Source organism: Hypanus sabinus, chromosome 15 (genome assembly GCF_030144855.1).
Source record: "Hypanus sabinus isolate sHypSab1 chromosome 15, sHypSab1.hap1, whole genome shotgun sequence".
NCBI lineage: Eukaryota > Metazoa > Chordata > Chondrichthyes > Myliobatiformes > Dasyatidae > Hypanus > Hypanus sabinus.
Window position 1 is genome coordinate 80,962,034 of NC_082720.1, and position 119,630 is coordinate 81,081,663.

The window sequence follows — 119,630 nt, forward strand, 5'->3', positions numbered from 1 at the left end:
TTGCAGAAGTCAGAGAAGATGGGTGTTATCATCATCGGGCTCAACTGATATATATGATTGTATGTCATTGGCATAACTGTGGAAATTATGTTTATGGTCTCTGCTGGTGTCTCCTAATGGGAGCATGTGTCAGAAGAGTAGGGGATCCAGATAACTTCCTTGAGCAACACCGAAAGGTACATCGTATCTTTTAGAAAATTGGTCTCCAGACAGACAAAAACATTTCTCTCTAAGATATATGAGCAACACCAATTAAGAACACTAGCAGACCGGCTAATCCAGTTCTCAAGGTGACCTCGGAGAAGGTTGTGTTAATTTGCATCAAAGGCAGCTCTTAGATGTAGGAGAATTAGAACTGAGACCTGTTGGTATCAGTTGACTCTAAGATCATAGATAATTTTGGTAAGGGTTGTTTTCATGCTGTGGTTTGCTCTAAAACCTGACTGAAACTTTTCTGGAATATTGTTCCCATTCAGGATGTTGTTGAGTTGGTTGAAAATGATATTCTCAAGAACCTTGCCCAGGAAGGAAAGATTTGATATAGGCCTTATTTAGCTTGTATCTCACTATCAAAGTTTGGCTTTACATGTAGGGGCTGGACAGCCACAGTTTTGAAGGCATCTGGAAAAACTCTAGTTTCAAGGGGTGTGTTAATAATTTTCCTAAAACAAAAGAGTCCATAAAAAATGTGGCAGGACAAGTAGATGGTTTATTCTTTGTTACAATCTTCCAAATTAGAAATACATGTCAATTTTGACATGGTTGCCATCTTTTTACAAGGGTGGCTATACAGATCACCAGTAACTGGAGCTGTTTTCTTCCTAATGGAAGTAATTTTGTTGATAAAAAAAATATTGAGAATTCCTCACATTTTGTGGCACTTGCTTTACTAAGGACATTATAGTTTGGGGCAGGGTTCAGCAGTCAGTTCATAGTTGAAAATAATATTCTTGAATTGCTGCTATTTTCTGTAATAATCTTGGAGTAGTGGCTCTGCTTACAGAGCATGTAGCAGCTTTAAAGGAGGCTAATTTTTCCTTGAAAATATTACACTGGATATCTAGCCCAGTTTTCCTCCATTTTCTCTCAGCTGCTCTGCATCATCTCTTGAGTTCAGGAACAGAATTATTTAACTATGGCAATGTTTTACTAAGCGATTTCTTTTTAACCCTAACCAAGTTAAAATGTCACTATATATTACCAAGATTCATTTTCCTGTGGTTATTCATAACAGATACAAAGAAATAAGATGGAATTAAAGAAAAACTACACACAAGTACAGGTGTACAAAAATGTGCAAATGGAAAAAAAATGAGAATTTCTTTTTGATTTGGAGCAAGAAGGCTGTGAGTGAACAGCTGATTTTTTGGAGCAAAGGGAGTTTTTTACTACTCAGGTAAAAGAGAGGCAAGATTGCGCAGGCAAGTGACGTCAGCCAGAAGCGTGCGAAAGGTTTAAAAAGAAGACCGCCGTATCCAGCGGGCAGCATCGGAATGGGTAGAGGAGCAATAGGGTTTTGGCTCAATGGGCGTAGGCGGTAATGGGACAAGGTGAGGTAGGTTTACCTGTGTTAATTGCGGAAAGGAGGTAGTATGTGTTTGAGGCCAGTTTTCTGTGCTCTGTGTCAGATGTGGGGGGTCCTGGAGTCTCCCAGCCTCCTGGATGGCCATATCTGCACAAGGAGTGTCGAGCTGCAGCTCCTGAGGGACCGAGTTAGGGAACTGAAGATGCAGCTTGATGACCTTCGTTTGGTCAGGGAGAGCAGGGAGGTGATAGAGAGGAGTTAAGATCATACCAGGGCCACGGGTCAGAATGGGGAAGGGGAAGAGTCAGGTACTAGAGGGTACCCCTGTGGCTGTACACCTTGGCAAACTCCTGTTTGAGTACTGTTGGGGGAGGTCAGCCTACTGGGGGAAGCAGCAGTGGCCGTTCCTCTGGATGGCCCTGTGGCTCAGAAGGGAAGAGGAAGGCAGTAGTGATAGGGGACTCTATAGTTAGGGGGTCAGACAGATGATTCTGTGGATGCAGCAAAGAAACTCAGATGGTAGTTTGCCTCCAAGGTGCCAGGGTCTGGGATGTTTCGGATTTCGTCCAAGATATCCTGCAGTGGGAGGGAGAACAGCCAGAGATCGTGGTACATATTGGTACCAATGACATAGGAAGGAAAAGGGAAGAGGTCTTGAAAAAAGACTACAGGGAGTTTGGAAGGAATTTGAGAAGCAGGACTGCGAAGGTCGTAATCTCGGGATTATTGCCTGTGCCATGCAACAGTAAGAATAGGAATAGAATGAGGTGGAGAATAAATGCGTGGCTGAGGAATTGGAGCAGGGGGCAGGGATTCAGATTTCTGGATCTTTGGGACCTCTTTTGGGGCAGTTGTGACCTGTACAAAAAGGACCGGTTGCTCTTGAATCCCAGGGGGACCAATATCCAGCGGAGAGGTTTGCTAAGGCTACTGGGGAGAGTTTAAACTAGAATTTTTGGGGGGTGCGAACTGAACTGAAGAGGTTGGGGAAGTGGAGGTTGGCTCACAAATAGAGAAAGCTTGGAGACAGTGCGATAGGGAGGATAGACAGGTGATAGAGAAGGGACGCGCTCAGACTGAAGGTTTGACATGTGTCTATTTTCACACAAGGAGTGTTGTGAACAAAGCGGATGAGCTTAGAGCATCGATCAGTACTTGGAGCTATGATGTGGTGGCCATTACAGAGACTTGGATGGCTCAGGGACAGGATTGGTTACTTCAAGTGCCAGGTTTTAGATGTTTCAGAAAGGACAGGGAGGGAGGCAAAAGTTGTGGGGGCATGGCACTGTTGATCAGAGATAGTGTCACGGCTGCAGAAAAGGTGGACGCCATGGAGGGATTATCTGTGGAGTCTCTGAGGGTGGAGGTTAGGAACAGGAAGGGGTCAATAACTTAACTGGGTGTTTTTTATAGGCCGCCCAATAGTAACAGGGATATCGAGGAGCAGATAGGGAAACAGATCCTGGAAAGGTGTAATAATAACTGAGTTGTCGTGATGGGAGATTTTTATTTCCCAAATATTGATTGGCATCTCCCTAGAACAAGGGGTTTAGATGGGGTGGAGCTTGTTAGGTGTGTTCAGGAAGGTTTCTTGACACAATATGTAGATAAGCCTACAAGAGGAGAGGCTGTACTTGATTTGGTATTGGGAAATGAACCTGGTCAGGTGTCAGATCTCTCAGTGGGAGAGCACTTTGGAGATAGTGATCATAATTCTGTCTCCTTTACAATAGCATTGGAGAGAGATAGGAACAGACAAGTTAGAAAAGTTTTTAATTAGAGTAAGGGAAATTATGAGGCTATCAGGCAGGTAATTGGCTTAAATTGGAAACAGAAGTTCTCAGGGAAAAGTACGGAAGAAATGTAGAAAATATTCAGGGATATTTGTGTGGAGTTCTATATAAGTACATTCCAATGAGACAGGGAAGTTATGGTAGGGTACAGGAACTGTGGTGTACAAAGGCTGAAATAAATCTAGTCAAGAAGAAAAGAAAAGCTTACAAAAGGTTCAGAGAGCTAGGTAATGTTAGAGATCTAGAAGATTATAAGGCTAATAGAAAGAGGCTTAAGAAAGAAATTAGGAGAGCCAGAAGGGGCCATGGGAAGGCCTTGGCAGGAAGGATTAAGGAAAACCCCAAAGGCATTCTACAAGTATGTGAAGAGCAAGAGGACAAGACGTGAAAGAATAGGACCTATCAAGTTTTACAGTGGGAAAGTGTGTATGGAACTGGAAGAAATAGCAGAGGTACTTAATGAATACTTCACTTAAGTATTCACTATGAAAGAGGATCTTGGTGATTGTAGTGATGAATTTCAGCAGACTGAAAAACTTGAACATGTAGATACTAAGAAAGAGGATCTGCTGGATCTTTTGGAAAGCATCAAGTTGGATAAATTGCTGGGACTAGATGAGATGTACCCCAGGCTACTGTGGGAGGCGAGGGAAGAGATTGCTGAGCCTCTGGCAATGATCTTTGCATCATCAATGGGGACGGGAGAGGTTCTGGAGGATTGGAGGTTTGCAAATGTTGTTCCTTTATTCAACAAAGGGAGTAGAGATATCCCAGGAAATTATAGACCTGTGAGTCTTACCTCAGTGGTTGATTATTTGATGGAGAAGATACTGAGAGGCAGGAATTATGAACATTTGGAGAGGGATAATATGTTTGTATGATTAGGAGTAGTCAGCATAGTTTCTCATGGGCAGGTCATGCCTTATGAGCCTGTTTGAATTTTTTGAGGATGTGACTAAACACATTGATGAAGGAAGAGCAGTAGATGAAGTGTATATAGATTTCAGCAAGGCACTTGATAAGGTATCCCATGCAAGGCTTATTGAGAAAGTAAGAAGGCATGGGATCCAAGGGGACATTGCTTTGCAGATCCAGAACTGGCTTGCCCACAGAAGGCAAAGAATGGTTGTAGAGGAGTCATATTCTGCATGGAGGTCAGTGACCAGTGGATTGCCTCAGGGATCTGTTCTGGGAGCCTTACTCTTCGTGACTTTTTTAAATGACCTGGATGAGGAAGTGGAGGGATGGGTTAGTAAGTTTGCTGATGACACGAAGGTTGAAGGAGTTGAGGATAGTGTGGAGGGCTGTCAGATGTTACAGCGGGACATTGATAGGATGCAAAACTGGGCTGAGAAGTGGCAGATGGAGTTCCACACAGATAAGTGTGAAGTAGTTAATTTTGGTAGCTCAAATATGATGGAAGAATATAGTATCAATGGTAAGACACTTGGCAGTGTGGAGGATCAGAGAGATCTTGGGGTCCGAGTCCATAGGACACTCAAAGCAGCTGCGCAGGTAGACTCTGTGGTTAAGAAGGTGTACGGCGTATTGGTCTTCATCAATTGTGGAATTGAATTTAGGAGCTGAGAGGTAATGTTGCAGCTAAATAGGACCCTGGTCAGACTCCCTGGTCAGTGTGCTCTGTTCTGGTCGCCTCACTACAGGAAGCATGTGGAAGCCATAGAAAGTGTGCAGAGGATATTTACAAGGATGTTGCCTGGATTGGGGAGCCTGCATAATGAGAATAGTTTGAGTGAACTCGGCCTTTTCCCCTTGGAGCGATGGAGGATGCGAGGAGACCTGATAGAGGTGTATAAGTTGATGAGAGGCATTGATCGTGTAGATAGTCAGAGGCTTTTTTCCCAGGGCTGAAATGGTTGCCACAAGAGGACACAGGTTTAAGGTACAGAGGAGATGTCAAGGGTTAGTTTTTTTATGCAGAGAGTGGTGAGTGTGTGGAATGGGCTGCCAGCAACGGTGGTGGAGGCAGATATGATAGGGTCTTTTAAAAGACTCCTGGACAGGTACATGGAGCTTAGTAAAATAGAGGGCTATAGGTAAGCCTAGTAATTTCTAAGGTAGGGACATGTTCAGCACAACTTTGTGGGCCAAAGGGCCTGTATTATTCTGTAGGTTCTGTTTCTATTTTTCTATGTTAACATGAGTTGTAGTGTCTTTGAAGGTAAGGCAGGACTGTCACACAGTAAAGTTGAATATGTTCGTTGACAGTCAGTTGGGTCAGCCTGATGGAAGTCACTGAAATGCTTCCTGAATGCAGTCCAATCAAGCCTAATGCTGTATATGACCCATAAGACTCATATAAGACAGAGGAGCAGAATTGGGCCATTCAGCCCATTGTGTCTGTTCTGCTACACCATGATGACTGATTTGTTATCCCTCTTAAATCCATTGTCTTGCTTTCTCCCCGTAACTTTTGATGTCCTGGCTAATCAAGACCCTGTCAACACCCAATTTAAATATACCCAGTGACATGGCCTCCACAGCCATCTATGTGAATGAATTCCACAGATTCACTACTCTTCAGCTAAAGAAATTCTTCCTCTTCTCCATTCTAAATATCCCATAGTATGCACAAGTATGTGAAGTACAGGTACAATAAAAAGAATTTGCTTACAAGGGAATCACAGACACAGGCTCTTGGCTTAACCATTCTCAACTGCTTAATGAATGAACCTTATTCCATCAGAATGGTTCAAAGTGGAGATACTTAATAATAATTTCTCCAGCTTCAGTGCCATTTGCAGCTACTCAGATTATGAAGCAGTACATGTTACACAACACACAAATGCCAAACAATGACGTTATCCAACAGGAAACAAACTAGTCACCAACTTTTGACACCCTATTGCATTACCAAAGGACTAGTTTAGATTATTTTCTTCAAAAACCAAGTCCTGAAACTAGGAACTAGTTTTAGCCACTGCCACAAGACTGGCAAGATTGCATGACAGAAGATGTAAGAGTTCTCATTTACAATGAGAAAGATTAGTACATTCTGTCCAGTTACCAGACTTCAAACATACAATATAGTGGCAGCTGCATCATATGTTATGCTTCTGAAAATTGCTTCCATTCAATTTGCAACAGTCATTTTCCTTGACTATTGAACTTATATTTTATTGAAGAGGCAAATTGAAATTTGTAATTATTTTTATATTATTATATAAATATATATATATTGAATATATTGAAATATTTTTAATTGAAATATTCAATATATATATAGAAATATTTTTATGTGTAAACATGAGGCTCTAATTAAGAGGTATAGATGAACACTTTAAATAACAATAATTGTGAGTAATATTTGAAGAAAAAATCTTTAAAAGCTATTTATTATCTTAAACCATCATCAATAACATGCAATTAAAATAGATTTTGTGAAGAGTTGCAGGGACTTACTATGAAGTTAATACTGTCAAATAGTTCATAAGTAGGCCAAATATAATACCTGAATGACATAATAAAATGCAAGAACTAAATGGCTTTTGCCTATTTATATCCTTTGATTCTTTAATATAGATTTTTAAGTCATGGAGCCATGGAGTTGAACAACACAGGAAGAGGTCCTTTGGTCTAACGTAGCTGTGTTTCTCCTTGTAGCTACCTACAGTAATCCCACTAACCCACATTAGATCCTTGGTCTTCTATGCCTTGGCAACTCAAGATGTTCTTCCTGGATACACTTTACAAATTCTTCCCCATCTAAGCTCTTTGCACTAAGAGACTCCCAGCCAAGGTCATGGAAGTAAGAAAATTCTATCAGTACTCATTCATTTGGATGACTTGGGCTCTTCAGTTCAATGAATGTAGTTTGGACAGTCCTCAAAAAAAAAACTGTCATTGCAGTTCCTTCAAACAGAGGTCAGAGTGCAAAGCCATAACTGCAACCAGTTACTTTTCTCTAAAGTGTTCCCCTTGTGTCACAACCACAGACTCTGCTGCAGGGTCTACATGCAGTTGTGGAACAGGTTTGGGAAGAGCCCTCATGAGTAAGCACATTCTAGCTAATTACGTCTCATTATGGTAGTATTTAACTCAATTCTTTTCAATCTAGTCTTGTCAAGATTTGACCAAAAGCACAGCAACATTTACGCTCCCTGCTTACCCTCATCCTTGTCTGGGAACGAGGACTACCATTTTGACAGATGCTGTAAAGAAGTGGTGTTCATTTAGAGTCATTGATTCCAAACACAGTGTTGCCACTTAACTTTCAGTTTGAGAGTTTTAGTTAACAGTCGTGTTGGGCTAGGATTACTGATTTTCTTTTCCTTTAAATTCTGCAAATTCAGTTGAGTCAGTGAACTGTTTCCTACTTCGATCTCTCTCTCTCCCTCTCTCCCTCTCCCTCTCACCCTCCCCCCCTTAGGGAATATCTGAAAGTTTTGACAGAAAGTCTCAACCATAAAAAATGGACCCAGCAGAGAGACACCAGATGACCTTGGCCCTGAGATCCTTTCGCCATGTAGGGCAGAAGCTACAAGTGATTGAATCTGTGTTGGGGAAAGTGTCCATACCAGAACAATAGATAATCTCAGTTTGACAATTTGAATCTCAGCTGGAGGGACAGGTGTCATCCCTCACAACAACAGTTCAGCTGCTCACTGCAGTCAGTCAGAATCAGGGAGCAGCCATCTCTGCTATCACAGCTGCAGTTCATAAACTTACAGCCAACAGCTTGTGTCAGTTGCCAGCCATTAGCATTCTTGCAAACACAACTCAACAGCCTTTAATCACATTAGTCCCACTCCTAGCTTCTCACATACCCTCTTTTTCTGCTGTTCCAACAATCTTGGCTACTAATTCTCCAACTCCGTGGCCAGACTAGAACCAACTCCCATATCCATCCCAGAATCAAGAATTCCTCTATCAGGCAGATACTCTGATGACCCTGACAGCTGCAGGAATTTTATTATCCAGTGTGAGCTCACGTTCCAAGCCCAAACTGGTCAGTTTGGTGATGATGCATGTAAACTGGTCTCCACTCACCCTGTTCAACCCTATAGGGGAGCAAGATCCCCTGTATTTATATACAGCTATAATTATGGGGGATTTTAACTTTCATATTGACTGGACTAATCAAAACGGACATGGCAGCCTTGAAGAAGAGTTTATTGAGTGTATTCGGGATGGGTTCCTTGAACAATACGTTACTGAGCCGACAAGGGGGCAAGCAGACTTAGATCTGGTCCTGTGTAATGAGACAGGACTAATAAAAAATGTCCTAGTAAAGGATCCCCTTGGAATGAGTGACCATAACATGGTCGAATTCCATATTCAATTAGAGGATGAGAGGGTTGGATCTCAAACAAGCGTACTGAGCTTAAATAAAGGAGACTATGATGGTATGAGAGCGGAATTGCTTAAAATGGATTGGGAAAATAGATTAAAGGGTAAATCGGTACTTGATCAGTGGTGTATATTTAAGGAGTTATTTTACAACTATCAAGAAAAATATATTCCACTGAAGAAAAAAGAGTGTAAAAGAAAAAATATTTATCCGTGGCTAAGCAAAGAAATAAAGCAAAGTATACAACTAAAAAGAAAGTTATATAAGGTAGCTAAATCTAGTGGGAAGATTGAAGATTGAGAAGCTTTTAAAGATCAGCAGCAAATAACAAAAAGATTGATTAAGAAGGGAAAGATAGATTATGCAAGTAAATTGGCGAAAAACATAAAAGCAGATAGTAAGAGTTTTTATAGTTACATAAAAAGAAAAAGGGTGGCTAAAGTAAATGTTGGTCCGCTAGAAGATAAGACCGGGAAATTAATGGTAGGGGACATGGAGATGGCGGAAACGCTGAACAAATATTTTGTATCAGTTTTTACAGTAGAGGACACTCAAAGTATCCCAACACTGGATAAACAGGGGGCTCTAGGGGGAGAGAAGCTAACTACGATTCAAATCACCAAGGAAATGGTACTTGATAAATTAATGGGACTGAAGGTGGATAAATCCCCTGGACCGGATGGCTTGCATCCTAGGGTCTTAAGGGAAGTCGGGATTGTGGATGCATTAGTGATAATTTTTCAAAACTCGCTGGACTCGGCAATGGTCCCGGCAGATTGGAAAAATGCTAATGTAACTCCTTTATTTAAAAAGGGCAATAGACAGAAGGCTGGGAATTATAGGCCAGTTAGCCTAACATCTGTGGTTGGCAAAATGTTGGAATCGATAATTAAGGAAACAGTAACAGGGCATTTGGATAAACATAGCTTAATAGGACAAAGTCAGCATGGCTTTACAAAAGGGAAGTCATGTTTGACAAATTTGTTGGAGTTCTTTGAGGACATAACATATAGGGTAGATAAAGGGGACCAGTGGATGTGGTGTATTTGGACTTCCAAAAGGCATTTGGCAAGTTGCCACACCAAAGATTATTACTTAAAGTAAAAAATCATGGGATTGGAGATAATATTCTGGCATGGGTGGAGGATTGGCTTTCTATCAGAAAACAGAGAGTTGGGATAAATGGTTTATTCTCAGACTGGCAGTTGGTGACTAGTGGTGTTCCGCAGGGGTCGGTGTTGGGACCCCAACTCTTTACAATCTATATTAATGATTTGGAGAAAGGGACTAAGTGCAACGTATCGAAGTTTGCTGATGACACAAAGATGGGAGGGAGTGTAATGAGTGCGGAGGACATTGAAACCCTGCAGGAGGACTTAGGCAGGCTGAGTGATTGGGTAGATATTTGGCAGATGAAATATAATACTGACAAGTGAGAGGTCTTGCACTTCGGCAGGAAAAATAATAGAGCAAGTTATTATCTAAATGGAGAGAAACTGGAAAGTGCTTCTGTGCAAAGGGATCTGGGGATCCTGGTGCAGGAAACACAAAAAGTTAGTATGCAAGTGCAGCAGGTGGTCAAGAAGGCCAATGGAATGCTGGCTTTTATTGCTAGGGGGATGGAGTATAAGAACAGGGAGGTCTTACTGCAGTTGTACCGAGTATTGGTGAGACCACACCTGGAGTACTGCATGCAGTTCTGGTGTCCATATTTAAGAAAGGACATACTGGCTCTCGAGGCAGTGCAGAGAAGGTTCACTAGGTTAATTCCAGGGATGGGTGGGCTGATGTATGATGAGAGGTTGAGTAGATTGGGACTCTACTCATTGGAGTTCTGAAGAATGAGAGGTGATCTTATTGAAACATGTAAGATTATGAAGGGGCTTGATCGGGTGGATGCGGGGAGAATGTTCCCAATGATGGGTGAAACTAAGACTGGGGGGCATAATCTTAAAATAAGGGGATGCCATTCCAGGACTGAGATGAGGAGAAATTTCTTCACTCAGAGGGTAGTGGGGCTGTGGAATTTACTGCCCCAGAGAGCTGTGGAAGCTACTACACTCAATAAATTCAAAACAGAGATAGACATTTTCCTGGATAAAAATGACATTAGGGGATACGGTGAGTGAGCAGGTAAGTGGACATGAGGCTAGGTTTAGATCAACCATGTGATCTCCTGGACCAGTTTTCGATAGCCTGGATGGGTCGGAGAGGAATTTTCCAGATTTTTTCTCCTCAATTGGCAAATCGGATTTTTTTTTCCCCAGGTGATCACATGGGTTTGGGCGGGATGAATAATAAAATAAAATGGGTGGCATGGTGCCCTGTTGGTTGGCACTGTTGCCTTGTGGGATTCGGTGAAAACTAGAGTTAAGATTGGATCAGCCATGATCTTGTTGAATGGCGGAGCAGGCTTGAGGGGCCGGTTGGCCTACTCCTGCTCCTATCTCTTATGTTCTTATGTTATGTTCAGACCAGTTGTTTTGACATTTTGATCCTGTTAAGGAGAGTTTTTGACCTTTCATTGCAGGGTCAGGAGGCGCCCACCAATGTCTCCACCTGCGCCAAGGTAGAGGGTCAGTGAGGAACTTTACAGTTAAATTACATGGAATTGTGATAGAGACAGGACGGAATGAGAGATCCCTCACTGCTGATATCAGCACAGACTGAACGCTGGGTTCTGGCATGAGGTCACTGTCCATGACGAGCAGAACCGTCTGAATGACCTGATTAATCTGGCTATTCGAATAGATGACAGGGCGTGGAGTAGTGCAGAGAAAGACTGCTTCAAGATTCCTAGTCTTTGGATCACCATCTGTCTTCACCCTCTTCCTCTTCACCCAGTACCCAGTCCACAGAAGAGACTACGCAAATGGGGTGCATGTGCCCATCTCAGGAGAAGCAAGATTGACGCAGGAGAACAGTTTCTGTCTCTATTGTGCTGATCTATGATCTTTCTAGGTGTCTTAGCCCAAGCATCCAGTAAAAGAAGATACCCATCAAAAGGGAAGAGATTCCTAAAGGGTAAGTTCTCCCTGCAACTGGTTTCCCCTAATTGTGTGATACTCCCAGCTTCCTTGTCTTGGGGTCTTGGACCCATGCACTTTCGGCATTTATCGACTCCAGGGCAGTTAGGATTCTCATGGAAATCTCCCTGGTTCAAAAATAGAGTGTTCTGACTTGGAAATTGAGAGAAAAGATCAAAGTCAAGGCCCTGCATGATCTGGCACCATCCGGATTCAGCTTGCCACAGAACCCCTTCAATTTGTTCTGGAAGGCTACATTATGGAATAACTCATCTTCTATCTGCTAGATTCACCTGAACTGCCACTGGTGCTTGGTCTACCCTGGTTACCCAACATAATCAACATCCCTTAAAGCACTCCAAGAGTGGGGACCAGTATGCCTGTCTACCAGTCTGGGCCAGCTCAAGCATTGGTCTGCAAAATCCCTTCTATCAACCACTAATGTGGACCTATCTGGCATTGCGGCAATTTTGGTGATCTTGAGGTCTTCAGTAAAAAGAAGGCCACCTCCCTGACTCCACACTGGCTATATGATTGCGCAATTGACCTTTTACCCAGTACTAGTCCTCCCCAGGGCCAGTTTGTTTCCCTGTCATCCAGAAATGATAGCCATGGAAGAGTACATTAATAAGACATAGGCCTTGGGTTTATCCATCCGTCAACATCACCAACAAGGGCATGTTTCATTGTTCTGAGAAAGAAGGATGTCAAGCTCCATTCCTGCATTGATCATCGGCTCCTGAACAATTCCCTCTTCCCCCATTTGCCTCTGCATTCAAACATCTCCAGGGGTCAATCATACTTTCCAAGATACATCTCTGCAATGCCATAGGAAACATCCTCTCCACATCCACTCTTTTGGGGTCATTCAATATCTGATAGGGTTCAATAAGGTCACACCTCATTGTTTTGAATTCCAGTGAGTGCAAGCCCAGAGCCATCAAACACTCTTCATATGACAAGCTGTTCAATCTTGGAACCATTCTCATGAACCTCCTCTGGACCCTCTCCAGTGTCAACACATTCTTTCTTAGATAAGGGGCCCAAAACTGCTCAGAATACTCCAAGTGGGGTCTCACCAGTGTTTATTATAAAGACTCAGCTTTACATCCTTGCTTCTATATTCTTCTCTCAAAATGAATGCTAGCAACACATTTGCCACAGTCGTCACTAAATTAACCTGCAAATTAACCTATAGGGAACCCTGCACAAGGACTCCCATGTCCCTTTGCACCTCAGGTTTTGAATTTTCTCTCTAGTTAGAAAATAGTCTATGTTTTTATTTCTTTGGGCAAAATGTATGACCATATGCTTCCTGACACTGCATTCCATTTGCCAATTCATGTCCATTCCTTAATCTGTTTAAGTCCTTCTATACCCTCTTTGCTTTCCCAACACTACCTGCCCCTCCATCTATCTTCATATTGTCTGCAAACTTGGCCTCAAGGCTATCAATTCCATCATCCAAATTACTAACATAAAATGTAATAAGAAATAGTGCCAACACAGACCCTGTGGAATACTGCTAGTCACCAGTAGCCAACCAGAAAAGGCTCCCATTATTCCCACTCTTTGTCCCCTACCAATCAGCCACTGCTTTATCCATACCAGTATCATTCCTGTAATGCATGGTCTCCACAGTTGCAGACTAACTGTGTGAATTACTTTGTGCAGCACAGGCCTCCACAGTTGCCTATGGCAACAAATATCACAGATTCCCACTCTCTGGCTAAAGAAATTCCTCATCTCCATTCTGAAAGGATGCTCATCTATTCTGAGGTTGTGTCCTCTGGTCTTAGACTTTCCCACTAAAGGAAACATCCACATCCACTCTATCAAGGCCTTTCACCATTCAACAGGTTTCATTGAGGTCACCCCTCATTCTTCAAAATTCCAGGGAATACACCCTTAGGGCCACCAAATGCTCCTCATATGACAATCCATTCAATCCTAGAACCATTTTTGTGAACCTTCTTTAAAACCTCTCTAGTTTCAGCAAATCCTTTGAAAAGATTAGGGGCCCAAAACTGCTCACTATACTCCAAGTGAGACCTCACCAGTGTTTTATAAAGTCTCAACTTGCTTTTATATTCAGGTTATCTTGAAATGAATGTTAATATTGCATTAGAGGGGGTGGGGTGGCCCTGTTGGTGAGGAATGAGATTCAGTCCTTAGCAAGAGGTGACTTGGGAACAAGGGAAGTAGAGTCTGTGTGGATTGAGCTGAGGAACAGTAAGGGTAGAAAGACCCTAATGGGTGTTGTGTACAGGCCCCCAAACAGTAGCGTGGATATTGGGTACAAGTTGACTGTGGAGTTACATTGGCATGTGCTAAAGGTAATGCAGTCGTTATGGGAGATTTCAACATGCAGGTGAACTGGGGGAATCAGGTAGGTGCTGGACCCCAGGATAGGGAGTTTGTGGAGTGTCTAAGGGATGTATTTTAGGAACAGCTTGTGCTTGAGCCAACCAGGAACGAGGCTATTTTGGGCTTGGTGATGTGTAATGAACAGGAATTGATTAGTGATCTTGAAGTCAAGGAGCCATTAGGAAGTAGTGATCATAACATGATAAGTTTTTATCTACAATTTGAGAGGGATAAGGGCAGATCAGAGGTGTCAGTGTTGCAATTAAATAAAGGAGACTACGGAGCCATGAGGGAAGAGCTGGCCAAAGTTAAATGGGCGGATGCTCTGGCAGGAAAGACAGTGGATCAGCAGTAGCAGATATTCTTGGGGATAATACAAAAGATGCAAAAGCAGTTCATTCCAATGAGAAGGAAAGATTCAAAGAGGGGAAAGGGACCACAGTGGTTGACAAAGGAAGTCAGAGATTGTATAGCATTAAAGAAAAAGAAGTATGACAGGGCTAAGATGAGTGGGAATACAGATGATTGGGAAAGTTTTAAGGAACAGCAGATCTTAACTAAAAAAAGCAATATGGAGAGGAAAAATCAGGTGTGAGCTCAGTTTAGCCAGGAATATAAAAGGGGATAGCAAAAGCTTTTTTAGCTATGTGAAGAGAAAGAAGATAGTTAAGAACAATGTTGGCCCCTTGAAGAATGAATTGGGAGAAATTGTTATGGGAAACAGGGAAATGGCAACAGAATTTAATGCGTACTTTAGATCTGTCTTCACCAGGGAGGACACAAGCAATCTCCCAGATGTATGGATGGGCCAGGGTCATAAGATATCAGCGGAATTGAGACAGATTGACATTAGGAAAGAAACTGTGATGAGTAGACTGGTAGGACTGAAGGCTAATAAATCCCCAGGTCCAGATGGTCTGCATCCGAGGGTTCTAAAAGAGGTGGCTCAGGAAATTGCGGATGCATTGGTAATCATTTTCCAATGTTCCTTAGATTCAGGATCAGTTCCTGAAGATTGGAGAGTGGCTAATGTTATCCCACTTTTCAAGAAGGGAGGGAAGGAGAAAACGGAGAACTATCGCCCTGTTAGCCTAACGTCAGTCGTGGGGAAGATGCTTGAGTCCATTATTAAGGACGAAATAATGGCACATCTTGATGGCAGTAATAGGATTAGGCCGAGCCAGCATGGATTTACCAAGGGCAAATCATGCTTGACTAATCTGTTGGAGTTTTTTGAGGGTGTAACAAGGATGTTAGACGAGGGTAAGCCAGTGGATGTTGTGTACCTAGATTTTCAGAAGGCGTTCGATAAGGTGCCACATAGGAGATTGGTGAGTAAAATCAGAGCTCATGGCATTGGTGGCAGGGTTTCAACATGGATAGAAAACTGGTTGGCAGATAGAAAGCAAAGGGTAGCAATGAATGGGTGTTTCTCGGACTGGCTGGAGGTGACTAGTGGGGTACCACAGGGCTCTGTATTGGGACCACAGCTCTTTACGATTTATGTCAACGATTTAGATGAGGGCATTGAAAACTATATCAGCAAGTTTGCTGGCGATACTAAACTGTGTGGTAGTGTGACATGCGAAGAGGACGTTAGGAGAATACAGGGAGACTTGGATAGGCTGGGTGAGTGGGCAGATACTTGGCAGATGTCATTCAATGTGAATAAATGTGAAGTTATCCACTTTGGAAGCAGGAACAAGAGGGCAGAGTATTGTCTGAGTGGTGTAGAGTTAGGTAAGGGAGAAATGCAAAGAGACCTAGGAGTCCTAGTTCATCAGTCAATGAAGGTGAATGAGCAAGTGCAACAGGCAGTGAAGAGGGCAAATGGAATGTTGGCCTTTATTACAAGGGGAATTGAGTACAAGAGCAAGGATGTCCTTTTGCATTTGTACAGGGCCCTGGTGAGACCACACCTGGAATATTGTGTACAGTTTTGGTCTCCAGGTTTAAGGAAGGACATTCTGGCAAATGAGGAAGTGCAGTGTAGATGCACTAGGTTGTTTCCTGGGATGGCAGTGCTGTCTTACGCAAAGAGATTGGGTTTGTTCACACTGGAATTGAGGAGATTGAGAGGGGATCTGATTGAAACGTTTAAGATAATTAAAGGATTTGATAGGATTGAGGCAGGAAATATGTTCCAGATGTTGGGAGAGTCCAATACCAGAGGGCATGGATTGAGAATAAGAGGTCAGTTATTTAAAACAGAGTTGAGGAAGAACTTCTTCTCCCAGAGAGTTGTGGAGGTGTGGAATGCACTGCCTCGGAAGACGGTGGAGGCCAATTCTCTGGATGCTTTCAAGAAGGAGATAGATTGATATCTGATGGATAGGGGAATCAAGGGATATGGGGACAAGGCAGGGGCTGGGTATTGATAGTGAATGATCAGCCATGATCTCAGAATGGCGGTGCAGACTCGAGGGGCTGAATGGTCTACTTCTGCACCTATTGTCTATTGTTATTTGCCTTCCTCAACACAATCTCAACCTGCAAATTAACTTTTAGGGAATCCTGCACAAGGAGTCCCAAGTCCCTTTGCTCCTTAGATTTCTGTATTTTTTTTCTCCATTTAGAGAATAATTCAACTAAAGTGCATGACCATACACACGCTGACACTATATTCCGTCAACCACTTCTTCGCCCAATCTCCTACTCTAAGTCCTTCTGTAGCTTCTCTATTTCGTCAAATCTTCTTGCCCCTCCACCTGTCTTTGTATTGTCTGCAAATTTTACAACAAAGCCATCAATTCCATCATCCAAATTATTGACATATAATATAAAAAGATTCAGTTCCAACACAGACCCCTGTTGAACACCACTAGTCACCCACCAACAGCCAAATGGAAAAGGTTTCCTTTATTCCTTCTCTTTGCCGCCTGCCTATTAGCCACTGCTTTATCCATGCTAGAATCTTTCCTGTAATACCAGAGGCTTGCAGCTTATTAAACAACCTTATCTGTGGAACCTTGTCAAAGGCCTTTTGATAACGCAAGTACATAACATTGACCAATTCTCTTTTGTCTACCTAGCTTGTTATTTCTTCAAAAACTTACATCAGATTTGTCAGGCAAGATTTTTCTCTTGAGGAAACCACGCAGACTTTGTCCCGTTTTAACATATCCCTCCAAATGTCCCGAAACCATTTCCATAACAATCAACTCCAAAATTTTCCCAACCACTGATGTCAGGCTAACTGGAGTATAAATTTCTTTCTTCTGCCTCTCTCCCTTCTTGAAGAGTGGTGTGACATTTGCAATTTTCCAGTTTTCTAGAACCATTCCAGAATCTAGTGATTCATGAAAGATCATTTTTAATGACATCACAATCTCTTCAGTCATTTGGTACAGTTGGCTATCTATCTTCAGTCCTTTCAGTTTCCCAATAACTTTTGTCTCTAGTAATGGTAACTTGATGCACTTCATGACTAAACTGCTTATGTCTTCCACAGAGAAGACTGATGCAAAATATTTATTCCATTTGCTTCTCCCCCAATACTACCAGTGGTCCGATATCCACTCTTGCTTCTGCTTTACAATTTATGATTCTGAACATACTTTTGGTATCCTCTTTAATATTATTGGCTAATTTACTTTTGTATTCCATCTTTCCCTTCTTAATGACTTACTTAGCTGCCTTCTGTTCATTTTTAAAAGCTTCGCAATCCTCTAACTTCTCACTAATTTTTGCTCTATTATATGCCCTCTCTTTGGCTTTGATGTTGGCTTTTATTTCTCTTGTTGGCCACAGTTATGTCACCTTGCCTTTAGAATACTTCTTCCTCTTTCTGATGTACATATCCTGTGCCCTCCCAATTGCTTCCAGAAATTCCAGCTGTTGCTGCTCTGTTATCATCCCTGCCAGTGTTCTTCTCCAATCAATTCTGCCAACTCCTCTTTCATGCCTCTGTAATTCCTTTTATTCCACTGTAATACTGATACATCTGACTTCAGCTTTTCAAAACTTCAGGCTGAATTTGATGATATTATGAGCACTCTCCTCTAAGGGTTCTTTTACCTTAAACTCTCTAATCAGTTATGGTTCATGTACAGCACCCACTCCAGATTGGCTGATCCCCTAATGGGCTCAACCACGATCTGGTCTAAGACATCATCTCATAGGCATTCTAGCAATTCCCCCTCTTGGACTTGATCGTGCAGATAGTCAAAGGCTTTCTCCCCCTCTTGAGGCATTGACAGTGTAGATAGTCAGCGGCTTTCTTCCCCTCTTGAGGCATTGATTGTGTGGATAGTCAAAGGCTTTTTTCCCAGGGCTGAAATGACTAACACGAGAGGGCACAGTTTTAAGGTGCTTGGATAGAGTTACAAAGGAGATGTCAGGGGCAATTTTTTTATGTAGAGGGTGGTGAGTGCATGGTATGGGCTGCTGATGACAGTGATGGAGGTGGTTATGATAAGGTCTTTTAAGAGACTCCTGGATAGGTACATGGAGCTTAGAAAAATTGAGGGCTATGGGTAACTCTAGGTAATTTCTAAAATAAGTACATGTTCGGCCAAAGGACCTGTATTGTGCTGTAGATTTTCTATATTTCTATGAATCTAGCACTATCCTGATTTTCCCAATCTACCTGCATATTGAAATCCCCCATGACTATTGTGACATTGCTCTTTGGCATGCATTTTCTATCTCCCATTGTAATTTGTGGCTCACATCCTTACTACTGTTTGGGATCTATATACAACTCCCATCAGAGTATTTTTACTCTTGCAGTTCCTTAGATCTATCCACAAATATTCAACACCTTCAGACTGTATGTCAACTCTTTCTAATGATCTGATTTCTTTTTCAACCAACAGAACAAATATCACTCCCTCTGCCTTTCAGCCTGTCCTAACGGTACAATGTGTATCCTTGAATGTCAAGCTCCCAGCTCTAATGTTTTTTTCAGCCATGATTCATTGAAGCTCACATCATACCTGCCAATCTGTAACTGTGCTACAAGTTCATTTACCTTATTCTGCATATTGTGCACATTCAAATTCAAAACACAATGTACAAATAAAGCCCAAAACATCGACTGTAATTTCCTCCTGCATTTTGTGTGTGTTGTCTTATACATAGACTCGATATTATGAACATTAAATGACACTATGTGTATTCAGTGGGGTCGGGGGGTGGTGAGTGGGTTAAAGAGTTAAGGTATTAATCAGCCTGAAGTCATGGGAGATGTACCGGTTCTAGTGGGCCTGGCATGAATTCTACATAGCCCTTCACCTGATGGACATGGAGTACACATATAAGCAGGGTGGGTGAGTCCTTCATAATATTGCTGGTCTTTCTCAGGTTCATTTCTGTATATATGTCCTTGATGGCAGGTGGACTAATGCCGATAATCCATTGGGTAGTTTTAACTACCCGTGGTAGAGGCCTCCTCTCCGCTGCAATGCAGTTTCTATACCATACAGTGATGCACCTTGTTATGATGCTCTCTGCTGAGCATCCGTAGAATGACATGAATATAGATGTGTATTGTCCAGCTATCTTCAGCCTCCTTAAAAAGTAGAGGTGTTGGCGAGCTGATTGTGTTCTGGGACCATGAGAGGTTGTCTTGTAATGTGCACTCTCAAGAGTTTGAAATTGCTTGCAGTTTCCACTGAGACGCCACCAATGCAGGGTTTGAGTCGTCCGCATTCTCGTGTTTGTCATTTGAAACTGCTCGCAGTTTCCATCGCTGTGCCGCTGATGTGAAGAGGGGTGTGAGTGGTGCGAGTTCTCCAGAAGTCGATAACCATCTCCTTTGTCTTGCTGACATTGAGGAGGAGGTTATTTGCCTGGCACCAGGCCTCAGGCTCTTCCACCTCCTCTCTGTAGGCCACCTGATTGTCATTGGTGATGAGCCCCACCACTATCATGTCAGTGGTGAATGTGACAATGCGGTTGTTCAGGTGTTTGGCCGCGTAGTCATTTGTGGGCAGAGCGCACAGCAATGGGATCATCACACGACCCTGGGGACACCCATGTTGAGAGTGATGGCGAGGGAACAGTGGCTTTGTGAATGTACAAAGTCCGGCTCTCTTCAGCCTCCTCAGAAAGTCAAGTTATTGAGGAGCTTTCTTAACTGTGTAGGTCTGTCCTGGGGCCATGAGAGGTTGTGTGTGATGTGCACTCCCAGGAGCCTTTACCTGTTTGCAGTTTGCACTGCTGTGCTGCCGATGTGAAGAGATATCTGAGTGGAGCAAGTTCCCCTGAAGCCAATATCCATTTAATTTATTTTATCGACATCTTAATAAATAGAGGTTATTTGCCTGGCACCAGGCCTCGAGCTCTTTCGTCTCCTTTCTGTAGGCCGTTTTATCGTTGTTGCTGATGACCCCCACCACTGTCATGGCATTGGTGAACCTGATACTGTAATTTGGATGTATGGCCATGCAGTGTGAGCAGAGTGTACAGCAGTGGCCTTGACACACTGTCCAGAGGGACACCCGTGTTGAAGATGATAGGAAGGGAGAAGCAGTTGTGCATCCTGGCTATCTGAGGTCTATTGGTTAGGAAGTCACTGCAATCAATAGCCTGTAACTTACCTTTCACAACTGAGGTTTTGAACAGCTTGTATAATCTGCCATTTTTGTCATGTGAATTGAAGTCTCAAAGGTGCAGAATGGTTGTGGTGAAACGTGTTTGGGCTGAACTGAGATGGTGGGGAATGAGGTGGTTCACCCCAGGAACTGAAAACTTCGATGGTGACCTGTTCATGCTTGGTGTTGAGATTAAGCCATTCTGTAAATAAAAATGTTCTAGCATTATACCCATGTTAAGTTTGTCTTTATTAAGAACAAAAATAACATGGTATCAGAAGTTGACATGAGGTCTAAACACAAACCATAAATGAGTACCAAGTGATTGAAAAAGAGACACTAGTTCCGATGAAATAAATTGTGGCCAGTGAGGCAAGACAGTGTGCTGTAACCGAAAGTTCATCAAGAAATTCAGATGAGAGGAGAAGAATTCCTGTCATGGATAACCCACGTCCTCTAGCACCTATTTAGTTTACCAGAAACTTAAACAACTAGAAACACTTCAGATATTGATTCAATATATATTTAGTGGCCAGCAGAGCAGGAGGGACTGGTGAAAATTTGAAAACATCTCTTTTTCTACATATAATTGGCAAATATGCTTTGGACATCCATAATAGCTTTCAAATTGATGAGACAGCCTTTGCATTGGACACTCTAATGATAACATTTCAGGACTATTTTTACCCCTAGTAAAAATAGCATGTTTGAGAGATGCAAGTGTTACGTATTCAGGCAACAATAAATATATGAGTTCGGCAAGGGTTTCTTATAACAAACAACCCGTTTATTAAACACAGAAAACAAACCCCCCAAAAGTAAACAAACACTACCGTAACCGGAAACAGCTGCTGAGCGGCTGTTCAAACAGTTCGTAAAGTGATATTCCAAAACAGTTCTTTAAAGTGATATTGCCAAAAGTTCGATATGCTCACAGTCCATTTAAAAGGAGAGACTTTACAGGACGATTTAAGTTCTCTTTCACGTCGCTTGCTTCGATTCCCGACGTCGAAATTCCCACGAAGAATTTACGAAACAGAACGGCTTAAAGGCACTGACCTTTCCTTCTCCACTACCTTCAATCCTTTCTAGGTAAACCTAGGGATTAACACGAAGATAGTCAACGAAATCCTTCCAAATAAGGATCAAACAAAGGTCGCCCCCGTTTCACCGTAGAAAGCGATTCTCCTCGATCTTTAACTTCCAACCTTGAATCTTCACTCTCCTTTAATTCTCAAACTAACAGAATCATAAAGAACCTGTTGGCATTAACCTTTTAAACTTTAGGCATTAAATAAAAACTTCATCCTTCAACTAAACTGCGTCATCACTTCAAACACGCAGTGGCATGAAGTCAACTTGGCAAATCCAGCCACGAACTGCCCCTCCTCACAGGGTGGGGTCTACCTTTTATAACCTGTAAAAAACCCATCACATGATCTCTACTGGCGGGAAAATGACGTCATTCCACCATCACAAGACCATCACCTCAAGTCCAGTACAGCTTCAACCCCAGTCACATGACAAGGGCACCACTGTCATGTGTCACGAGTATGTAACACAAGTTACTTCCCTGTGATCAGAAACAAGGAGCTAGCTTTGACCAATGCCTAGCTGAGCTTCACACATCAAGTACTGTGAGTATGAATATTTGAGACTCACTAGTTATAGAGAGAATAGTTTGCAGAATTTCAGATTTAAGGCTATAAAATATAGGAGCAGAAGTAGGCCATTCAATCATGGGCTGATTCAATTCTTCCAGTCATCCCCACTCCTCTGCCTTCACCTCATACCCTTTGATGCCCTGCCTAATTAAGAACCTGTCTATCTCTGCTTTAAATACACCCAAAGACATGGCCTTCACAGCCGCTGGTAGCAGCAAATTCCACAGATTTACCATCCTCTGACTAAAGTAATTTCTCTGCATCTCTGTTCTAAATGCATGTCCTTCAATCCTGAAGTCGTGCCCTCTTGTCTGAGACTCCACTGCCATGGGAAATAATTTTGCCATATCTAATCTGTTCAGACCTTTTGATATTTGTAATGTTTCTATGAGATCCCCTCATTCTTCTGAACTCCAGGGAATACAGCCCAAGAGCTGCCAGACGTTCCTCATATGGTAACCCTTTAATTCCTGGAATCATTCTCGTGAATAAGTTCTCTGAACCCTCCCCTATGTCAGTATATCCTTTCTAAAATAAGAAGCCCAGAGTTACACACAATACTCTAAGTGTGGTCTCACGAGAGCTTTATAGAACCTCAACATCTCATCCCTGCTCTTATATTCTAAACTTCTAGAAATGAATGCCAACATTGCATTCGCCTTCTTCACCACTGACTCAACCTTTAGGGTATCCTGCACAAGGACTCCCAAGACCCTTTGCATCTCTTCATTTTGAATCCTCTCTGCATCTCTCCACCAAAGTGCATGACCATACAGTTTCCAACATTGTATTTCATTTGCCAATTCTTTGCCCGTTCCCCTAAACTACTTAAGTCTCTCTGCAGGCTCTGTTTCCTCATCACTACTCGTTCCTCCACCTACCTTTGTATCATCGGCAAACTTAGCCAGAAATCCATTAATCCCATAGTCCAAATCATTGACATACATCATAAACAGCAGCAGTCACAATACTGACCCCTTTGGAACTCCACTGGTAACCGGCAGCCAGCCAGAATAGGATCACTTTATTTCCAACCTTTGCTTTCTGCTGATTAACCATTGCTCCACCCATGCTAATAACTTCCCTGTAATTCCATGGGCTCTTCTCTTGCTCAGCAGCCTCCTGTGTGGCACCTCATCAAAGGCCTTCTGAAAATCCACTGCATCTCCTTTGTCTACCTGCCTGTAATTTCCTCAAAAAATTGCAGTATGTTAGTCAGGCAGGATCTTCCTTTCAGGAAACCATGCTGGCTTTGGCCTCTCTTGTCAGAGTGCCTCCAGTTACTCTGTAATCTCATCCCTAACTATCGATTCCAACAACTTTCCAACCGCTGATGTCAGACTAACAGGTCTATAGTTTCCTTTTTGCTACCTCCCATCCTTCTTGAATAGTGGAGTAACATTTGCAATTTTCCAGTCATCCAGTACAATGCCAGAATCTATCAATTCTTGAAAGATCGCTGTTAATGCCTCCACAATCTCTCCAGCTACTTCCTTCAGAACCCGATGGTGCATTCCATCAGGTCCAGGAGATTTATCTACCCTCAGACCATTAAGCTTCCTGAGCACCTTCTCAGTTGTAATTTTTGTTGCCCATACTTCACTTCCCTGACACTCTTGATTGTCCAGTATACTTCAGACATCTTCCACTGTGAAGACTGATGCAAAATACACATTCATTTCCTTTGCCGTCTCTGATTCTCTCATTACAATGTCTCCATCATCATTTTCTATTGTTCCTATATCTACCCTCAACTCTCTTTTAACCTTTATATAATTTAAAAAAAGCCTTTAGTATCTTTTTTGATATTAGTCACCAGCTTCCTTTCATAATTTGTCTTTTCCTTCCTAATGACCTTCTTAGTTTCCTTCTGCAAGTTTTTAAAAGCTTCCCAATCCTCTACCTTGCCACTAGCTTTGGCTTTATTTTATGCCCTCTCTTTTACTTTTACTTTGGCTTAGACTTCACTTGTCAGCCACAGTAGTGTCCTTCTTCCATTCAAACATTTTTTCTTATATATCTGTCTTGCACCTCCCTCATTTTTCACAGAAACTTCAGCCATTGCTGCTGTGCTGTCCTTACTGCTAGTGTCCCTTTCCAGTCAATTTTGGTCAGTTCCCCTCTCATGCCACTGTAATTTCCTTTATTCCACTGAAATACTGACACATTGGAATTTAGTTTCTCCTTCTCAAATTTCAAAGTGAACTAGATCATACTGTGATCACTATTCCCTAAGAGCTCCTTACCCTTAAGCTCTCTTATCACCTCTGGATCATTGTACAACACCCAGTCCAGCACAGCCGATCCCCTTGTGGGCTCAACAACAAGCTGTTCTAAAAAGCCATCCCTTAGACATTCTACAAGTTCTCTCTCTTGAGGTCCAGAATTGGCCTAGTTTACCAACTTAGATGATGGACTTAGAGAAAGCCTGTTCCATGAAAAATATTTGACACTGGAAGAGGATGTCAATATATGTCGGGCAGCAGAGACACACAAGCACAACCTAAAGATCTTCACAGGACAGACACAACAGTGCATGCTGGGAAAACATAGGGGTTGTGCACAAGGTGTTCCCCAAAGCAACAGTAAATCAAACAGCAAATGTGGAGGTAAGGACATTCCAAAGATGTCCTGCTTATGGAAAGCCCCACAATTATTGTTGGAAGAAGAATTACCTTGCAAAGTGCCAAGGCTACCGACTGACAGGTGCACAGGGTTGCTAAGGAAATGGAGCAAGTCTTTGTGGGTCCTCAGCAGACTGCTGGGACTGGTAAAACAGAATGGATCATTCCAGTCTTTGTGAATGAGACAGTAATTCTAATCAAGCTTGACATCAGAGCCCAGGTGAATCTACAATCCATGAATGATTACACGGCTCTCAAAGTAAACAGGAAGTCTTACTCTGTGAAGTTAAAAGTGGCAGGATATACTGGAGAGAATGTTCCAGTTATTTAAAGCTGTATAGTGACCTTCAGGCATGAGGAGCAGCAGTCAAAGGCATAGCTACTGATTGTGGAAAAGACAACACGAACAATATTAGATCTGAATGCATGTGGAAAGCTCCACAGTCCAAAGATAACCACACAACAATAATGGAAGAGAATGCAAATATCTTTGAGGGGCTCAGATGCTTTCTGATGTAACTTGAGAAAGACATAACAGAATCTATGAGAGTTCCAGAGAGGTTATGCAGGAGCAGCACAAGAATTCGACCTTCCATAGGCATCCGTACCAGCTGCACAACCATGGCAGTCTTGGTCCAGTGCTGAACAGAGTGATCATGATGAAGAAGTCCCAGTCTTGCTCCCACATCGTGCAGCTGTGCATCAAAATCTGCCTTTCATCGATTTCCAGTTAAAAAATTGAAATCAAAAATATCTCCACAAATCATTCGTAAGTTGGAAAGGAAAAATAAAAAGGAAAAACGGGAGAACACACAGTCCCCAAGGTCAGAACACAGCAACAGCTCAACACGTACCAACAGAAGTTGTTATCTATGATATGCCCTCAACGAAGGAGCTCTGTGAATTGAGACAGATTCAGATGGAACACGTGCTAATACTCACTGATCACATGGATGTAGTTCAGAGCTCCATTATGAGGCACTGGGAGTGAATTAGGGTCACAGAGGAATAACAAGAACAGAGACGAACAGACAGGATCTTGGCAGAAGGATATGAAAGAAGTGAACATGTTAGAAGTGTTAGAAGCTGCACCAGGATGCACTTTTGTGGGTGAAGTTGTCTGGGACACAGGAGGTCTCGTTGCCTTCGCACATCCAGAAAGAGGAGCATTCAACTATTCTGCCTGGCATCCCTACTGCTCTAACTGTGCATTTAGAAAGAAGGAAACAATAAATAAACTGAAAAAAATCTACATACAGCTTTTTAACTTCTCTCATTGAATTCTTACCCCTCTGAAGCCTCAATATCCCCTCTCTAACACTGCCCACTCCAACAAACGCCGCTTTACTTGTCCCTGCCTTATTTTAATTTGTACTTGCAGTCTTTGATTGGCTATTGTTCAAATGCTGAAACTCCCAAAAAGCACTGCTTTTTAATGCTCACTCATTGACCTGACGTTACCAGTTTCGATATGGCCCAAGTGCAGAGTGAGAGACACTGAAGCAGGTCAATAGTCCACAGACCTTTATACGAGCAGCGTTAAAGGGAAAATAAGCAATAAACGCTGGGCCAAACAGGGCCATTAACTAAAACTCTCAAAGGAAAATGAACCCAACACTGTGGCTGAAAAGAGCACCTAAACATTAACCAAATACCGCTAGGCTTCAGAGTCAGTTGTACGGAAGTCCAGTATCTCAGGGAAGGCCGAAAGCAAAACAGCAGCAAAGTGGTGCTATGCTCTGGCCAAGTCTGAACAAGCACTACAACGACAAGTAAGAAGTTAAATACTATCACGATTAAATAATAATTAGCTGACACGTGCATATTCACAAGCGCAATTGCCATATCTACTGTGCTGCCGAATCCATTGTTGGGACAGGGCCCCCCTCTCCAGGCGCAGCCCAAGGCACCACAGACTTGTGTCCGCTGAAAGTCGTAAATCAGCGACTGGTCCAAAATGTTTTTCGCCGGGATCCAAGTACGTTCTTCTGGGCCATACCCTTATTAGGTTCTTATGATCTGTCCAGACTGAGAATGGATGCTTTGCCCCCTCCAGCCACTGTCGCCATTCCTCCAGGGCCTCTTTGACGGCCAAAAGCTCCCAGTTCCCAAAGCTGTAATTCCTCTCAGCCGGAGTCAAGCAACGGGAAAGAAAGGCACAAGGGTGCAGTCAGCTATCCGCAGATGAGCGCTGAGAGAGGACAGCTCCAAAGCCCACATTAGATGCATCCACCTCAAGAATAAATGGCTGAGATGGGTCTGGGTGTTGTCCCAGCGGGGCCGTAGTGAAATGTCACTTCAGTTCTGAAAATGCTTGGTCGGCATTGTCCGTCCAATGGAATCCTGCCAAAGTCTTCTTGGTGAGTGCTTTGATCGGATGGAGCCACAGTAGAGCTGAAATTCCGGATGAAGTGGCGATAAAATTTCGCAAATCCTACGAAGCGCCGTACCTGTTTGTAGACAGTTTGGGCCACTCTGCAACTGTCTGAACTTTACTAGGGTCCATTTGAACACTGGGCGGGGTAAGTACATAGCCCAAAACTGACACCTGGTCTTTATGGAAGTCACATTTTTCAGGCTTGGTGTACAGGTCATTTTTAAGAAGGTGTCTGTGTACTGTCCGGACATGCTGGACATGCTCCTGATGAGAGCAGGAACAGTTAAGGATGTCGTCCAAAGACACAAACACAAACTGGTTCAACGTGAAGATGAGGTAGCAGTTCTTCACAGTGATGTTGCTCAGGGGCCGATAATCGATGCAGAGACGGAGCTTGCTGTCTTTCCTGCTCACAAAAAGAAAGCCCACTCCTGCCGGTGAGATTGCCGGACAGATAAACCCCATGTTTAATGCCCCCTTAATGTATTCCTCCATGGCCACGTTTCAGGATGAGAGAGGGAAAGGAGCCGGCGCCGGGGAGGACTAGTGCCGTGTAGGAGGTCTACGGCACAGTCGTATGGCCAATGTGGGGGCAGGGTGGTGGCCTTTCTTTTACTGAAAACATCAAGGAGATCCACATATTCAGCCGGAATCCCAGACAGGTCCACATTCTCAGCCTAAACAGGAGGGGATTCATGGGTTGGAGCTTGAGCTGGACCCAGACAGACAGACAGGCATGCCGGTCCCTACTCTTGGAGTACCTTCAGAGACCGATCGATCCGCGGGTTATGTCGGGATAACCAGAGGAGACCAAGTACCAGTTCAGGTGTATTAACCAGATAGAAAGACATTTCTTCATGATGGTTGCCTTCGAGCACCAGTTGGAGGGGTTGCGTGGAAAGGTGGATCTGGCCAGTTCCCATAAGTTGACCGTCCAGCGCCTTGATGTTGATCTTCTCTTAATTCCTTAGTTGGAACTCCCCATCTTTGAGCGCGAGAGATGTCTATAAGATTCCCAGCTGCACCAGAGTCAATAAACGCCTTAAGCTCATGGGTCTGAGACTTCCACAACGAGAAAGCTGCGAGATACACAGAATTAGGAGAAGTTGACTGAAGAGAGTACCGACCTGTCAGGATTTCCCTCCCTGCTGATGGGGATTTCTATTTTACTGGACGCTTGGAACAAGCCACCCGGAAGTGTCCTGGATCACCACAGTAGAGGCAGGAACCTGTTCTCCGGCACCGCTTTCGTTCCTCCTGAGACAGGCACATGCACCCCACTTATATAGGCTCCTCCGTTGGCTGGCCAGGCTGGGTGCTGGGTAGTGAGGGAGGGGGAGAGGTTGAGGAAAGATGGTGATCTGATGGCGTGTTTGAAACATTCTTTCCTTGTGCCACTCAGTTACCAGGTTGTCAACTTGAATAGCTAGATTAATCAGGTCCCCAGACTACCCTGCTCGTCCCGGACAGCAATCTCTTAGAACCATAGAACATTAGAACATTACAGCACAGAAACAGGCCTTTTGACCCTTCTTGGCTGTGCCAAACCATTTTTCTACCTAGTCCCACTGACCTGCACCTGGACCATATCCCTCCATACACCTCTCATCCATGTACCTGTCCAAGTTTTTCTTAAATGTTAAAAGTGAGCCCGGACTTACCACTTCATCTGGCAGCTCATTCCACACTCCCACCACTCTCTGTGTGAAGAAGCCCCCCCTAATGTTCCCTTTAAACTTTCCCCCTTCACTCTTAACCCATGTCCTCTGTTTTTTTTCTCTCCTAACCTCACTTATGCTGGACCCCTGCAGTCAGTCCACGCTGGAACGCAGTAATGAGAGATCTCTCATTCCATCCTGTCTCTACTATAAGGGTATGGAATTTGACTGCTTAAGCTCTCACTGTTCCTCTGCCTTGGCATAGGAACAAGAGTTGGTGGGCAGCCTCCTGACCCATACTGGAAGATCAGAAACCCTCCTTAACTCCCATGAAATGTCAGAACGACTGGGCTGCAGGATATCCTTGCTCCTGCAAAGCATCCAACAGGCTAAGTAGAGGTCCTTTAAGAAGATTGACCATGCATGCCAGTTTTTGTATATCATCACCAAAATGACCAAGACTGGGCTTGGAATCTCAGCTTGCATTGAGTAATAAAATTCCTGCAACCATCGGGATCACCAGAATATCCTCCTGGTGGTGAAATACTCAGTTCCTGAACGGTCGTGGGAGTCAGCTCTGGTCCCGGTGAGGGAACATTGGTAGCAGAGATTATCGGGGCAGCAGAAAAGGAGGACCTGCGAGATGCTGGGAGTGGCACTGAGGCAGCCTGAAGCCGCTGAATTGAGCTGGCAAGAACGTTAATGGCTGTCAGCTAATGCTGGCTGTTCACAGCATGTTCATGGACGGTGGTCGTGAGTGCGGAAATCGCAGACACCTGAGTCCGATTGTCTGTGATGAGCTATGGAAGAACAGTTGCTACTAGGGATGATACCTGTTCCTCCAAGTGAGACTGGGCTTGTCGGCACAAGGTTGTCTGCCTCATTGCCTCCGTAACTTCACTGAGAACAGATTCCATTGCCTATAGCTTGTCTCCTATCTGATCAATGAATCTCATGGCCAAAGTCAGTTGCTCTCTCTCTGCTGGGTCCAGCTTTGTTGTGTCGAGACTTCCTGTCACCAGGTTCGGATATGGCTCAAGTGCAGAGTAAGAGACACTGAATCAGGTCACTAGTCCACAGACTTTAATACTAACTGTGTTAAAGGGAAAATAAGCAATAAACGCTGGGCCAAACAGGGCCGTTAACCAAAACTCTCAAAGGAAAATGAAGCCAACACTGTGGCTGAAAAGAGCACCTAAACATTAAACAAATACCGCTAGGCTTCAGAGTCAGTTGTACGGAAGTCCAGTATCTCAGGGAAGGCCGAAAGCAAAACAGCAGCAAAGTGTTGCTATGCTCTGGCCAAGTCTGAATAAGCACTATGACTACAAGTATAGAGTTAAATACTATCACGATTAAATAATAATTAGCTGACACATGCAAATTTACAAGTGCAATTGCCATATCTTCTCCGCTGCTGAATCTGTGAATGTGACACCTGAGTTGGTCACCTCCTCTCTCTCCTGATCTCTGATTCACCACTGGTCAAGTGCTGAAATTCCTGCAAAGCGCTGCTTTTTAATGCTCACAATAACTTTTGTGAGGCACTTCTTCTCTCTCTCTCCAAATCGTTGTTTTGTCACTGTTCAAACAATCTTAAAAGACTTGCTGTCTATTTATCTCTTGTAGTTTATCCTTTACACCCATCACCATTGAATGCAGAAGAAGCAGATTCTACCTGTTTTTGTCTTGGAGTGCCACACTTCCCTCTGAGTCTTTCTGTACTTCACATGCAGTGCCAAAAAATGGTAAAAGCAGGAACAGAGTTGTTAACAATCATCCACATCTAGGAAAAAGGGGATAGGCCAGGGGAACTTCACAGATCAAGGAGGCACATTGCTGTCCACCATAGGGTGAGTCATCAGTAGAATTCTCCTCAAATTCCTCTGCCCAGTGGCTGAAGGTGTGTTCCCCAAATTAGTGTGGATTCCATCAATCCAGAAGCAAATGGACATCACCCTTAATGTGCAACAATTCCAAAGAAGATCAACTACTCCATATGGTCTTCCAAAATCTTTGATTCCATCATTTTAGAGGGATTGTGGAACACAGTTGCCAAATCTGGCTGTTGCAGAAATTCACCTCCGTCTTGTGATTGCTTCATGAAGGCTGATAAGCTTTGATGTGAATTAATGGGTTGACAATAGATTCACTTCCAGTGAAGACCAGCGTTAACACAACACTATGTCATTGTCCTAACAATTATCATTGTCAAAGCATTGCATCTCACATCTGACAAACTATCCGGAAAGAGTAGAGTTAATTTTGGAAACTAATAGGAAACTATTCAACTGATGGAGTCTACATTCCAGAACCATGCTTAGCCAAAGACCTGGTCTTTTGCTTAGCCCATTACCTGCACCCAGACCATAGCCCATCAAATCCCTCCCATCCATGTACCTATCCAATCTTCAGTTAAATGTTGCATTTGAACTTCCATACCACTTCAGCTGGCAGCTCATTTCACAGTTGCACCTCCCTTCAGATTCCCCTTAAGTATTTCATCTTTTCACCCTAAACCTAAGACCTCCAGTTCTAGTCTCACCCAATCACAGGGGAAAAGCTTACAAGCATTCACTCCATATATACCCCTCATAATTTGGTTTACCTCTACAAGATCTCCCTTCATTCTCCTGCCTTCCAGTGAATCAAGTCCTAACCTATTCGACCTTTATCTATAACTCAGGTCCTCAAGTCCTCAATTTTTTAAATATTTTTCTTATATACAGGTGACCAGAGCTGCACACAATAGATTGGATTTGCCCTCACAAATGTATAATACAACCACAACGTAACATCCAAATTCTTGTACTGAGTGCCATGATATATGAAAGCCAAAGTGCTAAAAACTTTTTATAACCCTTTTTCCTGTGATACTACTTTCACAGATTTATGTACTATATCTGCATTCCCAGACCACTATGTTCTACTGCATATCCCAGAGCCCTACCATTCCCTATATAATTCTTACCCACATTTGTCCTCCCAAAGTGCAACACCTCACACTTGTCTGTATTAAAAATCAGAATGTTACACTCATTCACCTTTGTGTTCTTTGCATAGGCAATATATATATCTGGCAATACTTGGCCACATCTCACCCCTGTACCTGGCCATAACCCATGTCACGTTAGTAGATAATGCATTTAGTCTTGCCCTATATGGGTAATCCAATGATACAATTTTAGAAGATGATGTCTTAAGCATCCAGCTGTCATCACAGCCCATGTGCAGTTTTTCAATATTCTTTCCTTAGTACCCTGATTCATCTCCTCAACTTCTAAGATTCCTTGGACATCTGTATCTGCAATAACTAATGATGGATCTATAGTTGCCTCCTTTGCAGCCTGATTTGCATAGTTATTCCCCAATGGTTGTGCATCCTCCTGTTCTGTCTTATTCTTTCTCCTGCCATGTGGTTTAGCAATTTTCCAGGGTTTCTCACTATCTTGGGCAAGTTATTTATTTATTCATTTATTGATTGATTGATTGATTGATTGATTGATTGATTGATTGATTGAGCATGGAGTAGGACCTTCTGGGCTTTTGAGCTGCACTGCCCAGCAACCCCCAGTATAACCCTAGCCAAATTACCAGGAAATTTACAATGACCAGTCAACCTACCAACTGGTATGTCTTTGGACTGTGGGAGGAAACTCATATGGCCACAGGGAGAAAGTGCAAACTCCTTACAGACTATGGCGGGAATTGAACCTGGGTTGCTGGTACTGTAAAGTCTCGTTCTAACCATTGCAATACCATGCCCTCCAAGGTACTGTACACTTCCTCTGTTCCTCACCTCTGCCCCACTAATAGTCGTGAAACCTCACCAGCATATTTACATGTACAACCCCAAAATCAAAACGACTGTCTGTGAAAATACTGACTCCTTAGTCTGGTCCCATTTCCTAAGCTCATATAAGAGCTACAAACTCGGCCATCTGTAGAGTCAATCCTGAGTAATGCTCCCATGTCTAGGATTACTGCCTCTCCCATTAATTACTACTCACCCTGTCTTGGAAATATAATATCCACTTGGCCTATGATCTCTGGGTTTACTGTGCCCTCGGGACAGAACAGCATAGCAAAGTATAAATTGCTCTGGGACCCACCTTTAGTTCTGTAACCCTATCTGATCTGTACATTCATGTGCTTCTCCAGTATAATCCAGTGAGGAAGGTAAAAACTTTAATACATTTCATAAGAACAAAAGAACATAAGAAATAGGAGCAGATGTCGGCCACCTGACCCGTTGAGCCTACTCCGCCATTCAATAAGATTATGGCTGATCTGGCCATGGGCTCATCTCCACCTACCTGCCTTTTCCCCATAACCTTTGATTCCCCTATTATGCAAAAATCTATCTAACCTTGTCTTAAATATATTTAATGAGGTAGCCTCCGGTACTTCATTGGGCAGAGAATTCCACAGATTCGCCACCCTCCGGGAAAAGCAGTTCCTCCTTATCTCCATCCTGAATCTACTCCCCCAAATCTTGAGGCTCTGTCCCCTAGTTCTAGTGAACATTTTTCAGGGTAATATTCTAACCCTGAGTGTCCCTGAGATGGGGCTGACAGACCAAATCACAAATTCAATTATCCAAACGAAACTGCATAGCTGTAAACTCCATTGGGATGGTGAGAGGATTAAGGCCAATGGTATATTTAAATGCTATACTAACATTGGCCAACCCATGATTTAAACTGAACTCATTTGCATTTTATGAGATACATTGTAATTACAGTGGATAAAAACAACTCTTTCAAGGGAAGCCTAAAACATCAAATCCATATGTCAAAAGGCTCTTAATCTTCTGGGGGGAAAAAACCTTTCTTGTTATGAAAAGCAACATTTGTTTTAATCTTCCTATCAAAATACCAGTTTTCAAATTCTCAATTTAAGTACATGTACGTATATATATATTAATGACAACTTCCCCAAATTACAAATACAATAAAATCTGCTGGAAACCCAAAGCAACACACACACAAAATGCTGGAGGAACTCAGCAGGCCAGGCAGTATCTATGGAAAAGAGTAAACAGTCAACATTTGGTGCTGAGATCCTTCATCAGGGTGGACGATTGTTCTGATGAAAGGCCTCATACAAAAACATCTAATGTTTACTGTTTTTCATAGATGCTGCTGGGCCTGCTCAGTTCCTCCAGCCTTTAGTGTGTGTTGCTTACCCAAATTATGGCTTCTCTGTGAAAGGTAACAACATCTTACCCAAAACAGAGACCCTCACATTTCTTATCCCTCAGCCTGGATTCCACATGGATAATGTGGAATCGAGATCTTTCTCCCTTTCCCAAATTATTTCCAAAGGAAATGAATAAAAGAACACAAAGTTAAAGCAAAGGTAAAATAAAACAAAGTCCATGTATAGACTTTCAAAACAGAATAAACAATGAATTCCCCAAAAATTCACAAAGCTTCTTAAAGGGATACCATTTTGTAAAAGATAAGTAGTCTTACAGATTTAATAAACACACATCTCTTCCTCTCCCTATCCCTCCCCCTCTCCCTCAGTAGTATTTATCTTTTGGCTGATCAGGATATCCTGAAGTAGGGTCTCAGCCCTAAACGTCAACTGTTTATTCCTTTCTATAGGTGCTGCCTGACCTGTTGAGTTCCTCCAGCATTTTACATGTGTTAAACTGCTTACAGTGCCTATTGAAAGAATTCACATGGAATCTAGAGTCCTGTGTTTACTTTCAGAACAATCTTTATCTTATTACAAGTCAGCTTCAACAGTACTGAAACCAAAGCTCTCCAGTCCAAAGTTTTCATAATACTTATACTATTTCTTATCTGGAGTGTATGGGGTGTCAGGGAGGGGTAGCACCTCTAGTGTGAAGACTTGTTGTACCTTCCGAGGTAGTTCCTTCGCCTTTGGCCCTCACCTTGCACTCAACTCTCACCTGTGGCTCCAAGTAAGCTGTTAGCATGTGACCGTGGCCACACCCTGGGAAAAGGCTTCACCAGGCCAGCCAAACTGGGTGAGAGTAGCTGTCAGGGTTTTTTTTGAAACCTCAGTGAATTTGAGCTTGCCTACCCAAAGCAGGGGAAGACTGGATTTGGCAGACTCTGTGGAGGAGACCACTGGCTGGGTCAACAGGCAGGAATGCATTTTGCAGCACATGTTGTGGAGCGCAAAGAGCACGGCAAAACATATAGATCACCCTGGTCATCAACTACATCCTGACCTATCTCCAGTCATCTTGACTCTCGTCTTGCCACTGGATCCAGATGGACCAGGACGAGAGAGTGAGGTTGATATCCTGCACAACTGACCCTCACTTTAATCAAACTCATGTAAGTCCTGACATTTCTTATCTACTTTTCACTATCTCCACTCTGCAGTACATATATACAAAAGCTAAAACTATAAGCCTTTTGTTGTGCCATGCTTCAATATCTATGTGATGCATGTGACTCCATTGCTTTGTGGGCTACATCAATTTTGAGCAGTTCCACTTCTATCATATGCCATATATATAGAGTGGCAAGCTTCTACTCAAGAGTTAATAAGATTCTTATTGAGCTGGTAAGCAGGCATGAGTCACTTTAGTTTACAGTTTGTAGTTTGGGGTAAACTGAACCTGTTACAGATTTTCTTTATCTCTCTGCTGCACTAACAGAGCCAAATTCCAGCTTGTGTAAATGTATGGGTGCACGTGTCACAGACCTATTGTGAAAGTATGGCTAAGGTTCATTATACTTGACGCTATTTGATTATAACAGTTATAAGACCAGGACATGAGGAGTATGTTTATTTTGTGTTGCATCATTAAGTTGTTTGTTTTCCATTTTTTTTATTGCTGGCTTAGTTAGAGTCTCATTAAGAGACCTGAGTCATCCTCAATTCTGGCAATGAATTCACATTGCACATGATTTTATCCTCTTTAAGCAATGCCAATAAAACTATCAAAAGAGACTTGCTTTGCTGCAATCCCAAACTGATTTCAGAGCAGATACAATTTCTTTGCCATGTCCGCTTTGGAATTTGCCTCTTTGGTATTTGTATCACACTTAGTACTGTGGAATGCAAAAGTCTGGGCACCCCTGGTCAAAATTTCTGTTACTGTGAATAGCTAAGTGAGTAAAAGATGACCTGATTTCCAAAAGGCATGAAGTTAAAGATGACACATTTCTTTAATATTTTAAGTAAGATTACTTTTTTTATTTCCATCTTTTACAGTTTCAAAATAACAAAACAGGAAAAGGGCTGGAAGCAAAAGTTTGGGCACCCTGCATGGTCAGTACCTAGTAACACCCCCTTTGGCAAGTATCACAGCTTGTAAACATTTTCTGTAGCCGGTTAAGAGTCTTTCAATTCTTGTTTGGGGGATTTTCGCCCATTCTTCCTTGCAGAAGGCTTCTAATTCTGTGAAATTCTTGGACTGTCTTGCATGCACTGACTGCTCTTTTGAGGTATATCCATAGATTTTCAATGATGTTTAGGTTGGGAGACTGTGAGGGCCATGGCAAAACCTTCAGCTTGTGTCTGTTGAGGTAGTCCATTGTGGATTTTGAGGTGTGTTTAGAAGCCATCCTCTTTTCATCTTCAGCTTTTTTACAGACAGTGTGATGTTTGCTTCCAGAATTTGCTGGTATTTAATTGAATTCATTCTTCCTTCTACCAGTGAAATGCTTCCCGTGCCACAGGCTGCAACACAAGCACAAAGCATGATCGATCCACCCCCGTGCTTAACAGTTGGAGAGGTGTTATTTTCATGAAATTCTGCACCCCTTTTTCTTCAAACATACCTTTGCTCATTGTGGCCAAAAAGTTATATTTTAATTTCATCAGTCCACAGGACTTGTTTCCAAACTGCATCAGGCTTGTTTAGATGTTCCTTTGCAAACTTCTGATGCTGAATTTTGTGGTGAAGACACAGGAAAGGTTTTCTTCTGATGACTCTTCCATGAAGGTCATATTTGTGCAGGTGTTGCTGCACAGTGGAACAGTGTACCACCACTCCAGAGTCTGCTAAATCTTCCTGAAGGTCTTTTGCAGTCAAACGGGGCTTTTGATTTGCCTTTCTAGCAATCCTACGAGCAGTTCTCTCAGAAAGTTTTCCTGGTCTTCCAGACCTCAACTTGACCTCCACTGTTTCTATTAACTGGCGGTTCTTAATTACATTATAAACTGAAGAAACGGCTACCTGAAAATGCTTTGCTATCTTCTTATAGCCTTCTCCTGCTTTGTGGGCATCATTTATTTTAATTTGCAGAGTGCTAGGGAGCTGCTTAGAGGAGCCCATGGCTGCTGATTGTTGGGACAATGTTTGAGGAGTCAGAGTATTTATAACGCTTTGAAAATTTCATCACCTGGCCTTTCCTAACAATGACTGTTATCAAGCCATAGTCCTAACAAGCTAATTAAGGTCTGAGACCTTGGTAAAAGTTATCAGAGAGCTCAAATCTCTGGGGTGCCCAAACTTTTGCATAGTGCAACTTTCCTTTTTTCCACTTTAAAATTGTACAAAACAAAAATAATACACTAAACTTGTTTAAAATGTTGAAAAGAATGTTTCATCTTTAACTTTATGACTTTTGGAGATCAGTTCATCTTCTACTCACAGTAACAGAAATTTTGACCAGGGGTGCCCAAACTTTTGCATGCCACTGTGTGGAACCTCACTTCAAGCTTGTTCTCTTAGACCATGTAGCCTGATATTCCTCAGAACATAGCGACAGCTTAGTTCACAGAGCAGACTAGAGAAGCACAGTTGCCTGACCTGCTGAGTCCCTCCAGCATTTTGTGTGAGTTGCTATAAATGCTGTCCATTCGACATGCAGCTTACATCTCAGACATGTATAAATATTACTTTTCAGTGAGTAAGTCATTGAGTACACTTCCCACTAAAGCACTCAACATCATCAAAGACCCCACCCACCTCTTCTCTCTTCTTCCCCCTCCCATCCTGCGGAAGATACAAACGCTTATTACCAGGTTCCAGAGCAGCTTCTATTCCACTGTTATAAAACTGTTCAACAGTTCGCTGGTAAAGTAAGATATACTCTTGATCTCACAGTCTATCTCGCTGTGTCCTCGCATCTTATTGTCTGCCTGCTCTGCTCTTTCTCTGTAACTATAACGCTTTATTTTGCACTCTGCTATTTTCCACTAACGCATTCTTGTAATTAAGTGATCTGAGTGGATAAGTGTGCTGGACAAGTTTTTTCACCCTACTTCGGTACGTGTGACAATTGTACCCATTTACAATTTTTTTCAAGTAGTCTGTATTAAACCGCTTGGGGTTCTTTTTGTATTATCTGTTGCTATACGAGTGGCGAGTGGGTGTCCTGCCAAAACTAGAAAACACTTCGGTTTAAGCAAACAGATTGCCGACTGAAAGGCGATCCTTTATGGTAAGCGTCTCACATTCTAATTATAGTAGAGGCGATCGATATTACTCATACTTGCAATCCACGCCCGCCCTCCGTTGGTCAAATCCTGCATGTTTCCGGAAGAAAGTCACAGTCGTTTCTGCCACTGCAACTGACATGCGGAGCTATGAAGAAGTTGTCGCGTTTCTGGGAGAATGGGGACCGTACCAGAAGCTTATGTTTTTCATCTTGAGCTTTAGCATCTTTAGCAACGGTTTTTGCGGACTCTCCTTTGTTTTCACTGGCGGTGTCCCAGAGCATCGCTGCTTAATTCCTGGGAATCTCAACCTCAGCGAAGCATGGAGGAACAGGACGATCCCGCTACAGGGTCCCGAACAACAGCGCAGCAAGTGTACTCGGTACCGGCTGGACGTGATACTGAACCTTTCGCAGACATTCCCCGACCCAGACTTCCTCAACATGTCTGAGATCGAACAGGAACCGTGTCTGGATGGATGGGAGTACAGTAAGGAGCAGTACATCTCCACTATCGTCTCCGAGGTATGTGACTGGGGAGATACACTGCTCACACTCAGCCACAGTTAGCCTGGGGATATTCTTTTGAAATTAGCTGTGGTGCAATGATTTTTAAAGAGCGAAAGGACGAAGTGCCTTTGAATCCATTCATGAGCCTACAACTGTAATTTAATCTCCAATACGAGCTCGAGTCAGGGATATTTTTAATGTTTAACCTTGGTTGAGGATTTTTAAGTATTAAACTTCAACCCTGTCGTTAACTCCCTTTATCAGAATTCAAAATGTCCCGTTCTTCCAGGAGGTCTAATTTCATTCAATTTACCGCCCGCTTCTGTTAGTTTAGCATTTTTGAAAACTTCATAACCTCCGATTTTAGAAAGGAAGTGATAAAAGAGAGTTTCTCGGTTTTAAGAGTAGGGAGTGAATGTAAAAGCTGCCAGGGGGAGGAAAGAAAAGAGTTTAAAGTTCTCGAACAAACTTCTGACTGTAGAATTGTTTGCTACAATGTGCTGTAGAACAAAATGGGTTGTATCATCTTTCAGTTCATTCACATATTCCTCTAAACCATCCTTTCCTAACCTTTTTGTCCCGGTGGAACTCGTGAGATAATTTTCAGGTCTCAGGGAATCCCTGCATTAAAAAAATCCGCAGCGCACAGTGCCTTAGCGTGATCAGTAAGTCCTGGATATACTGTAATAATCCAAAAATAATTGTCAATCTTCTTTTGAGTAGAGAATGGATTTTTAGCCAACCTTGGGGGAAAAAAAAGATATTTAAGCTTAGCTTATCTTTCTTGAGATTAATTTTTCTTTCCCTTTCATAAATTTTAAAAACTCATCAGGCAAACATAATAAATGTCTGTTAAATAACTTAATCCAAAATGAGTTTTAATTTTTTTAAAGGTAGACTTGTTAGATTTATTGAATAGACTGAAAAATGATTTTATGCTGCTTACAATGTGAAAATTTATTGACAATGTTGAAATGTTAAGTTACTAAAAACCATAAGCCAAAGCAATATGAATAAAAACATAACCTAAGTCACAATTTTATACAAAGTTTTGAAAAACATTTTCTTACTAATTTCAGGCTCAAACATAGCATGTGAAACTTGTGCTTGTTTTTGCTGTATAAGTACTCAGTTCTGGGTTGAACTTGAGATAAGCACACATGGATTTCACCTTCAACTGAAAGGAAACAATTTCTATCTTTACTCTTGATGCTTGTTAAATAAGAAGATCTTGCTTACACATGTAAAAAGTTGGGTGAGTTAATTCGGGAGGGAGAGGCTAACATCACAGCCCAAGTTCGGTAGGTCCATTCAATGCTCGGAAAAAGCACTTCACGCTCCTCATCAGCCTACTGTCCTCCCCTTTGTACAACATAGCACTCACCAATTATCAATGGTGTCCATATCTCACATTAAAAACTGAGAATGGACACAACCAAATAAGCGCAGTCCTATGCCATACTGGGCTGAGAGTCATCTAAAGAGGTTGCTAATGGAGACACACACACAAAACGCTGGAGGAACTTAGCAGGCCAAGGAGCAACTGAGGAAAAGAGTACTGTCAACATTTTGGGCTGAAACCAGTCCTGCAAAAAGGGTTTCAGCCCAAAACGTTGACAATACTCTTTACAATAGATGCTGCCTGGCCTGCTGAATTCCTCCAGCATTTATGTGTGTTGCTTGGATTTCCAGCATCTGCAGATTTTCTTTTGTTTGTGATTGGATTGCTAATGGGGCTGTTCAGTCACTGTCCGCCACTGTGAGCACTAGCATCGTGCTTTGCATGAAGTTCACAAAACAATGATTTTTTTAATCACAGTCTCTCACAAAACTCCTTAGTGGCCTCTCATGGGACCCTAGCTTTCCCCTGAACCCTGGCTAAGAAACCCTGAGCTGAAGTATGCCCTGTTAATCAAGTGAAGTCAAGTTTATTGTCATTTAACTATATACACATATACCGCCAAATGAGACGTTTCTCCTAGTCAAGGTGTAAAGCATACATAAAGCATATATAATAAACAATAACTTAGGAAAGTAAGGATAAAATCTACAGATGAATTACATATCAGTAAACAAGTTGTTGGCATCTGTATGTCTCAAGAGACAATCTTTATTTAATGTTTCTTGGGGTTGTGGTCTTGCAGCTATTTGCACTTTCTAGAGTGGCTGTCCAGCCCCACTCCAGAGTGACAGGCTCTTCCACAGCAGCTGCAGGTGAAGGAGGAAGGTGCTCTGGGTGATGCAGCTCTGGCTTTTCTTCTGGCTCTCTTGTTGATGAGCATGTTGGTTCTTGACACCTCTGCACATTGTACACATGGAGGACTACATGCAGCCCTCCATACTGTCTGGTCTTCAACTGTTTCCTCCCAGGTGCTGAGGTCAATGCCAGCCAGCTTCATGTAGTGCTTGCAGGCATCCCTATAGCAGAGGCACAGTCTTCCTCATGGGCAGTAACCCTCACTCAGCTTGCCATGCAGCACGTCCCAGGGAATGCCTCCCTGCTTCACCTGTTTGATATAGCCCAACCATCTGAGGTGTCTGTGGCTGGGCGTGCTTGAATGCTGGAGGTGTTAAACACTGCAGAACCTTTGTGCTGGTGATTGTATCTTGCAAGGTGTGCCTGAGGCACCGTAGGTGGAATGAGTTTAGCCTCTTATTTAAAGTATATCATCCAAGCCTTACCGGCATAGAGGAATGTGCTGAGCATGCACACCTGGTACACTCTCACCTTGATCTTCTTTGTCCGCTGTCTGTTGTTCCACCCTGTCTTGTTCAGAATGGCCATGGCAGCTGCAGCTTTGGCAATCCTGCTGTTTACCTCAGCTTCAAGGGACAGGGAAATGGTGGTGGTCATCCTTAAGATCGGTGAAGGAGTCAACTACATAAAGAGAACAACCATCAATGACTATTCTGCACCCTGGGGAGAACTGATAAACAAAGTAAAGTGCATAAATAAAAAATTGTGAGGTACAGAACAGATAACACTTCGAATGCAATGCAGCAGAAGCCTGGTGGGAACCCTGTTACTACTAAAGGCCCTGCTTATCCTGCGGCTCTTGAGGAAATATGGTCTGCCTCAGGAATTGCTGCTGCAGTTCTACACTGCAGTCATTGAGTCTGTCCTGTGCACCTCCATCACTGTGTGGTTTGGAGCCGCCACCAAGCAGGATAGAACCAGATTACAGCGCACAGTGAGGACTGCCGAGCGCATCATTGGAGCCTCCCTGCCCTCTATTGTGGACCTGTACTCTTCCAGGTTGAAGAAGAGGGCGGGGAACATCATAAAGGACTCCTCCCATCCTGCACATGGACTGTTTGAACTGCTTCCATCTGGTAGGCACTTCAGATCCCTCCAGACTAAGACTAATAGGCACTGGAGAAGTTTTTTCCCTACTGCGGTCACTTTGCTGAACAGTTAACTGCCGGTTAACTGTCGGCTAACTATTACTTGGATTGCACTACTTGTATGTATAATCTATATTTTCATTTATATTTATCATTATTATTGTTATGAGCAGAGAGACAACATCTGCCGGAAGTAAATTCCTTGTGTGTGCACAGGTACTTGGCGATTAAAGTCTGATTCTGATTCTGATTCCTGATAAGTGTCGTTGATGGATGGTTAGGAGACGCCTATGATCCTCTCAGCTGTTCTCACAGGCTTTTGTAGGGACTTCCAGTCCAATGCTTGTCTGATCTCATGTCGGAAGGACAGGCAGTTTAATCAGTTGTTTCCTAAATTCTTTTCTGCAATATGCTGGGAATCCAAAAGTACAAATAAAGGTGCTGGAAATATCCAGCATATTAAAGTAGTTCCTCTGTCATAATTTCAAAGGAGGCAAGATTAGCTTGTAAAGCTAGAGGGGAGGGGATGTCTCTGATAGGGCAAAGCTGTGGTTACCGTAGAGTAGGATGTAAACAAAGTATCTGGCCAATGACTGAATGGTAGTAGTTAGGGAATAAGAAGATAAACAAGATGGTTTTAGTAAAAGGGGAGAAATTTAAAGAAGATCTGAGGGGCAATTTTGTTTACGCAGAAAATGGTGGTTATACAGAACAATCTTCTGGAGAAGGTAGAGTGGAAAGTTACAATTACTACATTTAAAAGGCATTTGAACAGGTACTTGGACAGAAGTGGTGGGATATAAGCCCAATGCATGTCAGGCTGTTCAAGAGAATTCAGTCTCTTGGCATTCAGAGTGAGGCAGTAAAATGGTTTTGACATTGACATCATGGCAACAGCTAGAAATCAGTCATAGATGGTTGCTTCTCTGTCTGGAGGCTGTAACGTGGTGTGCCTCAAGGATCAAAGCTGTGTCCATTGTTGTATACCATCTATATCAATGATCTGGATGATAATTTGGCAATTTGGATATTTGTGTGGTGAATAGCAAGGAAGGCTATTAAAGCTTGCAGTGGGATCTAGATAAGCTGGAAAAATGAGCTGAAAAATGGCAGATGGAATCAAAAGCAATCAAGAATGAGGTTTTGCACTTTGGGAGGACCAACCAGAGTAGGTCTTACACAATGAATGGTACGGCACTGGGAATACAGATCCATAATTTATTGAAAGTGCTGTCACAGGTAGAGAGGGTTGTAAAAAGAACTTTTGGCATATTTGCCTTTATAAATCAAAATACTAAGTACAAGATTCGGGATGCTATATTGAAGTTGTATAAGACATGGGTGAGTCCTAATTTGGAGTGTTGTGTGCTGTTCTGGTCATCTGCCTCCAGGGAAGTTAACAATAAGACTGAAAGAGTACAGAGAAAATTTGCTAGGTATAGATAAGGTCATAGTTTTGTTCAGAGTCTAGAACTAGAGGGCATAGATCTATGGTGAGAGGAGGAAAGATTTAAAAGGGATCTGAGAGGCAATTTTCTTCAGAGGGTCATGGGTTTATGGAATGAGCTTTTGGAGGAAGCAGTAGAGAGGTGGGTATAATTACAATGCTTTAACAATAGGTCCTGGATGGAAAAAGTTTAGAGAAATATGGGCCAAATGTAGACAAATGGGAAAACCTCAAGAGAGGTATTTAATTATAGTATTAGGGACTAAAACATTACTCTAGATGATATACTGCTTAATCTTTCTCTGTATGTTGGAATAATGGAAGAGATCTCAGCAGCAGGATTCAGAAGATGCTTTCAAAAAAGAAAGCAAGTACATGGGGCAGCTATCCTTAACGTTCTTCAATAGTCATTGGCATTTGGAAATAAATTATGTGTTGACTCAAATTTGCTATAAGAAATGAGAATTTGCCATAAGAACATCAGAATAGGAGTAGTTGTGAGGGTCCACTAAACAATAAGATCATTGCTGATCCTTAGTCAGTTTGAACTCACTTGATTCAGATTGTCCTTGATTCCATCAACAAAACTATATGAGTTGTGTTACGTATTCAGGGAACAATAAATACATGAGTCCGGCAAGGGTTTTTTTTATAACAAACAACACGTTTATTAAACACAGAAAACAAACCCCCCAAAAGTAAACAAACACTAACGTAACCGGAAACAGCTGCTGTGTGGCAGCTCAAACAGTTCTTAAAGCGATATTGCAAAAACAGTTCTTTAAAGTGGTATTGCCAAAAGTTCAAAATGCTCACAGTCCATTTAAAAGGAGAGACTTTATAAGACGATTTAAATTCTCTTTCACGTCGCTTTGCTTCGATCCCCGACGTCGAACTTCCCACGAAGAATTTACGAAACGAAACGGCTTAAAGGCACTGACCTTTCCTTCCTCACTATCTTCAATCCTTTCTGGTAAACCCAGGGATTAACGTGAAGATAGTCAACGAAATCCTTCCAAACAAGGATCAAACAAAGGTCGAAACCCGTTTCACCGTAGAAAGCGATTCTCCTCGATCTTTAACTCCCGAACTTCGATCTTCACTCTCCACTAATTTCTCGAACTAGCAGAATCGTAAAGAACCTGCTGGCAATGACCTTTTAAACATTAGATAAAATCTTCATCCTTCAACTAAACTGCGTCATCACATTAAATCACGCAGTGGCATGAAGTCAACTTGGCAAATCCAGCCACGAACTGCCCCTCCTCACAGGGTGGGGTCTACCTTTTATAACCTGTAAAAAAAACCTGTCACATGATCTCTACTGGCGGGAAAATGATGTCACTCCACCATCACAAGACCATTACCTCAAGTCCGGTATAGCTTCAACCCCAGTCACGTGACAAGGGTACCACTGTCATGTCACGAGTACGTAACAGTTGTTACATTATCTTACAACAACTTGACTTAGGGGAAGCAAGCAGGTCAGGCAGCATCTATGGAGGGAACAGATGATGTTCAGTCTGAGACCCTACACAGATGATGCCTGACCTGCTAAGTTCTCCAGTATTTTGTGTATGTTCCAGATTTCCAGCATCTGCAGCCTCACTGTGTATCTCTGTTAACATATGGGCTTGCTGAATCTACTCCAGGTTTTCCAGGTCAGTCCAGAAGAAGATGGGATAGATTCTGCAGATGCTGGACATCTCTGGCAATGCATACAAATGGTAGAGGAACTCAGCAGGTCAGGAAGCATCTATAGAGGCAAACAAATCATCAATATTTTGGGTCGAGACCTTCCATGAGGTCTAGAAAGGAAGGGGGAAGACAGGAGGTTCTCCACCTCCTTTCCGTTAACTCCTTCCTAGTCGTCTACTCTCTTCTTCCATCAGATTCATTTCTCTTCCTAACTTTACTTCTTCAATCTATCACCTCCTAGCTTCTTATATGTGTTACGTTTCACTCATTCACTCCCACCCACCCACCTCCTCACTTGGAATCAACTATCACCTGCCAGCTTGTGCTCCTCGCCATCCCTCCACCTTTTTATTCTGGCTCCTTCCTCCTTGCTTTCCAGTCCTGATGAAGGGTCTCGGCCTGAAACATCAACTGTTAATTTCCCTTAATAGCCACTTTCTGATCTGCTGAGTTCCTTGAGCATTTTCAATGCGCAGCCCAGAATAAATCACTTACCTTCGGGTCCAGATAAATGTGCTCCAGTCTCCCAGGTCCATCTGCAAGCACTCAGTCTCCTTCCAGCCCAGGTCACTCCATTCCAGGATCCCAAGACTGACCAGACACAGCCACTTACCGCAGAAGCATGGTAAGAGGTCTGGACTGCAATTGAGACTGAAACAGCATAGGTTCAAATTCCCTGTCCACACTGTACTACTAGTTAATGCCAGGCTGCTAAGAACAAAGTTGATGAATTAAGGGCAAAACTGACCTCCCAAAAAGAACTGAGGAACTGCTTTGTGCTATGTTTTACACAAACATGGCTTATACCTCTTCACAGCACCCTTGAAACAGGAAACCCTGAGGGCCTCTTCCATTTCAGCGCAGCTAGCGCCTCAACCAGTCCAACCAAGAATGTGCTCCAAAATACTACCAGTATGTCTCCTGTCTCACCTGGGGACCAGACTCCTTTGACTAAGATGCCTACCCAGATAACCTCCAGGCTGTGCTCTTTCTTTCTGCATACAAACTGAAGCTGAAACAGAACCCAGTACAGAAAGTCATTCGGTGCTGGTCTGCAGAAACAGATGATCTCCCAACAACTCTTTTGAGTCAGAAGGCTGGTCCATACTTAAAGACTCAACAAGCAGCCTAGATATGTATACCACAAACATGGGAAAATCTGCAGATGCTGAAAGTCCAGAACAACACACACAAAATACAGGAGGAATGCAACAGGCCAGGCTACATCTACAGATGTAAACAGCCGATATTTCAGGCCAAAACCTTTTATCATGACTGATGAAGGGTCTCGGTCCCTCTTTTGCATAGATGCTGCCTGACCTGCTGAGTTTCTACACAGTGGGACATGACTGTATCAGTGTAGGTATGAGGTGTGGATGTAAGCATAAAGTGGTAGTACATGGGGGGGGCAAAGTGTGTTGAAGGGTTATGGAGAGGAATAGCTGATGTCGATGTATTTGTGGTGGGTTGCTATAAGGAGGTGTGGTTCAGCCTGAGGGATTGGGGATGTAAGTGTTTTTGAGTCTAGTGGTCATGGTGTGGATGCTGTATAACCTCTTCCCTGATGGAAGTGGGACAAACAGTCCGTAAGCAGGGTGGGTAGGATCCTTCATGATATTGTTGGCCTTTTTCTGGCATCTTTCTGTATATGTGTCCTTGATGGCAGATAGGCTTGTGTACATTGTAGAGCCGTCATGTCTGCTACAGTGCAGCTTCCGCACCACACAGTAATGCAGCATTTTAGGATGTGCTATTAAGAATATTGAATGGTTTCAAAGTAAGATGAGATGGGCTCTTGACCTCACAATCCACCTTGTTTTGACCTTTCACCTTATTGTCTACCTGCACTGTACTTTCTCTGTAACTGTAACACTTTATTCTGCAGTGTTATTATTTCACCTTATACTATCTCTATACACTGTTGTAATTAATTGATCTGTATGAACAGTATTACGCAAGATAAGCTTTTCATTATACTTTGGTACATGTGATAATAATCAACCAAATTTCCAAATTACCAGCCTTGAATATATGCAACTAAACATTCTCAACATGGTAAGAAAGTGATTTCCAAAGAATCACCATCTCGGAAGAAATTGTTTCCGTATATCTATCCTCATTGACAATTGCCTTAAATTTAGGCTATCTCCAAAGTTCTAGACTTCTCCAGCCAGGGGAAACAACCTCTCATAATCCTATGACCTTGGATACTTAAATCCTAATGCAATATGAACAATGAGATAAACACATTTAATTATTTTCGTTACATATATTATTGAACTAAAATTATTCATAACACTATAAAAAGAAAAACAATGCAATTTTACAGCTATTCCACATTCTTCAGAGGTGCCAAAGAAAACAAGTGGATTTACAAGTTTATCAATTCATCCAAAACATATCATGATATGGCATTTTTAACTTGTCATGGGACATTGCTCACATTATAACAATAAAGTTCTAAAATAACTCTAACTTTATAATCTCTGAGACCACTTTACAGGCAAAGATAGTTGTGGCAATGGGAGTTCTTTCTCATTCTGGAAGAAAAAATATAGTTCACATTACTGTATATGCTTTAGATTATTAAATGAGATTTGAAGCTCTAAACTAATGGTTTGAACAATGGTTTGTTGCTTTTGAGACTCATTTGAGAAGATGACTGAGATTTGCACCCGTTTTGAATGTCTGTCGTGCATGGATTTTGATCCAATATAATGTATTACATATTCGGTCCCCTCATTTTTTTCTTGTTTCTTTTTAGTGGGACTTGGTATGTAAAGATCATTGGAAAGCCCCGTTTTCTATGTCGATGTTCTTTTTAGGTGTGCTGGTTGGTTCCCTTGTATCTGGCCAATTGTCAGACAGGTGAGTCACCTCCTTTATTTAGCTTTGCCCCAAAATAGTCTTTCTTGTCATTCTTGTTTGCTATTTGTAAGAGCTACTATGTTTTTGAATTAAAAGTCCAATGTTCAAAGTTCAAAGTAAAATGTATCATTGAAGTACACATACAGGTGTGTCATTATATCCAACCCCGAGATTCACTGTCATGCAGATACACTCAATAAATGCTTAGAATAATAACTATAACAGAAGCAATGAAAGATCACACCAACTTGGGCTTCAACCATTGTGCAAAAATACAACAAACTGTGCAAATACAAAATGAATTAATTAATCAGTGATAAGTATCAAGAACATGAGAGAAGAGTCTTTGAAAGCCAGTCCATAGGTTGTGGGAACATTTCAATGTGGGGCAAGTGAAGTTGTATGAAGCTATCCCTTTTGTTCAAGAGTCTGATGATTCAACAGTAGTGAGTGCAAATCAAATTTGCTTAATTGAGTGTAGGCCTCTTTGTGATGATGTGCAACCATGAAATTTATTACATTATTTGATTTTAAAATATAGTTTTACTTCACTAGAATTGATTATTTCTTACTCGATAACCAACTTATTCCATTTGCCCACTCTTGTGACTATCAGAGTATACTGATCTCTGACCATGCCCCAATTACTCTCTCTCTGAATTTGCCTGGTCTCCCTCAGAGGAATAAATACTGGCGGTTTGATTCAACTTTACTATCGGATGATGATTTTTAAAAATTTATTAAGGATCAGATAACCTTTTATTTTAACACTAATACATCACCTGATGTGCCATCCCAGATTGTCTAGGATGCCATGAAAGCATACCTGAGGGGGCAAATAATCTCTTACACAGCAAATCTCAACAGAAGATCCCGTGCAGATCAATTAGACCTCATTAACCAGATTAAAGAATTGGATCAAATATATGCCCAAACTAAGAACCCTGAATTATACAAGAAGCGTGTTGAACTCCAAACTAAATTTAACCTTCTGTCCACTCAACCTGTCGAATGCCAACTTCTCGAAAGCAAGAGTCGCTTTTACATTCATGGGGATAAGTCTGGTAAATTTCTAGCCAATCAGCTGAGGCGTTCCAAAGCCAAACAACATATTACAAAGATCCGGAAGGAGAATGGAGACTTTACATCGGATCATTTAGAAATTAATGATGCATTTAAAAATTTTTATTCTCGGCTTTATTCCTCTGAATCTCTGAATGACAATATCTCTGTTGATCAATTTGTACAGAATCTGAATATCCCCTCACTTTCATCTAATTTCAAAGCCAAACTCAATGCGCCTATGTCATTAGAAGAAATATCTACTGCAATTTCTGCACTGTCCTCAGGGAAATCTCTCGGACCTGATGGGTTCCCTGTAGAATTTTATAAATCATTCTCTTCTCTTCTTTCTCCTCAGTTACTTTCAGTATTATCTGACTCGTTTAATTACAGCAAATTGCCACCCTCTTTCAGTGAGGCATCTATTATTCTTCTTTTAAAAAAGGGCAAAGACCCAACAGAGTGTTCCTCGTATAGGCTGATCTCTCTGCTCAATGTTGATGTAAAGATCTTAGCTAAAGTTTTGGCTCATAGATTAGAAACTGTTATTCCCTCCATTATCTCTGATGACCAAACAGGCTTTATTAAAAACCGTTTCCCTTTTTTTAACACTCGGCATTTATTTAATATCTTATACTCACCTCCAACTGGGATTCCTGAATGTGTTATTTCCCTCGATGCGGAGAAAGCATTTGATCATATAGAATGGAACTACCTTTTTGCAGATTTGACCTTGGCCAAAGTTTCATCTCTTGGATTCAATTGCTGTACCTGTGTCCTACTGCCTCTGTTTTAACCAACTTTCAGAAATCCCAAGTATTTAATCTCAAACATGGCACCCGCCAAGTATTTAATCTCAAACGTGGCCCCTTAAGTCCCTTTCTCTTTGATTTGGCTATGGAACCTCTGGCGATAGCATTTCAAAACTGCCCTGAATTGACTGGGATTTGGAGAGGGGGTGTTGAGCATAAAGTTTCTCTCTATGCTAATGACTTATTACTCTTTCTCTTAAATCCGTCTACATCCTTACCTCTAATGTTTTCACTTCTTGACCAGTTTAGCCAGATCTCTGACTATAAACTTAATTTACATAAGAGTGAACTTCTCCCAATTAATAAAGAAGCACAAGAGCTAACATTTTGTGATCTCCCTTTTAAAGTAGTCCATAATCAATTTACTTATCTTGGAATTACAGTCACAAGGAAGTTTAAAGATCTCTTTTGTGAAAACTTTGCCAATCTTTCATATGCTATAAAACAGAGTCTGGTACAATGGTCACCTCTATCTATGTCTTTGGTAGGTTGTATTAATGTTGTTAAAATGTATGTTCTCCCCAAATTTTTATACCTATTTCAATCTATCCCAATTTTTATTCTTAAATCTTTTTTCATTACTTAGACTCCATTATTTTGTCATATCTGTGGCAGAATAAGCGCTCTAGAATTAATAAAATCTATCTCCAAAAATCTAAAAAAGAGAGTGGCATGGCTTTACCTAACTTTCGTTTATATTATTGGGCAGCTAATATACGTTGTGCTACCTTCTGGTCTTTCTTCCATGGCCAACCCGAGTGCCCTAACTGGGTGGCGATGGAGCTGAGCTCCACTAAAGAATTATCTATCTCTGTACTTCTTGGCTCTGCACTCCCTAGTAGTCTGCCCAGATCAATAGCTAATCCTCTTGTTAGACACACTTTGCGTATATGGGCTCAGATCAGGAAATGCTATGGTTTCCAGGGGTTTTCCGTTTCCAGCCCTGTTGCTCATAATCACCTTTTTTTACCTACTACATACGATTCAGCATTCCAGGTTTGGTATAGGAAGGGCATTAGACATTTTAAAGATCTTTTCATTGATAATCGCTTCGCTTCTTTTCAGCAGCTTTCTGTTAAGTTTAATCTGCCCAATGCTCATTTTTTCAGATATCTCCAAATCTGACACTTTATTGCTCCTTTAATTCCCAGCTTTCCTGAAATGCGTGCGAAAAATGCTATGGACCTATTTCTTTCGATGAATCCACTAGGTAAAGGCTTAATATCAATCATCCGAGATAAACTAGCAGCCTTACGACGGGCCCCCATGGATAAAATCAAAATGGCCTGGGAGCAGGATTTAAATATCTCCTTATCTGAGGAGAGCTGGAATTCAGTTCTCAAATCAGTTAACTCAACCTCTCTTTGTGCTCGCCACTGCCTTTTACAGTTTAAGATTGTTCATAGAGCCCATATGTCTAAATCTAAACTACCTCGATTCTACCCTAGCATTAGTCCGCTCTGTGATAAACGCAAGAGGGGCGTGGCCTCTCTCATCCATATGTACTGGTTCTGTCCTAGCTTGGAGAAATTCTGGAAAGATGTCTTTACTACGATATTGTGTATTCTGAATCAGCACCCAGAACCAAACCCCTTAATTGCTCTGTTCGGTTTTTGGGGCAAGACAGATTTATGTCTGGGTCCGACCAAATGCCGAATATTATCCTTTGCCTCTCTCCTGGCTAGACGCTTGATCCTCTTCAGATGGAGAGATGTTGCCCCGCCCACTCATGCTCAATGGCTTAACGACATCATGGCCTGTTTGGACCTCGAAAAAATTCATTATTCAGTTCTCAATTCGGATCTAAAGTTCCATAAGGTCTGGGGACCTTTTATCGAGTACTTTCATAACCTTCCTGTTGACTAGGGTTTTTTTTTCTTTTCGGTCCCTTGCTTTCAGCTCCTTTTTTTACTCTGGTAGAAGGCATTATTATCCTCTGTTGCTGAGTGTATTCACAGTCTGGGAGTTTGGCTGTCCTGACTTATACTCTCTATATTGTGTTGTGGTTGGTCTGGAGTTGCTGTTGTTTTTTCTTGTGTTGTGGGGCTTGAGGAGGACACTAAGCTTACTTGTCTTTAATTTAGGTGCTTTTTTTTGTTAAATTCTCTTCCTTTGTAGCATATTGTTATTGTATGCTTAATTTTGCACTGTTTTTATGTTCCTCATTGGGATTTGGGGTTTTTAATTTGTAAAATGTTTTGAAAAACTAATAAAATTTTTTTAAAAAATATATAGTTTTACATTGAAAGTAACTATTGATCATTGATCCAATGGGAGGTTGGTCAAGAAGTTTCAGTTGCTCGCCATTCAGGATGGAGTAGTAAATTAGATTAGACATTAGCTTTGAGGGAGAAGTCAATGAGTGATAGTAGAGGGTTGTCTCTCTTACTGGAGGCCTGCGACTAGTAGTGTGCCTTTCATCTATATCAATGATCTGGGTAGTAAAGTTGTTAAGTGGATCAATAAATTTGCAGATGACCCCCAAGACTGGGGGTGTAGTGGACAGCGAGAAAGACAACAACGTTGATAGATCTGTTATCAAAGATCTGTCTGTCAAAATCCTTGTAAATTTTTTCTGTATTCTTTCAACCTTGTTTACACTTTTCCTTCTGAAAGGGAACCGAAGCTGTACACAATACTCCAAATTAGGCCTCACCAAAGTCTTTTACACTTCAACTAACATCCAATCATCTGTCTTCAACCTATAAAAGATTGAATAGGTTAGGACTGCAATCCTTAGAACGTAGAACACTGAAAGGAGATTTGATGGAAGTATACAAAATTATGAATGGTATAGATAGGGTAAGTGCAAACAGGTGTTCTCCACTGTGGCTGGTTGCAACTACAACCAGAGGTTATGGGTTAAGGGTGAAAAGTGGAAAGTTTAAGGGGAATATGAGGAGAAACACCTTCACTCAGAGAGTCATGAAAGTGTAGAATGAGCTGCCAGCACAAATGATATATGCGAGCTTGATTTCAACATTTAAGAGAAGTTTGGTTAGGTACATGGATGGTAGAGGTATGGAGGTCTATGGCCTCAGTAGTGCAGATGGATGGGAGTAGACAGTTTAAATACATGGACCAATGCATGGACCAGATGGGCTGAAGGGTCTGTTTCTGTGCTGTACTTATCTATGACTCTATGAAATGTCGATGACAGTGCACCCTAAGCAATCATATTGTTACTCAAGGTCAAAGGAAAATGGCTGTGTTATCTCCTTCAGTTAATCATTATGTGAAAATGTTGTGTCAGCAAGCACTTGCAGCTGTAGTTGAAACACAAGATATTGGATTATATTTTAGGTCCAGAATGGGACTATGTGTGATCATTAACAGACTTTCCCATTCCTGAGATTATGCAAATAGAAAATCATTCATAATGACTGAATGATGCCTCATTAAGAAATCCTGCTGTATTATCCTGTGGCTATGATAAATAGCCTCTGCAAGCCAGAAGTATAATATTTGTTCGCTATAACTTCAGCCACTTTAAAGGTTTTCACTGTGAGCTTTGTTATCTGACACAGATGTGCTACCTTTGAGCAGAGGACAGTTACTCTTTTCTGATATTCATCCACTGCAGTATTAAAAGTAGATGGATGTGTATCATCTCACCTAGCATAGCTCCACCTCTTCTACACTGATGATCTTTGAGGTCATCAGTTTTAGGAAGACTTGATCCCAACTCCTTGGTTTCTCTTCCTGCTATCTTGTTTTATTTTTTTCTTTCACAGGATATGGATAATGCTAGCACTGCTATCAACTAATTGTCAATTCCTGATTGTCCTAAAATGAAATAGCAGTTAACCTTTGGATATACATTGTAGTGGGTTCTATTGTGGTCAAGATCTGAAACCTTAAGAGTCAACCATCTTGGTGGGTTTGGAGTCAAATAAAGACCCAACTGTGTAAGGATGGCAGATTTCCTTTTCCTTGGTACATTTGTGAATGTACAGAGGAGGAGGGGGATACTCAATAAACCCATATTATCAGTGAATCCAGTAGTAATGGCTTCATTGAGCACCTTGCTGCAAAAGGCAAGATCTCCCAGTGATCGCCCAGTTCAATTTGACCCCATTCTTACACCTGTGCTCCACTGTTACAATGAAACCAAGGAGCAAAACTTCATATTCCATCTGGGTAGCCTCCAGTCTGATGACATGAACATCAATTACTCTAACTTCCAATAAGTGCTACCCCACCTCTGTTTTAGTGTTCCCTCTCTCATGCCTTCTCTTTTCACCTACCCATCTCCCTCCTCTGGTGCTCCTCCTCTTTCCCATTCTTCCATGGTCCACTGCCTTCTTCTTCAGCCTATTACCTCTTCCATTATCACCTCCCAACCTCTTACTGAAACTCTTTTCCCACCCATCCAACTTCCCCCTCTCCTACCACCTGCCAGTTTGTACTCATTCCCCTCCTCCACCTTTTTTATTCAGGATTCTACCTTCTTCCATCAGGCTTGGTGAAGAGTCAACTGTTTATTCCCCTCCATTGATGCTGCATGACTCGCTGAGTTCCTTCAGCATTGTGTATGTTTTGTGTAAGGTTGTCTCTGCAGGCAAAGGCATAATTTTATTCTATGTATTTTACATGACTGTTGCTGCAAAGAATTTCAAAGAGGAAAGGTCAAATTACCTGAGCCCGTTCTAACCCTTCCAATAGCACAGCCTGAAACAGGGATGTAATCAACTGGTAGATTGCTGGAGCTTCCAATTCTACAAACAGCTGAAGGTGGAGAAGTATTCAGGATTGGGTGAGGCAGTAATGAATGCCTAAGCTCAGTGTTAATGTTCTGTAATACTGCAACACCAAATGTAGGAACTGCAAACTGTCCATGAATATATTACCAGCAAGTAAAATCAAAGAAAGCCCAAAGATTTTTCACTTTATAAATACTACACATGGGAAAGATGAGGAGGTCCTGAGGAGAGATTTTAGGGAGCTAGGGTAGGTCTGCTACATGACACAGAAATACAGGACCACCAGGGTAGTAATATCTGGATTGCTGACTGTGCCACACAATAGAATGGGGTAATTTGGCAGATGAATGCGTGGCTGAGGATCTGCTGCAGGGGGCAGAGTTTCAGTTTTATGGATCATTGGGATCTCTCCTGGGGAAGGTAGGGCCTGTACAAAAGGGACAGGTTACACTTGAACCAGAAGGGGACCAATATTATTGTGGGCAGCTTAGCTAGAGCTGCTTGGGAGGGTTTAAACTAATTTGGTAGATGGATGGGGACTGGACTGATAGGGCAGAGAATGAGGTAGTTGATTTACAAACAGAGGATGTGTGTGAGACTAGCAGGGAGACTAGCAAGGAGAAGTTGGTGAAAGGGCAAAATTGCAGTGAACAGGATGAGTTGCAATGTAAAAGGCAGACAAAATTGAAAAGTGTGAATACAAGACTGAAGGTGTTATATTTGAGTGCACACAGTATATGGAATAAGGTAGATGAACTTGAAACATAGGTACAGATCAGTATGTATGATGTTGTAGGCATCTTTAAGCATAACTGTTGATAGTTTAAAGGAAATGTGTGTCTGGTGATGTTGACAGGCAATAAGAACTGCAGCCCTAGAGATGATTGGAGCAGAACCCATCATCATGTACTATCATAGATCATTGGGCTACAAGTGAAGTCACAAACAAAAGTCCTGTCCTGATAAAGGGTTTTGGCCTGAAACATTGACCGCTTTTTTCCATAGGTGCAGCCTGGCCTGCTGAGTTCCTGTCTGTGTTAAAATTGAAGTCAACTTGGTCTTCCATATATTAAGAACATGATAGGTTGAAATATCTTCTTCAATACTTTATTATTATGTGATAGGTATATTCACCAAAAGCCATCTTTGAGGCATTCAGCAAGGTTGTACCAAAAATTAAGTTGGAATCTAGAGATTCACTGTACATAAATAAGATACAATTTAATTTCTAGTATATCTTTGCTGAATTCCTGGTTTCGTATGATGACTGTGTAATGCCCTGATTAAGATTTTTACTCCTATGCTCTAGGTGATTCATTTTAGCAGTTTTGTGTAAGCAGATCAGAACGTTTTGGTTTTTGGCTAAAAGATAAGGGGCTATAATGTTCAACTTGGGAATGCTGTGTCACCCAATCAGGATAGTGAAATTGAGAGAAGGTTCTAGAGGGAGATGTGTGTGGAATGAGATTTGTGATGGACAGTGTGGTTTGCATTGTTTTTTGATGGGAGCTGCTGAGAGGACAGGAGCGTAGATGGCTGAGGATGCCATTGGATGGAGTATCCCTGTTACATGAAGTGCTTTGTGCAGATGAATGGCTTCAAGGGCCAGTACTCCCAATGAGAGCACCCGTTTGTTCGAGATGGATTTCGAGCGAAGTTTGGAATATGGTTTGTGTATTCACACATTCCGTGTGTGTAGCGTGTGAGTAATAAGACAACTGCAGAATGAGCCCCAACTACATGTGCACATTTGGACAAGTTTAACTTGCTGAATTCCTGGTTTTGTGTGATGACTGTGTAATGCCCTGGTAAAGGTTTTTACTGCCCTTTATTTTTCTCCTTTTCTTTTTCCTGTTAACTGCTCAATAAAGTTGAAATTTGTAAATACACCTTCTTTATAAATTTTATGCAGTGTACAATTTGTTATTTCTTGCTGACCAACACTTGTGTATGAACAGTATTTACGCAGTATTCATTCAAATTGAGGTTTCTTTAATTGGAACATCATGACATTCCTGTTTAGTTGAAAGCCAAGTCATTCTAACCTCAGATGCCTATTGCTTATGAATGGCGGCCTTCTCACCACAGAGTCCCGTGGCTGTTAGCAGGGCTGGTAAACGTGTCAGGTTTACATAAGAGCCTGGTGAGGGGGCTGCATCTGAATTATAGATTCTTAGGTCCCCATGCAGCTTTTTCATTTGTTGACGTGCGTAAATCTTTGTTTAGATCATTTCCATGAAGTAACTTACAGAATAAATCCATATCATGTGTATTAATCAGCGGCAGAGAGTCTGTATATGCATGTCTAAATCTTCATTTGTTCTTGCTTTGTAGGTTTGGAAGAAAGCTAATTCTATTTGGAACGATGGCTGTGCAGTGTACATTCAGCATTGTTCAAGTGTTCGCTCCAAGCTGGAAAATATTCTGCCTTCTTAATTTCCTCATTGGTCTCGGACAAATATCAAACTATGTAGCTGCCTTTGTTCTTGGTATGTATCTTTACTGGCCTTTCAATATCGTAGATTAATATGTAACTGTCAGTAAAGCATTAAAAGTCTGCTCAGTGGACTAGAGGCTAGTAGAACACCCATACATTTTTGAAATCTTATTCTTTTTCTAATTTCTTTGGTGTCAAAAGAATATCTCAAAATTCTGGAAACATTTTGAGTAGCTTGAGTGCTTCAGTTGATCGGCTAATCAGATAATTTCTGAAATGCAGGAATATACAGTAAAATATACACAAAAATTCCTGAATCTTTCATTTGTGTATCTGAAATCTTTGGCCCTACATACAGACAACAGCCCCACATGAGCATCTGAAGAGTAGCAAACATTGAGATTGCAGATCAAAAGTAGGAATTGTCTTGAATAACTTTTTAAAAATATTTTTGCTTAGCACAGTTATGAAGAGTGGAATAGACTCTTATCTTTTAATTCTATAATTCTATGAGATGTTTGGCTGGAAAGAATGGTTAGGAAGGGGAAAAACACAATTCCTGTGATCTTTATTGAATCTGCTAACATCAGAAGGAAGGGAAACAGCCCTGACAAGATTTGGGAGCTAACTTCAAAAGGAGTTCAAGTGCAGTGGTTTCCAAATGCATCTGCTAATGGAAAAGGGCAATGAGATCCCAGGAAGAAGGAGCAGTTTTATTTAATTTGACACTAGACTCAATACTAGGAAAGGAGAAAATGTTATTTCTGGAACAGGTTGTTTCTCAACCATGTCAGGTAAGATGGTATAAAGAATTTTATTTACCAATAAATGGGAGAGAGATCAGTGAGAAACCATTATGCACGCAAGGAAGTAAGAATTTGGTACATCAATAAGAAAATATTAGGGATATGGGCCAAATATTGGCAACTAGAACTACTGTAGAATGGCATCCAGTCCACATGGACAAGTTGAGCAGAAATGCTTAATCCCATGTTGTATTGCTCTGTGACTCCACAACTCTAAAAAGACAGAGTTCAGGTCATATAAGATATTGAGGGATGGGCAATAAGTGATGAACTTGCCAGTAATGTTTAGAAATTTCTAAGTAAACTGGAGATAGAGATACAGTAGGTGAAGGATATCTTTGTTTACTTACAACAGGGAAGAAAAATGGAATTAAAGCAACTTACTGGCCTACTTAAAAATTGGTTGGGTGAAAGAAGAGAGACTTTACATTCAACCCAGCCAGAGGTGGTGGTGCACAATGGCAACAATGACATAGGTAGAAAGGGGAGTGAGATCCTGCACAGTGAGTAAAGGGATTTAGGAAAGATTCTGAAGAGACCTCCAAGGTAATGATCCCTGTGTTACTCCTAGTATTACATGCTAGTCAAGGCAGGAATTGGATGATAGTACAGGTGTAGGAGAGCAAGGTTTCAGGTTCTTGGATCATTGGAACCTCTTCTGGGGCAGGGGTAACCTGTATCAGAAGAGGCCAAGCGGAGAGCTGATAGAGGTTTATAAGAATATGAGAAGCTGAGACCGAGTAGAGAGACAGTATCTCTTCCCCAGGGTTCAAACATTCACTACCAGAGGGCATGCATTTCAAGTGGGATGTGGCCATTTCTAAGGAGTTGTGAGGGGCACACGTTTTACAGAGAGTTATGGGTGCCTGGGATGCACTGTCTGGGGTGGTGGTAGAAGCAGAACATTAGAGACTTTTAAGAGATGTTTGGTAGGCATGTGAGCGTGAGGAAAATGTAAGGGTATATGCATTGTTTAAGCAGGAGAGATTAGTTTGTTTAGCCATTTGATTACTAAATTAATTGGTTTAACACAACATTGTGGGCTGAAGGACTTTTTCTTGTGCTGTGCTGGTCTATGCTCTATGTACTACATTCATGAAGTCACAAAAGAAACTTAAATGGCACTTAATCATTCACAGTTTTATTAAATTTATAGGTATTATATTAACAAAACATTGAAATCAACTAGCTAATTATCTTAGGTTGCCAGTGACACAAAATTTGCAGGCCGAATAAGTGGTCATCATAGGTCGCATCTGGAATTTCCAGTTGGCGGACGATTTCCCTCCATGCCGCTCTGGCATATTCGGAAATCATGTTCGTGGCTGGTTACAGCAGTGGTTTGCCTTTCCTTTCTGCCGGGTGAGTTTAAAGAGATTACCACCTCTTGCAGTGGATGACCAGGATGTCTAAGTGCCTTGTCGTCCTCTTAGCGCTCCACCAATGCCAGCTGGCCTGCCTTCTTGACCATTGGACCATTAATCGGTCTCCTCTACTCATGGCCAGACTTCACACGCTGGGATAGGCAGATCCCCTACCTCACCGCGAGTCGAAGACCCGTCTGCTACCCTCACCTGGTTTAGCCCATCTGCTGAGACGGTTTACCGGGGTGTGGCTGCTGCGCGTGCTACAGCTACTTGGAGCCACAGGTGAGAGCTGAGCGCCAGGTGGGGACCAAAGCTGGACGAGCTGCCCTGAAAAGGGCACAGCAGGCCCCCCACCAGAAGTGCTACCCCTCCTTACACACCCCATACACCCGCCCAATAAGTAGTGTAGACAAAAGCATTAAATTACAAAGAACCATGGATAATCAGAATGTGGGCTGAAAGTGGAAGATGCACTTTACTGAGGCCGTTCTTTCAAATATGTATAGACCTGAACAATTATAACTGATGATAATCAAAGAATAGAATTCCAATATATGTTGGGATCTATGTACCCAGATCATTAAATGTAGCACTTATATACTGAAATATTTTTTTGTCTGCTATATTAAATAAATGGGAAGTTTTTTCCACAAAGCACTGAATCGAGCCCACCTAGAGTATCATGTAATGTTGCTGAACCTTAATTCCAGTAAATATGCAAGTAGTAAGACCTCATTAGGAATTTATCAGAGTTCTAGTGATTAATTTATGAGAAGAGATTGCCTAAACTAAATTTGTACACCCCGGGAATTATCAAGATAATTTGACTGAGATTTTTATGATCTTATGAGGCAGTTTGAATCTCCTAGTACTAGGAGAATCCAAAAACAAACAGAAAAAACTCTAAAATCAGAGTTGGTCCTTTAGGAGGAAATAAAGCACCTTTTCTCACAAAATGTATTGGAAGTGTGAAACTTATCTCCTCCTACGTAGCAGATGAAAGATTAATAATTTTAAATCAGGGGACTCATTTGAAATTCATTACTGTATTATTACAGTGTACAATATGGATGGATAAAGTTAACTACAAACTAGTCCATGGTCCCATTAAATAATAGGTTGGAGGGACTGCTTCTCTAATGTGTCTGTGCTCCCACGTGTTATAATTCTCTATGGGACTGATATTTGTTTTCATTGTACATGGGCTAAATTCTGTGCGTGAAAATTAAACGCAACCCACTGCATTTTAACAATCAGAAGCTATACATTCCACACTCCCACAATGAAATTAACCAGTGTTTATCCCACTGACCAACATATTCCTGGTATTCTTTTACAAAAGAAAAATGAACTTGACATAGTTATTGTGTCAAATATTTTCAAATTTGTATTTTTCACTTGTGAGATAATCATTCTTCATGTATAACTGGTCTAAGTATTTAACTATTTCTATTTCACATGGTAGATAATTTTGAACTTATTCTCTCTTACACATCGTTAATTAATCAGAATCACTTTATTGCCAGTATGTGAAACACACCAGAATTGATTGTGCTTCAGCACCATGCACAAGTCAAGTCAAATCAAGTCAATTTATAAAGCACACTTAGAAACAACCCGTGTTGATAAGCACAGCACAAGTCCTCTTCATGCACATATTATCCTTAATATAGTTTGATGTGGATTTTTTTTCAAGTATGACTTCTATTCCAGTGCTCCAGTATTTCACAACAGAAATGCATTCATCAGTAAATAAGCTGTTAGGTAACTTCTGGAATTGATCCATTAGTATCACCCTCCCATTCCAACTTGCACAGGTTACTGCTGGGGTGATTAATTTGAATCTCCAAGAGTGCTTTAACATTATTACCAGCTCATTTGCCAGGATGATAGCCACATTTGCATTGATGGAATAAGAGTGGCTGAACAAGAAAATTGTTTTTTTTCACTTCTCATGACTTTATTTCTTACAGCCTTCACATACATGAGAAGTAAAAATCTTCACATTATAACTCCATCTAAATGTGCAATGTGCAATCATAGTAATTTATAATAAATAGAACAGTCAATGTAGTATTGAGTACACTCAAATCAGTGTGAATTCATCAGTCTGATGGCCTGGTGGAAGAAGCTGTTGCAGAGCCTGTTGGTCCTGGCTTTTGTGTTGCAGTACTGTTTCCCAGTTGGTAGCAGCTGGAATAGATTGTAGTTGGGACGGCTTCCTATGGGCCCTTTTTACACACCTGTCCTTGTAAATATCCTGAATCATGAGAAGTTCACAACTACAGATCAGCTGGGCTGTCTACACCACTCTCTTCAGAGTCCTGCGATTAAGGGAGGTACAGTAGATCTCACTGGAAGCAATGAATACTTGCTGTTAAAATTTTATGACATTTTAAATGTCCTTAGCAACACCTGTGTTAGTTTTCTACATTTTGGATGTTGGGTACTTGAAAAGATATAATTTCCCATGGGAGACCAAGAATTTCTCCAGTTACATTTCTTTGTTTTGAGAGGAGATCTAACCCTCTCCCCAACCCTCATCCAATAACATCATTGTTCTCTATAAATGGATTTGAATCATATAGACACACAGCTTCCGTTCTTTTCCCAGTTAATAACTCATCAGGGGTAACTGATAAGTTTGTGGCCTAATGTAGAAGGAGATGAATTATTAATTTCAAACTTTCTGCATAATCACTCAAAGAGTTAAACTGCATGTGCGTGTAACAAGAGCTGTAGAACTCATCTTCTACCTTAGGCCACAAACTTATCAATCACCCATGCTGTGGACACTTCCTGGAGGTCCAGGACCTGTATGCTCCACGACCGCTGGACTAAGTATATAAATATAGGAGGGGACTATGTTGAAAAATATATGTGCTAGGTTTTCTAAAATTGACTCTTTCTACCTTAGGTCATGAACTTATCAATCACCCCTCATCAGTATAACTGGATAATCAAGTCAACAAAATGATGGTTAAGAAGATATATACTAATGACAGAAAATGCTCAAAGTGCTATATTGGCAAAGAACAAAATGTCATTGCGTTGACATTTCAGCAACTTAAGTCATGAATTCTGTTGTAATTACTACATTTTTTACTTCCAGGATCAGAAATTCTTGGAAAATCCATGCGGCTTATGTACAGCACGTTGGGAGTGTGCATTTCTTATGCTCTTGGCTACATGTTGCTGCCCTTCATTGCATATTTTCTAAGAAACTGGCGGATGCTGCTTTTGGCTCTTTCACTTATTAGCCTGACATACATTCCTTTGTGGTGGTATGTAGAAACTTCTTGGTGTCTTCTGCCAGAAATTACAAAAAACTTAAAAAAGGATGAATGTCCTCCTTAGGTGGGTGAGCTTAGGGATTGTGTTAATACTGGCAATGTATTAAAAAGTCTAGTAATCTCTTGCTTGTTTGTAACATACATATCAAATATTTCTTGGCATCAAATGATCGCTAGCCTGTTGCATCACTTGCATGAGACCAAGCCAGTTAAAATAGGTTGGGTCTAATTAAACCTGAGTTTTATTTTAATTGTATAATGAATTACATTTTTGTTTAGTGTTCAGTTAAGAAATACACTATAACTTTGCCTTTCAAAAATAGGGAATTAATTTATATTTCTACTTAATAGAATCTACAAACAAAACTATACTATTGATCTTTAGTGCTCCACTGTCACATCAATCCATATTAATACCAGCCAAAAGCCAATGACTGAGGAAGAAGGTGAAAACCAATTATCAGGGCAATTGATAGAACTGTAAAAAATTGAGTAAATTTGAAATGACTGGGCCAGATGGAACCAGCATAGACTGAACAGGCATCACTCTGTTTGTTATTGCTCTCTGGGGGGGGGGGGAGGGTCTAAACTTGAGTGGTAGGATGACAGGATCTAGAGCCGGGAAAGAGAGAAGGGAGAAACATGAAGAAATCATCAAAAAGAAAAGGAAGCATAAATGGAAGAGAAAATAAAAAAAACGAGAGGGAATTAGGTCCATGACACAAATAAAAAAATCTAGGAGAGGTTAAAATGTTCAAAAGATCAAGTCGAAGGACATTGTACCTGAATTAAAGGTCCAGCTCAGAAATGGGAGAGATTACTACCTGGGAATAAAGAACTGGCAAAACATTTAAATGGTACGTTGATTCTGACCTCACAAAGAAACCACGTAAGAGTTTACTTATCTATCTAATTTTACTTCAGGTCCAAAAATTGCAACTCATTCTGCCAATATTATCCACCAACCCTTTTAACAAAAAATTGCAAAGTAAACTTTGGACAGAAAATAATGGGGAATAATCACTGGATTCAGAGGAATTATGATCTCCTGATACACAACCACAAGATAAGTCAAGCTAAACACCATTCTGTTCTGTTTCCCTTTGGAACAGGGGTTCCCAACCTTTTGGCCTAAAATGGGACTGTGCCAGAATAGGCCCTTCTGGCCCAACAAGTCTCACTGCCCAATAACCCACCTATTTAATCAAAGGACAATTTACAATGACCTACTAACCTACTAACCAGTTCATCTTTGGAAAGTGGGTGGAAACCGGAGGAAACTCATGTGTCCATGGGGACCACGTAGAAACAAACCCCTTGCAGATGGTGTGGGAATTGAACTCCAAACTCCTATGTCCGAGCTGTAATAGTGTCATGCTAACCACCAACTTTCCACCTCTGTGCTGGTTCCATCTGGACTAGTATCATTTATTCTGAGAATATGAATCCCTCCCTCCTACATTCATTTCTCTAATCACATATTCATCCCATATCCTGTATCTTCCTTTTTCAACTTTTCCAGTAAAGTGGTACTGTAAATAATCTTGAGATGACTAACTTTAGGACTAACTTCTCATATACAGGTTGTGGGGTCTCAAATCAGTATACACCAATGTCAATGTTAATGTCAATATCATTATATCAATCAATGTCATTGGAATAGTAATATGCCACACCTATCACAAGTAATTCATAGTTCACAGCTTTACAGTTCCTTTTATTTAGATTCAGAACTCTTAGTTTCAGATTGAACTACTTCAGTTTCATTTTAATGATCCATTCTGTCATGTTATGATCACCCTTTTAGTTGTTTAGTCTGAGAAGTCATGTTCTCAACTTTGAGACTTTGATAAGGAGAAATATTTTCACTTACAGAAAGGAAACTTGTGGAATTGACTAACATGGAGGATTGTGGAGGCAAAGTTGCTGAATACTTATAAAAAAGGAAATAAGTTTCTAGATGCAAAAGTCTTTGGGTCTGTGGGGAGAGCATTTCAATATGCACTGAGGTAGATTAATTACGATGAACATAAATACATACTAGTTGTCAATTTAGCTCAGCAATATGTTCCGCACTGGAAATTTATGAAGTTGCAATCACTGGGTTCATCTAACACTATTCCTAGAAATTAGACGGGCAATAAATTAGACACGGGAACTTAGTAGCAGAGGTACACAAAAAGTCATACCACTGACAAAAATAGATCAGGGATTGCTTTAAACAGCTGAGATAATTTGCTCTGGTTTACCATTTGCATTTGCTAATTACAAATGATTGTTCAGTTCAAATATTATTTTCTAAATTAATATAAGTTTTGCCAAATCTACAGATACAGCTTCATTTGCAAAGTAACTCAGAGATATTGAAACTTCCTATGCTCTTATAGAAGTATTATTGAACCAAAATTCTATGTTAAAACTACAAAACAGAAAGAATCTTCAATTTCATTTTATGCTACCGATTGTATCCCCTGACATTTCAAACAATATGAACTTTTAAAATCGAATTAGTTTTCTGTTAATAGTACATATCTTCAAATAGTGTGTTTATTGAAAACATGGGATGAGAAATAACTAAAATGGAAGATGAGTCAACGATTCATTGCAATGCCGTTGTCATTTGACACCTCAGTTTATATTGGCGATAATTGTTAAAGTCCTTGGCAAGGTTGAGAAAAAGAAGTTCTAACTCAGAGTATCAACTGACAAAGTTTCAACTTAGATGACAGAATTTATGATTTCATTTATTCCTCATATCTCAGTAAAGAGAAGGCAAATTCTGGTCAGTAAACATACAATCTGATATTTTAGACACAAGAGTTGTTGACTGTCAATTTCTTTTAATGCAGCTATCTATATCGTAGAGCAGGGATTCTAGTACTCTGATACTGATGCCAGTAAATCTCATGATAGGAAACTTAAATTTATTATTTCTGTACTGTTGTACATGGGAATTGACAAAGACGTTTGGAAACTAAGAGGAAAATTTCTAATGCAGCATGATTCTGGCACTTGGTAGTAAATTGGTAGCGAAAGAAAAGATGCACCGAGGTACCTTTGGTTCTATATAAAGCCAAGCAGTATTAGAGCTGTGGTTAAATGAGCAAATGTACTCAAAGGTGTGACAGTGGCTGAGGAATAGTTGCTACTTAAAGAAATAATGCCTAAGAGAAAAACAAACAAAATTAAGCTTGCTCCTTGCCTATCTATAGAAATTGAAAATAATATTCAATAAGAGGAAGAGGATTATAAAGTTGTCATAAGTAGCAGCAGCTGTGAAGACTGGAATAAATTAAGACGGTAAGAGCTTTAATAGGTATTTAAAAGTGAAAAGCGTAATAAAGAAAAATAACTGTTAAGGCCAAGAGACCATAAGACATAGGAGCAGAATTAGACTTCTTGGCCCATTGAGGCTGCTCCGCCATTTAGGCATGGCTGATACATTTTCCCCTCCTCAGACCAGCTCCTCCGGCCTTCACCCCATAACCTTTGATGTCATGTCCAGTCAAGAGCCTACCTTAAATACACCCACCAAACAGGCCTCCAAAGCTGCCTGTGGTTACAAATTCCACAAATACATGAATACAAAGGAGAATGTAAATAGACTCTTGTGTAATATATGAAAACTTAGTAAGTGGGAGAAAAGATGCCAGAAGGAATTGCATACAGAAAAAATGTGGAACATACTTCTTCAAACCATTCCGAGGCTAAAACTATAGCAACCATCTCAGATGTGAATACCAATACTTTGAGAATCTTTTCTTAATAATCACCTGAAACTTTGGAATGCAAACAACAGCTGAACATCCTGCCAATGGATCTTTTAAAACATCTTTGAAAGGAAAAGACAGTACGTATATAAAATTCAGAAGATCGCAGGAACTCAACTAGGAGATGTTTCTGATTAGAGTAATATACTTTTGTTAAATGAATTCCTATTTGCTCCCCAATCACACACAGCTAAGCACTTGAGCACATCAACGGCTTTTTCACACTTCTGTAGAATTTTATTCATGTATACCTTCCATGTTAGCCTTATGTTCATCCACATGCCTAGAAACTTTACTACTGACTCCTGTTGTAAGAGATTTCCCATATAAAGTGAGATCAATTGTGGGTGTAATATTCCTATTAGAAAAGCAAATAACTTGAATCTTTGCAAAACAAATTTTAAGCCCCTCCCACTGATGTCCTCATTCCACTACTTCATTAATACTTGCCTGCATTCTCCTAACTATATAATTCATATTCCTACCTTTCTTGACACTGTACCGTCACCAACATTTGACAATTCAGAAATTTCAAGATTCATTATCAAAGAATGTATAAGTTATACAACCTCACAGGTAGCCACAAAGCAAGAAACCTGAGGGAACACAATTGAAGGAAAAAAAGAATAGAAATAAGGATAAAAGACCAGCTCTCAATGCACAGGAGAAGAAAAATACAAATCATGCAAACAATTGAAGAGAACAACAGCAATCCGAACCAAAAATGAGTCCTCAGATCTGAACTCCAAAGCAGCCTGGTACTGGCTCAAAGCCTCACCGCCTATCAATTCATCATAGTAGTGGACACAGAGCACAGCCACCCGGGCAGTCTTCATAGCCACAGTGCTACGGAGAGGACCATCGCAGAGAACAAGCGAAAATGGCTCTCGCCTCAACTGATCTGGGCCGACAAATAAATTGACCAAACAACAGAACAGTGAAAGGCTCGGTGCCCTGAAGAGAGGAGTGAATTTAAGTAAATGTGATTAATCATAATATTAAAAAAGAGTGAGCTGCACACACTCCCTGAGGAGTCCTATTTCCAGTCTCATACTCCTTAGAGAATGTTCTCTACACCAAAAAAAAAACTGCTACCACTGAAACAGTTTTCAGTTACAATATTTTCAGTTTACAAATATCAGATTCCAAAAGCCTATCGTCATTCTCCATTTAATAAATCCATATTGGTATACAGCTAATTTTTCACCACTTACCACAAAATATGAAAGCTTTGCTATAACCATTCATTCCATAATCTTTCCTGCATGAGAATTTAGTGAAATAGGTCTATAACTGGAACGATCTGATTGATATATAGGGATAAAAACTATTAATTTCCAGAAAGCCAGAAGTCACCCTTTAACCCATAACATTAGAGAATTTCAAAACTCATGTAAATTTCAAATCCAATAATCATGTAAACATATAACAAATATCAGCTTTCCCAAGTGATGTCCGACCAGCGCAATTCAGAACCCTTTTAATTTCAACTAGTATATAGTAAATTCAACATCTAAGAAGGAACTGGAAAATTCTTTTTTCTTGGCAAAGTGAGGATTGCTTGCCAAATTTGTTTGTGCATCTGGTCTTTCTCTTCTTTTAAAACTTAAATTTGCTGAACTATATGCACTGATATATGTTTTTGCCAATAGCTCTGCTTTTTTTTTGAGTCAGTAACTGCAAATCTCTCCACACCACACAAAGGTAGTAATGCATCACATTTTCTAATAATCCTGATTTTCTGTATCATACCCCAAAATTCCCCTACCTGGAACAGTTTCCCAAAGCCATTACAGTATGTTCTCCAGTACATTTTTACTCCTCACTACTCTTCTAACCATAGCTTGAGCTCTTTTATTTCATATGAACAATGTATAGGAGTAACACTACCTAACTTTCCTAAAAGTTTTAATCCACTCCTCTTTTACATTGATCCATCCACCAAGGAACTGACTTCTTTTACTATTTCCCAATAATTTGGGAATTCATTCCTGAGCTATTGAGCTGAGTACAGAGCACAAGGTACTCAACTCAATCTCCTCCAAAACAAGAAAATCAGGAAACCTACTTTCACATAGATCATCACAAAAACATCCCAATTTACCTTTTTTCAAATTCCATCTGGAGGTATGAGAACCTTTTCTCCGATTCACATCAACTCCCCACTGCTGTATCTTTGTACACTCCCCAGTTACACACACTTGCTATAACCTCAGATACCAGTATAAGGTCTGTAGCAGAAACGTTGTTGCTAAATAGATTTACTCTTGTACTCCTACCATTATTCAAGCACACCAAACACTTTTCTTCCAGAAGGTTTTCCACCACCATCCCATTCACATTTCTGTCACTACATCTCCACATAGTACTATAAACACCTATAGTACACCATAGGTGCCTACACCATATGATCTTATTTTTCCCATTTCCACACACACTTTCCATTATATATTCAATGTTAACATTTCACATAGGTTATAAAAATTATTATCTGTACTTTGCTGTTCTTTCCTCAAATTTCAACCACAATTGACTTCTAAACAACTCCAATCTCTATAACTCTATATGCTATACCGTTTTTTTGACAAAGGTAGCCACTCCTCATCCATTACCCATTTTCCAATCGTGTCTCATATCAGTGTAACCTTGTATCTTATAACTTAGACAAGATTTTGACAAGGTTTATTTGGTAAATCTTCAATAAATGTCTTAAATTCTTGACCACTAGGTAACAGCATTCCAGTGTAAGATTAGAAAAACCATTAGCAACTGCCCTTTGAAGTCTGACATCATTTATCCCTCCTTGTAAGGCATTATTAGTAACTTATAGAGTTAAGTCTTTTATCTTTGGATGTTTTTCTGCAGCTGTTAATATAGTCTTATTTTTTTTCTGTCCAACTATTACATTGTGATGGGCAATTTACCACACCTGCCATGAAAGAGACAAACTTTAGTTTATCAATAATCTAAAATAATCGTGCTCTTCACACATTGTCCCTAATATATCTGCATTCTAGATATAAATATGTCCCATTACAGAAGTCATGGTCTTCCGTACGTTCTGCAGAGCCGCTACATATGATATGCCCATTTCCACTCAGATACGCTGGACTTTCACAGCTTTCTTATATACGGAGCATCCTGCATATGCAGAGCGATATTCTCCTCCACAGTTGGTACCTTTTAGCCTAACAGCTTCTCCACAATTGCCAATATCATGTTCTCCAACACATCTACCAAACTACGTTTTACCCTTACACACAGCCTAACTTCAAGCATTGAAAACATCTCAGAGGAGGAGGCCAATAGGCTCGAACCATATAACTTTTATAAGTGAAATTTACCCTATCTGGCAACTTTTCCCATCAAATTTAATCAACGCAGATAAGCTATCTGTTCTTAACCACCATGGAACCCTTTTAAATATTTAGCATTCACAACTTTCCCCTGACTAAATAATTTTTAACACTGTCCATAAATAGATCTAGAGCCACTACAGGGACTGCAAATTTGCACTACACTGCAAATCTCCCCACTGAGAAGCTATTTTTAAGTTCAGAACATTAGCCAATGATGTTAGATTATGTGCAAGTGCAACTTCTTTGCCCAATTCCAAGGATTTGCATTCTCTTTCTTAAAGATATTATTGAACACCTGTAAAAAAGCTGTTCTGAGGAACGTCACTTTGTTGTGATGGAAAGGCTTGTGGGTTCTTGAGATTCTAAGAGCAATGCTGTTTGGAGTTTAGCTCCTGGTGGGGTCTCTCAGGACAGTACTGTAAATTCAAGGCAAAGGTTGCAGACAAAGAATGATCCAAACAAGAACTCAGTGGTGAAGCTGGCAGAAGATGATAACTCATCACAATTGCAGTGAGGCAAATGAAGGCTGCAGCAGTAAAGGGTCTCCAGTCATCTTGCATCCCATAGCACTGGACCCTGACACCAATCTGCCGAGGACTGTGTGGTGGCTTCCTATGCAACAGCCTCCACACGTTAAACAGCCATCCTCCATTAAGGGAATAACCCCTGAAGAGAACATTCATTCGTGTAATGCTTCAAAAGGTTAGAGTTGTGCTGCTGGACAATGAACAATCTTGTCTCCATATCAAGACACCTTGTGAACTGTTTCAGCTGAAGCTATACTCAGGAGTCACCCTGCTCAGTGCAAGATGGGTTGATTCTGTCTTCTGGCACTCGTTATTTGTGCATGAAGGGAACCCAGGAATACAATAAGTTGGACAACACATGGCAGTGGTGACATTTGAAAAAAAGTGAGTGGGGGCAGTCAGGACATTGTGCACACCACAGATCTCGAGGAAATTAGGCACATGATAAGGACCAAAACAAACAGATTTTTGGGGTCTGTGACGTTGCATGTGGAATAGCATTTGTGCAACCTCCCAATCACCTGTGAGTAAATATCAGCATGGCACAGTTTCAGACGCAGATTAAGCACAGTGATTCCAAGGAATGCTTGTGGATTTGTTGGAATTATTACTTTACCAGCTTCTTTTGTTATCTAAGTATGGCACTGCTTTTCATCATTTCTGAATCACTCCTTTTAAGGAAAACCTTTCTGCTACACGGCATCCTTCAACAAAACTCTTTGTTACCCACAATGTGAAATAATTAGAGCCAAAGACTGGCTGACCATCCAAACAGAACCCTGACTTTCAGCCGAAAAAGCCAAGTCCATTATTTAATCTGAAACCTACCGTTAGTGGCCACTTTATTAGGCACCACCTGTACAGCTGCTTATTACTTCAAATACTGTATATAATCAACCAATCATGTGGCAACAACTCAATGCAGAAAAGCATGTACAAACTTTTGTAGAAATGGTCAAGAGGTTCTGTTGTTGTTCAGAACAAACATCAAAATAGGGAAGAAATGTGACTTTGACTGTGCTAGACGGATAGGTTTGAGGATTTCATAAACTGCTGATTTCCTGAGATTTTCACACACAACAGTCCTGAGAATTTACAGAGAATGGAACAATAAACAAAAGAGTATCCAGTCAGTGGTAGTACTGTGGGCAAAAAAGCCTTGTTAATGACAGAAGTCAAAGGAGTATGGTCAGACTAGTTCAAGCTGACAGGAAGGCAACAGTAGCTCAATAAGCACGTAAAACCACAGTGGTGTGCAGTAAACTATCACTCAACACACAGCGCATTGAACTTAGAAGTAGAGAGGCCATAGCAACAGAAGAGCATGGTCATTCAATGACCACTTTATTAGTTACAGAAGGAGCCAGCTATAGTTGCAACTGAGTGCATGCTCATGGCTAGCAGGACTATTGCTACACATGCCCGCTCCCTATGGCCCTCCTTCCTCATTTCTCTGTTCTTCCTCATCTTCCATTCTTACTTCCTTCCTCTTTGTCTCTCCTTCTTCTCCATTCTTCCTTTCTCTTGTCTCTCCTCCTCGTCTTTCCCCAAGACACTGTCTCTCCACCTTCCTTACTCCCTGATCTTTATCTCCACTTTCTTTTCTCCCTTGCCCCCTTGTTTCTCTCACGTTATCTTTCACTTCAAACTCTCTCCCTCACTCATCCTCCTCTTTTTTTCTCAGGGGGATACTTCAGCAGAGAAAGGCAATGTAGTTGAACATGTCACCTGCAAATTCAGCAGCTTTCATTCTCATATTGTGTGTCGATTAACCCAGTTCTTAAAGTGCAGGAGTCAAGTAGATGCACATCTGATAATATTGAAGGCAGCTGAGCAACATCCAAGCAAAGAGGTGCGGGCATTGTGCACCATGCCAATTCAATTCTGATGGTTCATCGCCGTGTCACAGCATGCCAGGGAACACTGATTTATAGTAGATAACTTTAATAATGGCACTTATTGCTGATAGATACGTGCCCTTATGAAGTTGTTAGTAAGCTATTTTCTTAAAGTGTCAAATTAACGTCCAGTTAAAGTGAACAGAATGAGAATTTAGATCCAGTGACAATGGAGGGAAGAAGCAACATATTTTAAGTCAAAATAAGCTGCTGATTGAGAAAGGCGGATCTTTGCCAATGACACAGGATTGATGACAATTTTCCGTAAGCCTGTCAGAATATTAAGCCAGCTTTCATACTATTTTCTGCTCTTTGAGATTTCTGAATCAACTTCAAGCTAATAAGAGGGGTATAATTTTGAGGAGAATGGAGGAAAGTATATGGGGGATGTCAGGAGTAGGTTTTTACACAGGGAGTTCTCAGAACATCCTGCCAGGGATGGTGGTAGAGACGGACACTGTATACTGGGGACATGTAAGACACTCTTAGATGAAAGAAAAATGGAGGATTATGTGGGAGGAAAGTTCAGACTGACTGGCATCTCCTTAGAGCAAAGGGTTTGGATGGGGTGGAGTTTGTTAGGTGTGTTCAGGAAGGTTTTCTGACGCAATATGTAGATAAGCCATCTAGAGGAGAGGGTTTTGGGAAATGAACCTGATCAGGTGTCAGATTTCTCAGTGGAAGAGCATTTTGGGGATAGTGATCACAACTCTATCTCCTTTACCATTGCGCTGGAAAGGGATAGGATCAGACAATTTGGGAAAACATTTAACTGAGGTAGGGGAAAATATGATGCTATTAGGCAGAAACTTTGGAAGATTAATTAGGAGCAGATATTCTTGGAGAAATGCACGGACTGAAACACTTGAGAATATAGACATTGAAAAAGAGGATGTTTTGGAGCTTTTAAAAAGCTAAGCATGGAGGAGATACATTCCAGGCTACTGTGGGAAGCGAGGGAGGAGATTGCTGAACCTCTGGCTCAGGAAATGTTCAGGGAACATTTTCATGGTATTCTGCATAGGCATGTTCCATTGAAGCAGGGAAAGGATGGTAGGGTAAAAGAACCATGGTGTACAAAGGATGTAGAAACTCTAGTTAAGAAGAGAAAAGTTTAGGTAAGGTTCAAGAAACTAGGTAATGTTAAGAGCTCTAGAAAATTACAAGGTTGCTAGGAAGGAGCTTAAAAATGAAATTAGGAGAGCGAGAAGGGGCCATGACAAGGCCTTGGTGAGCAGGATTAAGGAAAACCCAAGGCATTCTACAAGTATGTGAAGAGCAAGAGGATGAGCCATGTGAGAATAGGACCAATCAGGTGCAACAATCAAGTGGGTTCAAGGAGGTAGCGGACGTACTTAATGAATACTTCGCTTCAATATACTCCAGGGAAAGGGACCTTGGCAGTTGTGGGGATGACTTACAGCAGACTGAAACACTTGAGAATATAGATACTAAGAAAGAGCATGTGCTAGATCTTTTGAAAAGCGTTAAGTTTGATAAGTTGCTGAGCCCAGACAAGATATACCCCAAGATACTAGGGGCAGTGAGGGAAGAGATTGCTGACCCTCTGATGCACCATCAATAACTCACTCTGAGACGTAAAGGTGAGATATCGGCTTTTATTGACTGGAAGAAGGAACAAGCAGTGGTTGATCACCATACTACATCCTGGAGACAGAGAGGCCGGGCTCAGACCTCAATCGCCTTTATACAGGGGTCTGTGGGAGGAGCCACAGGAGCAGTCAGCAGGGGGCGTGTCCAGACAGATATATGTAGTTCACCACACCCTCTGGTGATGATTTTTGCATCATCAATAGGGACGGGAGAAGTACCAGAGGATGAAGGGTTGCAAATGTTGTTCCCTTGCTCAAGAAAGGGAGTAGAGATAACCCAGAAAATTATAGACCCCTGAGGCTTACTTCAGTAGTGCGCAAGTTGTTGGAGAAGATCTCGAGAGGCAGGATTTGTGAGCATTTGGAGAGGCATAATCTGATTAGGGATTGTCAGCATGGCTTTGTCAAGGGCAGGTCATGCCTTTCAAGCCTGATTGAATTATTTGAAGATGTAAAAAGCATATTGATGAAGGTAGAGTAGTGTACGTAGTGTATATGGATTTCAGTAAGGCATTTGAGTAAGATTCCCAATGCCAGTCTCATTCAGAAAGTATGGAGGCATGGGATCCAAGGAGACCTTGCTTTGTTATTCCAGAACTGGCTTGCCCACAGAAGGCAAAGGATATTTGTAGATGGTTTGTATTCTGCATGGACCCATTGTTTTCTGCAAGGATCTGCTCTGGGAGCCCTCCTCTTTGTAATTTTTATAAATGACATGGATGAGGAAGTGGAAGGGTGATTTAGTAAGTTTGCTGATGACACAAAAGTTGGGGGTGCTGTGATTAGTCGGAGGGTTGTCAGAGGTTACAGCGAAACATAGATAGGATGCAGAACTGTGTTGAGTAGTTCTACCCAGATAAGTGTAAAGTGTTTCATTTTGGTAGGTCCAAATTGAAGATAGAATACAATATTAATGGTAATATTAATATTGGCAGTGTGGTAGATTAGCACTGGCACACTTGGCAGTGTGTGAGATTAGAGAGACCTTGAGTTTTGTGTCCATAGGACACTCAAAGCTGCTTCGCAGTTTGACAGTGTTGTTAAGAAGGTGTATGGTGTGCTGCCCTTCATCAACCATGCAATTAAGTTCAAGAGCCATGAGGTAGTGTTACAGCTATTTAGGACCTTAGCTAGGCCCCACTTGGAGTACTGTGTTCAATTCTGGTCACCTCACTACAGGAAGAATGTGGATATTATAGAAAGAGTGCTGTGGAGATTTACAAGGATGTTGCCTGGATTGGAGAGCTTGAGAACAGGTTAAGTGAGCTTAGCCTGTTCTCCTTGTAGTGACAGTGGATGAGAGGTGACCTGATAGAGCTGTATAATGAGAGGCATTGATCCTGTCGATAGCCAGAGGCTTTTACCCAAGGCTAAAATGGCTAATACATAGTTGTAAGGTGCAGAGGCAATGTCAGGGGTAAGTTTTTCACACGGAGCGTACTGGGTGTGTGAAGTGCACTTCCAGTGAAGGTGGTAGAGACAGATACAATAAAATCTTTTAAGAGCCTCTTAGGCTACATCCACACTAGAGTGGATAATTTTGAAAACACTGCTTTTGCATAAAAATAATAGGCGTCCACACCAGGCATTTTTGAAACTATCTCTGTCCACATTAAAACAGGTATTTGGGCAAATCTCCTCCTGCTGGGTATGCGCAGGACAAATCTACAGAAAACAAGTGACTTGTTTGGTGTCAAATCTCACCGTGAAAGACTCAGTGCGTGTTTGTCCAGTTACAGACAAGAAAAACTTCAAAGGAAATTGCCAAATGAAGGACAGCTGTTGGCTTTCATGCAGGAGGACTTAAAACTAAAAGAAAAACAAATACTGGAGCATTTGGAGGCAACTGACAGGGAGTTCACGGACAGTATGACCCAGCTGATGACAAACTTTGAAAAAACTGACTAAATCTGTTGCAGAGGGATTTGCAATGATGAAGAATATGATGGCTCCTCCCCCAGTACTTTTCACTGCCACAATACCAGCCTCACAGCCACTACAACAGCTACACACACAGACCCCCCGGGTGGCCCCACCAACATCTTCCCCACTCCCTGAAGGCATTTCCTACAGCCATAGTCCCTTCACCAATGAAAGGGACAACAGCTACAACTAAATGCAATAAGGCTTGTTACTGGGCAAAAGTGAAATTTGTTGTTACCTCATTTGTTTGCCTTTACTCTTGCCATATCTTTCTGTATTATTTTGCTGTATTTAACATGTGCAATAAAATGAGTTACTCGGCAAAAGTGATTTTATTTTTACCTGAATAAAATGGAAACTTACAATTTTCCTTTTTTGGCCTTAACATTTTCACGTCTATGCCAAACATAAGCTACTACTTAAAAATGATATTTTGGAAGTAATGACACTTGCATCTATTGAATGTTTGCACAAGCAATACATTAATAAAGCACCTTGTTAAAAGTATAAAACATGTCTGCGTCAGTGTTATCTTGTATTTCCATACAATATTACATTAGGCTGTTACACATCTATTGTCAGAGAAATACTTGCATAAATAGGTAAACCACCTTCATACAAGCAAGGACAGAAAACAGGACAATGTGAGTATACTTATTTATTCAGTAAGTTATGGGTCAAAGTATTTGGTGAGTACATTTCTAACTCTTCTGGCTTCAGTTTTGTTGCCATCTGTTCTAAAATTGTTAGGTTGTGTGGGGGGGGGGAATTATCTGTCACATTGCAAAGCTGCAGTAACATTCTGCTCAGGGACAGGCTCCTGAAGCCACCCACCATTGTTGTTGTGGTGTTGGAAGTTGCATTCAAGAAAACTATGAAATACCACGCTGCCGCCACCATCTATTCCGGCTGGTCATGACAGCGTTTTTAAAAAGCTTCAGTTACCCTGTACACACTACACCGGCCAATTGGTATTTTCAGATTTACACACTCTGGAGAGTGTGTAAGAAAAGCTCTTTTTTTCAGGGGAGGAAAATGCCATTTCAGTGTGGACAGAAGGTAAAAACGAAGTGAAAACACTTCAGTTACAGATTTATCCAGTCTAGTGTGAATGTAGCCTCAGATAGGTACACAGAGCTTAGAAATATAGAGAGCTATGTGGTAGGGAAATTTGAGGCAGTTTCTAGAGTAGTTTACATGGTCTGCACAACATTGTGGTCCATGCAGCCTGTGCTGTAGAGTTCTATGTTCTATGATCTTAGATGAGGTTGAAGTGTTGGCATCATGGGCTGAGGGGCCTTTACTGTGCTGTAATGTTCTATGTTTCTAGGAGATTAAATTACATTATGTCATGTGATTAAAAAGTATTTCGACTTGTGAAAATATTTGTGAAGTCAGTATACTAAAATAACACTTCTACTTTCAGGTTTATTCCTGAATCTCCACGCTGGTTGTTGATAAAAGGAAGGGTAAAGGAGGCAGAAGAAATACTCCAATATATTGCAAAGAAAAATGGTGTCACTCTCCCAGAGGTGCTTTTCAGTGAACCTGAGGTATCAGCCGCCATGTTTCTGCTTAATGAGTGATCGGTTAGCTCAATAATAGAGACCAGTTCATTAAAACAAAAATATTTCTTCCTTATCCCATCTCTTTTTGCTGAAGCAAGATTCCATTGATGTTAAGTCAGATGTGAACTCTGCTGCTGTGTGTAGGTAATTTCAGCTCCACTTTCACCCAGCAGGAGCGTTCTCCATGTATTGATTAGATCATAAGAACGCCGATGAACACTTCCCCATAAATTTTAGCAACAACAATATTATCAGCAAAGCACAGAGAAAAATTCAAATGTGTTTGACAATACTGTATTTTGTATTGATTAAATTTGCTTCTTCTCTTCTTAGTAATGTAGGCAAGTATGCCATATGCCTTCTTAACAAGTTTATCTATATATGCTGCCACCCTCAGGGACACTTGGATGTTTCCATTTAGCTCCCTTAACCACATTATTGATATATAAGTAAGAACCCAAGCATTGATTTCTACTTCAACACACCAGTCATCATCTGCCCCCCCCCCCCCCCCCCAGTCAAAAGCTCTCTTTATTCCTGTGGTCTGTTTCTATCTGTAAGTCACTTCTCAATTCGGGCCGGGCCCATGTTACCCAGTTCATCTGTTAAACTGTACATTTGCCTCTTATGTAATCTTATTGAAAGCTTTGTGAAGGTCTAAATAGAGCACAATCTCTGCTTTACCTTCATCTGTTCCACTAGTTACATCTTCAAAAAACTGCAGTAAATGTGTTAAGCAATTTCCCTTTCAAAAATCAATGTTCACTTTGCCCAATCTGACTAAGATTTTAAATCTATTATTACTTCTTTCACAATAGATTCTAGCATTTACCCCGTTACTGAGGTTAAGTAGACTGTTCTGTAATTCTCTGTTATACCCTTCCTGCTTTTTAAATTGTCATCCCTAATCTGCAGGAACTGGCTCAGACCACTAAGAATCTTAGCAGATAGCAACCAATGCATCTGGGGCTGCCTCCATTGATATTTAGGGATTTCCAGAACATAAAGAATAGGAGATCTGGCCATACATCAAGTCCATGGCTTGCTTGCTACCCCAGCATCACTTTCTCACTTGACTCCTTAATTGTCCATATTGATCTCCTTTGAATGGAGATGACTGAGTCTCCATAAACCCCTGGTGTAGAGAATTCCAAAGGTTCAACACTTTCTGTGTGAAGTAATTTCTCATTATCTCAGTACTAAACAACTTACCCATTATTCTCAGATTGTGCCTCCCACTCCCCAGGTCCTCAGCCAATGAAACAACCTCAAAGTTTCAAGTCTATCAAGCCATTTTTAATATTTTAATTGAATCTCCCATTGTTCTAAATTCTAGAGAAGTCTGACCAAGTCTACTTAATCTCTTCTCATATGGCATTGCAGTAAACAATAATTCTCACGGCACTATCTCAATAGCAAGAACATATTTTCAAAATAAGGAAGTCATGATTTCACACAGTATCTGAGGTGCATCTCACCTAGATCTTCTCTATTCAGAATAAAATTTAGGATCATGTAGCACCATGGTCCCGAAAAACGTTGTCTCATTTTTACTGTGTACCGTACCAGCAGTTATGGTCTAAATGACTTGAAAATTTTCATGTCTCAAATCTTTCATGATTCAAATCCTCTTTTAAATCAGGTGAACATATTACTTGCCACTAATTATCTGTTACACCTGCATGTTGCCCCTGAGCAATTTATGCACAATCACAGCCAGCTCCCTCTGGATATTTGAGTCTTTTTCTGTGTAGTAAATACTGCTTCACTTCCCTGTTCTGTGCTCCAAAGGGCATGACTTAATATTTTTCTACACCACAGTCGATTTACAATAATATTGCCACTCAAAAAGTTTCCCTAGTTTTCCCTGAAGATTCTTTCTGTTCTCCTTCAAAGTCACAGTGTAGCTAGTTTAATGCCTCAAGTTGATAGGGCAGTTTAGAAGTGGCCTGATTTGTTCACCTTCATTAGTTGGGGTATTGAGTTCAAGAGCCACGAGGTAACACTGCAGCTCTATAAAACGTTGATTAGAGTACATTTGTATGCAATGTAGGAGGGAAGGTTAGATTGATCTCAGAGTATGTTAAAAGGACCAAAGGGCCTGTACTAAGCTGTGTTGTTCTAAGGTGTAATATCATCAGCAAACTCTGAAATATGACATTGATCTCCTCAGCCAACTCACTGACATACAATATGAAAAGAGGGGCCCAAGCATTGATCCTTGCAGTACCCTATTTGTTTGTCAATCTTAGGATGATCCATTTATTCCCAGTCTTTGGTTATTTGCTGGTAATCAGAATATAGTCCCGTTCACTTACATGATACTGTGAGATTAAAATTGTTCTTTGATGACAGAGACAATATCATGAATTTTGACATGGCACTGTTAGAATGAACAGACAGTTATTTTTGGGTTGGATTGCATCTATGCTGCTGGTTATCGATTACTGCTCAGCATTCACATCATCCTCTCAGTCCTAATCAACAAGCTTCAAGCCCTGAGCCTCTGTTCCACCCTCTGCAACTGAATCCTTGACTCAGGAAACCATAGTCAACATGGATGGGTGAAAACATTTCGTGCTCACTGACAATCAACAGGCGCACTTCAATGAGTATAAGGATATTTGGTATGACACCAAGGACTCTAGTGAGTTCTACAGATGTACCATGGAGAATATTCTGACTGATTGCCTACTCTGGGATGCACAGGATCATAAGACATATCAGATGGAGGCTCAACTAGCTCCATCATGGATACAAGGCTCCCCACCACAAAGGCAACTATCCAAAGGTGGTGCGTAAAGAAGGCAGCACCCATCATTAAGGACCTTCACTTTCTAGGACACCCTCTTCCCACTAGTACCAACAGAGAGGAAGGTACAGGAACCTGAAAATCCATACTAAGTATTTTAGGAAGAGTTTCTTCTCCACCACCTCCAGATTTCTGAACAGTTTGTGAATCCATGAACACCACCTCGCTATTCCTTTTTTGCTCTTTGCTTTTTATTGTAACTTGTTATACCTGTGTTTTACTGTTGCCTTAAAACAACAAACTTCATGGCCTATGTCAGTGAGAGCCTGCATGTATGCCATCCATGCTCCATCTCTGTGGTCCAGGTGTGACCAACCTTATCTTTTGTGACAGCACAACAAGAATTCACTTTGAGGTCTGGCTGCTGCAGTTACCCACGAAACAGTCTTCAAGTTATCATCCTGTCAGCACAGCCCCAGGGTGCCTGTGCCCTTGTGATAACTTACTCATGCCTTTGATAATCAGGGAAAAAAAGCACAAATTAATTTTACTGAGCTGTTTTAACAGTTACAGTCATATAAAATTTACTTAACATGTCAGTTTTCTTATGTTTTTAACTTAATCAAGAAGACATTCCTGTTTAAGTTATGGGAGACAGTAGGGCTTTGCTTCCAACTGAGTTTAATGCCTTCTATGCCAGCTTTGACCATCAGAACACAGTGAAGCAATTGTGAACCCTCACATCTTCTAATGATCCTATGACCTCGATATCCGAAGCTGATGTGCATGCTACCTTTAGGAAGGTGAATCCATGGTAAACATCTGGATTGGATAGGGTACCTGGTCGTATTCTAAAGACCTGTGCTGACCAACTAACTGGTGTGTTCTCAAAGATCATTAAGCTCTTGGTTCAGCAGTGTGTGCTACCCCCCCCCCCCCCCCCGCCGCTTCAAGCTGGCTTCAATTACACCAGTGCCCAAGAAGAGAATGGTGACCTTCCTCAGAGACTATCACTCAGTTGCACTTACATCTACAGTGAAGAAGTGTTTGGAGAGGCTCATCTCCTACCTTAGAGGCAACTTGGGTCCATTCCAATTTGACTACTGGAGCAACAGGTCCATAGCAGATGCCATCTCATTGGCTCTTTACTCAATACTGGAACATCTGGACAGCAAAAGTACATACATCAGGATGCTCTTTATTGACTACAGCTCAGTATTCAATGGCATAATCCTCTCAGAACTAATCAATAAACTCCAAGACCTTGGCCTCAATACCTTCTTGTGCAATTGGATACTGGATTTCCTTACATATAGACCCCAGTCAGTTCAGATTGGCAAAAACATTTCCTCCACGGTATCCATCAGCACAGGTGTACCACAGGGCTGTGTGCTTCACCCCCTCCCCAGCTCACTTTACTCTAACTGTGTGGCTAAACGCAGCTCCACTGCTAGATTCTAGTTTGGTGATGACACTACTGCTGTGGGCCAAGTCAAAGGTGATGATGAATCAGCATACAGGAGGGAGATTAAAAATTGGGCTGAGTGGTGTCATAACAACAACCTCTCATGCAACGTCGGCAAGACCAAGGAACTTATCATAGACTTCAGGAGAAGGAAGCCAGAGATCTATGATCCAGCCCCCCCCCCCACCCAATCAGAGGATCAGAGGTGGAGGCAGTTAGCAACTTTAAATTCCACTGTATTTTTTCGAGGACCTGTCCTGAGCTGAGCACCCAAGTGCAATTGCAAAGAAAGAGTGGCAGTGCCTCTGCTCCCTTAAGAGTCAGCAGAGATTCAGATGACATCTAAAACTCTAACTAACTTTTATAGCTGTGTGGTGGACAGTATGCTGACTGGATGCACCATGGCCTGGTATGGGAACACCAATACCTTTGAATGGAAAATTCTACAAAAGGTCGTGAATTCAGCCCAGTACATCGCGGTAAAGCCCTCCCTACCATTGAGCACGTCTACATGAAACAAGCAGCAGCCATGATCAAAGATCCCCACCACTCAGATCATGCTGTCTTCTCATTGCTGTCATCAGGTAGGAGGTACAGGAGCATCAGTCCTCATACCACCAGGTTCAGGAACAGTTACTACTCCTAAACCATCAAGCTCTTGAATGAAAGAGGATAACTACATTTGCTTGGCCCCATCATTAAAATGTTCCTACAACCAATGATCTCACTCTAAGGACTCTTTATCACATTACCTCATGTTCTCATTATTTATTACCCTTCACTTAAAGATTCAGAGATCCAAAGTACATTTATTATCAATGTACACAGCATGCAAACCTGAAATTCATCATCTCCAGAGTCACAAAGCAAATAGCAACCATGGAACCAACCGATTCAAAGAAAAACATGAAACATCAAAACCCCTTCCCCCACCATGCAAAAAAATCTTGCAAACAGCAACATGAAAATTCCATCCAAAATCATGGAATATAAACCACAAAATGAAAAGATATATTTCACTACTGTTCCAATCAGTGTTCATTGTCTGCAGGCTTCCCAAAAGGAGTAACAAATAAAGTGACCAGAAATATACCTAGAAACTAGAACACGTCCGAGAAACTGAATCTACGTTCCATGGTGATTGCTCCAAACCTATCCGCCGACAGCACCGAGGGAGAGAGGGATCACTAGAATGCAGGGACCCACCCTTGGGAGCAGCGAGTGAGACAGAACAAGAGACTGCCATACTCAGACACCCGCTCTGGCAGCTGGCAGACTGCGCTGAATGCTCACTCGCATTCACAATCGCCTCGGCGCTTTAATCAGCGGGGTCGGCAAGCGATGGAGTTGATCCTGGGCTCACACCCCACCTCCTGGCTTCCTGGCCTGCATACCGCACACTTTGGTCGCAGCTTTGTGGAAGACTCTCGGAAACAACAAAGCACCAGGTCGCCCGGTCGGCCTGGAATCACACCGCCAGAAAGTACACGAAGGGCCTAATGGTGCTGGAACCATATTTGAAATAAACACAAGATGTAAACAGAGTGAAAGGGACAGCACACTAGCACGGTAGGCAGCACAACGCACTACAGTACCAGTAACCTGGTTTTAATTCCTGCCTCTGCCTGTAGGGAGTTTGTACATTCTCCCTGTGAGCGCATGGGTGCTCCAATTTCCTCCTGCAGTCCAAAGGTGTACTGGTTGATAGGTTAATTAGTCATTGTAAACTTTCCCGTGATTAGCTAGGATCGAATTGGAGGTTGCTAGGCAGTGTGGCTCAAAGGGATGGAAGCACTTGTGCTGACCTATATCTCAATTAATAAACAATAAATAAATAAATGGAATTGCTTTGTGACCCATCTAGAGGACATTGCCTTTGGTAGCATTGTTTATTGGGCCGTCTTCTGCTGGATATCTGCATTTGCAGTTTTTTCTCTGTGTAAGCTGCTTATTTGGGTTACTGTTGAAAATAAGAGATAGGAGAAATGTGTGCCATCCAGTTGGGATGAATGGATTCAGGGGAGCTTTCTCTGGTGACGGACTTGGGGCTTTTGAGAGGGGAGAGCGAAGGAGGATCGGCAAAGGGAAAACCATGAGCTCCAACTTGTGCACATTAGACGGTTTCATTTTAAATGGGCCCTTTTCATTTTTGCTTTTTCTTTATGAACCCTTTAGTCAAATTAAGAATTATAAAGCTAAATCTTCTAATTGTGTGCAGTGTGCTGTCTGTTATTTCATGGTACTGGTTTGTAACAGGGTAACACATCACATAGCATCCACACGAACAGGGAGATTTGGGGACCTTGCACTTCCATCTCCCACGTTTGGCAGGGCCAGAGGGTGTCTCCCTAGACTTACACAGCCAACAGAACCAGAGTGTTACATAAGCAAGACTGATAGTGGATTGAAGTGGGGTTGTAATCATATATCCCAGGAATAAAGAGAAAAGTGCTGAGACTTACAGCAGATCAAAGGATCACATTCCAGCTCATTATTTTCATAATGAGACTAGCCACTCTTAACTCCAGTCTGTTCAAGATGAACAGAATAGAAAAAAAAGACAGGTGAATGAACAAAGCTGTGAATGTAATAGTTCTCACAGGAAATTTTCCATTGTGCATGTTAAGGTGTATTCTGTAGTTATGGGATGTAGCAAATAATAATTTGAACAGCAGCCATTCTTCAGATCTGAATGTCAATTTTAGATTGAATTTAAAATATAGCTCAGAACAATGACTGAGCACCTATGCTCCATCCACCAGAAAAGGCAGGATCTCCCAGCAGCAACCCACTTCAATTTTACTTCCCATTTCCATTCCAACATGTCAGTCCATGGCCTCCTCTATGGCTGTGATGAAGTTGGAGGAGCAACACTCCATGTTCTGTCTGGCTAGACTCCAACCTAATGGCATGAGCATTGATTTCTCAAACATCTGGTAACTGACCTCAGTTCACCATTCCCATTCCTGTTTCCCTCTCTCACATCTTTTCATTATATGACTGTCACCTCTGTATGGTGTTCCTCCCTCTTCCTTTTCTACCAAGGTTATCTACTTCTCCTGTCAGATTTCTCTATCAACAGACCTTTATCTCTTTCACCTATCAGCTTCCCAGCTCTTTACTTCAGCCTTCTCTATCTCCCGGTTTCATCTATCACCTACCACTTTGTATTCCTTCCTCTTCTCCCACACCTTCATGCACTCTTATCATCTTTTTCTCCAGTCCTGATGAAGGGTCTCGTCCCGAATCATCGAAAGCTTACTCTTTTCCAGAGATGCTGCCTGACCTGCTCAGTTTCTCCACCATTTTGTGTGCGCTGCTGGGACTTCCAGCATCTGCAGATTTCCTCGTCTCAGCACAATAGCCTTCCTGGAGCTGCAGAATGGGATTGATTGCAAGCCAGGAAACACTCCTTTGACCTGAGGTGTTGGCATATGCATGAACATAGCTCAGAGACAGAAGTGATTAACATTCAGTTTAGGGTGTCTTGAGTGTTGGTGTGAAATTCTAGTTATTTGAAAATTACATGTAACTCAAAGGAAGCACTGTGAATGCATTGTACAGTAACCTTAGAACTGTCCTGCTGTTACCTTTGATCTTTAGCCATATAATGATGTAATGGTGAGTCAGGGATCCTGTCTTCAGAGTGTCTCCAAATTCTGTCAGCTTGTTTGTAAAGACTGTTTTACTACCAGCAGCAAATCTCTCCAGTGGCTTTCATTGACAGTCACAACAGTGTAAATGTCATCACGGTGAAAATTAATATTAGCAATACTCTACATTAATATGCTTTACATTAACAATAAATGTGTATTTTCTTTTGCTATTTCAGCTTGAAGATATGAGAACCAAATATGCACAGTCTTACACAATTTTCCATCTTGTTAAAACTTATAACATCCGAGTTATTACTGTCATTAATGTTCTGATATGGTGAGTATTTCATGGAACCATGATGCAAAGACTGCTTGTTTCATAAGATCTGACATGGAGCTCTCACCCCACTGGCCCAACCATCCTCTTTAACCATATTTCTGCAATTTTTTATCATTGTAGTGTTAATTTGGTGCTATTTTTAAGGACCCTGTTGAATATGTATCAGTTATCCTTTCAGGGAAATCCTAACCACACATTGCATTAAATTGCTTTTCTTCCCATCGCCTCTGGTTCTTTGGCCTAACACCTTGAGTATGTACCTTCATTAACTTGTCAATTTTACTTTCAGAATCAAAGCCATAATCATGTTTCATATTGCTATCATTGCAACATTTGTTGTTTTGCTGTACATTGAAATGAGTAATTATAATTAAACTATAAATTACAATAAAATATATACATTAAGTTCAATAAGTAGTACAAAATGGGAAGAAAAACAGAAAGAAATGATTAGTGTGGTAATGCACATGGATTCATTGTGCATTCAGAAATCTGATGGTGGAGGGGAAGAAGCTGTTTATAAAATATAAATGAATGCCTTCATGCTCCTGCACCTCCCTGATGGCAGCAATGAGAACAATGTGTGCCCTTAGTGATGTGTTCCTTATTGATGGGAGCCTCCTTTTGGAGGCATCCCATTTTGAAGATGTCCTCAATGCTAGGGACTGTCATGCCCATAGTTGAGCTGCCTGAGTTTTCAACCTTTCGCAACTGTTTCTGATCCTGTGCAGCAGTCCCTCCATGCCTGATGATGATGATGCAACCAATTCAACTGCACTTCGCGAGAGTCTTTGGTGACATACCAAGGCTCCTCAGACTCTTAGCATAGGCACAGTTTTGCCTTCTTTGTAATTGCATCAAATATGTTGGGTCCAAGATAGATCTTCAGAGATGTTGACACTCAGGAACTTTCCACAGCTGATCCCTTGATGAGAACTGGTGTGTGTTTCCTCATCTACCCCTTCCTGATGTTCAATCAATTTCCTGGGCTTCCTGATGTTGATATTGCAATACTATTCAGGCAGCTTATCTATCTCTCTCCTGTATGCCACCTTGTCACTATCTGATATTCTACTAACAATAGTTCTATTACTGACAAATTGATGGAACTTGAACTGTGCCTAGTCATATAATGTCACTTTTATAATGATTGGCTAGAATTTCTTCACAACTCACAGAGAGACATATATATATTGGTCATGGCAAAGCACACCAAAAATATTGATCATTGATTTTACTTAATTGAAATTGCTATTATCACATTGTGATTTTGTGAACATTGATTCTCATAATTAATAATGTCAAATAAAACACTATGTGTCAGTCTCTCTGGGCAGAATAACTTACCTTCTCTACACCATTCTTAAACCCTACTTTTTGGCTCTCTCCTCTAATTCCTTTTGTTTTGTCACCATTTGGGCAACTTTCTAATTTAAGTTATTTCACAGGTCTTTCCACCACAATCCATTGTTTTCTGTCAGATGAAGCTAGTGGCTTCAACACGGTGAGATTATTAACTGTCAATGGCCATGACATGACATCTGAGTCGATAGCCATGGTATGATTAATCCAGCCCAGTGCAATATTTACATGAGTAGTTCAGCTCAGGATGAGAACAAAATTATCTGGCAAAAAGCCTCTCCCCCACTTCTGCCCATGGGACTCCAAATGTTGCTTATTAAATGCAGCACCTGTTAAAACACATCAGAAAATTATATTACCCAACATCTATACTTTTTAATCACAATTAGTACAAACAACTCAAAGTTCACTATGTAGTTTCAAACAAGGTATTAACCCTTTATTTTCACATCTCTCTTAGTCACACAACTTTTAGCTTATTTCGATTACTTCCAAAACCCATTACCTGTACTTAGATATTACTCACTCTTGAAGAACCTGTCTAGGTTTCAATCTTGATGAGTTCTTCTCTGAATCACTAACTTAGCGTCTTCTTCATTAGTCATGGATTTCTAGAGTTGCTGTAGCCAGTATCTCATGAGACACTCTTTTATGCATTCTTTCAAATACCTTGCTTAGTTGTTACTTAGTTCTTTATTGACAATTTTACAACTCAAGTCCAGTCCTCATTCACACAAATATGTATTTCTTTAATTTCTTCAAATTCCTGATGGTGATTTTCCACAATTACCTCAATCATTGGTTCCTTAATCATCAGAGAGTCTGTTTCTGCTTTTACTATTGATCTGGCTGTCCTTTTCACAAGATGTCTCTTTCTAAACATCCTCATATGCTTGTTGTGTTTTATAAACAGTTCACAGTGAGATGTAAAGCTATGTCAGCTATGTTCTCACAGTAATACTGACCATGTGTCAAGCATCCAACTGTTGTTCTTGGTTCTCAACATCCTTTTCTAGCCAGCAGAGTATCGTCCCAAAACCTGATGGGATATTTGATACCACTCCATCTGATACAATCCCAAGCCTTTTTTTAACCCTTTTTCATTAGTAACTAATATTTCTATTTTGACTTCCAGTCCCCTTCTGTTCTTAATTTAAAATCCTTTTACAAACTTTTCTTATGTCTGAAATGTTAGTCATAGGAATCAGTTTAGGCCTTTTTAATCTCAAGCTTGTTTATAATCCATTTATACCTGATTCCCAAACTACCTTCACATTCTGTGGAAGAACATTGCTTGAGCTAAATGTCCATATGACTGTTCAGTTTGTTTTGTCTCCAATATTCCCCTACATCAAAATCAATGGAGTTTAGGAAGCATAGTAGAGTATATTTATGCATTCCTGTTTTACTTCCAGAACAATAACTATTTAATAACCATCAATAATTCTTATATGTGTATAAGTTATCCTAATATTCCGAAGTTCCATTGGACTGCATGTGAAAAATGCACTTCCTAATTTTACCCATAAATTGACAATCATTAATTTTAATATCCTTTATGTTCTCATTGGTTCTCTCACATTCCTTAAAGCTTTCAGAATCTTGATTAGCTCTCTTGAACTCAAGATGGCACTAAATAGGTCTGGAGTGGAAGCACCAATTCCTTTGGATGGAATATCATACAAAGGGTAGTGGGTTTAGCCCGGTACATCACAGACAAAAGCCTCCCTACCATTGAGCTCATCTACATGAAATGCTGACTTAGGAAAGCAGTATCCATCTTCAGAGATCCTCATCACCAAGGCCATGCTCCTTTCTTGCTGCTGCCATCAGGTAGAAGGTACAAGAGCCTCAGGACTGATACCACCAGGTTCAAGAACAGTTACTACCCCACAACCATCAGGCTCTTGAACAAAAGGGATAAGTACACTCATTTGCCCATTTATTGAGATGTTCCCAGAACCAATTATCTCACTTTAAGGACTCTTTATTTTGTTATTTCATGTTCTCATTATTTTTTGCTATTTATTTTATTTGCATTTGCACAGTTTGTTGTCTTCTGCACTCTAGTGGATTTTTCATTGATCCTGTTGTAGTTACGATTCTATACACTTGCAGAGTATCTCCAAAGGAAAATGAATCTCAAGGTTGTATATAGTGGTATATATGCACTTTGATAATAAAGATTACTTTGAAATTTGAACATTGAGAGTAGGTTTAAACAAACTTTGCAGATAAGCAAAGTGCTGGTAAAACTGCACTAGGCCTTCAACATGTCCCAGATGTTTATTGCCCAAAATTAAGCACACCTTTCCAACTGAGGTCTGACCTGAGATAATGGACCTTCCTTTTGTACTGAATACTCTTCAAGATAAAGATTAACATGGTATTTTAATTACGCATAGAAACTATTAATGTGTTGTACACAAGGGCATTCAAATCCCTCTAGTACTTCATAGTCCTAAACTTTTACCATGGAGAAAATAGAGGACCAACTGTGCAGGAGTGTGGACATCAGCGAGTTAGAATGGCGGGAAGAGTATAAAAAGAAGACAGCTTTATAGAGCGGGTGAGGAAGGAGCGGGAGACAGAGTAGGAAGGCTTTATCTCAACGGGGCTTCAGCGATAATGGGTTGAGGTGAGGTAAGTTACTTGTGAAGAATAGGAATAGAAAGTATGTCTGTGAGGCCGGTGTTCTGTACTGGGTGTCAGATGTGGGACGTCTGGGAGACTCCCAGTCTTCCAGACAGCCACATCTGCGCCAGGTGCGTTGAGTTGCAGCTCCTTAGGGACAGGGTTAGGGAAATGGAGATGCAGCTCGATGATCACTATCTGGTCAGGGAAAGTGGGGAAGTGATAGAGAGGAGCTATAGGCAAGTAGTCACAACGAGGCCTCAGGAGACAGATAAATGGTAACAGTCTGGAGAGAGAAGGGCAAGAGTTAGATACTAACAAGTACCCCTGTGGCTGTCCCCCTTAACAGTAGGTACTTCTGTTCGAGTACTGTTGGGGGGATGACCTACCTGGGGGAAGCAACAGCGGCCATGCAGGGCCTGGCCCTGTGGCTCAGAAGGGTAGGGAAAGAAAGAGGATGACAGCAGTGATAGCGGACTCTATAGTTTGTGGGTCAGACAGGCAATTCTGTGGACACAGGAAAGAAACACAGATGGTAGTTTGTCTCCCAGGTGCCAGGGTCCAGGATATTTCTGATTGTGTCCTCAATATCCTCAAGTGGTAAGGTGTACAGCCAGAGGTTGTGGCACATATTGGTACCAATGACATAGATAGGAAAATGGAGGAGGTCCTGAAAACAGACTACAGGGAGTTAGGAAGGAATTTGAGAAGCAGGACCTCAAAGGTAGTAATCTCGGGATTAATGCATGTGCCATACTACAGTGAGTACAGGCATTGAGTGAGGTGGAGGATAAATGCGTGGCTGAGAGATTTGAGCAGGGGGGCAAGGATTCAGATTTCTAATCATTGGGACCTGTACAAAAAGGACAGGTTGCACTTGAATCTGAGGGGGACCAATATCCTGGCAGGGCAGTTTGCTAAGGAGTTTAAACTAGAATCACTGGGGGTTGTGAAGCAACCTGAAGAGACGGAGGACGAGGTGGTTGGCTTGCAAATTCAGAAAGCTTGTAGACAGAGTGAGAGGGAGGATAGGCAGGTGAGAGAGAAGGGATACACTCAGCGTGATGGTTTGAGAGGTATCTATTTTAATGCAAGGAGTTTCGTGAACAAAGCGGATGAGCTAAGAGTGTGGATCAGTACTTGAAGCAATGATGTTGTGGCCATTACAGAGACTTGGATGGCTCAGGAACAGGGATGGTTAATTCGAGTACCAAGCTTTAGATGTTTCAGAAAGGACAGGGAGGGAGGCAAAATAGGTGGGGGCATGGCACTGTTGATCAGAGTCAGTGTCACGGCTGCAGAAAAGGAGGAAGTCATGGAGGGATTGTCTACTGAATCTCTGTTAGGAACAGCAAGGGGTCAATAACTCTACTGGGTGTCTACCACCCAATTATAACAGGGATATTGAGGAGCAGATAGGGAGACAGATTCTAAAAAGGTGTGATAATAGCAGAGTTGTCAACAAGAGTTGATAACAAACCGGAAATTGTAACTAGACGGGAGAATAGTTTAGCTCATGGTGGAGTAGTGGAGCAGACTCGATGGGCCGAATGGCCTACTTCTGCTCCTTTGTCTTGTGATCTTATGATCTTGTCATGGTGGGAAATTTTCATTTCCCCAATAATGATTTGCATCTCCCTAGAGCAAGGGGTTTAGAAGGGCAAAGTTTGTGAGGAGTGTTCAAGGAGGTTTCCTGTCAAGAAGGTTTCCTGACACAATATGTAGATAAGCCTACAAGAAGAGAGGCTGTACTTGATCTGGTATTGGGAAATGAACCTGATCAGCTGCCAGGTCTGTCAGTGGGAGAGAATTTTGGAGATAGTGATCACAATATTATCTCTACCATAGCATTGGAGAGGGATAGGAACAGACAATTTAGGAAAGCTTTTAATTGGAGTAAGGAAAAATATGAAGCTATCAGGCAGGAACTTAGAAGCATAAATTGGGAACAGATGTTCTCAGGGAAATGTACAGCAGAAATGTGGCAGATGTCCAGCATATAGGCACGTTCTTTGCATCATCAACAGGGATAGGAGAGGTTCCGGAGGATTGGAGGGTTGCAGATGTTCTTCCCTTATTCAAGAAAGGGAATAGGGATAGCCCAGGAAATTATAGACCAGTGAGCCTTACTTCAGTGGTTGGTAATTTGATGGAGAAGGTCCTGAGAGGCAGGATTTATGAATATTTGGAGAGACATAATATGGTCAGGAATAATCAGCATGGCTTTGTCAAAGGCACATCGTGCCTTACTAGCCTGATTGAATTTTTTGAGGATGTGACTAAACACATTGATGAAGGTAGAGCAGTAGATGTAGTGTATATGGATTTCAGCAAGGTATTTGATAAGGTACACCATACAATGCTTATTGAAAAAGAAAGGAGGCATGGGATCCAAAGGGACCTTGCTTTGTGGATCCAGAATTGGCTTGCCCAGAGAAGGCAAAGATTGGTTGTAGACAGGTGATATTCTCCATGGAGGTTGGTGAGAAGTGGTGTGCCCAAGGGATCTGTTCTGGGACCTCTACTCTTTGTGATTCTTTTTAAATGACCTGGATGAGGAAGTAGAGGGATCGCTTAGAAAACTTGCTTATGACACAAAGGTCGGTGGAGTTGTTGATAATGTGGCGGGCTGTCAGAGGTTACAGCAGGACATCGACAGGATGCAAAACTGGGCTGAGAAGTGACAGATAGAGTTCAACCCAGGTAAGTGTGAGGTAGTTCATTTTGGTAGGTCAAATATGATGGCAGAATATGGTATTACTGGTAAGACTCTCGGCAGTGTGGAGAATCAGAGGGATATTGAGGTCCATGTCCATAGGACATTCAAAGGTGCTGTGCAGATTGACTGTGTGGTTAAGAAGGCATGTAATGCATTGGCCTTCATCAACTGTGGTATTGAGTTTAAGAGACAAAAGGTAATGTTACAGCTGTATAGAACCCTGGTCAGATCCCACTTGGAGTACTGTGCTCAGTTCTGGTCACCTCACTACAGGAAGGACGTGGAAACTATAGAAAGGGTGCCGAGGAGATCTAAAGGATGTTGTCTGGATTGGGAAGCATGCCTTATGAGAATAGGTTGAGTGAACTTGGCCTTTTCTCCTTGGAGGATGAGAGGTGACCTGATAGAGGTGTATCAGATGATTAGGGGCACTGATCATGTGGATAGTCAGAGGCTTTTTTCCCAGGGCTGAAATGGCTAACATGAGAGGGCACAGTTATAAGGTGCTTGGAATTAGATACAGAGGAGAATTTTTTACACAGAGAGTGGTGAGTGCGCAGAATGGGCTGCCAGCGACTGTAGTGGAGGCAGATACAATAGGGTCTTTTAAGAGGCTCTGGATAGGTACATGGAGCTTAGAAAAATAGAGGGCTATGGGTAACCCTAGATAATTTTTAAGGTAAGAACATGTTCGGCACAGCATTGTGGTCCGAAGGGCCTGTATGAGGGGTGATTGATAAGTTTGTGGTCTAAGGTAGAAGGAGTCAATTTTAGAAAACCTAGCACATCTATTTTTCAACATTGTCCCTTCCTACATTTACACACTTAGTCCAGCGGTCATGGAGCATACGGATCCCTTCTTTGTAGAAGTCGGCGTCTTGGACCTCCAGAAGTGATAATGAGCCTAACATGAGTGGTCGGAAAGCTATTAGAGTGGATTATGGGATACAGGATCTATCTATGTTTTGAAATACTTTGTTTTGATAAGTCATCATGACATTGTGTGTGGTTAATTTTGTCTCACAAAACTATTATTTGAAGAGATGACTAAGAGGATTGTTGAGGGGCAGAGCAGTAGATGTTCCCTATGTGGACTATAGCATGGCTTTTAATAAGATCCCACATGATAGCGTAGTTTGGAAAGTGGAATCAAATGGGATTCAGGATGACATAGCCAATTAGATTCAAAATGGCTTGGTGGCAGGAAGCAGAGGGTTGTAGTAGAGGAATGTTTTCCAGATTAGAGACCTGTGACCTGCGGTTTGCTATACTGATATAGCATGTCCAGGGTCTCCTTATACTGAAGCTCTCCAGTCCTGAAAAAATCCTTTTGAATCTTTTCTGCGCCTTTTCTAGCTTAATCACTTTCTTTCAATAGCATGGTGACAAGAACTTCACAGGATATTCCAAGTGCAGCCTTACAAATATCTTATATGATTGTACCATGACATTCCAAATCTTGTACTCAATATCTCAGTAATGAAGGTAGGCACACTATAAACCTTCTCCAAATCTTGTCAAAGGTTTCAAAGCTCCACCCTAAGTGCACGGGGATTGCATCTAGGTTCACTGTTGTTTGTTATATTTATTAATGATTTTGATGATAATGTGTGCTGAGTAGGTTTGTAGATAACATTAAATTTGGTTGTTTGGTGTGTAGTGAAACAGGTTGTCAATGCTACAGTAGGATCTGTATCAAGTGGGACAGCGAGAAAAGGAACAGAAGATGGAATTTAACTAAGATTCGTGTAAAATGAAACATTTTGGGAAGTTAAACCCAGGCACCACATATGCAGCAAATAGCATAACTTTGAGGAGTGCTGTAGATCAGAAAATCTGAGGAGTATAAATACATAGCTCCATAACAATAATAATATGGGTAGACTTAGGGTGGAGCTCTGAAACCTTTGACAAGATTCAGAGAAGGTTTATAGTGTGCCTACCTGCATTACTGAGATATTGAGTACAAGATTTGGAATGTCATGTTACAATCATATAAGATATTTGTAAGGCTGCACTTGGAATATCCTGTGAAGTTCTTGTCACCATGCTATTGAAAGAAAGTGATTAAGCTAGAAAAGGTGCAGAAAAGATTCAAAAGGATTTTTTCAGGACTGGAGAGCCAGTATAAGGAGACCCTGGACACGCTATATCAGTATAGGAAACTGAGCAGTACTCTTATTGACATTTATAAACTCACTAGAGGCTTAGATAAGGTAATTGGAAACATTCTTTTTCTAAGGATTCTAAATCTGAGGGCACAGGTACAAAGTGAAAGGGGAAAGATTTCGAGGGAATATAAGGGACAAGATCTTCGCACAGAGGATGATGGGTTTTTGAAACCTGCTACCAGAAGAAGTGGTGGTGTGTGTACAATTACATTGTTTAAAAGACATTTTGACAGGCCCATGGAAAGGAAAGGTATGGGCTCGATTTGCTCACATGGTACTAGCTCAGGAGGGCACCTTAACTGGTATGGGTAAGTGGGGCCAATGAATCTTTCTCCATGTATGTAACACTATGACTGTGTCTGTTACTCTAATATGATAATAATGGCCTGATGACAGAAGCTATTTAACGATCCTTTACAATCAGTTTTATCATTTTGTTGCAGGATGATTTTAACAGTCGGGTACTTTGGCCTGTCCTTGAGCACTCCCAATCTTCATGGTGATAACTATTTGAACTGCTTCTTCTCGGCTGCCATTGAAGTTCCTGCCTACACAGCAGCCTGGTTTTTCCTTCAGAAGTTTCCACGCAGGGTCATCCTTTCAATCACAGCTCTTTTTGGTGGAGCTGTTCTTATACTCACCCAGTTTACACCTTCAGGTATAATACTTTCAGAGAGATACTAAAATAATAATCATAATTTTATTAATGTTTTACTGAACTAAATAGTTTTTCTCAATCTGAAGGGGTTTTAATATTCAACTTATTATTTCCTAAGTATCATAATCTCAGCAATATTTGTTATATTGTGAATATGAGGTGCTAGGATGAGAACACTGAGGGGAAAATGGTGGGCTGAGACATTTCCAGGAACTGATGGTGAGAGCATTAATACCTTCACTATGATTTTCCAAAGTTCTTTTGATTCCTATTGGTTAAGAAAATGGTGCTTGCTAGACAGATCCTGTGTCTCAGAATTGCCTCCAGTAACTTTTTCACCATTCGTTATCACAGTTCCCGAAAGCACCTGAGAAGTGAGAGAAGGAAATGAGTGGTGAATTTAAACAAGGTATTCTGTCATCCCAAAGGGCTTATTTCTTTATATTTTCCTGAGATGTAAACACAACATTAAAGTGCCTGTACTTCTGTAAGGGGTCATTTCCTCAGTGGTCATATTCCAAGAAAATTAATCTATTGAGTAAACACTGTGTACAAAATCACTGAAATATGTTTTTAAACTTTGAATATAATTTTTAACTACTGATATGTTCAATTTCTATTCATATCTGAAGCTTATTCAAGGCTTTCTGCAAGAAATAGTCTAGATAATAGGTGCTTCCTAAGTCATACAATTATTTGCAAACACTGTTCGAACAGCATGGAAATACTAACTGTTTCTTAAAATCTGTTCACTCTACAGATCTTTTCTGAAGACTTTTCTCTTTTAAAACGTAAGCAATTTTTTCAGACTTGCGTTTGCAAAAAGATACTGTCAGCTACAGTAAATTGCAAGATTAATAGAATTCTGTATTGAGCACTTTATAAACAATCAATGTTTGATTAGTTGAAACAGAGAACAATTAGCCATGGTTGGCAGTGGATGCAAAGTCAATGAGTATATTTAAAGACAACATTGTTAGGTTCTTGATTGAACAGGGTGTCAAAGATTACTGAGAGAAGACTGTTGTTGACATGGATAATGAATCAGCTATAATGGTTTGGTGGAGCCGACTCAGTGGTTTAATTCTGAACCTACAGTATGTCTTATATTTTTATGGATAAATGAGGAAGGGATTAGAAATTATTGCAAGCAAACCCTGATTTTTTAAAAAGAAACTATAAAGGGACATGGTTAAACAAAACTTATGCTTGCACTAAAAGATTAGAAATGGCAGAGTTTCACAACTGTGACTTCTATAAGAATATTTTTTTAAAAAAACAGAAATGTCCCTTATTTGTTCTGGCCTGAGAAATTAATTGTACATTCCTCTGAAATTAATCTACACTTCTGACATGTGTCACTAACTGAATTAGTGTTCTAGAAACTTAGAAACTGATCCAGACCAACTGTAAACAAAATCAGTCATTTTAATTTAAACACTTTGACACAAAGTAGTTTTTAACAAATTAGAGCAGCATTTTAAAAGCTCAGTTGATTGATGACAGGACACTGTTCTTCAGCAGTGTCATAGAATGGAGGTTTTAAGGCCCACTTTCGCTTTTTATTTTTCACTGTTTTGAGAAGTCACAAGACAAACAAAACATGTTAGTCTCTTCAGTAAAAAATACTGTGGTGAACTACATATACCTGTCTGGACATGCCCCCTGCTGACTGCTCCTGTGGCTCCTCCCACAGACCCCTGTATAAAGGCGATTGAGGCCTGAGCCCGGATGTAGTATGGTGGTCACTCACTGCTTGTTCCTTCTTCCAGTCAATAAAAGGTGATATCTCACCTTTACATCTCAGAGTGAGTTATTGATGGTGCATCAATTTTATTGACTGGAAATTTTAAAACATGGAAACCGTTTTATGTCCGGAAAGATTGGATTTGGACCCCCAAGACCCTGAAACAGCTCTTGCTTTTGAACTCTGGCTTGCATGCTTCCAATCATACTTGGAGGAGGTTCGTGCAACCGAACCCACTGTTAATGCACAGAATTCTCCTCTCAAGAGTCACCCAAAAGTTTATTCATTTATCAGAGACCTGCCGACCTACGAAGGGGCACTGGACACCCTCAAAAGACAGTACTTGCGGCCGGTGAACACCGTCTACACAAGACATCATTTAGCTACGCGCCGACAGCAGCCTGCAGAGTCGTGCGCCCAGTTTCTCCGAGCCCTACAGACACTCATCTGAACCTGTGACTGCAAAACGCTCACGGCGGAACAGCATGCGGAGCTGCTAGTACAAGACGCCTTTGTGTCAGGAATTCGGTCAGTGTATGTGCACCAGCGGTTACTGGAAAACGCCGATCTTACCTTACACTCGGCGATAAAGACGGCCAACACGCTGGAGGCTGCTCTGCACAACGCTGATGCTGTCCAGCCGTGCGATTCCCCACTGGTTCCGTTGACACCTCAGACCCCATCACTGCTGGTTCCCGCAAGCAAATTCGCCAACGCCGCTGCCAGTTGTGATTCCACGAACTCCCCGAACCCAACCACGGTGGTGGCCAGGCAAAAGCCTGAGCTGTGTTATGTCTGTGGACTCGATAAGCACCCCCGAAAACGCTGCCCGGCCTGAGAAGTGACTTGCTCCAGCTGCGGGAAAAAGGGCCATTTCGCCAAGATCTGTAAATCTAAACCGTGAGCGGGGTCAAGCAGCGCTGCATGTGAGACGTGGGGGCCGCCATCTTGCATGCACGGTTGTGGGCGGCCATCTTTGTCGGCGTCAACATGCCCCGCCCCCGACCCACCGATGCTTACCGGGTACCAAGACGGCAGATCAACTCTGCCCACCGTAACCCTCGACCAAAGCGCCCCACACCAGCTCGCAAGGTTAATGATGGACATCCTGGTGGAGGGGCACAGGACTAGCTGCCTGTTTGACATGGGCAGCACTGAGAGATTTATTGACCCGGACACAGTGCAACGCTGTGGACTCGTGACACGGCCGGTAAGTCAGAGAGTCACCTTGGCTTCTGGGTCGCATTCCACAGACATCCGGGTGGGTTGTGTAGCGACATTGGTGGTGCAGGGCACAGAATATCAGAACTTTGTGCTACTTGTCATCCCTCAACTGTGCGCACCTGTGCTATTGGGGATGGACTTCCAGAGCCACCTCGAAAGTGTGACTATGGCATATGACGGGCCCCTCCCACCACTCACTGTCAGGAATCCTCAGTTTGGTGGTACTCCGCCATATACCCCGTTACTGCACACACACACACACGCACACACACACACACACACACACACACCAAACCACACATCCCGCCCAGCACCATGCCGACAGCTGCACCACTTGCAGCCTCTCCACCCTCAAGATCCTTCCCCCATCGCTGTTCACCAACCTGACCCCCCCCCCCCACTGTAAACCCGTGGCAACTAAAAGCAGGAGGTACAGCGTGGATGACAGGGCCTTCATTCAGTCAGAGATGCAGCAGCTGCTCGGGGAGGGGATCATTGAGCCAAGCACGAGTCCTTGGAGGGCCCAGGTGGTTGCTGTTCAGACTGGGCAGAAAGATAGGATGGTCGTGGACTATAGTCAAACCATCAATAGATTCAATAGATACCCCGCATCGCGGATATGGTCAACCAGATAGCTCAGTACAAGGTGTACTCGACAATAGATCTGAAATCCGCTTATCACCAGCTCCCCATCCGCCCAGAAGACCGCCCCTACTCTGCCTTCGAGGCGGGCAGCAGGCTCTATCACTTCCTGCGCGTCCCATTCGGTGTCACAAATGGTGTCTCTGTCTTCCAGAGGGAAATAGACCAGATGGTGGACCAGTGCCAACTGAAGGCCACATTTCCTTATCTGGATAACATCACCATCTGTGGTTGCGGCTGGTCGGATCAGGACGCCAACCTCCAACGATTTTTCCAAGTGGCCGAAGCTCTGAACCTTACTTATAACAGGGACAAGTGTGTGTTTGGAACCACCCGACTCGCTATCCTTGGGTATGTCGTGGAAAACGGGGTCATTGGCCCTGATCCCGACTGTATGCGCCCCCTGTTAGAACTCCCTCTTTCCACCACCCTCAAAGCCCTCAGACGGTGCCTAGGCTTCTTTTCCTATTACGCCCAATGGGTCCCCCATTACACAGACAAGGCACGCCCCCTGGTCAAGTCTACCACATTTCCCCTCTCTGCTGAGGCCCGTGCGGCCTTCAGCTGCATTAAAGGGGACATTGCCAAAGCAACGATGCATGCGGTGCACGAGACCATTCCCTTCCAAGTAGAGTGTGACGCTTCCAATTTCGCACTGGCTGCTACCGTCAAGCAGGAAGGCAGGCCAGTAGCATTCTTTTCTCGCACCCTCCAAGGCACTGAAATTCGGCACTCCGTGCTGGAGAAAGAAGCCCAGGCCATAGTGGAGGCTGTTAGGCACTGGAGGCACTATCTCGCCGGCAAAAGGTTCACCTTGCTGACTGACCAGCGCTCGGTTGCATTTATGTTCAGCAACCAACAGTGGGGCAAAATCAAAAATGATAACATTTTGCAGTGGAGAATAGAACTCTCCACCTACAACTATGATATCCTGTACCGGCCTGGAAGGCTCAATGAGCCCCCGATGCCCTATCCCGGGGAGCGTGTGTCAGCGCACAGCTCGACCAGCTATACGCCCTTCATCCACATCTTTGCCATCCGGGGGTCTCCCGATTTTACCATTTCATGAAAGCCCGGAACCTGCTGTACTCCCTGGAGGACATCAGGACAATGACCAGGGACTGCCAAATCTGCGCTGAGTGCAAACCGCACTTCTACCGTCCTGACACGGCGCAACTTGTTAAGGCCACCCACCCTTTTGAGCGACTGAGTGTTGACTTTAAGGGCCCCCTTCCCTCCACCGACCGCAATGTCTATTTTCTCAACATTATCGACGAGTACTCACGGTTCCCCTTTGCCATTCCCTGCCCCGACACCACTACCACGTCCGTCATAAAAGCCCTGCGCCAGCTCTTCACTCTGTTGAGATATCCCTTATATCCACAGTGATAGAGGGTCCTCCTTAATGAGTGACAAGCTGCGCCAGTACCTGCTGGCTAGGGGCATTGCTACTAGTAGGACCACGAGCTATAATCCCTGGGGAAATGGACAAGTGGAGAGGGAGAATGCCACAGTGTGGAAGGCCACACCTTTAGCCCTTAAGTCAAAAGGGTTGCCAGTCTCTTGACGGCAGGAGGTCCTCCCCAAGGCATTCCACTCTATCCGCTCCCTGTTATGTACGTCCACCAATGCCACCCCTCACAAGCGCCTATTCTCTTTTCCCAGGAAGTCTGTCAGTGGGACCACCCTACCAGTTTGGCTGCCGTCCCCAGGGCCAGTGCTGCTCCGGAAACATGTGAGGAGTAATAAATACTCCCCCCTGGTCAAGAGGGTTCACCTTCTATATGCAAACCCTCAGTATGCCTACGTGGTCTTACCTGATGGGCGGGAGGACACGGTCTCCGTCTGCGACCTGGCGTCCGCAGGAGCAGCAGACCACTACCCTGAACACTCTCTGGTAACTATGAACCCTGAACCCAAGGTGACACCGCGCACACCAGGCCCTACACAGACTCCTCATGACACTCATATACCGGGCGTTTCGTATGCATAGTGTTACGAAATCCCGTAACTGGATCACTTACCAGCAAAGATAGAGAGGTCCATTGAAGTCTGATGGTACTATTTTCTTAAAAGTCTTTATTCATGAAGGGGCACAAAAATAAGATTAATACAAACATTCAGCCAATATACGTCGTCACTACTCAATCTAAAAGCACGGGTCTAATAATGACCATCAATAAGAAACAGCTCCATCGTTTGTCTAGGGGATAATATATTGTCTGATGGAAATATAAAAGTCACTCAGTTCCAGCAGGCTTCAGCCTTTTGGGGGGGGACCGCTGGGTTTTCACTTGTTGGAAAGAGAGAGAGATTGGTGAGAAAAGAAACTTGCCCGGGTCTTTTATGAAGCGAATCCATTGAGTCAGGAGAGCGGGCTTCCCCGTTGTTAGCTAAAAGCTGGTTTCCGTGGTTCCAGTCACCGATTCCAGCAACGGAATCGAACGCACGTGACTTCCTTCAAATGGCTTCCCGCTACTACGGGATCGTTAGCGTTTCTTCTGGTGCGTCTAAAGGGGGTGTTCCCCCAGACCCTCCTTTATACTTCCTCACGGGGTCTCAGATGTCAATCAGGTTGGGATGATGCAATCTCTCTCTCAACCAGCCCACTTTGCCCAAGGGCTTGCACGCAGCATAGTCCCCAATCCACAAATGTGGTCTCCAGGAGACAATGGCCAGGTCTCTCTCATTTCCGGGTCCTCTGAGCCAACCCAATAATGCTTTGGCAATTCTCACAAAGGAGGGGGCTCCCCCACCCCTTCGGCCCCTCAGAGCTGTGGTGCATTCATAACAGTATATACCAGGTGCCTCGCACATGCGTGAGGGATCACTGACGCCTAGTGGGCTGACACCTCCAGTTAGGCCGGAACCAGCACAAACTCCATCTCCGGTGCAAGCACCACTGGCATCTGTGCAATCACCACCACCGGCACCTGTGCAATCACATCCGGTGCTACGTAGATCACAGCGACAGATTCGACCACCTGATAGACTTAACCTTTAAGAAACTTCGGCACATGGGGACTCTTTTTAAAACAAAGGGGGGGGGGGGTGAATGTGGTGAACTACATATACCTGTCTGGACACGCCCCCTGCTGACTGCTCCTGTGGCTCCTCCCACAGACCCCGGTATAAAGGCGATTGAGGCCTGAGCCCGGCCTCTCAGTCTCCAGGATGTAGTATGGTGGTGACTCACTGCTTGTTCCTTCTTCCAGTCAATAAAAGCCGATATCTCGCCTTCACGTCTCAGAGAGAGTTATTGATGGTGCATCAAATACTTTAATCTTTAATTCAAAAATTTCCCCCATGATCAACTGTACAAAGTTAAATGTCCAATTTCCCTTGCAATTTAAATACTTTGATCCCTTATAATGGTATAGAAACTTAAAGGGTAATATATGCTTGGCTCTTCAGCAACCTGCAATTCTTAAAATATCAATAAAAAATCTACTGATCACTGCTGCTAAGAACAGTTGAACTCAGCTGAAACTGACTGAACTGAGGTAAATTTTTAATCTGGTTAGGAAGATAGCTAATTTACAAGAAACAAGGAGTAAATTAAATGGACAATTAAATATCCTAAATGATCAATTGTGACCCATTACCCGGGGATCAGTGATGGGGACTTGGCTATTCTGGTATCCATTAACAATTTAGTTTTGCATCAGGAAAGCATGCATGCATGTTTCCTGATGAGATACCACTGCTAGTGTGGTTTAAAACAAAATAATTTACAGATTATATGAATGAGTTAAAATGTAGCAAATATTTATCCGGACTTAGCTTTGCTGAGTCTGCTCTGGACGTCATTTTTGGTCCCACAGTCCTGCCGAATGACGCTGTCTAGGTAGATGAATCTGGAGAAATCAACGCCATATGCCTTGATTAGAGGAAGAGACTCTACATTGTGGGTCTTGGTCTCAGTCTTTAGCTGGCTGACTGAGTCCGACATATCCAGCAAAGGTACACAGGTGCTGAGTTTTCTCTTGCAAGTGCTGGTTTGTGTGTGATACTAATGTAAGGTCATCCACGAAGTTAAGGCCTTCTAAAGCATCTCTGCTTATCTTTCATTGTTTGCCTCATAACCCAGTCAATCTCTGGCATCAATATCACCAACATCACACAGCCTTGCTTGACTCCTGTCTTGCTTTCAAAACTCATTTGCAGACCCCTACTGTGCAGGCGAAATTAGCATAGAAGCTCTGGATAAGCTGGACAGTTTTGGAAGGGATCTCGTATGATTTGAGAATTTGCCAGATGCTGTCCCAGTGGATGCTATCAAAAGCCTTTTTGAAGCCCATGGAATTCACCAACAGTTGTCTCTGCCACTCTGTGATGCTATGCAGTATGAAGATCTGGTCAACACAGGCTCTGTTTCTCCTGAAGCCAACTTGTTCTTTCCCATTGCACACATCGAAGGCATCTGTAATCCATTGGACAATGACTCTTGCTGGGCACTGACAAAAGTGTGATGCCACACCAGCGTTGCAATCACTTAGTGCTCCTTTCTTGGGGATCCTAACAACAACTTCCTTTGTTCAGCATTCAACCTGTCAAATCCTGGAGTTTTGCTGTTCTTTGATGGTTTAATCGCAGCAACAATCTTTCTTGTATGGACCTGTCGAAGTCCTCTGCTGCCTCTTATATGTCAGGTTCTTCATTTGATGGTGGTTTATTCAGTAATTCTCTGAAGTATTCTGTCCATCGTGCTTCTTGTTTTTTCACAGATGTCAAAAGGAGACAATTCTTACCTCTCACAGGACCACTAGATCTGGCCTGGAACTTCCCTCTAAATCTTGTATATATTTCCCTGATCACCTCAATTGGCTGCTGCTTCAGCCTGTGCAAGGTCTTCCACATAGACTCTCTTACCCTTTCTTCCAAATCTCCTCACTTTCTTGTTAGCTTTAGTGAATGCTAATTGAAGTTGCACCTTAATTTGTGTTGACTTTGCATGAAACATTTTCTTCTTAATTTTCTATCTTTATTCTAAGGCTGACCATGTTTCCTTCTGTATCCATTTCTTCTTTTCAGCTCTGTATCCTAGACACACCTCCCTACTCTCATTGAAGACTGAGGCAATCCATTTCCACATTTTGTCAATCTTATCTACTGACATATCCTTGTCAAGGTCTTGCAGGGCCTGGAATCTGTTCTTAAACTAAATGGTGAAGGGAGATTTTTCACCGGTATCCTTGAGCTTTCAACATCTTTGTGCATGTGGTCCTGGTGCTTCTCAACTTGAGTTTCATCACTGCAACAACAATGAGGTGATCACTTCCTGTATACAATATGCTGCTCATTTCACTATTACATCCTGCCAGGATTGTCCTCACATACCATTGATTATTAAATGGTCAACCTGATTCTTCTCACTTCCACTGAGTGATCACCATGTCAGTTGTGAAATTTCATGGTGTGAAACGAGAATCCTTCCTATGACCAGACTGGTCATGGCACAAAACTCTGCCATTCTTTCACCATTGTTCCACATCCATGCATGCCCATGACCCTAGTGTAGTGTGAGTTGTTATTTCCCACTTTGGCATTTCAATTTCCCATGACTATGATTAAGTCATGGCATAGTGTTAATCCTACCTCCACTTGCAGTTGTTCATAGTAGACATCCTTTTCTTCAATGTTATTGTTGTTAGTTGGAACATATTACTGGATCACAGTCATGATCACTTGCTTCCCTCTCAGCCTGACTCTCATCAGCCTACTGTTGTTTGGTTTCCACTCTCAAAGCCTTTCTTCAAAATGACAACTACACCATCATTTTCCTGACCATTTCCCTTCCTGAGTATAAACCTGTTTCACTGGTTGCTGCCTTTAGTCTGCCAGACCTTGCCCTTCTGCTTTCACTGACACCCAGTATATGCCGGTTGTAACAATGCATTTCTGCGGTTATTTATACTAGCTTGCCAATGCTGTACATGGTCATGCATTACAAAAACCAAGTTTGCGGTTGGTCTTGGTAGCGTTCAGAGCATCTATCATCTTGCCAATAGCTTCTTTTCAGTTTTCATTACTGTCAGTCATGCAAATCCCAGGTGGAGACGCCGGAATACCCTTGCACACAGATATAGGATTCTTCATTGCTGTTTCTGTTACATTTTCTTTTTGACTGGTCAGTGTTGCTAGCCCTGAACAGAATCTCCAAACTGGAGGACCAGTGGACTACTCTCCACCCTTTGATCTGTTCAGCAAGTGTGATCCTAGCAAGATTCAAAGCACAAAGCCCTGACTCCAGCCAACATAGCTCTCTGGATCATTGAGGCACACAAGCCTCCAAACCCTATGACAAGGTTCTGGTCCTCTTGGAAGTACAGATGAATCTTACTTTAATTAATACCATGGAACTAACACCCAAAGGATACGGTTACCTTATGTTGTGAACTAAATCTATCCAACACCTCACTTCTTCCAATTCTCCCAAACCGACTTTGTCACCCAATGCTGTTAGCACATACCTGTGTGTCAATTCAACATTGCCTGCGACATAAGGACAACATACGCATTGTGGCCACTTTATTAGTTACATTTATCAGGACTATCAAATCAGTCAATCGTGGCAGCAACTCAGTGGATATAAAGCCATGCAGACATGGTCAAGCGGTTCAGTTGTTGTTCAGAACAAACATCAGAAGGAGGAAGAAGTGTTATCTAAGTGATTGACCATGGAGTAGTTGCTGGTGATAGGCAGGGTGGTTTGAAGCTGATGAACTCCTGGGATTTTCACTCACAACAGTCTCTAGAGTTTACTTGTGTGAAAACCAACAAAAAAAAAAAATCCATGAATGGCAGTTCTGTGGACAAAAATGCCTTGTTAATGAGAAAGTTCTGGGGATTGACCAGATTAGTTCAAGCTGACAGGACAGTGACAATAACTCAAAAAAAAAACATGCAGTACAACAGTGCTGTGCAGAGAAGCATCTCTGAGTGCAGAACACATTGAACCTTGAAGTGGATGGGCTATCATAGGAGAAGACCATGAAGATACACTCAGTGGCCACTTTATTAAGTACAGGAGAATTATTTCTACCTGTCAACTCAGTGTAACATCAACATTAGAGATCTTCTTTTATGAATGGATGTTTTGATTGTATATCTGTCCATTTGAAAAACATACGGCAAATAATGGAAGAATTTTTTTTTTCTGGCCATTAATTTGAATGAATGAGGAACACACACCATTACATCCTGATTTTTGGCACAGACAGACAGACAGACATACTTTATTGATCCCAAGGGAGATTGGGTTTTGTGGCAGATGACCACAATCTTGTTAGCTTTAAAATTGTTATGGAAAAAGACAGAACAGGTCCATAAGTTGAAAGTGCTGAAATGGAGCAGGGTCAACTTACAGGGCACTAGACAGGATCTACCTGAAATCAACTCGAAGATTCTATTTAAAGGAACAGTCAGCAAGTGGGAGGTTCTTATCAAGAGTCCAGGGACAGTACGCTCCTGTCATGGTGAAATGTGGACATACCCAGAACAGAGAACCACAGATGATGAGAGATATTGAAGTTCTGGTAAGGAAAAAGAAGGAAGCGTACATTGTAATTACTTTAATGATATTAACTTTCATCTTCAGTGTGAGGTGATGCACATTGGACAGTCAAACTAAGCTAGTATTTATACAGTGAATGGTAGTTTCTGACGATTGCTGTGGAACAGAGCAACCTGTGAGGAGTACAAATTCATAGTTCGTGCAAGTAAACAGTGTGGCGAAGGAGGCATTTAGCATGCTGACCTTCATTAATCAGGGTAATGAGTTTAAGAGTGGGACATTATGCTGCAGTTATAAAGTAATTTGTGGTGTGGCCCCATTTGGAGAATTGTGTGCAATTTTGGTCATCCTGTTATTGGGAAAAAAGCTCAAACTGGAGAGAGTGCAGAAGTGATTTACAGGGATGCTGCCTAGATTATAAGGATACAGCCTGGGTTATAAGGAGAGGTTGGCTACACTAGATCTTTATTCCTTTGACAGCAGGAGAATGAGCAATGACCTCATAAAAGTTTATAAAATCATGAGAGGTGTGGATAAGGTTGATGGTCTGTCTTTTCCCCAGGGCTGGAGAGCCCAAAACACAGATGGAAAAGGGGAGAAATTTAAAAGAAGTGTGAAAAGTAACTTATTTGCGCAGAAAGCAGTGAGTACCTGGAATGAGCTGCCGAGGTAATGATCAAGACAAGTATAGGTGCAACACTTAAACGGTATTTTGGATAGGTACATGGAGGGGAGGCCTTAGAGGGGTTTGGGCTGAATGCTGTCGACTGGGACTGGTTGGCATGCACCAGTTGGGTTGAAGGGCTTGTTTCTGTGTTGCATTACTCTATAAATAGGTCAAAGGGATGTTTGCAGAAAATCGTTCTGTGTGACAAGCACATGGCAGAAGGTACGAACAGGAGTTTAGGAACAAACCTGCCTGATTGTTTCTGATTTATTTAGATATTTCAGGACTTGCCACGGCACTGGTGATGAGTGGAAAACTTGCAACTACATGTGGCTTCTCCATGATTTATGTCTACACAGCTGAGCTGTACCCAACAGCAGTAAGAAATATGGGTGTTGGAGTCTGTTCAATGGCCAGCAGGATAGGCAGCATTGTCTCACCTTACATTTTTTATCTTGGTAAGAAAATTGTTTGACATTATCTACTGCATATAGATTTAAAGAAAGAATATTCTATGCTGCCTCAGCACCCAGAGACCATTCCAAATCTAAACACTTTGTGCACACAGTGTGTAAGTGGAGATAAACAATGATATAAATATGCAGAATTAACCATTCTTTCCATCATATACAGTTATGTGTCCCATATTTTGAGTTTGATGGTGTTTTCTGATATCATTAACAGAGTGAATATTTGTTGAAGCAAGAGTAAGCATTTTATCATAGGCAAGGACAGATAATCCTCTCAGAATTGGGGTCTGGATCCTGATTTTCTTTATATACAGTGGTGACATGCCTCTTTTTCACTGAAGATTGTCTGGATTTCTACAACTCCAGTTATCTTAGAAGGAGCTGACAACAGCTGGATCCATCTGCACAGCTCCGAAGGAGCAGGGGTGTTTTTGTTTTAACCAGCCCCAATCGTCATAACTCCAAACACCCCTAATCCATTGGCTTCATTTTGTACATATCTTCAAAGATGAATTACTCCCTTTTGATTTTGTTAACAGAAAATAGATGAAAACAAAATTCCAATGAAAGTTCTGAAAAGGTCTAAAATGGTTATTGTTAGTAAAGAATATCTTCCAGCAACATTAGAAGTACCAAAATTTTTGCAAAAACTCAGTATTTTAAGGCTGTAACAAACAGATAACCAAATAAATTATTAAATGTTAAGTGGATTTTGAGAAATTACTATGCAAAGTGTCTTGCTGAGGTGTTTGCAGAAAAGCAAGGATTCAGATATAAACAGGGAAAGTGGATTAGTTAGCAGACAGAGAGCTTTTTCTGAAATAATGGAGTGAAATTGAGATTCATTAGGTCTTAAAACCCAATAAAGAATAGGTTTCTCTGGGAGCGGATGCAATAAGAGTTCACTGGTTTGAAAGCTCTTTATTATGATGTACTATCAACTAGTATGTAAATATATTCCCTTAATTTTAAAAACTGAAAAACAATTTCCCTAGCTGAAGATTGCTAGAATTAAGGATCATAGTCTCAGACATGCGATCAACTAAGTTGGACTGAGAAGAGTTTTCTTCACTTAGAAGATCTTGAATGTTTGGTGTCTTCCTTTTTAGTAGGCCATGGCTGCTCAGCCGATGAGTATATTCAAAGTTGAAGTCAATTGAATTGTTGGTGTTAAGACAATGAAAGGACATGAAAGAGGAAATGACAATGTCAAGCACTACTTAACAGTAGGCCACCCTCAGAAGGCATGCCACTGTTTTTTTTTAATGTTCATTTCTGTTTTTCATTGTGGAAATATAGGCAAGGAGAAACAATTTCTGCTGTTAAGGCTATTGCTACTCTGCACAGATGACATCAGTAGACAGTGACTAAAGTCATTGTAGCATATTGGCCACTGTGTAATAACACACATAATATCTGAAATCTTGGTACTGTGTTATGCTATGTCCCATCCATGCCATCTTCTGAGGATTAGATGCTCTAACTCCCTAGAGTATGAATAGCTGGTGCGGCACCCAATATTAAGGACTCCTCCCCCATAGGCTCACGTCCCCATGGACTTTGTCACGGGTCTTCGTCCTTCCAAGGGGAAGACCATTACCATGGTAACTGAGGATCATTTTTCAAAGGCCTACAAGTTCATCACCTTGGACAGGCTTCCATCTTTGGATGGAGACAGCTAAGACTGTCCTGCAGCAGGCCTCCAGGATCCATGGTTTTCCTGTGGACATTATGTTGGATCGCGGTCCACAATTTGCATCATGCTTCTAGAGGACATTTTGCAAACTGCTTGGGACAACAGCGAGTCTTTCCTCAGGGTTTCACTCACAGTCCTACGACCAGGCAGAGAGAATGAACCAAGTAATGGAATGTACCATAAGATGCCTGCCCTCTAAAATACCGCACGAGTGGTGAGACCATTTGATGTGGGCAGAGGTTGCCCAAACCACTTCACAGCATTCGGCGCATGGGATGTCTCCTTTCAAATGCCAATCTGGGTATTCTCTGCCACTCTTCCCTGTGCAGGAGGCAGAGGTTGTGGTTCCTGCAGCCAAAGAGCTCAGCCAGCGTTGCAAGGAGAGATGAACTAGGGCCAGGGAGATTTTGTTAGCTTCTGTCTGGAAAGCTGAGATAAAAGCTAACCACAAGAGAAGGCAAGGACCAGTTTTACAGCCTGGGCAACTGGTCTGGTTGTTGACTCAGGGTTTGCCTCTCCAAATGGAGTCCAGGAGATGGGTGCCCAAGTTCATTGGACCCTTCAGGGTTCTCAGGGAAGTAAAGCTTACACCTTGCAGATTCTGAAAACCCTCAAGATCAATCCCACTTTCCACACTTCCAAGTTAAAGCCTATGAACACCAGCTGTTAGCCCCAATACCATCAGCCCTGCCACCACCCAGGTTTGTTGATGGGGGACAGGTTTTCACCTGGAGAGGAATTTTGGAATTGTGCACTTTTTGAGGTGTTTGGCAATATCTTGTGGATTGGGAAGGATTCAGACCAGAGGAGAGGTGCTGGATGTCTGAAAGAGACATTTTGAATCAGGCTCTCATCCATGACTACAATCATCATCTGTCAGAGCAACTAGGGCTGTCAGGAGTCAGCCATAGGGGAAGAGGTCCTGTTGTGACATGCACCCATCCACACCAGGTTTAGACACTCTAACTCCCCAGAGTATGGATAGTTGGCACGGCCCCTTAAAGATTCAGGATTGTCCCGCTAATTGGCAATCATGTTTTGGGCGCCAAGCATTAAGCATTTAAAGGGCACCTGAACTAAGGTTCAGTGGTCAATTATAAGCCTAGTCGTGATTTCATCTAGTGTTTTTTTTTTTGTGCTCAGATTCCCAATCCAGTTTCATAATGTGTCTCAATCCTAGCCTCCGATACTCCAGCATTTGGGTCCAAGCCATCTTCATCAAGGACTCTCGTTACAGTCCTGTATACTTCCTGTAAGGCCTTCTGCACTGTATGGCAAAATGACAGTCTGTGGGTTTGAGGCAGTTAGTCAATTCCAAATGAATTTTCCAGTTGTTCACTGGAAACAAACAGCCCTTTTTTTCTGGAATATATTGCCTAACATAAAGGGTTAAGAGCTAACTTGAAGATTAAAGTGCCTGCATTAAGAGTGTTTATTGACAACATGAGGTGAGGTAGGCTGAGTCCATTGTTCTGTTCGGATGCACAAATGTTCATATTATTAAAAAATATCTCTGTATTTTCACAGGTGTACATGATGAGTTTTTGCCTTTTACTCTAATGGGAATTTCTACAGCATTATCAGGGCTTCTTGTTTTGTTGCTGCCTGAAACATTCAAAGCCCCTCTCCCAGACACCTTTGAACAAATGAAAAATGTAAAGGGGTAAGTTGTAATAATAGTTTCTCTCAGTTCTGAGCACCAAACAACAGTTTAGAGCACATTAGTATAATAATTTCAATGTTCCAAATGTTACACAGTGACTCTAACAAGAAATTAAGAAACCATCTATCTTTATCTTTAAAGTTAAAATAACAAGAGTTGAGTTAGACCATAAGGCATAGGAGTAAATTTGACTATTTTGCCTGTCAAATCTGCTCTGCCATTCCATCGTGGCTGTTTTATCATCCCTCTCAACTCTACTCTCCTACCTTCTTCCTGGAACCTTTGACACCCTAACTAATCAAAAATCTATCAACCTCCCCTTTGAATAAACTCAAATGACATGGCCTCCACAGCTGTCTGTGGCAGTGAAGTCCATGGATATACTTAGGAAATACACTGACTATCCAGAGAAATTCCTCTTCACCTCTTTTCTAGTTGGACATCAGTTCTGTGGCTGTGCTCTCTAGATTCACCCACAGGCCCAGAGCCATCAAACACTCCCCATACATTAATCCTTTCATTACTGTAATCATTCTTTTGAACTTCTTCTGAATCCTCCCTGATGCTAACACATCTGACTGCCAACACTGACTGCATCAGGCAGTCCAACAGGACAATGTGAAGGTTATCTGGGAGTTGAATAAGAAGCTGCCACATTACCAGTGCCCATGTTCATTATGTTTGCAAGCTGCTATTCCGCCTTTCAAAAAATTCATCACAAAATTGCAAACATTAGCCTCTCTCCTCCCTGAATGGCTTAGTTTCCTCATCCCATCCATGAATGCCTGCTGTTTCTTTGTAATTCTCATTATGATTTCCATAATCCTCAGCTGTCACAGAATGTGGAGCATTTTAAAACACCCAGCACTGCAATAATGACTGGTGTCCTTGTCCCTTTCCTCCTTACTAGAGCACAATTATTTTACTGTCTTGCCTTGAAAGCTCACTTCAGCTTCATTCTACAATTGGACTCCTCCTTGACATGATACTTTAAAATTAACCTTCAGCAACAGGTTCTCACACACTCTGTGGAATTCCATGAGCATATAGACTTGGTGCTTTTCCCTTACAGCTGCAGCATGAATCTCAGTGGTGTCATCCTGATCTAACAGACTGATGACATCCTGTTAAGTGAGGAGGGTGGGAAATGGAATGCCAGCCAGGGATAACGGTCAGAGCAGAGTGAAGGAAAAATGCGAGGGAAGAAGCTAGGGGTCTCATAGAAAAACCAGGACTCTATGATACCCATTTCATTTTTAATTTATTATTTTCTTTATTGCTTTCTTTGGCTTGGGAACTATTTATGGCCAAAGCCATGGCAAGTGTTGATGTGTGTTTTGATTGTTCATGATCATTCAAATTCCACACTCATGCTTTCCAGCGGGGGATCTTCCTCAAACTTGGCCATTGGCTCCATTCATTACAATGCACCATCTTCCTCCAGAATACATTATCCACTTTCACCCATCTTCCAGGGTGTTAATTCCAGCCTAATGCACTCCTGGAAGTCCCATCAAGTAAATACTGCCTCCAGTTGTCCCACTTAATCAAGCAAAGATTTCTTACATCTCCAGTATTTTAATAATAATGTGGTCACTGCTTGTGGTTCCTGCCTAATAAATTAAAACTGATGTTTCTATGAGCAACCATATGTGCAAAGTTTCCCCTTACCATCGTTGACATGTGGCATGCTTTGTTAATGGAGTTCTTTGTCATAGTATTGTGTTTCTTTGTTAACATATATTGCCTGCCTCAAGTCTTATAAAATAATGCCATTCTGAAATTATATACTATGTCATGGAATATGTTGGAAAGGATTCAGTTAACATTCATTCTTTATAACAATGCTTTCTTTTTGATTTGATTGTAGATTCAAATGTGGATGTATGAGTAAAGGTCACATCAAGTTTTATAAGAAACGAAAACCTGAACATAATGGTCAAAACAATGAGGGAAATTAATCCAGCAACTGATCTGCAGTGGTACAGATGGATAATCACTTTCCCGGTTTACACTGTATTGCAATGACATACTGTATATTGAAGAAACCAGAATGTAGTGATACAACCAGAATACTCAGGAATCAGTGTAAAACACACAGACCAACAGAACATTGCACAATTTAGATTTCTAGAAGATCCTCAATTTTATAATAGTTTACATAATTTTGGAGAACATGCTTCATCAAGTTATTTTTGTTTTTTAAACAACTTATCATTGAAACATGCCAGCTGCTCAGATGCCTACCCTTTAGTGGCTGGCCACTTTTAATACTAGCTGCCAGACTGAGGGTGCCAGTGTATCCTGATGTAGCTCAACAGGATGAGATCACCCGGTATAAATCTGTCTCAATCACCAGCAAAAAAACTACTCCTGAAGTTGCTAGAAAAATTAAGGGGAAGTTACCATGGCTGAAACTCAGCAGATCATATCTTCAGTTTACTTAAAAAGTAGTCATGTTCTTATACTCCCAAAGCTGAAAACAAATGAGAGGGAGATACTTGACCACTTTACTGTAGGCCCCTTTGAAAATTGAAGCTTTTTTAAATAGAACAGTAACAACTACAAACTCCATTTGAGCAAATAACACTCACTTTAAATCCATTAAATGAAGTGAAATTAACCCATACAAATTACGTTCTCTAGTTTCTCTTCAAACAGAGTAATATTGCTGTGAGCTAGCAAGTGCAGTTGATACTGTTTGCTATTTCTCAAAGACATTGTTCCTGCTCCATTCCTCCATATGGAATCATAATTCCCATTATTGAAATAAAATGGAAATTTTATCATTTGTGGAGAAAAGTTACAAAACAAACAATTGTACATTAGGATATTTTTCTGCATAGTAGCAGAACAAGTGAGTATTCATCCATAAAATAACCCTGGTTGAAATAGCATTGGAAGACAATAACTTGACAATGAAGAAGTATTCTGCAAACAGAATAAATTGTAAACTAGCATTTAGGATGAATGACCATAAGTCAAACTCAAGAATAGAGTTTCCCAATATCAGGGTATAAAGAGACACAGGTAACTTAGGTTAGTTGGGCATAGAGACATTAGATTTCTAAAGCTTCATGTATTTGTTGGGAGCGGATGCAGGCAACAGTCAAAAAGTCATCTCAGCTTTGCTGGGAGCGTGCCATGAGGAGAAAGTAGAAGGTAGGTCGGTTGGGATTTGCTCAGGTGGCTTAGGGGAATAAAGCTGTGTAGATGGTGAGCAGGTCATCAGTTAGTTGATTGAGGGATTTGAACAGACAAGTGGTGATGGGCAAGTGATAGTATCAGAATGAAGAGGTTAAAACATTCATGGATAAGGGTTCACTGAGGTGATATGCCTGCAAGTGAAAATACAGGAAGAAATGTTTGAATCTATCCTCTAACAAAGATATATTTATTCTGGCAATCTTGCACAATTGATTGTAAGCTGTGAATGCAGAAGTTGATACTGGTTTAATGGCACTTTTTACTGAAAATTTTATTAGGCATTATGATTATTAAATCTACTTTTAGGAATTAGGTATGAATAATGTAACTGAAGTACTGGAATTTGGCTGCTCATATATATAGTAATAAGCTAAAGGATTTAAATATGTATTATGACATGTTCAAATCTGTTTTATCTGATATTTACGTTCTATATTCTTTTCCTTCACAAACTATGGGCCTCATTGATGAGGCTAGTATTTATTGACCACTCCTACTTCCTACTGAATTTGTCGTTAGATCATTCTGAGGTCACTTACTAGTCAATAACACTGGAAAAAAATACACTGTCTGGATAATACTGTTCTATTCTGCACATAATAGCTGCAACAATTAAAAGTGATTGTATTCATTATAATTATCATTGTATGTCAGAACTTAATAGAAATATATAGACCTAATTTGCAAATCAGCTAAGATGCATCTGAATGGAAATAAAGTCTGAGGGACTTAATTTATTGAAGTCCCAACAGAAAGTGATTTGGCTTATAAGAATAATTTAGATTTTGTTGCAGGTTATCATGTGAATTTTAATATAAATCCTGTGTATAGTAACAAAAATTATCTTCAATACCATTAAAACAATTTTCTTCTGACACCAATAAAAGTAGACACTGAACTGACTCATTATTTTCAATACTCTATCTATGTGGCTACTGCTCAGGTGTTAACTAGCTGGGAACTTGCCCCTTACAAGTACTAATCAAATAGTTTCTATACAATCTGATGTCTGCTAATTCAAATATAAAATCTGGGGAACTTTTCGATATGACAAGATTCAATTCCACGTAAAAGCTCAACACCAATTTATTGGGTTGAGACTGGGCCCCAATCAGTGATTCAGTTCAGTGTTTCTATTTTGGGCACAGAAAGCTTTATTTAAACACTAGAAAACTGACTCATGACTGATATTAACTAAATTTTTGACCAACAGTACCGAGTACAAAGTCTTAGTAATGTTCTTTTATGTTGCCAACTTTCCACTTGTCTCCATGCTGCATGAATGTAATCAGCCAAGACTGATGCACCTAGAAAGTTTTAGTACAGGTGTCCCCGCTTTACGAATGTTCGCTTTACGCCGCTTCGCTTTTACAAAAGACCTACATTAGTAACCAGTTTTCACATTACAAAGAGGATTTTCGCTTTTACGAAACTTTTTCTCATATAATGGTTCTTCGCTTTACGCCATTTCGGCTTGAGAAAGGTTTGATAGGAACGCTCTACCTTTGTGGGGGGGGGGGGACATCTGCACATGATTTTTCATTGCTTTCTTTTTGCTTGTGCTCTTGTTCACAATTTGCCATCATTTGTTAATTGATCTCGCTGTATGCATTCCAGCATTATGTCGACAATTGATGGCAGGTTAACTAGCTTACAGTTCTCCATATTTTCTCTCACCTCCTAAAGTGCGGTATTGCTCTACTCCAATCTGTTGGGAAGGTTCCAAAGGATTATTATCTCCTGTCTATGGAGTAGCCTAAGCCCAGACTGTTAGGGGTAAGCACTGTGTTTTGTGCTTATTGCAATGGAAGGAAAATCATTAATGAAGTGGTTGAAAATGGTTGCACTGAGGGTACTGAGGAACTACTATGGTGATATCCTGGAATTTAGATAGTAAAAGGAGATACTGGTAAAACTCAGCAGATCTGGCTGCTTCTGTTGCTGACTCACTCCCTACTGCATTGGAAATTCCTTGTTATTGATTCTGATTCTAGAGACACCACAACTGGTCTATTCACCTCTCTTTCTAAGAAGTGAAATTGGCCACGTTTGAAACCCTTGACCTTAGTTAAAGAACACAATGCATTGTTATTAGCTAATGACTAGATTGAACATGGGATTGTGGATCTCTTATGAAGGTGTGGCCTTAAGGCCCTCATTTTCAGAACTGATTGTATACCTGGGAAGGTTAAAATAGTACATAGACCAGTTCAGAATAGGGATAGGCCCTTCAGCCCACAATCAAATAGCTAACTGAACTAATCCTTACTGTCTACACAACGTTGATCTCCTTCCATTGCCCTCACATTAAAAATCCCTAATGAATCTACCTGTACCAGTACCCCAGGCACCCACAACTCTCTGTGCAAAAAAACTTGCACCCTCTCACCCTAAATGCTTGCCCTCTGACATTAGACATGTCAATCCTGGGAAAAAGACTCTTCTTGTCTACTCTACCTATGCCTCCATAATCTTATAGACCTTTATCAGATCTCCCCTCAGCCTCTGCCGCTTCAGAGAAAACAACACAAGTTTGGACAAATTTTCGTTGTAGCACATGCCCTCTAATCTGGGCAGCATTCTGGTAAGTACCTTCTGCACTTTGTCCAGAATCTCAACATCCTTCTTATAATGGGGCAAATAGAACAGTATGCAACACTTCAGATACAGCCTAACTAGAGTTTTATGCATGCTGTATGCCTTCTTAACAACCCTATCAACCTATGTAACCACTTTCAGGCAGCTGTAAACTTGGACCACAAGATCCTTCTGCTCAAGGGTCTTTTCCATAACAGTATACTGTCTTTTTACATTTAACCTATCAAGGTGAAGCACCTCATTTCAATGCCCATATCAGCAACTGATCAATATCCTGCTATATTCTTTGGACAAACTTCTACGCTATCTGCAAAACCACCAACCTTCATATCACCTGCAAACTTACTAGCCCATCTATGTTTTCCTCCAGTCATTCATATACATCACAACAGTAGAGGTCCCAGTACAGGTCCATGTGAAACACCACAAATCACAGACCTCCAGCTAGAATAAGTCCCTTTGACCATTATCTATCCTCTGTCTTCCAGGAGCAAGCCAGCTCTGAATCCAAGTGGCCAAGGCACCATTGATCCCATGCATTTAATGTTCTGGATGAGTCTCCCCTGAGGGACCTTGTCAGATACCTTATCATAATCCATGAAGAGAACATCCACAGATCTACCTCCATCAATCACGCTCATCGCTTTGACAAAAGACTCCATCAATTTAGTAAGCTACGCTAGCTGTAGCTAATTAGCCCATGGTTTTCCAAATGCTTATAGATCCTATTCCTAAGAATTTTCTCCAGTAACTTTCCTACCACTGATGTGAGACTCACTGATATATAGATTCTATGATTATCCCTGGTTCCCTTCTTGAATAATGGAACAACAATGGATACTTGCCAGTTCTCCAGGATCTTGACTATGGCTAGAAATGACATGAAGACATTTGTCATGGCCCAAGCAATCTCATCTCCTGCCTCTGTCAATAACCTGAGCTATATCCCATCAGGCCCTTGGGTCATCCATTTTAATGTTCTTTAGAAAACTCAACTCTATCTGCTTCCTTACATCAAAGTTCCCAAGCATATCAATACGTTCAGCACTAAACTCCCTTTCCTCCACATCCTTCTCTCTGATAAATACTGATGCAAATACTCATTGAGAAAATCACCCATATCCTGCACATCCAAGCAAATGCCATTATACTCAGGTAGTCCTACCTCTCCTGACTTGCTTTTGCTCAAGATATTGATAGAATGCTTTGGGATTCTCTTTAATCCTACTTGCCAAAGACTTTTCCTGGTCCTTTCTGGCTTTCCTAATTCACTTTGTGAGGTCTTTTGGGGCTTGTTTATAATCCTCAAGGGCTCTTTTTGATTCTAGATTCCCAAGCTTTACTTACTTTTCTTCTTGACTAAATTCATCACCTCCCTCGACATTCATGGTTCTTCTACTAACTTTGCATAACCTTAGTTATGCAATAGCTAGGAGTCCAACATGCAATTCTTTTTGCAGAGTGTGCGGTGAAATTTACCAGTATATTGATTGGGATGGAGTTTGAGGAGGCATTGGAGAAACTGGTTGTTTTCCTTAGACTGAGAAGGCTGAAAGCACACCTGACTGAAGTGTGGAAAATAATGCAGAGCATAAACAGGTTGGATAGTGAGAAGAAGAGCCTCTGATAAGAAAGAATAGGTTGAAGATAAAGGGCTATAGATTTCAGCATAATCTGTGAAAGATTTTTTCACCCAAAGCAGGTAAGAACCAAGGGATTGAGGGAGTTCCAAAAACTCAGTTGTCATCACTAAACTCCTTAAAGCAATTCTAATTGCTATTCTTCCTATTGCTTCCTATTCTAATTGAATCCTGCAATCTAACTGGATCCTTTCTTTCCTATATACAATAGACAATAGACAATAGGTGCAGAAGTAGACCATTCAGCCCCTCGAGTCTGCACCACCATTCTGAGATCATGGCTGACCATTCACTATCAATACCCAGTCCCTGCCTTGTCCCCATATCCCTTGATTCCCCTATCCATCAGATATCTATCTAGCTCCTTCTTGAAAGCATCCAGAGAATTGGCCTCCACCATCTTCCAAGGCAGTGCATTCCACACCTCCACAACTCTCTGGGAGAAGAAGCTCTTCCTCAACTCTGTTTTAAATAACTGACCTCTTATTCTCAATCCATGCCCTCTGGTACTGGACTCTCCCAACATCTGAAACATATTTCCTGCCTCAATCCTATCAAATCCTTTAATTATCTTAAACGTTTCAATCAGATCCCCTCTCAATCTCCTCAATTCCAGTGTGTACAAGCCCAAACTCTCCAATCTCTTAGCGTAAGACAGCCCTGCCATCCCAGGAATCAACATAGTGAATCTACGCTGCACTTCCTCAATTGCCAGAATGTCCTTCCTTAAACCTAGAGACCAAAACTGTACACAATATTCCAGGTGTGGTCTCACCAGGGCCCTGTACAAATGCAAAAGAACATCCTTGCTCTTGTATTCAATTCCCCTTGTAACAAAGGCCAACATTCCATTTGCCCTCTTCACTGCCTGTTGCACTTGCTCATTCACCTTCATTGACTGGTGAACTAGGACTCCTAGGTCTCTTTGCATTTCTCCCTTACCTAACTCGACACCGTTCAGACAATACTCTGCCCTCTTGTTCCTGCTTCCAAAGTGGATAACTTCACATTTATTCACATTGAATGACATCTGCCAAGTATCTGCCCACTCACTCAGCCTATCCAAGTCTCCCTGTATTCTCCTAACGTCCTCTTCGCATGTCACACTGCCACCCAGTTTAGTATCGTCAGCAAACTTGCTGATATAGTTTTCAATGCCCTCATCTAAATCATTGACATAAATCGTAAAGAGCTGTGGTCCCAATACAGAGCCCTGTGGTACCCCACTAGTCATCTCCAGCCAGTCCGAGAAACACCCATTCACTGCTACCCTTTGCTTTCTATCTGCCAACCAGTTTTCTATCCATGTTGAAACCCTGCCCCCAATGCCATGAGCTCTGATTTTACTCACCAATCTCCTATGTGGGACCTTATCAAATGCCTTCTGAAAATCTAGGTACACAACATCCACTGGCTTACCCTCGTCTAACATCCTTGTTACACCCTCAAAAAACTCCAACAGATTAGTCAAGCATGATTTGCCATTGGTAAATCCATGCTGGCTCGGCCTAATCCTATTACTGCCATCAAGATATGCCACTATTTCGTCCTTAATAATGGACTCAAGCATTTTCCCCACGACTGATGTTAGGCTAACAGGGC

At 41.6% G+C, this 119,630-nt stretch overlaps 1 protein-coding gene across 5 annotated transcripts; it reads left to right on the forward strand.

Moving 5' to 3' along the window:
• Positions 1–38,232: 38,232 nt before the first annotated feature.
• Positions 38,233–115,010, forward strand: LOC132405626 (organic cation/carnitine transporter 2-like). Of its 5 annotated transcripts, none has more exons than XM_059990585.1 (10): positions 38,233–38,780; positions 48,020–48,123; positions 57,035–57,189; positions 62,423–62,594; positions 77,120–77,246; positions 85,311–85,411; positions 94,744–94,958; positions 107,114–107,212; positions 110,448–110,583; positions 112,454–115,010. In XM_059990585.1, the coding sequence occupies exons 1-10, from the start codon at positions 38,259–38,261 to the stop codon at positions 112,542–112,544; spliced, it is 1,722 nt and encodes a 573-aa protein (XP_059846568.1). In that variant the 5' UTR covers positions 38,233–38,258; the 3' UTR covers positions 112,545–115,010. The 5 variants fall into 5 exon arrangements, 3 of the variants coding, with proteins under 3 accessions (XP_059846568.1, XP_059846569.1, XP_059846567.1); XR_009515933.1 differs by lacking the exons at positions 110,448–110,583; positions 112,454–115,010 and adding exons at positions 95,719–97,915; positions 98,726–100,468 and having other exon boundaries at positions 38,235–38,780; positions 107,030–107,168; XM_059990584.1 differs by having other exon boundaries at positions 38,235–38,780; positions 107,030–107,212.
• The last annotated feature ends 4,620 nt before the right edge of the window (positions 115,011–119,630 follow it).

Coding starts and splice junctions, on each gene's coding strand:
- LOC132405626 (XM_059990584.1), top strand. CDS start 38,259: ATGGTAAGCGTCTCACATTCTAATTATAGTAGAGGCGATCGATATTAC. Junction 38,781..48,019: donor TCTCCACTATCGTCTCCGAG/GTATGTGACTGG, acceptor GTTTCTTTTTAG/TGGGACTTGGTATGTAAAGA. Junction 110,584..112,453: donor CAAATGAAAAATGTAAAGGG/GTAAGTTGTAAT, acceptor ATTTGATTGTAG/ATTCAAATGTGGATGTATGA.